At 42.2% G+C, this 144,179-nt stretch overlaps 1 protein-coding gene across 1 annotated transcript; it reads left to right on the top strand.

Annotated features, from left to right (window-relative positions):
• The first annotated feature begins 2,286 nt into the window (after positions 1–2,286).
• On the top strand, positions 2,287–82,365 carry LOC106560693 (forkhead box protein O1-A). The gene is made up of 4 exons (XM_014123816.3): positions 2,287–3,225; positions 71,827–72,018; positions 72,645–74,124; positions 74,286–82,365. Exons 1-3 carry the CDS (start codon positions 2,629–2,631, stop codon positions 74,085–74,087), a joined length of 2,232 nt encoding a protein of 743 aa, XP_013979291.1. The 5' UTR covers positions 2,287–2,628; the 3' UTR covers positions 74,088–74,124; positions 74,286–82,365.
• The last annotated feature ends 61,814 nt before the right edge of the window (positions 82,366–144,179 follow it).

Below are 144,179 nucleotides of genomic sequence, written 5' to 3' on the forward strand. Positions count from 1 at the left end.
ATATATTGAAGCAACATCTCAAGACATCAATCAGGAAGTTAAAGCTTGGTCGTAAATTAGTCTTCCAAATGGACAATGACCCCAAGCACACTTCCAAAGTTGTGGCAAAATGGTTCAAGGACAACAAAGTCAAGGTATTGGAGTGGCCATCACAAAGCCCTGACCTCAACCCTATAGAAAATGTATGGGCAGAACTGAAAATGCGTGTGCGACCAAGGAGGCCTACAAATCTGACTCAGTTACACCAGCTGGTGTTAGGAGGAATGGGCCAAAATCCCTCATGTTATTGTGGGAAGCTTGTGGAAGGCCACCCAAAACGTTTGAGCCAAATTTAACAATTTACTCAAATACTAATTGAGTGTATGCAAACTTCTGAACCACTGGGAATGTGATGAAAGAAACAAAAGCTGAAATAAATAATTCTCTCTAGTATTATTCTGACATTTCACATTCTTAAAATAAAGTGGTGATCCTAACTGACCTAAGACAGGTATTTTTACTAGGATTAAATGTCAAGAATTGTGAAAAACTGAGTTTAAATGTATTTGGCTAAGGTGTATGTAAAGTTTTGATTTCAACTGAATATACTGTATATAGGTTTTTTTATTTTTTATATTTCTCTTTTTGTCACGTCCTGACCAGTATAAGGGGTTATTTGTTATTGTAGTTTGGTCAGGACGTGGCAGGGGTTGTTTGTTTAGAGTGTTTCGGGGTTTGTTGGGCTATGTTCTTTGTTAGTCTATTTCTATGTTAGTTCTAGTATGTCTATATCGATGTGATGTTTATTGGGTGGACCTTCAATTGGAAGCAGCTGCTCCTCGTTGCTTCTAATTGAAGGTCCTATTTAAGAGGGGTGTTTTTCTATGGGATTTGTGGGTAGTTGTTCCTTGTTTGGTGTTTGTTGCACCTGACAGGACTGTTTCGTTTTGTTCTTTTTTGTATACGTATTTAGTTGTTTCTCCTTCTTCAAAATAAAAAGAAGATGAGTATAGATATTCCCGCTGTGTTTTGGTCCAATCCATACGACAACCTTGACACTTTTTTTATGAATATATCTAACAACAACAGATTAGACACATTTTGGCCAAGCTATCCGTGGAATAAGTTTAGAGGGTGTATTACATTGTATTATACATTGTATTATACATTGTATTATATTTTATATCTTCAGTTTATGTTCTTAACCCTGGGCATCATTAATGCACTGTAATGTAAAGCTAATATCCTGAGTTGCCTCATGAGCATAGTTCAACTGTTTTACCCCAACCCAAATTGTAAGCTTGTAAATGTAAACAAACACTGTATAGGCTCAAAACATTGTTAAAAATATAATTTTGATATCATGGGATGGTCAGTCCTTGCATCCGTAGTTCTGTCTATGAATTTGAGAGTGTTTATATTTCTCCAGGCCCATCCCTCAGCTTTTTACTAAAACAGAGGCTTGTAGAATTTCAGGAAATTAGCTTGAAAACGGCAACATTTTTTATCTTATGCCAAGAGGTGGGCATTTAAAATCTTCCTTCCCTGGTCTTGAGACCTGGTTCGTCCGGCCATGCACTGCCGAAGTCATAGTACAACTCCTTGTATGCTATTCCTATCTCACTCGAGTTAGGGGATCCCTGATGAATTTGCTATCACAAAAGGGGTCCCCGGCCCCAAAAACATTGAGAACCCCTGCCATAAGTCATAGCAAAATATGTAGAATTTCAGGAAATTAGCTTTAAAACGGCAAAAACATCTCTCCACCCCCATAGCAAAATGTGTAGAATTGCAGAATATGTGCTGTAAATTTGCCAATATTTCTCTCCACTCGAACCAAATCTCACTTAGGGCCCCCAAAAGGATAGAGCCAGCCATGCTATGTGTTATAACGGTTTATTACATATACCATTCTATAACATGTTTATTACATTTATAAGCTATATATAATAAAGAAAATATAACAGTTAATAGTATATAGACTTTATTAATACTTTTATAAATCCAAGGCTTGTCCAAAATTATATAAAGTATCTTAGGCATATACTTAATAACATTGACACGCCAGACAACTTTCCACTAAGAAGTAGGCAAAAAATGTTTTGACAGACATAACTCGAAAACACATTGTTCTAACCCGCTTGCACTTCCTTCAACATTTTCCATGTTTAAACGTTTTAACTCATTGCCCTGGCCCCCGTTTTCAGGGTGGGAAATATTGTTCACGTTAGAATAAGAACAGAAACATGTATTATGTTAAAACGAAGTCCTGTTTACCTTATGCACATACCATTGGTGGCCGCTGACTGTCACTCAAGGTCTTAGTGGGTGTTACCAGTTGACTTCGTAGGACTTACGAACGTAATAGATGTGTGATTGACAGTAGACAACGACAGTCAGGCGCGATAGACTCTACGAACAGAACACAGATACACTTTGCCTGTCAACGCGCAGTTTTAGATAAAGGACATCAGGAGTGAGTTGTATTTTTTATTCCATCATCGCAAACAACCGGTCAACTAGTGCCTTCAATCAGAGTTCATGAAGAAGTGACGACGCTTTTTACACTTTTACATTTGGTGCCTGGACGGGACGATTCATTGCGTGTCTTTATGTGACAGTTGAGCTATTTGTCCGTTTACTTTAGAGATGGCAGATTTACCGCTGCCGCAACAGTTGGTTGATATAGACCCGGATTTCGAGCCGCTCTCGAGGCCCCGGTCATGCACCTGGCCTCTGCCTCGACCAGAGTTCATCGAACCGGCCTGCTCAAACACATCTTCACCGGCGCCTTCAGTCAAGCAGGAGCCTGTCGAATACATCAGTAACCTCCGTTTTTTAGAAGAGTCAGAGGACTACCCGGAGGATCAGAAACCGCTCGTTTTGTGCAATGATTTTCAGTGCCAGGGGAACTGCATACACCCGCAGCAGGAGCAACAACATCCACAGCAGTTACAGCATCAGCAGCAGCACCCGTGTCCTCTGCTGCCGCACCAGCAACAGGTGCCCCCGGTCTCATCCCCTGTCGGGTCGATTTCGGTGACCGCCGCCGCAGCCGTGCAGAGGAAAAGCAGCTCGTCGCGTCGGAACGCCTGGGGCAATATGTCCTATGCGGACCTCATCACAAAGGCGATAGAGAGCTCACTGGAGAAGCGACTCACCTTGTCTCAGATCTATGACTGGATGGTGAAGAGTGTGCCATATTTTAAGGATAAAGGAGACAGTAATAGCTCAGCAGGTTGGAAGGTAAGCAATAATGATCAGTTCTTACGTGATATCTATATAACATTATGCAGGCCTATTTTATAGCCAACGCGTTTTGTAATTAAACCCTGTTTAATTTTTCAAGTCAATAAAATTACGAGGTTTAATGCCAAGAATGGCCCACTTCATTAATTCACTGTGTGCCACAATGTCCTGCAGTGCAGCATCATGGATAGATAGAGGTATTTGGGGATCACGGAGCAGCGATAAAAGACAAGAACCAAATTGTGTATAATTTTGAAGGACGGCTGATATTCCCCCACCTGTTGCTTGTACATGGTGCCGTGGTCTCACCCAGTGAGTACGGTGAGGTCGGTGGCTGGTTAGGTGTGTATAGTGTCTATTTTATCAATGCCAGATTTACTCACAAATAAATCTTGATGAAGCCCAAGTTCACCATACAACATATAACTCCAACAACCAGAGTGACATAGGCTATTCACCGACATTGACAAACAGTTTTCACCAAATGTAAATACCAAATGTAAATATCAAGCTATACAAGAAATAGCCTCTGATGGCGGCATATTTCATATCATCCAACAAAATGACACACTGCTCAACTCAGCTTAGCCATAGAATGATGTAGCCAATACAATGCATTTAGAAAATATTCAGACCTATTGACTTTTTCCACATTTTGTTATGTTACAGCCTTATTCTAAAATGGATGAAATAGTTTTTTTTCATCGGTCTACACACAATACCCCATAATGACAAAGCAAAAACAGGTCTTTAGAAATTTTTGCAAATGTATAAACCCCCTGAAATAACACATTTACATACAGTACCCATCAAAAGTTGGGACACACGTACTAATTTAAGGTTTTTTCTTAATTTTTACTATTTTCTACATTGTAGAATAATAGTGAAGACACCAAAACTATGAAATAACATATGGAATCATGTAGTAACCAAAAAAGTGTTAAACAAAACACAATATATTTTATATTTGACATTCTTCAAAGTAGCCACCCTTTGCCTTGATGACAGCTTTGCACACTCTTGGCATTCTCTCAACCAGCTTCACCTAGAATGCTTTTCCAACAGTATTGAAGGAGTTCCCACGTGTGCTGAGCACTTGTTGGCTGCTTTTCCTTCACTCTGCAGTCCAACTCATCCCAAACCATCTCAATTGGGTTGAGGTCGGGTGATAGTGGAGGCCAGGTCATCTGATGTAGCACTCCATCACACTCCTTCTTGGTGAAATAGCACTTACACAGCCTATGTGGTCATTGTCCTGTTGAAAAACAAATGATACTCCCACTAAGCGCAAACCAGATGGGATGGCGTATCACTGCTGAATGCTGTGGGAGCCATGCTGGTTAAGTGTGCCTTGAAATCTAAACAAATCACCTGTATTTTGGGAGTTTCTCACATTCTTCTCTGTAGATTCTCTCAAGCTCTGCCAGGTTGGATGGGGAGTGTTGCTGCACAGCTATTTTCTGGTCTCTCCAGAGATGTTCAATCAGTTTCAAGTCCGGGCTCTGGCTGGGCCACTCAAGGACATTTAGAGACTTGTCCCAAAGCCACTCCTGCGTTGTGTTGTCTGTGTGCTTAAGGTCATTGTCCTGTTGGAAGGTGAACTTTCACCCCAGTCTAAGGTTCTGAGCGCTCTTGTGCAGGTTCGCTATGTTCTTTGCTCCGTTCATCTTTCCCTCGATCTTGACTAGTCTCCCAGTCCCTGCCGCTGAAAAACATCCCCACAGCATGATGCTGCCACCACCATGCTTCATCGTAGGGATGGTGCTAGGTTTCCTCCAGACGTGACGCTTGGCATTCAGGCCAAGGTGTTCAATCTTGGTTTCATCAGACCAGATAATCTTGTTTCTCAAGGTCTGAGAGTGCTTTAGGTACCTTTTGGCAAACTCCAAGCAAGTTGTCATGTGCCTTTTACTGAGGAGTTGTTTTCGTCTGGCCACTCTACCATAAAGGCCTGATTGGTGGAGTGCTGCAGAGATGATTGTCCTTCTGGAAGGTTCTCCCATCTCCACAGAGGAACTCTGGAGCTCTATCAAAGTGACCATTGGGTTCTTGGTCACCTCCCTGACCAAGGCCCTTCTCCCCCGATTGCTCAGTTTGGCTGGGTGGCCAGCTCTAGGAAAAGTGTTGGTGGTTCCAAACTTCTTCCATTGAAGAATGATAGAGGCCACTGTGTTCTCGACGACCTTCAATGCTGCAGAAATGTTTTGGTACCCTTCCACAGATCTGTGCCTCGACACAATCCTGTCTCAGAGCTCTAGGGACAATTCCATCTACGGACAAGGATGATCAATGGAAACAGGATGCCCCTGAGCTCAATTCGAATCTCATAGCAAATGGTCTGAAGACTGAAATAAATAAGGTGTTTCTGTTTTTTATTTGTAATACATTTGCAAACATTCTAGAAACCTGTTTTCACTTTGTCATTATGGGGTATTGTGTGTAGATTGATGAGGGAAAATATGAATTTCATCAATTTTAAAATAAGGCTGTAATGTAACAAAATGTGGAGAAAGTCAGGTGTCTGAATAATTTCTGAACGCACTGAATATGGCACATTTCTTCCAACTAGTTTGCAATACAAACACCATAGACAGGTTGGTTGTTTAGCAACAAAACCAACGTGTGTGCAACTATGGTTCGGACAGGGTTGGCTTAAATTGTTGACAACCTGTAAACTATGTTTCATCGCCGATGTTTATTGAAAACATGAATGCATTTGCACAATTTGCACATGTTGTCTCTCAAATACATTGTAACTGTTAGCTATACGGCACATTTTAGCCGTATTAGCATTGGCATGAAATCAGTCAAAACACCTCAAAAGACATGGAATCAAGAACACGATGAAACTAGCTTAAACAGGTCACTTACAATTCCTCACATGACAGCTTGTCATTGTTGCTAACTATCTGGCCATCCAGAATCACAACAACACACTGACTTTAAAACATTTCAAATGTCAAAGTGTCATCAAAATTCTAGCTTGATAAATCAAATGCTTAAAAGCGATGTTGTCTATTCTCATGTTCATTCACAATTGAGAATAGCCTATTCTCAGACTTAGGTTATAGACCTTTTTTTTAACACCTTCTAAGGATAGAATATTTGGGAAATAAGCTACTGTAAATAACTTTAACTTTAATTTAAGATTTTATGATCTGCCTAGTAGGAGGATAGGTTATTGGCCATTTGGTTTTCAACCTTGCGTGGAGGGATTTTCCCGGCCCGTATGGGTCATTATTAAGCCTAAACTTGATTAAACTTGTCATTAAATGTTTCTATAGGCTATTGATATGGTTTGTTCTCTCTAGTTATTAGTCCCATTGCTACTGTACGTTTTTAGTCTATTAAAACAACTTTTTGAGATCGAACTCTGTTACATTCACAGTTTGATTGGGAGAAAGCCATGCATAAAACAATAAAAAACTAGCCTAACCCGCAACTAAAAATGCATTTGTAAGTCTTTCAGGTTGAACTTCTCTGTGATAAAGTGATAAAAATTATCAAACCTGGCTTTCATTTGAACACTGATATTGTAAGAAACGACATTCCTCTCATCTCTGACCGGCTGCCTGCTCCAGGTTGCTGTGTCTGTCAAGCCGAGTGTGGTGCCTGCGATCTGATGATATTCTGTCCATTCCTCTGATGAAGGTCAGGACGATACAGCAAATTTTTTAAACGTATCCTACTCCCCCAAATACACCCTCAGATAGTAGGGTCAAAATCAGGGACCAGCCATTATTGGCAGCAACCCTGGAGCAATTATGGTTAAGTGCCTTGCTCAAGGGCAGATCAAGAGACTTTTCATCTAGTCAGTTTAGGGATTCAAACTAGCAATCTTTCAGTTATGGGACCAACACTCTAACCGCTAGGATACCAGGGTACACCAGCATGGAGGCCTAAAGCAGCACCTAAACCTTTACCATGCCGTCACGTTAATCTGAGAGAAGTCATCTGACCTCCCTGTAACGCAAGTCCTGCTAACATGCCCAGTACACTCACACTAGGCTGTGAGGTCACAGTTTGTCTTGTGATTTAATGATCAGTTTCACATATTAAGTCTTGTGGGGCCTCAGTGTGTCTGGTGACTGTTACTAGGAATCAGAGATTCACACCAGCCTGACCAGGGATCAATAGCGTTCTTCCTGCTTTATGGCTCTCTGGTTTACCATGATGGCTAGCTAGATGTTCATCTTTAGCTCAGTTGGTAAAGCACGGCGCTTGCAACGCCAAGAGAGTGGGTTTGATTCCTAGACCACCCTTACGTAAAAATATGATGCATGCATGACTGTAAGTCACTTTGGATAAAAGCATCTGCTTAATGGCATATATGATAATTACCTGTATATTGTAATTATCAGGGTCTGAGTCAATTCTGAATTCAGTTGCAAATTGCGCTTTTTTTTTCAGTTCTTGAATTTGAATTGGCCACACCCCACAGGAAATGTAATTTCAATTTGAATTAAAACCTCTTAAATGTATCTAAATGTAATTGAAAATGTAATCTACGTAATCCCCAAAAGTAATTATTTATCATGTGAGGGCCATAAACAATAACTAGTAATGTTGTATACTCCAAGAAAGGTTCAAATCTCACCTTTCTGGTAAAAATTGTTATAAATTGCTGAGGTGTAGTCGCTTTTGAGGACAAAAGCTCAAGTACACAGTACAAATATGATACAAATATAATTTATTTCCTATTCAACAAAACTGTATGAATAAGGCTTGAAATGACTCATATCTTTTTAGTATATTCAATTTATAAAACAACTAACTATAAGATTTCACCTTCTTTATAACTGTAAAATACGTATTTGCATATTTAGCGTTAGAGAAGATGTGCATATTTTCTAAAGTTCTCTCTTGATCAAAACGTCGGCCCCCATTGCTGTCAACGTCTCACAGATATCTAGCTTGTCTTCCTGAAGTCATCTTTTTTTAAATATATATATTTCTTTTACCCCCTTTTCCTCCACAATTTCGATCTTGTCTCATCGCTGCAACTCCCCAACGGGCTCGGGTGGCGAAGGTCGAGTCATGTGTCCTCCGAAACATGACCCGCCAAACCGCACTTCTTAACACCTGCCCGCTTAACCCGGAAGCCAGCCGCACCAATGTGTCGGAGGAAACACCATTCAACTGACGACCGGGGTCAGCCTGCAGGCACCCAGCCCACCACAAGGAGTTGCTGGAGCACGATGAGCCAAGTAAAGCTCCCCCGGCCAAACCCTCCCCCGATGCTGGGCCAATTGTGCACTGCCCTATGTGACTCCCGATCACATCCGGTTGTGATACAGCCCTGGACCGAACCCTGGTCTTTAGTGACGCCTCTAGCACTGCGATGCAGTACCTTACACCGTTGCGCCACTCGGGAGGCCTGATCTCATCTTTCATTTCATATTAATCTCTTCCGTCTATGACAGACAGAAAGTGTTTTTTTGTTTAAAATCAATGAATTATTTCAGATTACTGACAAGAAATCGATCTCTGAATAAGCTACAGCGACGAAACAACACTAGCCTGCTGCGCTACGGTGTAAGGATTCCAGGCATATATGTTGTTAGTGGCTGTGACGTAGATTTCAGCCAGGAGTTGATGGGAGAGTCGGAAGAGCGAATGAAATGGTAGGAGGGACATCCCAGCTTCAAGTAGTGTCAGATTTCACATCCTGCTTCACATAGGCAGAAGAGACATACTCCTGTGTCTGTGAGAATCAGGGCTACCGCTCAATGCAATCAATTTTGAACTATGGTGTCCAAATATCAATTTTAAAGTGAAAATCTCTATCGGAACCGGTACCAGAACCCAAAACAGGGGACTTTACATATAAGAGAAGTGACATTTTTTATTAAATTCAATGAAATTCAAATGACTTATCGCCATAGTAATGTTTATTTTGACATGTAGCATAAGGTCATTTTTAAAAGTCATTCTCCTAAAACAATTTTAAATAATTAAAGTGGTCCGGCAACATTCTAAGATCATGTTGAGGGTTCAGGTGTCTATAATAGTTGATCATTCCTTTATTGTTTTGAAATATATACGTTACATATATATACGTTATTCTAACATGGATTAAATTAATGTTTTCCCTTATCAATCTTCACCCAATACCCGATTACGAGAAAGCGAAAAAATGTTTTTCGAAATGTTCGCAAATTTATTACAAATGAAAAACAGAAATACCTTATTTACATAAGTAAACAGACCTTTTGCGATGAGACTCGAAATTGAGCTCAGGTGCATCCTGTTTCCATTGATCATCCTTGAGCTGTTTCTACAACTTGATTGGAGTCCACCTGTCTACATAAGGTCCCACAGTTGACAGTGTATGTCAGCAAAAACCAAGCCATGAGGTCAAAGGAATTGTCCGTAGAGCTCTGAGACAGGATTGTGTTGAGGCACAGATCTGGAGAAGGGTACCAAAACATTTCTGCAGCGTTGAAGGTCCCCAAGAACACAGTGGCACCTAAAGGACTCTCGGACCATGAGAAACAAGATTCTCTGGTCTGATTAAACCATCAGACCATCTGGAGGAAACCTGGCCCCATCCCTATGGTGAAGCATGGTGGTGGCAGCATCATGCTGTGGGGATGTTTTTCAGCGGCAGGGACTGAGAGACTAGTCAGGATTGAGGGAAAGATGAACGGAGAAAAGAACAGAGAGATCCTAGATGAAACCTGCTCCAGAGTGCTCAGGACCTCAGACAGGGGCAAAGGTTCACCTTCCAACAGGACAACGCCCTATGCACACAGCCAAGACAATGCAGGAGTGGCTTTGGGACAAGTCTCTGAATGTCCTTGAGTGGCCCAGCCAGAGCCCGGACTTGAACCCGATCGAACATCTCTGGAGAGACCTGAAAATTGCTGTGCAGCGACGCCCTCCATCAAATCTGACAGAGCTTGAGAGGATCTACAGAGAAGAATGGGAGAAACTCCCCAAATCAAATACAGGTGTGCCAAGCTTTTAGCGTCATACCCAAGAAGACTCAACGCTGTAATCATGGTCAAAGGTGCTTCAACAAAGTACTGAGTAAAGGGTCTGAATACTTATGTAAATGTGATTTTTAAGTTTAGGATCTTTTATACATTTGCAAAAATTTCGCTTCATCGTTATGGGGTGTTGTGTGTAGATTGATGAGGTGAAAAAAACGATTTAATCAATTTTAGCATAAGGTTGTAACATACATAACAATGTGAAAAAAGTCAAGCGGTCTGAATACTTTGCGAATGCACTATCTTTAAAAATATCAGAATTCATTAGATCAAACACTGCTATATGGAAGGGAACAATCTAACATCTCATGACAAAGAAAAATACTGTTTGATATATTTGAGTTGTAAACAAACTAATATTTGAAATGGTATGTGTATTCTTTGCATTAATAAGTGGCATATATACTTTCGATAAAATATTTGCCAAATTAATGAGATTTTCACGTTTTATGTTGAATTGGTTTGAATTGCTTGGAATTCAATTCTACTTCCTTGAATTCAAATTCAATTCAAATTCTGCTCACTGTGGGGTGGGATCAATTAATTGTTTTAATTGAAATAAATGTAGAAATTCCGAATTGACCCCAACATTGATAATTATGTTACTAGAGATAATGGTAGTCTTCAGGGGAACCTCAACGTAAACAACAGCAGCAGCAGTACAACTTCAGAGAAGTTGACTCGTTTCTCAAAGCTGAAGTGTATTCTCAGGGATGTGAAGCACTCTGATCACAGCAGATAGAAATAGATTGAATAGAGCCAAGACAATTCCCTTTTATATTTAGTTGATTCTGTCTACACATTTCTCACAGCTGATCCTTTCCAGTGAAGAACATGTTTCTCCATTATAGGTGAACCAACTTGCTTATCATAAGTGCTTCATAGAGCATTCATTAACTATTCAAATGTACTACTTGGGTGCTTCACAAATCATAAAAAAAACGAATGGTAATAAAATGTACATTAACCTCTATGGGCTAGGTGGGACGCAGGCGTCCCACCCGTGGTGCACTCCATCAACAGCAGGTGCATTTCAAGAGCGGCAAATTTGAATCCAAATAAATGTCAAAATTCAAATTTTTCAAACATACAACTATTTTACACCCTTTGAAAGATAAACATCTCCTTAATCTAACCACGTTTTACGATTTCAAAAAGGTTTTACGGCGAAAGCATAAATTTAGAGTATGTTAGGACAGTACATTTACAAGAGTTGTGTGTAATGTTTTGTCAATTCAAAGACAGGGTCACCAAAACCATAAAACCAGCTAAAATGATGCACTAACCTTTTACAATCTCCATCAGATGACACTCCTAGGACATTATGTTAGACAATGCATGCATTTTTAGTTCTATCAAGTTCATATTTATATCCAAAAACAGCGTTTTACTATGGCATTGATGTTGAGGAAATCGTTTCCCTCCAATAACCGGCAGTCAAGTCAGCATCACAAATTAAATAATTAAAATTAGAAAACATTGGTAAAATATTATATTGTCATTTAAAGAATTATAGATTTACATCTCTTGAACGCAATCAACTTGCCAGATTTAAAAATAACCTTACTGGGAAATCACACTTTGCAATAATCTGAGCACTGCGCCCAGAAAAATACGCGTTGCGATACAGACTAGTCGTCATGTTGGGGAGATCTAAAATCGAAAATACTATGTAAATAATCCATTACCTTTGATTCTCTTCATCAGATGTCACTTCCAGGTATCACAGGTCCATAACGAATGTAGTTTTGTTCAAAAAAGCTCATCATTTATGTCCAAAAATCTCCATCTTGTTAGCACATGATCTAAGCCCGCCGGACTTCACTTCATGAACGAGGGGAAAAAATATATTTACGTTCGTTCAAACCTGTCAAACGTTGTATAGCATAAATCATTAGGGCCTTTTTTAACCAGAACATGAATAATATTCAAGGTGGACGAATGCATACTCTTTTATAACGTATTGGAACGAGGGTACCCAACATGAACTCGCGCGCCAGGTGTCTAATGGGCCATCATCGGTCCATGGCTCTTGTTCGGTCAGATCTCCCTCCAGAAGACTCAAAACACTTTGTAAAGGCTGGTGACATCTAGTGGAAGCAATAGGAAGTGCCAAAATATTCCTCAGCCCCTGTGTTTTTCAATGGCATAGGTTTAAAGGTAATACAACACATCAGGTATCCACTTCCTGTCAGAAAATGTCTCAGGGTTTTGCCTGCCAAATGAGTTCTGTTATACTCACAGACACCATTCAAACAGTTTTAGAAACTTTAGAGTGTTTTCTATCCATATATAATAAGTATATGCATATTCTAGTTACTGGGTAGGATTAGTAACCAGATTAAATCGGGTACATTTTTTTTATCCAGCCGTGCAAATACTGCCCCCTAGCCCTAACAGGATAAAGCCTTTATAAATGTTTGTTTGCTTAAAGCTGAATCTATGGACAGGAATGGGGGCCTGCTTAGAACTGACTCTCATTCACTCCACTACATAACTGAAGTTTTTGCTTATCAGTCTTGAGGCTGTTATGTTACTCTTATGGACATCAGGCACCCCTCCCTTCTTCAGGCTAAAAATAGCTGTGGAGGATTACCTGGAATTACCTGCGAGACAGATACTCCAGAGGTGTGTTTCAAGACGTAACAGTTATGGTCTGCCTACGTGTGCCGTGGAAAAACATTTGCCCTCGTTCTCCTTGTTAAAAGTCAGTGTCAACGTTCCATGTGGTCATGGGATGTTTCTTTGGATCCACTTTTAAGCTTTAGCTGTGGGTATGTGTGTCAGAGAGAGAGAGAAGAAATCGAGAGAGACAGAGAGAGTGAGAGGAACTAGAAAGAGAGACAGAGAGAATGAATAGACAGAGAGAGAGAAGAAAGAGAGAGTAGAATCATTTTTTATTCAGAAAAGCCAACCTGCTGCTTAACACTTCATGCTTTTCTGAAGTTGTACTACTGCTGTTGTGGTTCACTTTGAGGCAGAGGTTCTCAAAGTAGGGTCCGTGGATAGATCTCAAATAATTTATGAAAATAAAATAAAACGTTATATTTTTTTAAACATTTTTACGTTTCATTTTTTTTAATGAATATTACTAACCTACAACAGACAAAAACATTTTTGGCAAGGGATCTGTGGAATAAGTTAAGAGGGTATAATACAATAAAATGCAATGTAATATTATTAATCTACAATTTATGGTCTTAACCCTTGGCAACATGGGCCTAGGAGACTCACTGGATATTGGTATCCACAGTACTCCACCAATTATACATTTTTCAACTCAATACTTGTTGTATTCTCTTCTTGTTTTATACTTCTTTTTTATTATTACATAAATGCACTGTATTTTAAGCTTTAAAACTGCAAAGTCTTCTCTCTGTCTCATGGCAAAATGTGTAGAATTGAAGGATATTAGCTTCAATTCTGCAACAACAAAATATGTCTCTGCCCCATGACAAAATGTGTAGAATTGCATGAAATTAGCTTGAAAACTGTGAAAAAAAATCAGCCTTGCCCAGAAGCCGCTTTTAAAATGTTCCGTCCCAGGGCCTGAGACTTGGTGCGTCCGTCCATGCACTGCCGAACTTATAGTAAAACTATGAGTGGGTCCCTGATGAATTTGCTATCACAAAAGGGGTCCTCGGCTCTAAAAAGTTTGAGAATCCCTGCTCTGAGGTTCCTCTCTAGTATATAAAGGCTATTGTATTATGGTCTTCTTTTCAGTCCAGCATACAGTTATGATGGACTCAGCTCAGCCAAGACTGAAGAATAGTTTCTCTCCATCATAATCGACTTGCTAAAGAAATGTCCCAAAGTCATTTACACCACCTATACTGTATGCACATTTTATTTCAGAATATTGCATTTACTGTCCTTCTAAAGCAGAATAAATGCTATATTTTCTTACATAATCCTTTTTGACCCAATTTAACTATGCCTATAGACACAGTGTCGATTATGCTATGGTTTGTTTGTGTGTCAATCCTGAATGTTTGGTTCCTTTTAAACTCTAACACAAAAACACCTCTGTTTATATTAGTAATGTATTACTCTGTGTACTTGTCCATATTCCTCAACAGCACTGTTTATGTAGCAAAATACCCTGCTGCTGGTGGCTGTGCAAGTGTTCATCAGTCAGCATTGATGTGGCTGGTAGCTGGATGAACCTTGGTACCCCAGCAACTTTTGAATTCCAGAGGAGTGAGGGAAGAGAGTGGAGAGATTCCCCCCTGTCCAGTGATACAGCACGTGCTTTGGCCTCCCTCCTCTCTGTCACTCATTTTACTGACTTCTTTCAAAATAAACAAGTTCTAGAACCTCTGTTGGAAAACTAGAGCGAGAGCCCCGTAGCAGACTTATCTGAAAGTAAACAAAACAAAATACACTATCGGTCGATGCACATGATGATATTGTAGGACAAGAGAAGCACAAAAAATTGTGATTGAGTGTGTTCAGAGTTGGTCACGGAAAGATTTGGCATGCACTGCAGGTTATTGGCACCCAAACACACTGTATGACTCTCGTGGACACAATGACACGATTCCCTGTTGTTGTCAATTCTACAGCGCTCTGAGTTTATTGTGGTGTCTTACAGACATCCAGGCAATCAGAGAAAGCTTCACTCAGCTCTATTTCTCCACTTAGTGTTGGGTCACACATGAACAGCAGACAGTGACACTGCACTAGACTAGACAGTTGTAAACGTATTATAAGCCTCAGTGGAGCTGGTCTGGCACTAGGCCAGTTCAATAAGAGCTATCATAACGCTGGCAGAGGAAGTTGTCTCCTTTACTACAGCACTGTGAGCTGAGAGCAGGCTTGGGCTCAGACTAGAGGCCATATGTATCAAGCATTTCAGAGTAGGAGTGCTGATCTAGAATCAGGTCCCCCCTGTCCATATCATCTTATCCATTGTGATCTTAAAGGCAAAAATTACCCTAAATCAGCACTCTTACTCTGAGACGCTTGATAGGCTACATATAGCCCCTGGACTAGGGTGATTGACTGCTGTAAGTGTGTGGTTGGAAGAGTAGAGAGAGAGAGAGCAATGAGAGAGCCCAATGGATATTGCAGAATAACAAGAAGAGCATTGCTTTGGGGATTCGTCATAGAACAATTCTCCTCCTTGATGTTCGCCAAAGACATTCCTTAACGGCTTGTTTGTGCTTTTTAAGTAAAATGCCCCACCAAGGTTATTATAGTACACTAAAACTGCATCTAAAACTAAAACTAATCATGAATAAACTATTTAGTAAACTGAAATAAAATAATTAAGAAACCTGTTTGAAATACTTAAAGTATACTGAAACTATTATCTTTGAATCCAAAACGAACTAAAATTAAATAAAAATCATCATGAATTATATTCAGTTCTAGTTTTTTGGGGAACAAAAATCTAATGTGGGTTTCAAGCACATTGAGATTTACTTAATCATTTAAAGATAGACTCAGCGAGATTACGTTTCCACAAGCAGCACCTCAAGATATTGGGAGTGTGTTTGAGTGGTAAGGTTAAAGCAACCGATGGTACACGAAAGCCGAGGACTGAAGTCGGGGGAGGTGCATCTGCAACAGCTGAAAGTCAGATACTAATGTGGTTTTCTAACAGCATGCCTCAGATCAACATGGCAGTTTTGCAATTTTTTATAAAGAAAATCTATATTATAATGTCTAATTTAACGTGTATCTAAACCCCATATCACACATTACAAACTGAAATCATAATATAATATTATGTGTGTACACATTGTACCATCAGTTAGTGAGAGAGAGCTTCCAATATCAAATATTTTTGTATATATCCACTGTACACATAAATAATGGCAAATTGGTTCTTGTTTCAGTCATGTCTTTGCTCACATTTGTGTGGGTTAAACAAAAACATCAATGATTGGTTGACAATAGAGCCTTCCACAATGCAGGCGATGCTGCAGGAGGAAATTGGTGAAGAGCAACTGCAGAAACATGCAGTCGACTGCAGTCAAATCTTCATGACCTTTGATCCTAGGATTTTTGTAAAGTTCCTGCAGTTGACATGTAGACGCAAGTCTGACAATTTTATCCCCAGAATGCAACACACTTTGAAATGCTGACTTGACAAAAGTGATCTGCTCAAACGTGCCCATTGAGATTAGTAGACAGAGTATCTGCGCTACAAAGTGGTAGCCACAGGACCAAAATAGCAGAGAAGTTTAACCTCGCGCTTCAACACTCCTGGTTGTGGCGAAAATTTACCCACCACTACTGTTTACTTCATGCATCTATGTCATCTCGCTGAGTCTACTTTTAAACCTCACCTAACCTATGACCTGACCCATCACCTTATGCATTACTACCCCCCCCCCCCCCCCAAAAAAAAAAGCTACACAACACATAAATGGCTCCTAGCCTCCCACGTATAGGCTACTTTATGTCCCTAATACTAAAACTGAAATGAAATAATATAAAAACAAAATATGTTTTTATAAAAGTTAAACTAAGTAAAAACTAGTCAAGTAGATCTGAAAACTAACTGAAACTAAACTGAATTTCAAATAAAAATCGTAAAACTAATAGAAATAAAAACAAATATAAAAACATAAAACTCTAATAACCTTGGGCCCCACATACTATATTTTGGGACTCTAAACCAATTCCTCTGTGCGAAAGATATGTAAAAAAATATATATAATAATGCACAACAATATTCTTGTATGGATCGTAATTTTCTTTTTCAGTCAAAACACTTGGACTCTTACAAAATCTATTTCATGTTGTTTTTATTAGGCTATCTTGCCAGCGCTGACTGAGGCACAGCAGTGGGTAGGCTATGTGTTAATATGGATGTGTGAGTTCAGATAAGGTGACTTATTATAAGAGACGTTCTGCTACATAAATGTACTGGAATTGGAATGCCCTGGGCCAAAGTCTGCTGTTGCTGTCGTGGTAGTTAGTCAGCTCAGTGGTGATGACACGGGAGAGGCGAGCCGGGGAGAACCGACTCGGGAGGTGAGGAGGATCATGTGAGCTACACTACTAATTAGATCAGATACACAGACAGATGGACAGATGGAATAACAAATAGAAGAGGAGATGCAGACGCAGTTAGAAATACAGAATGACTGGTAGCTGTGGACTGACAAATAGTCCGGAAGACAGGCACAGATACGAACATGGACTCATAGAGATTAAGCCTAGCATTTTAACTCATCTCACACGTCTTTCTGTGCTTTACTTGTTTTCAATTTACTTTCTGCAGTAAATGCTTAATAGTTGAGTGTTAAGGAAGTTAATGTGCAGACAGACATACTTCTCAGCTGGCGCACCTCCTCTTTTGTGAGATGAAACACCAACCTTATGTCAGGAAATGCCTGCAGAGCTATGTGTGACTGACAGGCTGCTGGGGCTGAACAAAATCAGTTTCCCTTGTGTGAAAACTGTTAATGTACAAAACGGCTTGGTCACTGCATGAATTCTATAAAACAGCCCTTTTCCTCCTAAATATGTCTGAAATTCTTTGACATAGCCTGGGGGTGCATCGCAGCAAGGGTAGGGTAGGGACGCTAGGCGCTGCTAGTAGCCACAGACCTTATTTTTAGGCCTGAAAACCATAACTCAATTAAATGTTCATCTTACCTGCTAAAAAAAACAACAGTTTAGACCAGCATAAATTTTAAGCTGGTCGGATGCTTGTCAAGCTGTTGTGACCAGCTGGTGCTGCTGGTCGACCAGCCTTTGTTGTGTTTTTGCTGGTGATCAGTATTTTCAACACTGGTGACCAGCATTAGCTAAAACTAGCATCAAGTCACATTATACAGCCTTATGAAGTCATGATTCATTCCTGTTGAAATCCAACCAGAGTGGATTCCCACAAACTGCATTCAGAATGACTGCTAGTATTAGAGTAATACATGCGACTACCTAAACCATCTAAACTGGAACAACCATTTCAGTAACAGGTGAAATAAGTTAAACTAACACCTTAGATTTAGTTTAGAAAAATGTATGTTATTTATATTTGTCTAGTATAAGATACATGAATTGATTATTTAATCAATCAATGTACAGTACATGCAAAAACACAGATACTGGAACAAACAACTTAAAAAAATCTAACTGCAATAGAGCATGCTGGGAAATATGAAAATGACAGGTGTGGTTTTGCAGACCAGCAACATTCTGATTACTTGGGAGTCAGCCTCATTTGAGATTGGATCTCACAACTTCTCAGTTTCCTGCTTCGCCACTGGATCTGTGAGTATAATAAAGATTGTTAAAAGACTAGAACCAATAGACATTCTGTCATTTTTCCCTATGGGGGAACCCTTTTGGGTGCCACATAGAACCCTTAGATTTGTCCCTATAAGGGAACCCTTTTGAGCTCCATTCAGAACTCTCTCATGAAGAAGCCTCTGGTTCCAAGTAGAACCAATGACAAGTTCTACAGTTATACTTATAGGATACTTCAGCTATGCTTATGGCACACACTGTTAAAAATTACCTGTAATTTGATAGTAAGTTACCTGCTACTGAGTTGCCTACAGTTGAATGAAGGTGTGATTGTTGTAAAATGACTTGTTGTTTACCTTACTTTCACTGCTCTTACAAATGTAGGTGAAGGCACTGTGGTGGCTGGGTAATATTAGCATATTTGGGGGCATGGTCTAAAATATGTTATATTTGAGCCAACCGTTAGTGGAAGTGTTGTACCAGTTTAAATGGTTTTATCGTTATGTTGATGAAAGTCGAGCACCTTAGTTGACCATGCTCAGGTCTACAGTCTTGCTAAGAGCTTGTGATAATAAAGCATTATACTGTTAACCTTTCTGGCGCAGGCGTTCCGCTAGCGACCCACCTCGACAACATCCGGTGAAATTGCAGAGCGTGAAATTCAAATTATAGAAATATTTAACATTCATGAAAATACAAGTGTCATACATCAAAATAAAGCTTAACTTCTTGTTAATCCAGCCATTGTGTCAGATTTCAAAAAGGCTTTATGGCGAAAGCACACTATGCAATTATCTGAGGACAGCGCCCCGCATACAAAAGCATGAAAAACATTTTTCAAACAGGCAGGTGCACCACGAAAATCAGAAATAGCGATATAATAAAAGCCTTTACCTTTGAAGATCTTCTTCTGTTGGCACTCCAAAAGGTCCCACCTACATCACAAATGGTCCTTTTGTTCGATAAAGTCCTTCTTTATAACCCCAAAAACTAAGTTTAGCCAGCGTGCTTCATTCAATAATCCACCGGTTTCCCTCCTTCAAAATGCATACACAATGAATCCCAAACGTTACCAATAAACTTCTCCAAACAAGTCAAACAACGTTTATAATCAAACCTCAGCTACCCTAATACGTAAATAAATGATACAATTTAAGATGGAGAATCGTTATTGTCTTTACCGGAGATAAACAACAAAGAATGTGCTCTCATTCACGCGCATGAAAACACTACAGCCAAAATGGGAGCCACTTAGAAAAACTACAAATTCTAGCTAATTTTTCCAAAAACAAGCCTGAAACTCTTTCTAAAGACTGTTGACATCTAGTGGAAGCCCTAGGAACTGCAATCTGGGAGGATTTCGCTCATAAACATGACAGCCATTAAAAACAGTGGTAGGCAGATTCTTTTTTTAATGGTTTGTCCTCTGGGTTTCGCCTGCCATATCAGTTCTGTTATACTCACAGACATTATGTTAACAGTTTTAGAAACTTTAGAGTGTTTTCTATCCAAATCTACCAATTATGTGCATATCCTAGCTTCTGGGCCTGAGTAACAGGCAGTTTACTTTGGGAACGCTTTTTATCCGGACGTCAATATACATTTACATTTACGTCATTTAGCAGACGCTCTTATCCAGAACAACCACTTTACAATAGTACATCTATATCTTTTTTTTTGGGGGGGGGGGGGGGGGGGGGGGGGTTAGAAGGATTACTATATCCTATCCCAGGTATTCCTTAAAGAGGTGGGGTTTCAGGTGTCTACGGAAGGTGGTGATTGACTCCGCTGTCCTGGCGTCGTGGGGGAGCTTGTTCCACCATTGGGGTGCCAGAGCAGCGAACAGTTTTGACTGGGCTGAGAGGGAACTGTGCTTCCGCAGTATACTGCCCCCTAGCCCAAAGAGGTTTTAAGAGATAACTTTTCATTTTCCAGTGACTTGTAGAATTTTTTATTTAGATCTGAAGGATGTTCAGCTTATGTTTTGTTTCAGGGCTGGGTTTTATTTGAATGTTACCACCCACCAGCATAGTGCTGTTTATTAATCAGAAACAGCTGCAAAGTTATTCCTCTTTGTGACTGAGATGAGCCAAACAGCCTTGTGTCCACTTGGCCAAATTAAAATAGGGGGTGCAAACTTGTTTTTACACCTGCACTTTTTTTTACCTGAAAAATATCATAAGCCATTGGATAATTTGTCAATTTTCATTTTTTTTAGCTAGTCTGTATGTAAAAATGATGTATGACCATTTTATAAATTGTAGCCACTGGGATTTTTGCCCATTCTTCAAGGCAAAACTGATCCAGCTCCTTCAAGTTGGATGGGTTCCGCTGGTGTACAGCAGTCATACCACAGATTCTCAATTTTATTGAAGTCTGGGCTTTGTCTAGGCCATTCCAAGATATTTTAATGTTTCCCCTTAAACCACTCGAGTGTTGCTTTAGCAGTATGTTTAGGGTAATTTTCCTGCTGGAAGGTGAACCTCTGTCCCAGTCTCAAATCTCTGGAAGACTGAAACAGGTTTCCCTCAAGAATTTCCCTTTATTTAGCACCATCCATTATTCCTTCAATTCTCCAGTTTCCCAGGCCCTGCCAATGAAAAACATTCCCACAGCATGATGCTGCCACCACCATGCTTCACTGTGGGGATGGTGCACTCGGGGTTATGTGAGGTGTTGGGTTTGCGCCAGACATAGCGTTTTCCTTGATGGCCAAAAAGCTACATTTTTGTCTCATCTGACCAGAGTACCTTCTTCCATATGTTTGGGGAGTCTCCCACATGCCTTTTGGCGAACACCAAACATGTTTGCTTATTTTTTCTGATCTGTACTTCTCCATAACTTTGTCCCTGACCTGTTTGGAGAGCTCCTTGGTTTTCATAGTGACGCTTGCTTGGTGGTGCCCCTTGTTTAGTGGTGTTGCAGGCTCTGGGGTCTTTCAGAACAGGTGTATATATACTGAGATCATGTGACAGATTATGTGACACTTAGATTGCACACAGGTAGACTTTATTTAACTAATTATGTGACTTCTGAAGGTATTTATCATCTTCTTCTTTATTGAAGGAAAAACACTTAAACAAAACAAACGACGAAAACAGTCCCGTAAGGTGCACAGACTATACTATGAACAACCACCCACAAAACACAAGAGAAAATTAACCCAACTAAATATGACCTCCAATTAGAGGTAACGACAACCAGCTGCCTCTAATTGGAGGTCCTACCAAAACCCCAACATAGAAATAGAAAAACTAGATAAACACATAGAAAACACGAACCACACAAAAACCTGAACCACACAAAACAAACACCCCCTGCCACGCCCTGACCAAACTACATTAACAAATAACCCCTTTTACTGGTCAGGACGTGACAGTAATTGGTTGCACCAGATCTTATTTAGGGGCTTCATAGCAAAGGGGGGGAATACATATGCACGCACCACTTTTACGTTTTTTATTTGTAAGAATTTTTTGAAACAAGTTATTTATTTCATTTCACTTCACCAATTTGGACTATCTTGTGTATGTCCATTATATGAAATCTTGGACTATTTTGTGTATGTCCAATAAAGCTATGCTTCAAAATAAAGCCTTATGAGATATTTAATGTATTGTCATAAAGAGTTTAATTATAACTTTAACATTTGCCTAGGAACTCACTTGGTGAAGGCCACAGTACTGAAAATAAACAAATTCAACAACCATCTCTGTCACTAACAAGTACAGTCATGGGTGGTAACTCGACAATTCACTCAAAAGGGGAGGCATCAAACATCCTTGAATTCCAGAGTTGTGTGCTCATATCCCTGCCTTGTCCGTGTCCTCTAGAGTTTCCTGAGCGGATGCCACTGCTTGGCCTTTTAGGTCTGCATCTAGTGCACTGCTTTTGACCAGAGCCCAAAAGTAGTGCACAACATAGGGAATAAGGTGCTATTTGACCAGGAGACCAGGCCCAACCAGGCTCTCTCTCTCTCTCTCTGAGAAAGAAGGGCTTGTTGTTGTATCTTATCCTAGAACTTGCCTTTCCTCTCTGGTCTTACTGTATGAAGAGATGTCTGACTGTATATGTTTAAAGCAGTAAGAGTAGTGTGCAGTGGTTCTCTTTATTTTTATTATTTTCTACATTGTAGAATAATAGTGAAGACATCAAAACTATGAAATAACACATATGAAATCATGTAGTAACCAAAGTATATTTTATATTTGAGATTCTTCAAAGTAGCCACCCTTTGCCTTGATGACATCTTTGCACAAAGGGTGGCTACTTTGAATAATCTAGAATCTAAAATATATTTTGATTTGTTTAACACTTTTTTGGTTAGTACATGATTCCATATGTGTTATTTCATAGTTTTGATGTCTTCACTATTGTTCTGAAGAAAATAGTAAAAATAAAGAAAAACCCTTGAATGAGTAAGTGTCTCCATACTTTTGATTGGTACTGTATATCAGGTGATTATAACCTGTTAACAACATAACGACCACTAAAGAAAATGCTGTTTTGTTTGGTTGACCCAACTGCTGGGTGTTGGGTCACTTAGTTTGGTTGTTTTCTTTAAGGCCAGGTACCACAGGCTTTTTTGCAAATGTAAAAATTTGAATGAAACAAAGTTGATGAAAATGCATATTTCTTTTAGTTTATCATACTACAATAATTAAAATGTCATCAATTCTAACCACTTATAAATGGACATACAGTGCCTTCAGAAAGTTTTCACACCCCTTGACTTTTTCCACATTTTGTTGTGTTACAGCCTGAATTTAAAAGGGATTAAATTGAGATGTTTTCATCACTGGCCTACACACAATACCCCATAACGTCAAGTTGAATTATGTTTTTCGAAATTGTTACAAATTAATTAAAAATGAAAAGCTGAAATGTCTTGAGTCAATAAGTATTAAACCCCTTTGTTATGGCAAGCCTAAATAAGTTCAGGAGTAAAAATGTGCTTAACAAGTCACATAATAAGTTGCATGGACTCACTCTGTGTGCAATACTAGTGTTTAGCAGGATTTTTGATTGACTACCTCATTTCTGTATCCCACACATACAATTATCTGTAAGGTCCCTTAATCCAGCAGTGAATTTCAATCACAGATTCAACCAGAAAGACCAGGGAGGTTTTCCAAAGCCATGCAAAGAAGGGCATCTATTGGTAGATAGGTTAAACAAGACAAAGCAGACATTGAATATCTCTTTGAGCATGGTGAAGTTGTTAATTACACTTTGGATGGTGTATCAATACCAGTCAATATAAATATATTTGTTTGTGATATCCAATTGGTAGTTACAGTCTTGTCCTATCAATGCAACTACCGGTAGACTCGGGAGAGGCAAAGGTCAAGAGCCGTGCATCCTCAGAAACACGACCCTGCCAAGCCGCACTGCTTCTTGACACACTGCTCACTTTTCCCAGGAGCCAGCCGCACCAATGTGTCAGAGGAAACATTGTACAACTGGCGACCGTGTCAGGGTGCATGCACCCGGCCCGCTACAGGAGTCGTTAGAGTACGATGGAACAAGGACATCCAGGCCGGCCAAACCCTCCCCTAACCCGGGCGACACTGGGCCAATTGTGCACCGCCTCATGGGTCTCCCAGTTGTTTACGGCTGCAACACAGCCCAGGATCTAATCCTGATCTGTAGTGACACCTCAAGCACTGCAATTCAGTGCCTTAGACCGTTGCGCCACTTGGGAGGCCCGTTACTACAAAGATACAGGTGTCCTTTCAAACTCGTTTGCCGGAGAGGAAGCAAACCGCTCAGGGATTTCACCATGAGGCCAATGGTGACTTTAAAATAGTGACAGAGTTGTGATAGGAGAAAACTGAGGATGGATCAATAATATTGTAGTTACTCCCCAATACTAACATAATTGACAGAGTGAAAAGAAGGAATCCTGTACAGAATAAAAAATATTCAAAAACTTGCTTTTTATTTGAAACAAGGCACTAAAGTAATACTGCAAAACATGTGGCAAAGCAGTTCACTTTTTGTACTGAATACAAAGTGTTATGTTTGGGGCAAATCCAATACAACATATTACTGAGTACCACTCTCCACATTTTCAAGCATAGTGGTGGCTGCATCATGTTATGGGTATGCTTGTAATCGTTAAGGACTGGGGAGTTTTTCAGGATAAAAAAGAAACTGAGCTAAGCATAGGCAAAATCATAGAGGAAAACCTGGTTCAGTCTGCTTTCAACCAGATTAATTCACCTTTCAGCAGGACAATAACCTAAAACACAAGGCCAAATCTACACTGGAGTTGCTTACCAGGAAGACTTAAATCTGCTTTAAAAGACCTGAAATTGTTGTCTAGCAATGATCAACAACCAATTTGACAGAGCTTCAAGAATTCTGAAAATAATAATGGTCAAATGTTACGCATTCCAGGTGTGTAAAGCTCTTAGAGACTTACCCATCACAGCTGTAATCACTGCCAAAGGTGATTCTAACATGTTTTGGCTCAGGGGTTGAATACTTATCTAATCAAATGTTAGAATTTTTCTTCCACTTTGATTTTACAGAGTATTTTGTGTAGATCATTGACCAAAAAATGACAATTAAATACATTTTAGTTCCGCTTTGTAACACAGCAAAATGTGGAAAAAGTCAAGGAGTGTGAATACTTTTTAAAAGGCACTGTGCATACATAATTTCGAAACTCAATCACAGATAATTTAAAAGCTCATTTCATAGAGAATGTTACGAACTGGACTATATGTAATTTACTTTGAATAGATGGTGATTGGGTCTAAATAGATGTTTGTCGTTTGGTAGTCTGAATTAAATGTCCTTGTCTTTAACTGCCATTTCCCGAAAGTCAACACATTTTTCTCAGCCTCAGAAGCATTTGCATTCACCAGATTTTGTGTCGTTATCCTTAGACGTATTATCCAGAACTATACATCGGGAATTGTTGATATGTTTTATTTTTGTTAATTGTAGATACCATTTTCTTTGAAAAATGCAAAAAATATGGATTTTATGTATCTTTCTTTAGTATTTTACAGATAGAAAAATGTAATGTTTTTATCCACAATCGGCTATGTATAAGTCCAGTCCTGGAGTGTCTTAACCATATTAAACCAAAATATTTAGGCTGACTTCATCCAGTGTCCAGAAAAATTGATTTGCGTGATATGCATATATGTGCATATTTAATTAGATATCACATAATTAGCATATTTTTATACAATATTCAAGAAATTGTTCATACAAAAAGTACTATGTTTGTGTCTACACTCATTTTTTAGAGAGTGCAGTGACAAACTCTCCTGAAAGACAACCTCAAAGAGCATCCTCACTCGTTGTGTGCCGACCGTCATTTTCCTTTAATGTACAACTAAAAAACACATGAGGAGCTTTTCATGTCATGTAATGCCGGCCAGCCCCGGCCGCCAAGCCCCGCACCCAGCCCCGGCCCCCAGCCCGGCCCCAGCCCCCGGCCGCCAAGCCCCGGACGGTGGAACCTTTGGCGATTGGTTATTTTTACCCCTTCCTGTAAAAACAGCAGCAGCTCGGTTGGTGTGTTGGTTCGTCCCCCACAATGAACTATGATGCACATCCTGCTGACTGGCTGGAAAATAGCACCGGCCTGCTGTTCACATCTCCTCCCTTCACCCTGAAAAACATAAGGGCCAGGCAGGGAGAGAGGGGAGGGAAGGAGGGAGGGAGTGGTATGGTTCCTGGCTCAGGCTAATTGTGTGTATGTGGGTGCACGTGCATGTGTGTGTGTGTTTTCTCTAGCTGCTCTCCATTCTCCGCAACGGTCATTCCCTGTGCTCTCACTCTGTTGTCTATCACTGTATCAACAGTTTTGTCACTGCTCTAGTAGCGATCATATCTCTAAAAAGGTCATAGGTCAGATCTAATCTACAGTACTGTAGTATGTACAGTAATTACACTACCATAATTCTGAAACAATATAGGGTGTGGGAAATCATTCCCAAACACCACACCCAGTGATACTGACATAATGATGATAAGGGTGATAGTAGATAGTAGGGTTGGGTGGTATCCAGATGTTCATATCGTCATACCGTCCTTCTCTCATACCTGGATATACATTATTACCCGCTTAGTATGCATGCGCCATATATTTACGTGGATGCACCATATATTTATGAGGTGGACACTTGATACGGTCACATGATATTGTTGTGGTATGTCACAAAATCATGTTACGACCACACATATCCATATTCATTTTATATATCAATATTTTGCTAAGTCTTGCTAAGTGGATGGATCTCTACAGAAGGTGTAAACGGTACAGCCAAATGGTGACTTGCATAGTAGCAATATCAGAAATAGTGTCAAAATAAAATAATATCAGTAACGATATCAGTGGTAGAGGTAGTTATATGCATACAATCAGGGGTAAAGTGGCTGAGGAACAGGTCTTCTGAAGTGCTGCTTGATGAGGCCGAAGTACCAGTCGGGGGTGTAACAGTATAGCTTCCGTCCCTCTCCTCACCCCTACCTGGGCTCAAACCAGGGACCCTCTGAACACATCGACAATAGCCACCCCCCTCGAAACATCATTACCCATCGCTCCACAAATGCCGCGTCCCTTGCAGAGCAAGGGGAACAACTACTTCAAGGTCTCAGAGCGAGTGACGTCACCGATTGAAATGCTATTAGCGCGCACCACCGCTAACTAGCTAGCCATTTCACATCGGTTACACTCAGCCCCCTTTTGACCTCCTCCTTTTTCGCAGCAACCAGTGATCGGGGTCAACAGCATCAATGTAACAGTATTGCTTCCGTCCCTCTCCTCGTCCCTACCTGGGCTCGAACCAGGGACCCTCTGCACACATCAACGACAGCCACCCTCAAAGCATCGTTACCCATCGCTCCACAAAAGCCACGGTCTTTGCAGAGCAAGGGGAACAACTACTTCAAGGTCTCAGAGCGAGTGACGTCACCGATTGAAACGCTATTAGCGCACACCACCGCTAACTAGCTAGCCATTTCACATCGGTTACAGGGGCAAACTTGGTGTGGCCTGTGATCAGGAAGTGAAGGTCCAGACTGTGGTGGAGCTTATGCATGGATCACCAGGCACAATACCAGAGCACAAACTTGTTCTTGTTTTGGCCACTACAGTTATCACAATTCAGGTTCACATGTGTTTTCCCAACTCCATAGTTGGTGAAGAAATGGTGCATGTAGTTGATGACTGCACTGCTGGTATTTGCTTGCTTGGGCCAGCTCTTTTTTTGATGGGAGGCATTAGACCATTCTCCTTGTATGACTGGTGGAGGAGATTCAGGCATGTTCTACTGATGCTGAAAGACAGATACAAATATTTTAGCATTATTATACAATAGATGTGAAATAGCATCACTACACACACTCCATACACATAATATTAGCTAGCTAGCCAGCCATATAACGTCAGCTGGCTAGCTAACAGCAAGCTTTAACTAGCAATACAAACCGATTGTCATAGCTACCTAAAGTTAACCAAATAGGTTCAATGTTAGCTAGCTAACATTAGGCTATAACTAGCAATGCGAAATGGCAATTCTGAGAAAACATCACTAACGTTACACACAATTCATACACGTAAATTAATATTAGCTAGCAATCCAGCCATCTAACCTCAGCTAATGTTAGCTAGATAACAGCAAGCTTTAACTTGGGGTCTTTTGTTTAGACATGTCACGTTAACATTAGCTAGCTAAAAAATTACCTAGAATCCCAATCCATGGAGTAACATTACTAGCAATACAAACCGATTGTCATAGCTAAAGTTCACCAAATAAGTTAGGTTCAATGTTAACGTTAGCTAGCAAGCCAGCAATCTAACCTCAGCTTACGTTAGTTAGCTAACAGCAACCTTTAACTTGTGGTCTTTTGTTTAGACATGTCACGTTAATGTTAGCTAGCAAAAAAATTAACTATAATCCCAATCCATAGTGTAACATTATTAGCAATACAAACCGATTATCATAGCTAGAGTTAACCAAATAAGTTAGGCTCAATGTTAACTTAACTTGCAATGAAAACAACTTTCTGACAAAATTAGAAACGTATAATATCTGAAACTGTAGCTAGACTCTTACCTGTATACATGGATGAAAGCTTCATGGCAGACTGCAACCCCTTTCCTTGAATAAGACGTTCTGTGTCGTTTCCGTTTAGTTTGCAGTTTGTTTGGCCCGTTGTATTCCACCGATTTCAAAACTCGGTCAACTTTTTCCGTGACAACACCACTGTTAATCGCTGTTTCTTCCCCATCATCAGAAGACTTTACAATGTTTTCGTCAATGAAAATGTTTTTACCTAAATCAGGGATTTCCTTATCGTCTGATTCATTTTCAGAGTCAGAGAGTCAGCATGCCACGATTGTCCTACAGAAAGTAGTTCATCACAACTTTTTCCACTGACCTTGGTCGATAGCGCCTGATAAATTCAGAGCAGCGATGATTTTGAGAGCACTAGCAACATATTTGTAGTTCTCCATGGCTAACATTATATGTTTAGAAAAAACGGCATTAGAAAGGATTATCTACGCATAACGAGCAGCTCATTTTAGAGACACAAGATGCTACACCGCAGACCAATCTGAATCTCATCTCTCGGCATGTCCAGCCCACTCATTATCTCAGCCAATCATGGCTAATGGGAAGGTTCCTTCTGTTTTCTTTGGCTTAACCAACTAGGCTCTTAATTTAACAACTTCATTCGTATTTACAGATGGCATAAAAGTTTGTTAGTAAGGCAGCTGAAAGTTCACATATTCGAGAAGGCATTTCTGCCAAAAAAACACATTTTGATTAAAAGAAAATGTTTACGTTCAAACTGCTCTCCTGTGAAGTCGTGACTTGCGACATACGCCTAGTTTCCTGAATCGGGTCACATAAATTAAAACATTTAAAATAATAATAATACTGTCGCCGAAACAAAGACGATTCTGACGAGTTGTCCTGCAGAGTTATTTGAGGAAGGAAAGAGAAGAAGTCTCACATCACTCTCTCATTTTCAGATGATCTAATTACTGCTCTTTTTTGTAGCTTTGGCAAATATGTGTGTGTTTTCTATACCTATTTGCTTATCTCCCTGTAGGCTTTACAGATGCTCCCCACCCCTTGTCTGCAACCCTTCTAATTTAGTGTACCCTGCGTGCACAACCCATGTGGAATTCTGGGTCTCTGGGAGCGTTTTGAACTGCCGATCTGCGGTCAAGAACGGCGAGTTAATCTCAGCCTATGCTTCCCTTCAGTCACTTTACTTTTTGGCACTGACGTAGATCACTCCAGAGAACACGGCTCATCCAGCTGCTCTCATCATCTGACTATGTTTTCTCTCATAGACCGAGAGCTTCTGGTCATCGCAGGGGTGGCACAGGGCTACTCATTTCTCCTGAATTGAGATTTTCTCTTTTCTCCCTCTCCCACCTGTCCATCTCTTCATTTGAATTCCATGCTGTCACTGTCACTTGTCCACTCAAACTTGTTGTCATTTAGCTTATCAAAGTTTGACACTTTGATAAGCTATTTTCCTGACGATGGCCCACTGCTCTTCCTACTTGGCGACTTCAACCTCCTGACGTCGGCCTTCGATTCATTTCTTTCCAGCTCACACTTTCCTGTCCTTGCCTCTTTTGACCTCACCCTTTCCCAATCCCCTCCAATTCGCAAGGCAGGCAATATGCTTGACCACATCTTTACTAAAGGTTACACGCCTACTAATCTCACTGCAACCCTGATCACTACTTTGTTTCCTTTTCTGTCTCCCTTTCCTCCAACCCTAACCACTCAGCCCCAATCCAGATGGTCATGCGCCATCACAATCTTCTCTCTATCTCTCCCACTACTCTCTCTACTGCAACTCGCTGTTGGCTGGGCTCAATGCTTGTGCCATCATACCCCTGCAACTTATCCAGAACGCTGCAGCCCCCCTGGTTTTCAACCTTCCCAAGTTCTCTCATGTCACCCCGCGCCTCTGCACACTCCACTGGCTTCCAGTTGAAGCTCACATCCACTTCAAGACCATGGTGCTTATTTACGGAACAGCAAGAGGAACTGCCCCTCCCTACCTTCAGGCTATGGTCATTGGCCCTCCCACCCCTACAGGAGGGTAGCTCCCACTCAGCTCAGCCCAGTCCAAGCTCTTCTCTGTCCTGGAACCCTAATGGTGAAACCAGCTTCCCCCTGAAGCTAGGACAGCAGAGCCCATCTTCCAAAAACATCTGAAACCCTACCTTTTCAAACAGTATCTTAAATAATCCTCTTCCTCACCTCGACAAGAAAACCATCACTTACACTTGTCCTCCCGCCCCCTTCTAGCTCTGACTCTACTAATATTTCTGTGTTATGTGGTTGACCCACCTAGCTATCTAACTGTTGACCCACCTAGCTATCTAACTGTTGACCCACCTAGCTATCTAACTGTTGACCCACCTAGCTATCTAACTGTTGACCCACCTAGCTATCTAACTGTTGACCCACCTAGCTATCTAACTGTTGACCCACCTAGCTATCTAACTGTTGACCCACCTAGCTATCTAACTGTTGACCCACCTAGCTATCTAACTGTTGACCCACCTAGCTATCTAACTGTTAGTCGCTCTGGATAAGCGCGTCTGCTAAATGACTAAAATGTAAAATGAAAATTAAGCTATTTAATGCCGAATGTGTTGTATTTCTGTGAAGGAAAACTATAGTTGCACATCCCTGATCACTCTATTGAAGTAACAAATCAATACACAGCTTGACTAACCTGCTCCCGCTTCTCCTGTTGTGCTATTTACAAACAAACACATGACTGGCTTAACAGTTCTGGGGAACTACGGTAAGCTTCATAATGTCAAATAATGTGAAATGAAGAACTCGATCTGCTTAATCTCCTAATGTATTGCACAAGTTGACTTCAGGTATTGACTCAAAAAGTAGCTACAAATATTAAAATGTATTGCAAAACTTAAAAGAAATTGTTTCAATGGTATTGACGTATTGAAAAACCATCCCGTGGCTATTTCCAAATACCCCGGTATACGGTATATGGTTGATTTTGCAAATACGGCAACTTTTGGGTGTTAAATGTTTTGGAAAGGGAAACCTCTTGAAACCTCTTTTTATCTATCTGAATATTTTCTTCACTCTGTCTGGAAACAAGATCTAATAGTGGCTGAGACCATAATATTTAAGAATATATATTTTTTTATTGTTCTCCCCAAATACCCGAGGGGAAATGTCACTACCACCACGTCTCAAAAATTGCTATTTTAGTTGAAAAGGAAATTACAGAAATTGAATTGTAAGGCATTCTGCATTGGGGCAGGTGTCGTTCTCTTGGCATCCGCCAAACCCAGATTCGTCTGTCGGACTGCCAGATGGTGAAGTGTGATTCATCACTCAAGAGAACGCGTTTCCACTGCTCCAGAGTCCAATGGCGGCTAGCTTTACACCACTTTAGCTCGGCATTGTGTGGCCTACTACTTCCAGGAGATGGAGAGATAGAAGGAGGAAGGGATGGAGGTAGATGGGACGGAGAGAGGAGAGGAGAGAGGGAGAGATGATAGAAATAGAGAGGGAGAGAGAGGCTTGGTGAAGGGGAGAGAGGGAGTGGAGAGGGAACGAGAGAGATAGAGGGGCTTGTGGAAGGAGAGGGAGGGTTGGGAAATGGGCTTTCACAGGCAGAGAGAGACTTCGTAGGACGGGTGTCTGTCTGGAACTGTCAGCTGACTGCTTCGGCTGTGGTTTAGAGCTCAGGGGCTGAGGAGGGCTAAGGGTTTGAGGACAGTGCAGGGTCTGTGTGTGTGTGTGTGTGTGTGTGTGTGTGTGTGTGTGTGTGTGTGTGTGTGTGTGTGTGTGTGTGTGTGTGTGTGTGTGTGTGTGTGTGTGTGTGTGTGTGTGTGTGTGTGTGTGTGTGTGTGTGTGTGTGTCTGCCTGCATCTGTGTCTATGTCTATGTGTCTATGTATCTATGCGTGTGAGGTTGAGGCCTGAGAGGGGCTGTGCAGAAGCAGTACAGTGCAGAGTCTATGGTCCAAGAAGCAGACTGTGTGAGGCTGTGGAATGTGTGGCATGCTTGGCCGCTGCATTGTCCTCCAGTTCCATCCAGCCAGCGACAGGATAATCACCTCCCTTACACTACACCCCACCCCTCACTTCCCCCTCTATTCAGGGCACTGGGGGGCCTCTGGGCCACCACTAACAATACAAATCATATAACTGCAAGTATTTAAGAGGATTCATCGGGCTGGCTGGGGGCTGTTGTAGGGCAGACAGACTGGAAGATCATGGGGTGGTTTCTATAGTAGTAGGGAGGACGGATAAACTAGTTGGAAATTGTTTTTACTGTTGTTGTTTTTCTATATGTGTTGGTAGAAATATGTTGCAGTTAGACCTTGTTTTAGACAAGGTTAAAAACACAAGATATAAAGTCACATTGAACTCAGTCAGTGTGCCTGCCTGCCTGGGTGCATTTGAGGTGAAACAAAGCAAGTGGAAATAAAAATGCAGGCCAGTTCTCTGAGTTTTCCTGCTTCCAACCTCTTCCTACCAAACTCCTCAGCCATTCTCCAATGCTCTCAGTACAGATTTCCACAACTCTTCAAAGTTTAAGTGGGCATCAGCACATGTCATCCTAACCCATGTTAGATATTGGACGTCATATAGATATCTGCAGATGTTGTGATGACTAGTTGACCACGTCAAATCAAATCAAACGTTACTGGTCAATATTGGACCAATACAACAAGTCAAATCAAATCAAATCAAATGTATTTGTCACATACACATGGTTAGCAGGTGTTAATGCAAGTGTAGCGAAATGCTTGTGCTTCTAGTTCCGACCATGCAGTAATATCTAACAAGTAATCTAACAATTCCACAACAACTACCTTGTACACACAAGTGTAAAGGAATGAATACGAGTATGTACATAAAAATATATAAATGAGTGACGGCCGTACGGCATAGGCAAGATGTAATAGATGGTATGGAGTACAGTATATACATATGAGATGAGTATTGTAGGGTATGAAAACATATAAAGCAGCATTGTTTAAGGTGGCTAGTGATACATTACATCAGGATGGCAAGATGCAGTAGATGGTATAGAGTACAATATAAACATATGAGATGAGTAATGTAGGTTATGAAAACATTATATCAAGTGGCATTGTTTAAAGTGGCTAGTGATACATCTAATTACATCAAGATGGCAAGATGCAGTATATGGTATGGCGTACAGTATATACATATGAGATGAATAATGTAGGTTATGTAAACATTATCGAATATAAATAATATAAAGTGGCAAGTGATAAATTGATTACATCAATTTTCCCATTATTAAAGTGGCTTGAGTTGAGTCAGTATGTTGGCAGCAATGTTAGTGATGGCTGTTTAACAGTCTGATGGCCTTGAGATAGAAGCTGTTTTTCAGTCTCTCGGTTCCAGCTTTGATGCACCTGTACTGACCTCGCCTTCTGGATGTTAGCGGGGTGAACAGGCAGGGGCTCGGGTGGTTGCTGTCCTTGATGATCTTTTTGGCCTTCCTGTGACATCAGGTGGTGTAGGTGTCCTGGAGGGCAGGTAGTTTGCACCCGGTGATGCGTTGTGCAGACCTCACTACCCTCTGGAGAGTCTTCCGGTTATGGGCGGAGCAGCTGCCGTAGCAGGCGGTGATACAGCCCGACAGGATGCTCTCGATTGTGCATCGGTAAAAGTTTGTGAGTGTTTTTGGTGACAAGCCGAATTTCTTCAGCCTCCTGAGGTTGAAGAGGCACTGCTGTGCCTTCTTCACCACGCTGTCTGTGTGGGTGGACCATTTCAGTTTGTCCGTGATGTGTACTCCGAGGAACTTAAAACTCTCCACCCTCTCCACTACTGTCCCATCAATGTAGATAGGGGGCTGCTCCTTCTGCTGTTTCCTGAAGTCCATGATCATCTCTTTTGTTTTGTTGACATTGAGCGTGAGGTTATTTTCCTGACACCACACTCCGAGGGCCCTCACCTCCTCCCTGTAGGCCATCTCGTCGTTGTTGGTAATCAAACCTACCACTGTAGTGTCGTCTGCAAACTTGATGATTGAGTTGGATGCGTGCATGGCCACGCAGTCGTGGGTGAACAGGGAGTACAGGAGAGGGCTGAGAACGCACCCTTGTGGGGACCCAGTGTTGAGGATCAGCGGAGTGGAGATGTTGTTACCTACCCTCACCACCTGGGGGCGGCCCGTCAGGAAGCCCAGGACCAAGTTGCACGAGACCCAGCTCGAGGGTCTCGAGCTTAATGACGAGTTTGGAGGGTACTATGGTGTTAAATGCTGAGCTGTAATCGATGAACAGCATTCTTACATAGGTATTCCTCTTGTCCAGATGGGTTAGTGCAGTGTGCAGTGTGATGGCGATTGCGTCGTCTGTGGACCGATTGGGTCGGTAAGCAAATTGGAGTGGGTCTAGGGTGTCAGGTAGGGTGGAGGTGATATGGTCCTTGACTAGTCTCTCAAAGCACTTCATGATGACGGAAGTGAGTGCTACAGGGCGGTAGTCATTTAGCTCAGTTACCTTAGCTTTCTTGGGAACAGGAACAATGGTGGCCCTCTTGAAGCATGTGGGGAGAGCAGACTGGGATAAGGATTGATTGAATATGTCTGTAAACACACCAGCCAGCTGGTCTGCGCATGCTCTGAGGACGCGGCCGGGGATGCCGTCTGGGCCTGCAGCCTTGCGAGGGTTAACACGTTTAAATGTTTTACTCACGTTGGCTGCAGTGAAGGAGAGCCCGCAGGTTTTGGTAGCGGGCCGTGTTAGTGGCACTGTATTGTCCTCAATGCGAGCAAAAAAGTTGTTTAGTCTGTCTGGGAGCAAGGCATCGTGATCTGTGACGGTCTGGTTTTTCTTTTGTAGTCCGTGATTGGCTTTAGACCCTGCCACATACCTCTCGTGTCTGAGCCGTTGAATAGACCTTACTGTGAAATGCTTACTTACAAGTCCTTAACCAATAGTGCAGTTCAAGAAAGAGTTAAGAAAGTATTTACCAAATAAACTAAAGTAAAAAATAATGAGAAGTAACCAAATATAATAACAATAACGAGGGTATATACAGGGGGTACCGGTACTGAGTCAATGTGCAGGGGGTACAGGTTAGTTGAGGTAATTTGTACATGTAGGTAGCGGTGAAGTGACTATGCATAGATAATAAACAGCGAGTAGCAGCAGTGTACAAAACGAATGGGGGGTGGGTGGTCAATGTAAATAGTCCGGTGGCAATTTATATTAATTGTTCAGCAGTCTTATGGCTTGGGGGTAGAAGATGTTAAGGAGCATTTTGGTCCTAGATTTGGAGCTCACATTGACGGAGAGGTTGTTGTCCTGGCACCACACTGACCTCTTCCCTATAAGCTGTCTCATCGTTGTCGGTGATCAGGCCGACCACTTTTGTGTCGTCAGCAAACTTAATGATGGTGTTGGCCACGCAGGCGTGGGTGAACAGGGAGTACAGGAGGGGACTAAGTACATAACCCTGTGGGGCCCCAGTGTGGATCAGTGTGGCAGGTGTGTTGTTGCCTACCTTTACCACCTATGGGCGGCCCATCAGGAAGTCCAGGATCCAGTTGCAGAGAGAGGTGTTTAGTCCCAGGGTCCTTAGCTTAGTGATGAGCTTCGTGGGCACTATGGTGTGGAACACTGAGCTGTAGTCAATGAACAGCATTCTCACATAGGTGTTCCTTTTGTCCAGGTGGGAAAGGGCAGTGTGGAGTGCGATTGAGATTGCGTCATCTGTGGATCTGTTGGAGGGGTATGCGAATTGGAGTGTGTCTAAGATATCCGGGAGGATGCTGTTGATGTGAGTCATGACCAGCTTTTCAAAGAACTTCATGGCTACTGACGTGAGTGCTACGGGTGGTAATCATTTAGGCAGGTTACCTTCTCTTTCTTGGGAACAGGGACTATGGTGGTCTGCTTGAAACATGCATGTAGGTATTACAGACTCGGTCAGGGAGAGGTTGAAAATGTCAGTGAAGACACTCGTCAGTTGTTCTGTGCATGCTTTGAGTACACGTCCTGGTAATCCGTCTGGCCCTGCGGCTTTGTGAATGTTGACCTGTTTAAAGGTCTTGCGCACATCGGCTACCGAAAGCGTTATCACACAGTCGTCCAGAACAGCTGGTGCTCTCGTGCATGCTTCAGTGTTGCTTGCCTCGAAGCGAGCATAAAAGGCATTTAGCTCATCTGGTAGGCTCGCGTCACTGGGCAACTCGCGTCTGGGTTTCCCTTTGTAAGTTTTCAAGCCCTGCCACATCTGACGAGCGTCAGAGCCGGTGTAGTAGGATTCAATCTTAATCCTGTATAGATGCTTTGCTTGTTTGATGGTTCATCTGAGGGCGTTATAAGCGTCCGGATTAGTGTCCCGCTCCTTTAAATTGGCAGCTCTAGCCTTTAGCTCCATGCGAATGTTGCCTGTAATCCATGGCTTCTGGTTGGGATATGTACGTAGGGTCACTGTGGGGACGATGTCGTCAATGCATTTATTGATGAATCCGATGACTGAGGTGGTATACTCCTCAATGCCATTGAATGAATCCCGGAACATATTCTAGTCTGTGCTTGCAAAACAGTCCTGTCACGTAGCATCCGCGTCATCTGACCACTTTCGTAGAGCGAGTCACTGCTACTTCCTGCTTTAGTTTTTGCTTGTAAGTAGGAATGAGGAGGATATAATTGTGGTCAGATTTGCCAAATGGAGGGCGGGGAAGAGCTTTGTAAACATCTCTGTGTGTGGAGTAAAGGTGGTCTAGATCTTTTTTTCCTCTGGTTGCACATGTAACTTCCTGGTAGAAATTTGGTAAAACGGATTTAAGTTTTCCTGCATTTAAAGTCCCCGGCCACTAGGAGCACCGCTTCTGGATGAGCATTTTCTTGTTTGCTTATGGCGGAATAAAGCTCATTTTTTTTAATGGCCTTATAGAGTTGGTTGAGTGCGATCTTAGTGCCCGCATCGGTTTGTGATTGTAAATAGACAGCTACAAATAATACAGATGAGAACTCTCTTGGTAGATAGTGTGGTCTACAGCTTATCATAAGGTACTCTACCTCAGGCGAGTAATCCCTCGAGACTTCTTTAATATTTGACGTCGTGCACCAGCTGTTAATGGCAAATAGACACACACCCCCACCCCTCATCTTACCAGACGTAGCTTCTCTGTCCTGCCGGTGCATGGAAAATCCCTCTAGCTCTATATTATCGGTGTCGTCAGTGAAACATAAGATATTACAGTTTTTTATGTCCAGTTGGTGGGATAATCATGTTTTATTTTATTTTATTTTCCAATTAGCCAATAGAACGGATGGCAGAGAGAGTTTACTTGCTCGCCTACGAATTCTCAGAAGGCATTCCGACCTCCGCCCCAGTTTATCTCCTTTTTATCTTCATGCAAATTATGGGGATTTGGGCCTGTTCCTGAGAAAGCAGTATATCCTTTTCGTCGGACTTGTTAAAGGAAAAAGCTTCTTCCAGTTCGAGGTGAGTAATTGCTGTTCTGATTTCCAGAAGTTATTTTCGGTCATAAGAGACGGTAGCAGCAACATTATGTACAAAATAAGTAAAAAAACAAGTTACAAAAAACGCAAAGAAACTAACAAAATAGCACAGTTGGTTAAGAGCATGTAAAACATCAGCCATTCTCTCCGGCGCCAAACATGCATGTTTCTTCAGCTGATGTGGCCAAACTATTTCCCTCACTCACAAAATCTCTCTCCTGTGATTGGAGGTTTGGTTTTAAGAGGCTGTTTTGGAAGGATGTAGACCCAGGTATTCTCTAAGAACATGAAGTATGGCTGCCATCTTCAAAAGGCAGCAGAGGTCCCTTCTTCCTGACTCGTTAGACGTTTCCCTGTGACTTCACTGGGACGCACACACACTCACACATGCACAAACACACAAACACTTTAACACACACACCCACACACTTAGCCCCAGTGTGTTCATGGTGCCCTTTAGGGGGCCACTGTCTCCTGTGTTTGGCAGTCAGAAATGCCATATCAGCACCAGGCAGCACTTCCTGAGCGGATATGATGGAGAAGGGAGTGCGGTGCTCTGAATGAACAAGCCCAATGGGACACTGAGGTCTCTCTCTCTCTCTCTCTCTCTCTCTCTCTCTCTCTCTCTCTCTCTCTCTGGCATAACACTGCTCTGGCTTCGTACAGAATACTGCAGACTATCACAGCACACACACTCTTAGTCATGTACTTACGTCCAACACACACACCCACCCACCCACACCCACACCCACACCCACACCCACACCCACATACACACACAATCTGATCTTCTAAAATCCATTATATAAATCACAGAGAGAGAAAAAGAGAAAGAAATGGTGAGAAATAGAAAATGAGACAGAGAGAGGGAGGGAGAACGAGAGACAAAAAGAGCGAGAGAGGCAGGGAAGGGGGACAAAGAGTGTGACATGGTGTGAAGAAAAATAAAGAAATTAGAGTTCATTCCTGTTAAGACTATTTGGACTTTTTACCCTGTAAGTAGATGCAGAAATGTGAGTCATTAATTTTCAGATTAGACCCAGTCAGAGATTACAGTTCATAATATCTCTGTCTAGAATGTATGCCTAAATTTCATACTGTGGAACTATTACAAGTCTGAATATATCTGTCATAGCTTCAGCCTGTGGAACTAAGACTGAGTCCTTATTATCGTGCAAATAGACCTACACTGAGAATATAAAACATTAAGTACACCTGCTCTTTCCATGACATAGACTGACCAGGTGAATGCAAGTGAAATCTATGATCCCTTATTGATGTCACCTTTTAAATCCACTTCAATCAGTGTAGATGAAGGGGAGGAGACAGGTTAAAGAAGGATTTTTAAGCCTTGAGACAAATGAGACATGGATTGTGTATGTTTGCCATTCAGAGGGTAAATGGGCAAGACAACATATTTAAGTGCCTTTGAACAGGGTATGGTAGTAGGTGCCAGGCGCACCGGTTTGTGTCAAGAAATGCAACTCTGCTGGGTTTTTCACGCTCAACAGTTTCCTGTGTATCAAGAATGGTCCACCAACCAAAGGACATCCAGCCAACTTGACACAACTGTGGGAGGCATTGGAGTCAACATGGGCCAGCATCCCTGTGGAACGCTTTCGACATCTTTTAGAGTCCATGCCCCGACATATTGACCCTGTTCTCGCAAGACTGACCTGAAGATACCTCTGTATCACAGCGAAATCGGTGCCATGAAAGGTTGCCCAGTCTGCAGTTTTCTAGCCAAATTGGGCTACTTTAAAAACAATGTCGCAGGTGAAAATATTTTGGTCGAGAATTGCAGGTTTTGGGCTACTTCTACATTGCACCGCGGCCACCATGGCATTTCTCTCTATCTCAAAAAAAGATTTCACTGTGACCTGCTGCTGCTGACTATCAGGCAGTGAGCAGGCTGTTGCTGAGTGAGTGAGTGTTTGTGGGGAGGGCTGGAGGGGTGTGTGTGTGTGTGTCTTGAAAGCGCTGATTGAGAGTCACGTGACTAAGGAGACGCGCGCACTTCGTGCCAACTTTTTACCAGTTGTAGGTAGGCTATTCAAATCAAGTGAAATGTTATTTGTCACATGCGCCGAATACCACAGGTGTAGACCTTACAGTGAAATGCGTACTTACAAGCCCTTAACCAGCAATGCAGTTCAAGTAAGAGTTAAGAAAATATTTACTAAATCAACTAAAGTAAAAAATATTCAAAAGTCACACAATAAAATAACAATAACGAGGCGATATACAGGGGGTACCGGTACCGAGTCAATATGCGGGGATACAGGTTAGTTGAGGTAATTTGTACATGTAGGTATGGGTAAAGTGACTATGTATAGATAATAGACAGCGCGTAGCAGCAGTGAAAAAACAAATGGAGGTTGGGGTGTCAATGTAAATAGTCCAGGTGGCCATTTATATTAATTGTTCAGCAGTCTTATGGCTTGGGGGTAGAAGCTGTTAAGGAGCCTTTTGGTGACTTGGCGCTCCGGTACCGCTTTGCCGTGTGGTAGCAGAGAGAACAGTCTATGACTTGACAATTTTTGGGGCCTTCCTCTGACACCACCTGGTATAGAGCTTCTGGATGGCAGGAAACTTATCCTCAGTGATGTAATGGGCCGTACGCAATAAACCCTCTGTAGTGCATGGTCACAGCGCTATCGCAAATGTATCATTCTCCACGTTTAATGTCAGTTTCATTGTGTACTTTTCTCTGAAATGAGATGTAGGCCTATCAGGGGCCATAGGCTACCTGCATCTAGCTCAGCAAACCATGGCAAAATGTAATTACAATCATAAACCCAGATTTTAGTCAGTAGCCTATGCCTATTGAAATTACAAGTCAATCTCGCAAATAGTCAATTTATAACGGCTTATGGTCTTAACATCTGGCACAAAATAACAGCACAATTGCCAGAAAATAGCCTAACATTTGTTTTTTGAACTTTGTCCAATTTACACAGAGATTTTGAGATCCTCTCTCCAACTTTCATCACTCAAACTCGCCTGTCGGATTTTTCTATAGTTATGCACATGCGCAAACAGGATTTATTTACAATCATAGGAGTCAAACAAGTTCAGTCAACATCCACTGATGAAAAATGATCTGGCGAGTTTAATAAAGGAAAATTATATTTTCTCTTCAGACATATTCAAATTCCTTTAAAGTCACGTTAAGCTTTGATTGAAAACCAAATTTAGCTTCTGACGTTGTTACGAATTACATCGATATTCCTTCTTAATCCAATCGATAACATTTTGGAAAAAGGGTTTATTGGATAAATGTGGCAACTCCTCTCTTGCTGCACAAAAAAAAACATGTTAGGATAGTTTTCAGGCCTTGTGGGCGGGCTTTGAATTGTCATTGTTCTGGAAATGCTTTGTTAGACATGGCAACCCTGGTGCCATGAATAGGCTAGCATAGTCTACAGTGCATTCGGAAAGTATTCAGACCCCTTGACTTTTTCTACATTTTGTTACGTTACAGCCTTATTCTAAAATGGATTAAATATATTTTTTTCTCATCAATCTACACACAATACAACATAACGATGAAGCGAAAACAGGTTTTTAGAAGTTTTTGCAAATATATTAAAAATTAAAAACTGAAATACATTATTTACATAAGTATTACGGGCGGCAGGTAGCCTAGTGGTTAGAGAGGATAGAATCGCCGAGCTGACAAAGTAAAAATCTATCGTTCTCCCCCTGAGCAAGGCAGTTAACACAGTGTTCCCCGGCACCAAAGATATGGATGTCGATCAAGGCAGCCCCTCGCACCTCTCTAATTCAGAGGGGTTGGGTTAAATGCAGAAGACACATTTCAGTTGAATACATTCAGTTGGACAACTGACTAGGTATCCCCCTTTCCCTATTCAGACCCTTTGATATGAGACTGGAGTTGAGATTGGAGTCAACTTGTGGTAAATTCAATTTATTGGACATGATTTGGAAAGGCACACACCTGTCTATATAAGGTCCCACAGTTGACAGTGCATGTCAGAGCTTGGAGTTTGCCGAAAGGCACCTAAAGGACTCTCAGACCATGAGAAACAAGGTTCTCTGGTCTGATGAAACCAAGATTGAACTCTTTGGCACGAATGCCAAACGTCACGTCTGGAGGAAACTCCATATGGTGAAGCATGTTGGTGGCAGCATCGTGCTGTGGGGATGTTTTTCAGGGACTGGGGCTGTTAGAATAGTCACCATCGATGGAAAGATGAAAGGAGCAAAGTACAGCAAGATCCTTGATGAAAACAACACAGGAGTGGCTTCGGGACAAGTCTCTGAATGTCCTTGAGTGGCCCAGCCAGAGCCCGGACTTAAACCCGATCGAACATCTCTGGAGAGACCTGAAAATAGCTGTGCAGCGATGCTCCCCAGCCAATCTGACAGAGCTTGAGAGGATCTGCAGAGAAGAATGATAGAAACTCCCCAAATACAGGTGTGGCAAGCTTGTAGCGTCATACACAAGAATACTCGAGGCTGTAATCGCTGCCAAAGGTGCTTCAACAAAGTACTGAGTGAACGGTCTGAATACTTACGTAAATGTGATATTTCCGTTTTTTTTTTTTTTTATATACATTAGCAAAAAAGCTTTGTCATTATGGGGGTATTGTGTGTAGATTGATGAGGGGGAAAAAACGATTTAATACATTTTAGACTAATGCTGTAACGTAACAAAATGTGGAAAAAGTCATGGGGGCTGAATACTTTCCGAATGCAATGTACATGCAACAGACTGAAGACTGAACACACATACTCAGATCATTAGCGAAGAGAAAGAGCAGGCAGGCCAGCGCGAGGGAGATAGGATGGGGCAGGCAGAGCCGTGGCATATGTCTTGGAAATATGCATCTCGCCAGCTCTTGACTTGCATGCCTCACAAATTCCCAAAAGTAGCCTATAGTTCGCCTCTTCCTCTCTGGTTTCATTTCAATTACAGAACTTTGCCCAGTCCTTTATGGCCTATCATCTAGTTAAGCTATAAACACGGAAAATAATGAGTTTTGTTATAACTGCACTGTGAATTTTAATTATGTTAGGGTTTTCTCTTAGCGTTAAGGATCCCAACTTCGTTTAAACGTTTAAACCCCTATAGCTTTTATCGAAAGCAACTTACAGGCATGCGTGCACACAGTACATTTTACATACAGGTGGTCCCAGAAATCGAACCCACTATCCTGGCTTTGAAGTGCCATGCTCTACCAACTGAGCTATAGAGACCTGGAATCAGACATAATGAGTTGTTTTCTGAAGAACAGTTACCTCAGATATTGTTAATGCAGCATGTAGATATGAGCAGCAACATTAAGTGTTAGACTGTCTATGCTAGTAAAATGTGACTCTCTAGGTCCATTAAGCCTGATGAAGCTTTGTTGTTTTCAACCTGACTCAGTGCTCACTCACAAGCAAATTAACAGGCTTGGCATAAAAAGGTCACTCATCATGTTGCTTAGTGTTCACAGAGGAGAGGATGCAACCCAAATGGCACCATATTCCCTGTGTTGTTCACTAGTTTTTACCAAAGCCTTATGGGCCCTAGTCAAAGTAGTGCACTATATAGGGAAGAGGGTGTCATTTGGGACATAAATGTCATGTAGCTTAGTGTTCACAGAGGACAGGAGAAGGCTGCACTATACTATGACCATTAGAAGTCCTTCCCAAATGGCACCATATTCCCTGTGTTGTTCACTAGTTTTTACCAAAGCCTTATGGGCCCTGGTCAAAGTAGTGCACTATATAGGGAAGAGGGTGTCATTTGGGACATAAACGTCATGTAGCTTAGTGTTCCCAGAGGACAGGAGAAGGCTGCACTTTACTAGGACCATTAGAAGTCCTTCCCAAATGGCACCATATTACCTTTGTAGTGCACTACCTTTGACCAGAGCCCATAGGTGCCATTTAGGTCTCTCTTTCTCTCTCTCTCTCTCTCTCTCTCTCTCTCTCTCTCCAGATTGTGCAAGAAGAGTGATTTTCATCTGCACCCACTGTGCACATGCCTCACTACTGGCCTCTTTACAGGCCCGTAACACCAACCGAGACTGCTCTCTCTCTCTCTCTCTCTCTCTCTCTCTCTCTCTCTCTCTGTTTCTCTTTGACTCAGCTTTCTGCTCAACTCTCATTTTGTAATTTTCAGTTTGCTCCTGGGCTAGCTAATGTGTGGAGTGAGAGAAAAAAGAGGTCGGTGGTGGAGAGTGTCAAGGGGGAGAGAGACAGAGAAAGATAGAAAGCTTGAAAGGGAGAAAAGAGAAAAGAGAGATAGAGAGTTACGTACAGGAAGAGCACATAAGGATGTGGTTAGCCCATTCAGCCTGTCATTGTGAACTTCTCTGTAAGCTCTGAACATGTCCTCTTGCTCTCTCTTGTCTCTCTCTCTTGTCTCTCTCTCCATTTGTTATCTTATCTCCGTAAGACTCCAGTTGTCTTAAACCTTTTAAACAAATCTCAGCAATGTGAACCTGCTTGTTGCTCTAGCCATGACCATCTGACTCACTTGAAAACTGACACTGGCTACTGTATATCTTAAAAAGCAGGAATGTTCTTTGTGCTGTTTCGCTAACACTCTTATGGTTGTTGGACCAAGCTTATAGGCAATGTGACCTTACAATGTGGTGTTTGTTGATGTGGTGGTTCGTCTCCTTGAATGACAATCTCCTGGAGATACTTTTGGCAGTTACAATTATTGTTGTTGTGATGCATCTGTCAGTTAGTATTCTCTCTGTAGACAGATCAGTCAGTATACCCTCTATTAGCTGTCGAGGCTTTTCGGTCACCCAGGGTGCACCTGGCAGTATCTGGGTCTTGTTGTGACCTGTGACCGTTAATGTGATCCTCCTCACACCTCACTAGTCTCCCTGGGCCAGCCTCAATAGCTGGGACCATGAACTGGTTATTCATATTAGAAAGATGCTGATTATGTTGTTGTTGTTGTTGTTGGAAAACAGTTGAGTTCATCATTAAGACTTAAATATGTTGGAGCGCTTGAGAATCACCACCAAGACTGATGCCTGAAATCAAGACATCTATCTCCTGGATACATCATAGAGTATATATCATCTCTTTTGCGGTCACCGTTTGCTCATAGACTTATTTATAGACTCACAGAACAATGGGTAGAATAGGGAAGAGGAGAGTGTCCATTGGTCATATGGTGAGATGTAAAGATGCCTAGCACTGGTTAGCAGATGCTTAACTGTCTCAGATAAACAGATGGATGGATGGATGGTCGGGCAGACATGCAGACAGTCAGACAGACAGATGGACAGACAGACAGACAGAAGCAGATGGGACGAGGGCATCAAACCATCAGATGTGATGACAGTGAGAGGTGAGAGGGGGATGCCTTTAAATCCCATTGGCTGACTGCCCTCTGCTAACTTTAAACCCCACACCATGAACACACACACCACTGGCATCTCTGACTTATTGTGGGCAACACTGGAAATAGACCAGAGAGCAGCAAGGAGACGTTCTCCTACAGCACAGTATACTATGTGTCCTTTCTTGTACATTGACATTATGTAGCCTGTGAAAATAAACCTACAGTACAACAAGCTGTTTATTTGTTTAGTGCACCTTTGAATTGTAAATTGCACTAGATGTTTGTCATCAGTAGAACTGAAGGTGTCAGCAGCAGGCCTGCCACTTAAAGTGCCTGTAGATTCAGTAGATGGCTAGGTAATATATACATGCCATTTAGCAGACTTACAGTCACACATGCATACATTTTACGTATGAGTGTCCCCAGCAGGAACCTAACCCATAACCCTTCGCACTGCAAGCGCCGTGCTCTACCAACCGTGCTACACAGGACCAGAGACACAGATAAATAGAGCAGATTATATCCACTCATAGCCAGAGAAAACAGAGGGTTCTGTCTGTAGGGAAACACATATCTAAGGGATGGAGTTCACACAGCTATCATTTATCTGATCTCCCATACCTACCTCTCAGCCTGACACTGGCTCTACTTTGGTTTTGAAGACGGGGTGCTTCAAATGACTCACAGGGTATTTTTTGGGACAGGGTTGACATTTCAGGGTATTGTTTCTGAAGAGGAGTGGGAGGAGGGGACACCCCCAGCCCAGAGTCATTGAGGTTGTTGAGGTCTCTTCTGCTGTGTCCTGCAGAGTGAGACCTGTTTCAGTTTAGGGATTTAAAAAATGTGTATTTCACCTTTATTTATCCAGGTAAGGCAATTAAGAGCAAATTATTATTTACAATGTCGACCTGTCAGCGAGTGAGCGAGCGCACCACGTATAACACACAAGTAGGTGAAACAGTATAATACAAACAACAATACACATAATGAACAGTCAGCAATACATTTAGTAATAGGCGGGATTTAAAAGGCAGTGGGAAAACACATGCAGTTATCAGATTAGCCCCCCAGAGGAATGGCCATCTCTCCCTGGATCCCCCCATGGCTGCCACTGCATTCACCGTGGACCCTTTAATGCTACGGCATTCATACATAGTCATGCACATACGCACATACGCACACACGCACGCACACACACACACACACACACACACACACACACACACACACACACACCACACACACACACACACACACAGTCATGTTACTATCCTTGTGGGAATCAAAAATTATATTTTCCCTAACCCTAAAACAATTCTTATTGAATTTTAAAACATACAATCTACTTGCAGTGAAGACACTCAACATTTATATTACATTCCAGTCATCTAACAGACTCCTTTCCAGAGCGACCCACAGGAGCAACAAGGGTCAACATCCTGCTCAAGGGCACGTCTACAGATCTCCCACAAGGTAAAAAACGGGGACCCGAACCAGCAACCAGTCAGCCACCGGCCCAAGCTTCCAACCGCCAGGCCACCAGCTCTCCAAGATCCTCCCACAGTTTCCCGAGTGCTGCCCCTCAACCATCCGAGCCCCCCCCCCCCCCCTCCCTTAGAAAAAATAAAATTTAATAAAAAATAAAAATAAATAAAATGATTCCATTTCCCCTCCCCAAAGACCCCACCCCCACGCACCAACATCCAACAAAATGAACAAAAGAGAAAAAATGAAAACAGAAAACAACAATACAACAAAGAATCATAACAGCAAGACGAACTGAATATGTTTGAGTGCATGTATGGCACTATTTACATGTGTGTAGTGTGTGTGTGTGTGCACGTGTGTGCGTTTGAATAAGTGTGTGTATATGCATGTGTACACGCATACAAACACCTGTGTGGCATCAGCCTCAGGCAAACAGGCATTAGATGAAACAACTATGCCCCTCAGTGTAAAACAAACATACTTAACTTCCTATCCCCCGCCCAGCAACTCCTCTCCCACTTGTCTCCAATTCCACTTCCCAACCCTCAGCTTCCCTCAACCCATCCCACCTGTCTCTGCTGGCCACCCTCTTCTGAATTCTACGCACCATATATCTTTCAACTATGCTGTGATGTTTAACATCAAATTTTTATCTATCTAATCAAATAGAATCCACATATTGCGAGTTAAATGAATACTTTTAATAAAATCAAATCAAATGTTATTGGTCACATACACATAGTTAGCAGATGTTAATGCAAGTGTAGTGAAATGCTTGTGCTTCTAGTTCCGACTGTGCAGTAATATCTAACAAGTAATCTAACAATTTCACAACAACTACATTATACACACAAGTGTAAAGGAATGAATAAAAATATATACATATAAATATATGGATGAGCGATGGCCGTGCGTTATAGGCAAGATTCAGTAGATAGTATAGAGTACAGTATATACATATGAGATGAGTAGTGTAGGGTATGTAAACATTATATAAAGTGGCATTGTTTAAAGTGACTAGTGATACAATTATTTCATCCAATTTTTAATTATTAAAGTGGCTAGAGATTTGAGTCAGTATGTTGGCAGCAGCCACTCAATGTTAGTGATGGCTGTTTAACAGTCTAATGGTCTTGAGATAGAAGCTGTTTTTTCAGTCTCTCGGTCCCAGCTTTGATGCACCTGCACTGACCTCACCTTCTGGATGATAGCGGGCTGAACAGGCAGTGGCTCGGGTGGTTGTTGTCCTTGATGATCTTTTTGGCCATCCTGTGACATCGGGTGGTGTAGGTGTCCTGGAGGGCAGGTAGTTTGCCCCCGGTGATGCGTTGTGCAGACCTCACTACCCTCAGGAGAGCCTTACGGTCGTGGGCGGAGCAGTTGCTGTACCAGGTAGTGATACAGCCCGACAGGATGCTCTCGATTGTGCATCTGTAAAAGTGTGACAAGCCAAATTTCTTCCGCCTCCTGAGGTTGAAGAGGCACTGTTGCCCCTTCTTCACCATGCTGTCTGTGTGGGTGGACCATTTCAGTTTGCCCGTGATGTGTACGCCGAGGAACTTAAAACTTTCCACCGTCTCCACTACTGTCCCATCAATGTGGATAGGGGGGGTGCTCTCTCTGCTGTTTCCTGAAGTCCACGATCATCTCCTTTGTTTTGTTATGTTGACGTTGAGTGTGAGGTTATTTTCCTGACACCACACTCCGAGGGCCCTCACCTCCTCCCTGTAGGCCCTCGTCGTTGTTGGTAATCAAACCTACCACTGTAGTGTTGTCTGCAAACTTGATGATTGAGTTGGAGGCGTGCATGGCCACGCAGGGCTGAGAACGCACCCTTGTGAGGCCCCAGTGTTGAGGATCAGCGGGGTGGAGATGTTGTTTCCTACCTTCACCACCTGGGGGCGGCCCGTCAGAAAGTCCAGGACCCAGTTGCACAGGGCGGGGTCGAGACCCAGGGTCTCGAGCTTAATGACGAGTTTGGAGGCTACTATGGTATTAAATGCTGAGCTGTAATCGATGAACAGCAATCTTACATAGGTATTCCTCTTGTGCAGATGGGTTAGGGCAGTGTGCAGTGTGATTGTGATTGCGTCGTCTGTGGACCTATTGGGTCGGTAAGCAAATTGGAGTGGTCTAGGGTGTCAGGTAGGGTGGAGGTGATATGATCCTTGACTAGTCTCAAAGCACTTCATGATGACAGAAGTGAGTGCTACGGGGCGATAGTCATTTAGCTCAGTTAGCTTTCATTGGGAACAGGAACAATGGCGGTCCTCTTGAAGCATGTGGGAACAGCAGACTGGGATAGGGATTGATTGAATATGTCCGTAAACACACCAGCCAGCTGGTCTGCGCATGCTCTTAGGACGCGGCTAGGGATGCCGTTTGGGCCGGTCTGCCTTGCGAGGGTTAACACGTTTAAATGTTTTACTCACGTTGGCTGCGGTGAAGGAGAGCCTGCAGGTTTTTCTGAGCCGTTGAATTGTGACTACTTTGTCTCTATACTGACGCTTAGCTTGTTTGATTGCCTTGCGGAAGGAATAGCTACACTGTTTGTATTCGGTCATGTTTCCGGTCACCATGATTAAAGGCAGTGGTTCACGCTTTCAGTTTTACTTAAAGTATTAGTAATTGACTGACCAGGTGTCTCCAGATCTCCCAACAATGTTATTTTTAGGGTAAATTTTAGATTAATGTTATGCTTTTTCAGCCATTCCTGAACCTGAGACCATAAACATGCTACCTGAAAGCAATACCAAAACAAATGGTCTATTGATAATGTATCCTCACAACAAAATCTGCAGAGCTGCAATGATTGTATTCCCCAGATATTCAACATTTTGTTGGTGGCAAGAATACTGCAGAATAATTTTTGCTGAAAAGCACTTGAATTTTGCGTCATTTTATCTTTCAACTCATACACTCTGTACCACAGGTATTTTATCAAACAGCACATTTGAGTTCAACCGTAATATTTGTTCTCTTTTCAGGGGGATGAAATTCAAATTGTAACCAGCTCTGCAATGCTTGTTTGAAAAAGAGAGATACTTTGAAAAAGGTTTCATTTTCAATTAATCGAAAATGAGACATGGCAATCTTTAAACAATGGATGAGCTTTTCTTAGTAATCCACTTGAGAACCATTTAGGATTCAAGTAAAAACTTTTGTGTAAGTGAAGCTTTTAGAGAGGTTTATTGCTTTTATATTTAATAATCTCAACCCACCCAGTTCATATTTATTATATAGATAGGCACGCTTTATCTTGTCTGGTTTAGCATCCCAGATAAAGCAAAATATTTCTTGCTCATATCATTTGAAAAACCAATCATCAGGAGTAGCCAGTGCCATTAGTAAGTGAGTAAACTGAGATATTACTAAGGAGTTAATCCTTTTTTTTTTACTAGTTTTCTATTGAAATTCATTGTGGAGAGCTCATTTATATATTTTGTGATATGAATACCAAGTATGTCTACTTCACCATCAGCCCATTTTATAGGTAAACTGCAGGGTAATGTAGAAGTTGTATTTTTTTAAAGATCCAATATTGTACACATTATAATTAGGTTTTAGTCTAGAGAATCCAGAAAAGTTATTTAGATTTTCAATGAGAATCGGCTCTACCTTGCGGACTTAATATAAAACTTGAGACATCGGCATACATGGACACCTTTGTTTTTAAGCCTTGGATTTCTAATCCTATAATGTTGTTATATGCACTGCTTTTAATAGCTAGCATTTCGATGGCCATAACAAATAGATATGGTGACAGCGGAAACCCTTGTTTAACTCCTCTTGACAATTCAAAATTCTCTGAGAAGTAGCTGCTATATACTATTTACACCTGGGGTTGCTATGCATTACTTTAGGCCATTTTATAAGAGACTCATCGAAATTGAAAACATTTATGAATTAAATCCAATCTTACTTTATCTAAGGCCTTTTCAAAATCCGCTATAAATACCAGTGTAACGGCCGTCGTTAGAATTAGACCAAGGTGCAGCGGAGGATGTGTTCATCTTCAGGAATTTATTACAGAAAGAACACGTTAGACAAAAAACAAGAAACCGACAGCCAAAAAGTCCTGTCAGGTGCAAACACTAACAGAAACAATTACCCACAAAACCCAAAGGAAAAACATGCTCCTTATGTGTGACTCCCAATCAGCAACAACGAGCTTCAGCTGTGCCTGATTGGGAGCCACACACGGCCCAAAACAAAGAAATACAAAAACATAGAAAAAGGAACATAGAACGCCCACCCAATGTAACACCCTGGCCTAACCAAAATAAAGAACAAAAACCCCTCTATGGCCAGGGCGTTACAACCAGGCCTGGCTTCTTAGATGTTTCATGTTGTTCTATTATTTCTAGTAGTCGTCTTATATTATCTCCAATGTATCATCCATGTAAAAAACCTGTCTGATCAGGATGAACAATACCTGGTAAAACCTTTTTATTTCTGAGTGCTATGCATTTCGCAAATATTTTTGCATCACAACATTGAAGTGTAAGAAGCCTCCCATTTTTTAGATGGACTGGGTCTTTATATTTGCCATCAGGGTCTTGTTTTAATAATATAGAAATCAGACCTTCCTGCTGAGTACCTGATAGACTACCATTTCTATAGGAGTAGTTAAAACAAGCTAATAATGGAGCTTTGAGTATATCAAAAAAGTCTTTATATACCTGTACCAGAATGCCATCAAGCTTGGGTTTTATCCAGACTAAACGGATTTAATAGCCTCAAAAAGATATTCCTCTGTATCTTGGCCTTCGAACTGATCTTTTTGTACATTTGTACATTTTTTATAATCTTTTGGAAAGAATTCCTTACACTGATTGTCATTTAGAGGGTGAGGATGAGACTGAAAAGATAACATCTGCTTAAAATATTTAGCTTTCTCTTTTAAAATATAATTAGGAGAATCATAGATGACTCTGTCTTTAGTAAAGAGTTTCTGCAAATTATTTTTGGTTGCGTTCCTGTGTTGGAGATTCAGGAAGAATTTTGAGAATTTTTCTCGATATTCCATCTAGTTTCCTTTATTTTTGTAATAGATTACGTTAGATCGTTCTTGAATAAGTTCCCCCAGTTATTTTTGTTTTTCCTCTAACTTATTTTGTATCGCCATACTACAGTTTTCATTGCTATCTACCTGTACTATTAGTTCATGTATTTCCTTGTTAGTCTTGTCTCTTTAGACAGGAACTGCTTTTTTATTATTGATGTGTATGGAATTGAATGACCTCTGAAGGTACAGTACATTTAAAGGTATCCCAAACAATAAGGGGACTTTGATTACATTTCCAATATCCCCGTCCACGTGGAAATTCTGTAAGAGTTATGTGAATTAGGTGATGATCCGATCGCATTCTGTTTCCGATTAATACTTTTTTAACCTTTGATTCAAGAGCGAAAGAGACAAGAAAGTAGTCAAGAATACTAGCTTAATTATGTCTCCTCCATGTAAATCTCACAAGGTCAGGGTTTTTTAGTCTCCAAATATCCACGAATGTGTCCATAATATTTGTGATCTCCTTAAGGGCACGGTGATGATAGTTTGTAGAGTGATTTCCTTTACTGTCCATTGAGGTACTTAACATTGTTTTTGTCTCCCACAATAATGATTTGATCATTTGTTGCCTGTAAGTTCAATAAATTGGAATAAATATTGTCGAAGCATATGGATAATCCTGATTAGGACCATATAGATTAATTAGCCAAATCTGTTTTTCATCCACTTTCGTAATCAAAAGCATCACAACTTTTCAGTTCTTTTCCCAATGACAGAGTGTGTATGATGTCAGGATGAGTAAGACTATAATGTGTGTGTCTAAATAAATAATAACCCAGACATTTTGCGTTGTTGATTGTCTATGTGTGTAACATGAAGTGAGTTTAGCCTTAATATTCAGGATGATAATTGTAATCGTTATCATATCACCATCATAGTTGCATCATATTTACATTAAACATAACTCTCATAGAAAAAAACATCCCAGTATTTCCATAGTAATTGACGTTTCACATGATTATGAAAGAGACCTTGCATTACTATAGAGACGGCTTCACTACAGTACAAATGTATCCCATACAATATGTTATTATTTCCCAACATCCTTGTTCTGATATCTTCCCATTGCTTGTTGTAAACATAGATAAACATGTAGGCAAAGACATACAAAAAATAGGCAACCAAAAAATATATTAAATTATAGAAAAGTTCTCAACAATAGAGAGAGGAGAGAAGATAGAGTGAGATAAGAGTGAGAGATCAAGTGTGTGTGTGTGTGTGTCACAGTATCTAACGAAGGTGGCGCCCCTCCTCGGTCGGGCGGCGCTCGGCGGTCGTCGTCGCCGGCCTATTAGCTGCCACCGATCGTTGTTTCTGTGTCTTTTGGTTTTGTCTGTCTATCTCGCACCTGTTTTGTGTTTGTCATTAGTGGGGGGTTATTTAGTGTGTATTTTCAGTTGGGGTTCTCGTGCGGGATTGTTTATTGTCCACTCAGGACAGTTGTGATTGTAAACTGTTATTGTCTATTATATTGCCGGGCTGCGCCCCGTGCGCTTTTTTTTCCCAGTGCGCTTATTTTGGGAAGGTGTTTTCCCCTGGCAGACTTCGCCACGCGCCTGGTGCCCTACGGCTATTGCGTGTTACTATTATTATTAAAACACAGTTGCTCCGGCCCTCTGTCTCCTGCTCCTGATTCCACATCTCCACTGGTCCTAGACGGTCGTGACAGAGTGTATGCGACCGTAAGCGAGCGTGTAATTGAGTGTGTGTGCACGTATCAACTTCATAGTGTTCAGATATTTTTACAGTCCCCATAATTTTTTCTGGAGCCTGATGTCCCCGTAGAATTTAGTACAGCCATGGTGTTATGGAGCTGTCTCGGTAGAGCTGTCCATCTATAAAGAGTTTGTTCACAATGAGAAAGGCACGCTTGCCCTTCTCCCTCTGTTGCCTTTACGCCGTTCGTTTATCTCCCTTGGAAATTGGTAATTGAGACCAAATTTGGTCCCTTTAAGCTCCCTTCCGCTGCTTTTGATCAGCTCCTTTTGTTGGTAGTGTTCAAATTTGGTCTTGTCGCTCCGAGCTCCAAGTCTGTGCACTCGGTGGAAAGCCACCTTGTTTACAGTCTCTAGAGGAAGTTTCAAGGCGGATTTAGTGAACTCTCAACAGGTAGAGTGCTTTCTGCGTAGTCTGGTTCAAGTATAATGATCCCTGGACCTGGGAACCCAGGTCCCAAATGGCTGCCTGCTGCACCAAAGCCCAAGAGCTAGACTGTCCCTTTTTATAATTCATTCATTATAATATACATTCATACCATTCTCATTCTCCAAGTGGAAATGTTGTTTGGATAGCTCAGAAACTGCACAACACTTGTGATGAATAACTTTTGGCTTATTTAATTGCATTTACTAGTTTACTGTCAATTTCTTTGTTGTTTTTGTTTGGAGAGCATGTGTCCGGTTTGTCTGTCATGTTTAATGTTGTGTGAACGTGCACGCTTTAGCGTGCATAGATATACCTGGCCTGCGCGCCAAGAATAGGTGTGGCCAAATGTACACTACATGAGCAAAAGTATGTGGACACCTGCTCGTCGAACATCTCATTCCAAAATCATGGGCATTAATATGGAGTTGGTCCCCCTTTGCTGCTATAACAGCCTCCACTCTTCTGGGAAGGCTTTCCACTAGATGTTGGAACATTGCTGCGTGGGCTTGCTTCCATTAAGCCACAAGAGCATTAGGAGGTCATGCACTGATGTTGAGCAATCATGCCTGGCTCGCAGTCGGCGTTCCAATTCATCCCAAAGGTGTTTGATTGGGTTCAGGTCAGGGCTCTGTGCAGGCCAGTCAAGATCTTCCACACCGATCTTTACAAACCATTTCTGTATGGACCTCACTGTGTGCACGGGGGCATTGTCATGCTGAAACAGGAAAGGGCCTTCCCCAAACTGTTGCAACAAAGTTGGAAGCACAGAATCGTCTAGAATGTCATTGTATGCTGTAGCGTTAAGATTTCCCTTCAATAGAACTAAGGGTCCTAGCCCAAACCATGAAAAACAGCCCAAGACCATTATTCCTCCACCACCAAACTTTACAGTTGGAACTATGCATTGGGGCAGGTAGCTTTCTCCTGGCATCCGTCAAACACAGATTCGTCCATCGGACTGCCAGATGGCGAAGCGTGATTCATCACTCCACTCTCATCACTCATGAAGCTCCCGACGAACAGTTCTTTGCTGACGTTACTTCCAGAGGGAGTTTGGATCTCGGTAGTGAGTGTTACCACCGATTGATGATTTTTACACGCTACGCGCTTTAGCCCTCGGCGGTACGGTTCTGTGTGCTTGTGTGGCCTACCACTTTGCATCTGAGCCGTTGTTGCTCCTAGACATTTTCACTTCACAATAACAGCACTTACAGTTGACTGGGGCAGCTCTAGCAGGGCAGAAATTGGACAAACTGACTTGTTGGAAAGGTGGCATCCTATGACGGTGCCACGTTGAAAGTCACTGAGCTCTTCAGTAAGGCCATTCTACTGCCAATGTTTGTCTATGGAGATTGTATGACTGTGTGCTTGATTTTATACACCTGTCAGCAACGGATGTGGCTGAAATAGACAAATCCACTAATTTGAAGGGGTGTCCACATACTTTTGCATATAGAGTGTATTTAAGTGCCCATTTGAGGATGTTCCAGCTAGTTAGTAATGTTTTGGGTAAGGAGCGGCAGTATCTGAGCCTGGTAGACCCCACATGTGCTTTGTTGGTTAAGAGGCTTTTTCTTTTGAATGCTGACATTTTGATGTCAGAACTTTGTAAATATTACCGTCATCTTTGAAACACCAGCGCTGTGTAAATATATCCAACACTCATTTGCACCTCTACTGTACCTGCCTGTTCAGCCTCCTGCTGAATCTTGTACTTGAATGCCCTTATTTTACGCTGACACAGCGCGGCGGAGATGGGCTACAGATTACACACCAACCTGTCACTTCATAGGCACTCAGTGGTCTCGGAGTCTCTGCATTTCAACTTTATGTTTATTGTGGTATAGTGTGATATAAGCAGAATTCAATATAATTCCAATGCAAGAACCCCCCAAAATGTAGCCCTCTCGCTGATTTCATCTGCCCCCTGGCGCCGGGTCTGACCTGGTGACCGAACAGGCTACCATGTGCAGCTGGGGGGGATAGCTCCAGGGGCCCTTGGGGGTGGGCTGGGCATTCATGGCCGGTTTGGCGGAGACCCAGGGAGGGGGGGGCCCGGAGTACCTGACCACCACACAGGCCTGTCTGTCAACATAAGCCCCGCACACCACAGGGTCGTCGGCCTGCCAGGGGTGGTCAAATCTCCCATCCCCGAAGTTGAACTTTAACCATTAATAACTGGCACACAAGAGCATGTCTAGATGTGCATTTTCCCATAATCAAATCCATTTTGGGATAAAGTGTAATATAGGATAAGGCGAGGACAGCAGGGGTGGAGGAGGTGGGGGGAAGGCGTTCCGGGGGATGGATAGGTCTTGTTCGAAAGTTGGTAACTATAGGGTGAGACCCAGAGAGGGGCACTCCATCCAGCCAGCTTCCTGCCCTGATCCACGGAACTTACTCTGCCCCCCAGAAGGAAAGTGTCACTCCCCCAGTCACCTAGATCTAGGCCTCAGCCAGCCCTCCACTCACTAGAGGCCCAGTAAGCCAGAAAAAGGGGGGACAGAACAGCCAACCTCCACAGATGCTGCCTGCTCTTCTCTCCTGAAGGACAGTGTCACACACACCTATTTACATAGGCCTTCTCCCTGGGGTCTACCTGACCTCCAGGCAGGCTCCCACGGACCTGGTGACCTCTTCTACTGTCAAAGCACCGCTGTTGGTCCTGACTCCTACCTCACCCTCCTTGGATCTCTTTGGGCATCACCCATCACCGCGTCCCGGCCAGGGCTCAGCCACCTCCACAACCTCGCCCCAAGGCGAACCTGGGCCCCCACACTCAAGCAGCCCTCTCCCGGCCACAAATAACTCTATTGCCCCGCTGTCATGAACCACCAGCACCTGGTGACCCAAATGCGCACTGTGCACCTGGTAACCAATAACAGGCTCTGTGCACCTGGTAACATGCTCGCTTTTCTGTTCATAGAGTCCCAACTCTACGCTCAACAGCCTAAGTCCAACTATGCACTTTCCGTGCCAGAGAGGGGCCCTGCCCGAGTCCGGCCGCCCTTGCTCTGACTCTGAGTGCCCCATCTGGGGGCCCCTGCATGTGCCTTGTGACACTTCGACTTCCAGGAAGGCCACAGTGAGTCAGGCCTGACTCTGCCCCCAGGCCTGACTCACAGTCCAAGAGGACGGGCCCACTCTGTTTCTGGCCCCTGCTTCCCTGCCTTCCCTCTCCCTGGGCCTGAGAGTCCAGCTTACTCCCTGGAAGCCCAGACCTGCAGGCCTCCACACCTACTCTCCTGTCCCAGTCCAACACCCCTCTCTCTGGGCATCACCCATGACCAAATAACTGTATGTATTTAACTGTGGATGAAGGATGTATTGCTGCCTCGATCAGAGCTCTGGCCTGACTTAGCTTTTTATTTGCAACTCTGCCTAGAAGGCCAGCAACCCGGGGGTCGCCTCTTCACTGTTGACGTTGAGACTGGTGTTTTGCGGGTACTATTTAATGAAGCTGCCAGTTGAGGACTTGTGAGGCATCTGTTTCTCAAACTAGACATTCTAATGTACTTGTCCTCTTGCTCAGTTGTGCATCGGGGCCTCCCACTCCTCTTTCTATTCTGGTTAGAGACAGTTTGCGCTGTTCTGTGAAGGGAGTAGTACACAGCATTGTACGAGATCTTCAGTTTCTTGGCAATTTCTCACATGGAATAGCCTTCATTTCTCAGAGCAAGAATAGACTGATGAATTTCAGAAGAAAGTTCTTTGTTTCTGGCCATTTTGAGCCTGTAATCGAACCCACAAATTCTGATGCACCAGATACTCAACTAGTCTAAAGAAGGCCAGTTGTATTGCTTCTTTTATCAGCACAACAGTTTTCAGCTGTGCTAACATAATTGCAAAAGGCTTTTCTAATGATCAATTAGCCTTTTAAAATGATAAACTTGGATTAGCTAACACAACGTGCCATTCGAACACGAGAGTGATGGTTGCTGATAGTGGACCTCTGTACGCCTATGTGGATATTCCATAAAAGAATCTGCTGATTCCAGCTACAATAGTCATATACAACATTAACAATGTCTACACTGTGTTTCTGATCAATTTGATATTATTTTAATGGACAAAAAATGTGCTTTTCTTTAAAAAACAAGGACATTTCTAAGTGACCCCAAACTTTTGAACGGTAGTGTATATTGACTCTATGCACAATCACAGGACTCTACACACTCACTCACGCACACTCACACTGACACTCCAACACAAACACACACTTCATTTTCTCACACACATAAAACGCACAGACATTCATACTGACTCTACACACACCCACACACACACTCACATATAATCATCATATACGCTGCTGCTACTCTGTTTATCATATATCCCTTTTTACAGAAAGTGATGCGACAAACAAAAAACATTCAGTCAGCAGCAGTCCTGTGGGAGAAAACATGCCCAGTTCCTGTTGCGTCATGCTGATGACAGAGTCAGGATTTGACGTAAACAGCATGAGTCCATGGCCCCATCCTGCCTGGTGTCAACGGTACAGGCTGGTGGTGTAATGGTGTTGGGAATGCTTTCCTGGCACACATTAGGTTCCTTGATACCAATTGAGAAACGTTTGAATGCCAAACCTTGTAGAATACATGCCCCAGAGAATTCAGAATGTTCTGTAGGCAAAGGGGTGTCAAACCTGGTACTAGATGGGTGTACCTATAAAACTGGCCTCTGAGTGTATATTTGATCATTTTTATTTTATTTATGCACTTTGAGACTATTCTTGTAAAATGAAAAGCACATTTTACGAATGTAATAAATTATTATTATTATGTATCTCTACCCCTACCAGTCCAGTATCCCTGCATATTGTAAATATGGTATTGGCACTGACACTGTATATACACTATAAACTCAGCAAAAAAACAAACGTCCTCTCACTGTCAACTGCGTTTATTTTCAGCAAACTTGTGTAAATATTTGTATGAACATAACAAGATTCAACAACTGAGACATAAACTGAACAACTTCCACAGACACGTGACTAACAGATGTGTTCCTGAACAAAGGGGGGTCAAAATCAAAAGTCACAGTCAGTATCTGGTGTGGCCCCCAGCTGCATTAAGCACCGCATTGCATCTCCTCCTCATGGACTGCACCAGATTTACCAGTTCTTGCTGTGAGATGTTACCCCACTCTTCCACCAAGGCACCTGCAAGTTCCCGGAAATTCCTGGGGGGAATGGCCCTAGCCCTCACCCTCCGATCTAACAGGTTCCAGACGTGCTCAATGGGATTGAGATCCGGGTTCTTCGCTGGCCATGACAGAATACTGACATTCCTGTCTTGCAGGAAATCATGCACAGAACGAGCACTATGGCTGGTGGCATTGTCATGCTGGAGGGTCATGTCAGGATGAGCCTGCAGGAAGGGTACCATATGAGGGAGGAGGATGTCTTCCCTGTAACGCACAGCGTTGAGATTGCCTGCAATGACAACAAGCTCAGTCCGATGATGCTGTGACACACCGCCCCAGACCACGACGGATCCTCCACCTCCAAATCGTACAGGCCTCGGTGTAACACTCATTCCTTCGACGATAAACGCGAATCCAACAATCAGTGAAAAGCACTTTTTGCCAGTCCTGTTTGGTCCAGCGACGGTGGATTTGTGCCCATAGGCGACGTTGCTGGTGATGTCTGGTGAGGACCTGCCTTACAACAGGCCTACAAGCCTCTCTCAGCCTATTGAGGACAGTCTGAGCACTGATGGAGGGATTGTGCGTTCCTTGTGTAACTCGGGCAGTTGTTGTTGCCATCCTTTACCTGTCCCGCAGGTGTGATGTTCGGATGTACCGATCGTGTGCAGGTGTTGTTACACGTGGTCTGCCACTGCGAGGATGATCAGCTGTCCGTCCTGTCTCCCTGTAGCGCTGTCTTAGGCGAGTCACAGTACGAACATTGCAACTTATTGCCCTGGCCACATCTGCAGTCCTCGTGCCTCCTTGCAGCATGCCTAAGGCACGTTCACGCAGATGAGCAGGGACCCTGGGCATATTTCTTTTGGTGTTTTTCAGAGTCAGTAGAAAGGCCTCTTTTGTGTACTAAGTTTTCATAACTGTGACCTTAATTGCCTACCGTCTGTAAGCTGTTAGTTTCTTAACAACCGTTCCACAGGTGCATGTTCATTCATTGTTTATGGTTCATTGAACAAGCATGGGAAACAGTGTTTAAACCCTTTACAATGAAGATCTGTGAAGTTATTTGGATTTTTACGAATTATCTTTGAATGACAGGGTCCTGAAAAAGGGACGTTTATTTTTTTGCTGAGTTTATATACAAAAGTATCTGGACACCGCTTCAAATTAGTGGATTCAGCTATTTCATCCACACCCGTTGCTGATAGGTGTATAAAATCGAGCGCACGCCCATGCAATCTCCATAGACAAAGATTGGCAGTAGAATGGCTTTACTGAAGGGCTAAGTGACTTTCAACATGGCACCTTTCAAACAAGTCAGTGTGTTAAATCTCTGCCCTGCTAGAGCTGCCCCAGTCAACTGTAAATGGAAACATCTAGGAACAACAGCAGCTCAGCTGCGAAGTGGTAGGCCACACATGCTCAGAGAATGGGAGTGCCGAGGGCTGAAGCACGTAGCGTGCAATCGTCGTCTGTCATCAGTTGCAACACTGACTATGGAGTTCCAATCTGCCTCTGGAAGCAACGTCGGCACAAGAACTGTTCATCGGGAGCTTCATGAAATGGGTTTCCATGGCCGAGCAACCGCACACTAAGAGTGGTGTAAAGCTCGCCGCCATTGGACTGTGGAAACGCGTTCTCTGGAGTGATGAATCACGCTTCACCATCTGGTAGTCCAACGGACAAAGCTGGGTTTGGCAGATGCCAGGAGAACACTACCGTCCCCAATGCATAGTGCCAACTAGAGGTCGACCGATTAATCTGAATGGCCGATTAATTAGGGCCAATTTCAAGTTTTCATAACAATCAGTAATCGGTATTTTTGGCCACCGATTTGCCGATTGGAAAAAAAAATAAAAATAAAAAAGATATATATATATATATATATATATATATATATTTTTTTTTTATAAATATTTTTTAACTAGGCAAGTCAGTTAAGAACACATTCTTATTTTCAATGACGGCCTAGGAACGGTGGGTTAACTGCCTTGTTCAGGGGCAGAACGACAGATCTTTACCTTGTCAGCTTGTGGATTCAATCTTGCAACCTTACGGTTAACTAGTCCAACGCTCTAACCACCTGCTTTACATTGCACTCCACGAGGAGCCTGCCTGTTACGCGAATGTAGTAAGAAGCCAAGGTAAGTTGCTACCTAGCATTAAACTTATCTTATAAAAAACAATCAACCAATCAATCATAATCACTAGTTAACTACACATGGTTGATGATATTACTAGTTTATCTAGCCTGTCCTGCGTTGCATATAATCGATGCGGTGCGCATTCGCGAAAAAGGACTGCCGTTGCTCCAACTTGTACCTAACCATAAACATCAATGTCTTTCTTAAAATCAATGCACAAGTATATATTTTTAAACCTGCATATTTAGCTAATATTGCCTGCTAACATGAATTTCTTTTAACTAGGGAAAATGTGTCACCTCTGCAACAGAGTCAGGGTATATGCAGCAGTTTGGGCCGCCTGGCTCGTTGCGAACTGTGAATACTATTTCTTCCTAACAAAGGCAGCCGACTTCGCCAAACGGGGGATGATTTAACAAAAGCGCATTTGCGAATAAAGCACAATCGTTGCACGACTGTACCTAACCATAAACATCAATGTCTTTCTTAAAATCAATACACAGAAGTATATATTTTTAAACCTGCATATTTAGCTAAAAGAAATCCAGGTTAGCAGGCAATATTAACCAGGTGCAATTGTGACACTTCTCTTCCGTTCATTGCACGCAGAGTCAGGATATATGCAACAGTTTGGGCCTCCTGGCTCGACTTAGGGATGCCACCCGTTAGATAAAATACGGAACGGTTCCGTATTTCACTGAAAGAATAAACGTGATAGTTTCCGGATTCGACCATATTAATGACCTAAGGCTCGTGTTTCTGTGTGTTATTATGTTATAATTAAGTCTATGATTTGATAGAGCAGTCTGACTGAGCGATGGTAGGCACCAGCAGGCTTGTAAGCATTCATTCAAAACAGCACTTTCATGCGTTTTGCCAGCAGCTCTTCGCAATGCATTGCGCTGTTTATGACTTCAAGCCTATCAACTCCCAAGATTAGGCTGGTGTAACCGATATGAAATGGCTAGCTAGTTAGCGGGGTGCGCGCTAATAGCGTTTCAAACGTCACTCGCTCTGAGACTTGGAGTAGTTGTTCCCCTTGCTCTGCATGGCTAACGCTGCTTCGAGGGTGGCTGTTGTCGATGTGTTCCTCGTTTGAGCCCAGGTAGGAGCGAGGAGAGGGACAGAAGCTATACTGTTACACTGGCAATACTAAAGTGCCTATACGAACATCCAATAGTCAAAGGTATATGAAATACAAATCGTGTAGAGAGAAATAGTCCTATAATTCCTATAATAACTACAACCTAAAACTTCTTACCTGGGAATATTGAAGACTCATGTTAAAAGGAACCACCAGCTTCATATGTTCTCATGTTCTGAGCAAGGAACTTAAATGTTAGCTTTCTTACATGGCACATAATGCACTTTTACTTTCTTCTCCAACACTTTGTTTTTGCATTATTTAAACCAAATTGAACATGTTTCATTATTTATTTGAGGCTAAATAGATTTTATTGATGTATTATATTAAGTTAAAATAAGTGTTCATTCAGTATTGTTTTAATTGTCATTATTACAAATAAAGGTAAAAAAAAATTGGCCGATTAATCGGTATCGGCGTTTTTGGTGCTCCAATAACCGGTATCGGTATCGGCGGTGAAAAATCATAATCGGTCGACCTCTAGTGCCAACTGTAAAATTTGGTGGAGGAGGAATAATGGTCTGGGGCTGTTTGTCTTGGTTCAGGCTTGGCCCCTTAGTTCCAGTGAAGGGAAATCTTAACGCTACAGCATACAATGACATTCCAGACAATTCTGTGTTTCCAACTTTTGCGGAAGGCCCTTTCCTGCATGACAATTCCCCCGTGCACAGCCAGGCCTAATCGCCCAACATCAGTGCCCGACCTCACAATTGCTCTTGTGGCTTAATGGAATATTCTAACATGTAGTGGAAAGCCTTGCCAGAAGAGTGGCACACATTAATGCCCATGATTTTGGAATGAGATGTTTGATGAGCAGGTGTCCACATAATTTTTGGTCATGTAATGTAGCTTACTTCCTTTCTTGTGTTCTTCTTATTTCTATTTCTCGTCTGTTTTTGTTCTACTTTATTTTATAGTACTACTGTTATTGATTACGGCATTGTTGGGAAAGAGCATACAAGAAAGGCATTTCGCTGTGTTTGTGCACGTGACAATACAACTTTGGAACTTAAAACTTGAGTATGTGCTGTTGTTGCCCCTTACATCCTTCTGCTGACCTTACAGTTTGCTAGAACAAAAAAAGGGAACGGTGGTCATTGAGTGTGTGTGTGTGTGTGTGTGTGTGTGTGTGTGTGTGTGTTCGTTCTCTTTAAGCTCTTCCCAGCAAGCAGGGGATGTCCTGATGACATTTGGTGATGTTACCATTTGGTCCCTTAAGGGTTTCAACGTTTTGTTATCCCAATGACATTCTGAGATTTTATTTTATTTATTAGGATTGTTCTAAGAACATTATAAGAACATTGAGTGATAGTCCCAAGGGAATGTTCTCTGGGGGACCTTTGTGATCTTCCCTGTAAGTTCTCAGCGTGTCACTGAGGACCATGTCAGGACCTTTTTAGGACGTTCTCACAACTTTAATTTTACTAGTCCTTAGGATGGTTCGAAAGCAACATTCTCTGGGGGACCTTTATATAGTTCCCGGTTTGTCCCAGGGGAGTTTTTTTAGGATTTTCTTGGGACGTTGTGCTATGATCCCCTTAAGGTCACATTAACTTTCTTGGTAGGTTTTGTCTAGATCCCGGTTTGTCCCAGGGACGTCCCCGAGGACGTTTTTTGGACGTTCTGTCATTGTCCCCTGAAGGTTTTTGTCACGTGATGGTCCCAGGTCCCAGGTGTCCCAAACCACATTCATTACTTATAATACATCTCTGCACTTAGCAAAATAATGTCATCTGCACTGCTATTTTAGTTATCAGGTAATCTGACTATTCTGTCACTGATTTAATTTACTAATTTCAGCAATTTGAGTTTGAGGTTTCAGTAGAGTTGTTGGTGGAGCATATCATTCAGTTTTAATGTTACTCCTGAATCACTATGGTAAATGTAATAGTTTTTCTTCAGTGTATTTTTACCAGAGCTGAGATTTACTTACATGTGAAACGTGTAGGAAAAGGCCATCAGTCATTGATGTAGACATGGTGGTGTAGCAGGAGGTTTGGAATGCTGTGAATCAAGAGGTTGTGAGTTCAAATCCAAGGGGAGGACATGTTAAATAATAAGTACTGTATGAATAAACTTACATCATGTGTGTCAAATATGTAAGTTGAAAACATTGTATTGAATGCTGTGGGTGTGACTGGATCAGTTTGGTCAACCAATCAGGGTCTTGATGGGCTTGGCAAGAGTAACAAGGGGTGATGTAAAATGAAACTAGGGTGTGTGTGCCCTGGGTAAATAAATAACCATTTTTTGTGTGGGGAGGGGTTCTTTGTGACCATCAGGTGACAAAGAACAAAGACCTCCAGGGGACCATGACACAGTGTCTCAAAAATGTCCCCGGGACTAACTGGGAACTAGGCAAAACCTCCATGCAACCATGACAAAAAGTCCTGATGACTTTAGGTGGCCATTTTGTGACATCCCGGGGACGTCCTAATGCCTCATTATTGTTTGCAGGGTTACTCCAGTACTTACTGTCTTCAACTCAACTCAACCCACACACACACACACAGAAGGGAAGTGAGTCATGTGGAGACAGCGTTGCCAGGCTAATCAGATCTTACCTCACAAAACCCACTGGCCTAGCCAAGTCGGGCTGGAAGAGAGAAAAAAAAGTTTTATTGTCACATACTCCAGATGGGACTAACTATTCACCTGTCATTGTCACATCACCAAAAAACTATAACGTTGTTTTCATACAGTATATATTCTCTTGTGACTGAAAAACATTGCAGTTAATGTTGAGATGTGTTCTTTACTTGAACTCTGTGAAGCATTTATTTGGGCTACAATTTCTGAGGCTGGTAACTCTAATGAACTTATCTTCTGCAGCAGAGGTAACTTTGGGTCTTCCATTCCTGTGGCGGTCCTCATGAGAGCCAGTTTCATCATAACGCTTTATGGTTTTTGCGACTGCACTTGAAGAAACTTTAAAAGTTCTTGAAATTTTCCAGATTGACTGACCTTCATGTCTTAAAGTTATGATGGACTGTCGTTTCTCTTTGCTTACATGAGCTGTTCTTGCCATAATATGGACTTGGTCTTTTACCAAATAGGGCTATCTTCTGTGTACCCTAGTCACAACACAACTGATTGGCTCAAACGCATTAAGATGAAAATAAATTCCACAAATTAACTTTTAAGAAGGCACACCTGTTAATTGAAATGCATTCCAGGTGACTACCTCATGAAGCTGGTTGAGAGAATGCCAAGTGTGTGCAAAGCTATCATCAAGGCGAAGGGTGGCTATTTGAAGAATCTCAAATATAAAATATAGTTTGAGTTATTTAACACTTTCTTGGTTACTGCATGATTCCATATGTTATTTCATAGTTTTGATGTATTCACTATTATTCTACAATGTAGAAAATAGTACAAATAAAGAAAAACCCTTGAATGAGTAGGTGTTCTAAAACTTTTGACCGGTAGTGAAAATGTAACTCAACTTACTGTCATCTAGCTATATTGTTTGTCAGTTATGTTCTTCATTTTTGTGTTTTTGACGGAGAAAGGATTTGTGTGGGGAACTATTTCCATTGTCGTTTACTGAGCTCTTCAAACTGTTTCTCTGGGTGTCTTTTGTAATGCTGCCCGGCCCGCCTGTAAAAAGAAAACCTTTTTTTGATATTTTCCCCTCCCTTTGTTCTTTCTCTCTCTCTATTTTCTCTCTGTTTGATGGTGTAGGCAGTTAGGGTGTGTGTGTGTGTGCGCATGTGCATGCGTGTGTGTCTGAGGGGGAGTTGATAGATGAGTGGGAGAGGGTTGTACAGGTGAAACAGGGTGGAGCTCTACAGGAAACGTGTTACTCAGAGCTATTGTGAAAAGGATTACAACCACTGGTTGTGTGTGTATGCATATTCGTGTGTATGTGTGCTGTGACTGAAATGTTAAAACCCCACTATTTTGCTCTCAGTTTTGTTTCTTTTTAAATCACACCGCAAGGCTAGCACTAGCACCTCCCCTCCCTCTCTGGCTCAGAGAAAACACCTCAAAGATCTACACATATTTTTAGATTGTATACAAGGTTCTAGAACCTTTTCAACTGTCAAAACAATAACACGTTCTATATGCAAGCGCAACCAAGACGTTCCCCAGTAAACATCCAATCCTGCAGCTCACCATAATTGCTAACTACCTAGTTAGTTGGCTAGCTAGCACAAAATTATAAGTTAGTATTTATTGATCCAACCCAAAAATGTAACAAATTAATTATATACACACATTGACTTGTTGCTACCAGATCCACTAAACAAAATCATCAGAAAATGTTTATTTCCCATTTATTATCAGATTAATCTAATGGTGTTACATTTGGCTAGCACAGCAAATAACCAGAGCTAGCATTGTTAAGGTAGACAAAGATCAGCTTACTTTTTAAGCCAGCTAGGTAGATTAATTTATCTCACGACAGCCAACAATATAACTAAACTAAATGTAGCTAGCATACGAGTCCAATGTTTGACGGCGACATTGTTTAGCTACATCAAAGTTAGCTAGAAGCAGTAATTACCCCACTATCGACCTCTCTCTCCCCCTCACTAATCTCTCTCCTAGCTCTTTATCGGTTTCCTCCAAAACGCAACTATATTTTAACCAGTTGTACTGCCCACTTAGTTTCAATTAAGAAACATACTGTAGTTTTAATGAACCGCTAGCTTGTGCTAGGCACGTATTATAAACGTCACGTTACGAGACCAAGCTAGTTGTTTGTTTACATGTAGTATAGTTTATAATACCAATGCTAGCGCTGTCACCTTGTGGTAATGTTGAACTGCATATTAATTACACCAGGATGATGCATTACATGAAGCAAATAAATTGCAACTTTATTTCAACCATCATGTATTTTGAAATTAAATAAAATGAACCTTAAAATATTCCTTTATGCACACCCTCATGATAGTGACATTTGCTAATAATGTCTCTCTACTGAGAAAGCCATCCTTAAGACCGGGCTTGCACTAATCCATGTCATGATGGCATGTACAGTAGCTGTAGGAGTCAAGTCTGGTATCCTTCAACATGGTTAGCCTCATTAACTGTCTAATGAAAAAAAGCACTGATATTGCCATTATCAATCAGACTTTTCTTGTCTTTCAAGTTATTAGCAAATGATTAACATACACAGGTTATCTCAGATGTGTAAGTGAGTTTCCTATATCTAATAGTATAATTTCAAATGGAGAAAACATCTCAGCAAAATGTAAACAATGTGTGAGGATTTGCTGTTTCAAATGACAAGCCACATGTACAAGTGCCTACGAGGCCAATACTAATCCAATCATGTCTGCATTGGGCATGTACGCCATAAATAATCTCACATCCACTGTAACCAAAAGGGTAGAGCACGAATAGTGGAGGCAAGAGAAAAATCAAAGAAAAATCCCCTGGAGAATGACCACTGTGAAGGGTAACTTTTACATGGGCTGCAAAGCAGCTATGTAATGTGTGAGTTCGATCTTTGTATGGCTGACCTGACCAGGCCAGGACGCAAACCCTAATCAAATTATACTTGTAGCTAGCATGCTAACCACTGGAGAAGGAGGACAATGAGTGTAGCAGAATGAAGCAAATCGGTGCAAAGTTGCAGGAGGAGATCCTCCCGCAGCCGAGATGCTTACAGTATTAAAATATAGATACCGTCATGATAGACAGGAAGATACACTACTTCAAGTCCCAAGGGGGATGACATCACATCTCATTGGCTACTAGAACTCACATGCAGCTCACCTCCACTACAGTCACAACCCTTTCACCTCCTCCTATGCCAGCGACAGTATAAATCAGCCACCGACTGTTTGTTCAGAGTCAATGTAGCAGAATTAAATACCCACAAAATGTATTCTGTGGGTGCTAGATTGACTCAGTTCACACAGGCTGCTCTGCTGGCTGCTGAGGTTGATGCGGAGGAGGACGAGGTCAGTGACTGTAGAAGAGGGGTGAGCGTGTATCACATGTGAGCTAGTTGACAGGTGAGTGCTAGGCTCTTTCTCAATTCATCCTTACTCGATTGCTCTCCTAGTCTCTTTCTAAAAACCCATTGGAGAAGAAGGTCAGAGGGGAGGGACTTTGTACCTTCTCCTCTAATACAGTTGCAATACAATACAGTTGAGGAGATAGGATGCAAATAATCAAGGAAAGACAGTGAGAATGCCCTAGTAGCCATGGTGTGGTTATGTCACCCGCCCTGAGACCTAAGGTACTGTTATCCTAGCCCAACCAAGATTGTGGTTTTGGTATGGTAATAGACGCTGCTTTGTGGGTATGTAGTGTTGTTGTGGACCGGGGTTGCATCCTAGGTTAGCCATACAGGGATTGTTACAACCACAGCAATGATCAAGGACATCAGCTGCAGCTGCAAATCTGTGCAATATCATCAGACAAAATGAGAGTGAGTGACAACCAAATAAAACAGAAACAGTGAATGTTCAATGACCAAAAAAATCCACTATACTTAATTAAACACTCATACATACAAAGAACGTCTATGTAAATCGTTAGTGGGTTTAGACATTAATCTTACTCCAAAACAAGAGAATATTGAATAGTTCAAATAATAGTGTCTAATACAAATAATAAGCTGGATATCAGGGATGGTCTGGAACAGAAACCTGAACACCCGGTAGCTAGATCGCCATGCATGTTCTAGGTCTATGCATTGTTTCTTTTAAGAGTATTTTTGTATTCCTTACAACCAATTATAACATTAAACCAGTAGTATACAGTATACATCCCATTGGCGATATACCCTTCAGTCTCTCCAGGACTTGGGACTTTCATTGGGTCCTTTAGCCGCAGTCAGGGTTTACCATCTTTCACAGGTCTGTGTATCTGAGGTTAGGAATTATAGAAATTAGACCAGTCATCATAGAATCAGTTCATTAGCAAGTAAGCTTAGCTACCTGACATTACCTAGAATAGATGGTTAACTTGATAAACAACTTACCCGTGTGCTACACATCATCCTGGCGCCGCCACCTCCTGCTGCTGCTAACGTTACTATCCATGCACACCGTGATGCTTCTTTGGGAAATCTATCTATAAACTTTAATTTTCCGCAGACGTAAGTTGAGAAAAAAGAAGAAACCCGCACACTGCTCTTGATAGTATCACTGCTCTTTAATACGCTTTACATATCGGCCTCAACCTCTCTTTCGTATCGTCTGAGATCCCTAAAGATTGGAAAGCTGCCACGGTCATCCCCCTCTTCAAAGGGGGAGACACTAGACGGAAACTGTTACAGACCTATATCTATCCTACCCTGCCTTTCTAAAGTCTTTGAAAGCCAAGTTAACAAACATCACCGAACATTTCAAATCCCACTGTACCTTCTCCGCTATGCAATCTGGTTTGCGAGCTGGTCATGGGTGCACCTCAGCCAGGTTCACCAACTGCTTCTCAGATAGAGTTCAGTGTGTCAAATCGGAGAGCCTGTTGTCCGAACCTCTGGCAGTCTCTATGGGGGTGCCACAGGGTTAAATTCTCGGGACGACTCTTTTCTCTGTATACATCAATGATGTCGCTCTTGCCGCTGGTGATTCCCTGATCCACCTCTACGCAGACAACACCATTCTGTATACTTCTGGCCCTTCTTTGGACACTGCGTTAACAAACCTCCAGACAAGCTTCAATGCCATAAATCACTCCTTCCGTGGCCTCGAACTGCTCTTAAATGCTAGTAAAACTAAATGCATGCTCTTCAACCGATCGCTGCCCGCACCTGCCCGCCCGTCTAGCATCACTACTCTGGACGGTTCTGACTTAGAATATGTGGACAACTATAAATACCTAGGTGTCTGGTTAGACTGTAAACTCCCCTTCCAGACTCACATTAAACATCTCCAATCCAAAATTAAATCTAGAATAGGCTTCCAGTTTCGCAACAAAGCATCCTTCAATCATGCTGCCAAACATACCCTCGTAAAACGAACTATCCTAATGATCCTTGACTACGGCGATGTCATTTACAAAATATCCTCCAACACTCTATTCAGCAAATTGGATGTAGTCTATCACAGTGCTATCCATTTTGTCACCAAAGCCCCATATACTACCCACCACTGCGACCTGTATGCTCTCGTTGGCTGGCCCTCGCTTTATATTCGTCGCCAAGCCCACTGGCTCCAGGTCATCTATAAGTCTTTGCTAGGTAAAGCCCCGCCTTATCTCATCTCACTGGTCACCATAGCAGCACCCACCCATAGCACGTGCTCCAGCAGGTATATTTCACTGGTCATCCCCAAAGCCAACTCCTCCTTTGGATGCCTTTCCTTACAGTTCTCTGCTGCCAGTGACTGGAACAAACTACAAAAATAACTGAAGCTGGAGTCTTATATCTCTCTAACTAACTTTAAGCATCAGCTGTCAGAGCAACTTACTGATCACTCTACCTGTATACAGCCAATCTGTAAATAGCACACCCAACTATCTCATCCCCATATTGTTATTTTCTTTTCTCCTTTGCACCCCAGTATCTCTACTTGCACATTCATCTTCTGCACATCTGTCACTCCAGTGTTTAATTGCTAAATTGTAATTATTTCGCCACTATGGCCTATTTATTGCCTTACCTCCCTAATCTTACTACATTTGTTCACACTGTATATATATTTTTCTATTGTGTTATGTGTAACTCTGTGTTGTTTGTGTCGCACTGCTTTGCTTCATCTTGGCGAGGTCGCAGTTGTAAATGAGAACTTGTTCTCAACTGGTCTACCTGGTTAAATAAAGGTGAAATCTTTTTTTATTTTTTTAAACTCCCTCCCTCCCCTCACCACAGAGGCCCAGTGGGGGTTCTGCCAACAGGTCTCGTCAGGGTGGAAAAATCTGGCTAGACAAAACATCATTAGGAAGGGTGTGTGTATATTCATGCAGCGTAGAGCAGGGCACTGTCTGTCTGTCTGTCTGGCTTGTTTATTTTGATTTCACTCCCACCTCCTTCTCATATGAAAAAATGGCAAATTAGTTTTCCTTTTCAAGCCCAATAGGCCATGCCTTACCTATGTAGCTCATATTGAGTGGCTAGGATTGTGGCAGCCCTTGTGTGGTCTCTGGATGTGTGTGTGTGTGTACGTTTGTGTGCACATGCATGCGTGTGTACGTGTGTGTGTGTGATGTGGTGTTTGTGTGTGGTGTAACGAGGCAACAATTGATCTACAAGTAGTTGGAATTGTCTCCTCAAACACACACTGACATGTCACACCATTAAGTGTTTCGTAGGGACATTAGGTCAGGTTAGATATGGATTATTTAATGGACGAATACTGGGGAGGAAGACAAAGTTACACCATTTTCGAAAATCAGAGGACAGACTTTATTTGAGTATAGAGTATATCCTGAAATGTTGAAGACAAGTAAAGCCTGAATGGTGTTATTACCAATGTCTATTTTGATGTTAAATCAAAACTCTCCCTCCCTCTCTCATCCAGAACTCCATCCGCCACAACCTGTCCCTCCACAGTCGTTTTGTTCGTGTGCAGAACGAGGGGACAGGGAAGAGCTCGTGGTGGATGCTGAACCCAGAGGGAGGGAAGAGCGGGAAGTCCCCCCGACGTAGAGCTGCCTCCATGGACAACAACAGCAAGTTTACCAAGAGCAGAGGGCGGGCTGCCAAGAAGAAGGTAGGAAGGAATAGAACAGTACATACACTGTCTATCATTAGCTGTATTTCAGCATCTCTACAGTGTTTGTTTGTTAATATGGAAAAGTGAATAGGCTCATCTGTCACAGGCGTCAAAATGAGTAGACCAAGGTGCAGTATGGAATATGTTCATCTTGTGGTTTAATGAAAGAATGAACACTTTACAAATTAAACAAAAATGACAGCAGACAGTTCCGTCAGGTACTTACAACTAAACGGAAAACAACTACCCACAAAACCCAAAGGAAAAACAGGCTGCCTAAGTATGGTTCCTAATCAGAGACAACTGCCTCTGGACAGCTGCCTCTGGTTAGGAACCATACTCGGCCCAACACAAAGAAATACAACACATAGAATGCCCACCCCACAACCTGACCTAACCACATAGAGAAACAAACCCTCTCTCTCAGGTCAGGGCGTGACATCATCACTCAGACCATTATAGGTTAATATGAGGTGCCACAAATTGCTGAAACTAAAACAATCTCTACTTTTAGCTACTGTGCAGAGTTGTTCTGCACATCCGTCAGCCTTGTGTCAGTGGCCTGTCCACCTGTGTACCTTTGTCTACCTGACCTCACCTCTGTCCCTCTCCCGTCTCCCCAGGTGGCTCTCCAGGACGGGGTAGTTGGGGGTGCAGACAGCCCGGGAGGCTCCCAGTACTCCAAGTGGCTCGGCAGCCCCAACTCCCACAGCCACAGCAATGATGACTTCGAGGCCTGGACTACCTTCCGGACGCGTGCCTCCTCCGACGCCTCCACCCTCTCTGGCCGTCGCTCTCCCTTCCTGGAACAGGACATCGACCTATCAGAGGCCGACGTCCATATGGGCTACCCTGGAGGGGTGGGGCCTAAGATTACCTCCATGGCCACCCTGCCCAGCCTATCAGAAGTGGGCCTGGCCGGCTCCATGGGGGGTCATCATCATGGTCACCACGGAACAGAGAATGTCATGGAGAATCTCCTTGACAACCTCAACCTGTTGTCCCCCAAGAATCAAGGCCAGCTGGTGGTATGTGGCGGGCCTGGGTCTGGGCCCGACTCCTCCCGGTCCTCCCCCTCCTCCATGCTTCAGAACAGCCCCTATAGCTCCCCCTCCATGAACCCCCAACCCCAACAGCAGGACTACAGGAAGTGCCTCTATGGCCAGGCTGGGCCAGGCATGAACAGCCCGCATCTCTCCCCCATCCCCATGCAGACGCTGCCAGAGAGCAAGCCTCCAGGGTCCTTTGCACCCTTCCGGAGCCATTACAACTGCCCCGCTGGGCTCCTTAAGGAGCTGCTGACCTCTGACGTAGCTGACCCCCATGGCAGGGGTGGGGGTGAGGCCATGCCCACCATGGAGACAGTAGTGTCCCAGTCAGGGAGAGGGCGAGGAGGAGGAGGGCGGATGCTGCCCAACTACAGCAGCCAGGGGCAGGTGGGACAGGTGGGGGGGCACGGAGGGGTGAAAATGATGAGTCCACCTCCTCAGCAACACCCACAACACCCTCAGTCCCACCCTCAAAATCCACACCCTCACCCTCACCTGCAGCCTTTCCACAGCCAGGGCCAGTGCCCTCACCCATCTGTGTCCTCCATGAACGGCTGTGGCCTGATTCCCCTGACCAGCCTCAACCACGCTGGGGGCCCAGCCCGTCTAGCCAGCCTCAGGACACACATCCACCAGCTACAGCAGCGGCCCCACAGTGGTGGTGGTCACCCAGTTTCAGGCCATCACAACCACAGTCCCAACCACAGCGGAGCTCCTCCACCCAACTACGGCAGCAGTGCTAATTGTTATGGGAGACCAGGTCCAGGTCACAGCTCTGCTCATCCCCAGTCCCACCATCGCCATCACCACCATCATCATCATCATCAGGAGAGGCTGCCTAGTGATCTAGATGACATGTCCATCGAAAGGTTTGAGTGTGACATGGAGTCTGTTCTTCATGATACGCTGATGGATGGAGACTCGTTGGACTTCAACTTTGACCCCATGGTGACCACCCAGGGGTTTAGTCAGGGGGTTGGGGTGAAGACCACCACACACAGCTGGGTGTCTGGCTAAGACACACACACACACCTCTCCGACTCAGAGCAGACAGGTTAGTGTATAGAGATACAATATAATAAATACAACAGTGTAAATATAATATAATATATTTACTATTAAATTGTGTCTCAAACCATGTATGGTAAATGTTTTGAAATCCTTTAATACATTAATTATGCAGTTATTGATGGTTTTACATTTTTGATTTTTCAGGTTTTTCACCATTCTCCACTGGCCTCTAAAGAAACCATTGCCCCTCTCCAGAGGACTATCATCAGCCCGTCCCAATTCTGTCACTATCCATTGCAGATATGTAAGGTGGAAGAAATAAGGTGGAAACTCCATCACTAAACTGTGTTTACATATCTAGACCCTGTAGATTTGCGAAGATCAATGGCTACGGAGGTACTGCGCTGGCTGAGACTGTGAGGGAAAGGCTGGTCTAAAGTTGGCCTTGTAAATATAGCAGCACTTGACTCAGCACAATATCATTCACTTCAACAGTACTTGGAAGAAGCTGGAGACTCTTAAAGCAATGTTTTATTGTGAAAAATGTTTTGTGTTTATTATGTTATTTTAGTTTTTGGGATCTCACATTATGTTTTTGCAAGTGTGTATTTATTTTTTTATGTTCAAAATCAGGGCTGGTTTTAGCGCTTCAAAAACAACTGGAACGGAGTCGGTTCTATTTCACATTCAAGTGGGGTCTGTACCACCCTTCAAGGTGCTTTTCAATAAGGTTGTCAAAAAAAGTTTGACATATTATGTCTGAATAAGATATTATCGATGTAAATATGCTACTATACTTCAAACATATAGTGCATTCGGAAAGTATTCAGACCGCTCAACTTTTTCCACATTTTGTTACGTTACATCCTTATTCTAAAATTGATTAAATTGTTTTTCCCCCTCATCAATCTACACACAACACCCCATAATTACTAAGCAAAAACATTTTTTGTAATTGTATAAAATAAAAAACCTGAATGTGACATTTTCATAAGTATTCAGACCCTTTAGTCATTACTTTGTTGAAGCATCATTAGCAGTGATTACAACCTGGAGTCTTGTTGTGCTCCCTCTCCGGCCTCTAGGTCACCAGGCTGCTCATTATGGCGCACACCTGGCACCATCGTTACGCGCACCTGCGCATCATCAGACTCACCTGGACTCCATCACCTCCCTAATTACCTTCCCTATATATGTCACTCCCTTTGCTTCCTTCCCCAGGTGTTATTGTTTCTGTTTCATGTCTGTGCATTGTTCGTGTTTCTTGTTTTGTATTATGTTTTCATTTATTAATTAAATGATTCACTCCCTGAACTTGCTTCCCGACTCCCAGCGCACACATTACAACTACAAGCTTAGCACACCTGCATTTGAGGAGTTTCTCCCATTCTTCTCTGCAGATCTTCTCAAGCTGTGTCAGGTTGGATGGGGAGCATCGCTGCACAGCTATTTTCAGGTCTCTCCAGAGATGTTCGATCACATTTAAGTCTGGGTTCTGGCTGAGCCATTCAAGGACATTTGTCCTGAAGCCACTCCTGCATTGTCTTGGCTGTGTGCTTTGGGTCGTTGTCCTGTTGGAAGGTCAACCTTTGCCCCAGTGTGAGGTCCTGAGCGTTCTGGAGAAGGTTTTCATCAAGGATCTCTCTGTACTTTGCTCAGTTCATCTTTGCCTCGATCCTGACTAGTCTCCCAGTCCCTGCCACTGAAAAACATCCCCACAGCATTATGCTGCCACCACCATGCTTCACCGTAAGGATGTTCCCAGGTTCCTCCAGACGTGACTCTTGGCATTCAGGCCAAAGAGTTCAATCTTGGTTTCATCTGACCAGAAGATCTTGTTTCTTATGGTCTGAGAGTCCTTTACGTGCCTCTTGGCAAACTCCAAGCAGGCTGTCATGTGTCTTTTACTGAGGAGTGGCTTCCGTCTGGCTACTGTACCATAAAGGCCTGATCGGTGGAGTGCTGTAGAGATGGTTGACCTTCTGGAAGGTTATCCCATCTCCACAGAGGAACTCTCCAGCTCTGTCAGAGTGACCATCGGGTTCTTGGTCACCTCCCTGACCAAGACCCTTCTCCCCCGATTGCTCTGTTTGACCGGGCGGCCAGCTCTAGTAAGAGTGTTGGTGGTTCCAAACTTCTTCCGAGTATTGAGTCTCATAGCAAAGGGTCTGAATACTAATGTAAATAAGGTATTTATGTTGTTTATTTTTAATACATTTGCTAAAATTAAAATAAAAACTGTTTTCACTTTGTCATTATGGGGTATTGTGTGTAGATTGATGAGAAAAGAAATGTATTTAATCCATTTTAGAATAAGGCTGTAACGTAACAACATTTGGAAAAAGTCAAGGGTTCTGAATACTTTCCAAATGCACAGTATATGCTATATGCTGTGTGTATATTTGTGATACAGAATATTCTTAAATTTTTTCCTATTTCCCTAAAACCAGAAATGTCTTAGTTTCTCTCGGTCTATGCATTAAAAAGCCTTTCAAACTGCCGATATTCTATGTTGAACCATGTACCCAGGAACCAGTCCAGCATAGGAATAGCCATAATCACAGTGATTATATATCAGTGATAGTACATATCAGACTAGTTCAGTGATAGTAGATTCAGTGTATTTCAGTGACAGGACAAATCAGAGAGGTGTAGCAAGGGGTTACTTATCCAACATCTTAGGCTATTCTCACCTCAGCCTTTCATCGGTCTTCCATTCTCTCCCTCTTCAAGTCACTCCTGAGTTACGATTCATCATTCCATCTACTTTTCTCTCATCTAATGAATTTGACAATCAAACTCTCCCTTCCTGGCCTTTCTCCAATCAGCTCACTTCCCAATATACTACTTGTTCTTTCTCCCACTTCCAAAATATCTCCCTCCCACTCTCCTGAATTTTATTTTACTCACCTCTCCTTATGCCTTAATATTCTCTCTCACTTTATCTCTACTCCTTCCTTCTCTCTCTCGCTCTCTCACCCTCTCTCTGTCTGTCTCTCCCTCCCTGTCTGTGGGTGTGAGGGCGCTGTTTGCTTTAAGAGGGCAGTGGTAATTTGAAAGGCTGATAATGGAACCTAGTTTAACTCACAGAACACAGGATTTGAGCTATTTTCTTCCATATGAGCCCTGCATCTTTGCTTCCCTGTTTATCACGAACCACAACGTGTTACCCAACTAACCTGATGTTTTGGAGTCAGTGTACTTATTCTACAGGTAACTGCCAAAATAATAAAACACAATTAAATGGGGGATACAAAGTAAATTGAAAGCAGGTGCTTCCATACAGTTGTGTTTCCTCAGTTAGTTAAGCAATTAACATCCTATCATGATGAGGACCATTATTTTGGCTACCATGGCTATGCCACCATAGGATGACAATGCCCCCATCCACAGGGCACAATTGGTCACTGAATGGTTTGATGAGCATGAAAACAATGTAAACCATATACCATGGCCGTCTCAGTCACCAGATCTCAACTGAATTGAACACTTATGGGAAATTCTGGAGCGGCACCAGAGACAGCGTTTTCCAGCACCATCAACAAAACATCAAATTATGGAATTTATTATGGAATAATGGTGTCGGATCCCTCCAATAGAGTTCCAGACACTTGTAGAATCTATGCCAAGGTTCATTGAAGGTGTTCTGGCTTGCCCAACAACCTATTGAGAAACTTTATGTTGGTGATTCCTTTATTCAAGTTTTATTAGTCGCATGTTCCTTCTCGACAATGCAACAACAATAAAAAATTATAATATGTACATAAAGTAAATTGCTCATTAGAATAAATATTTTTTTTAGCATAAGTATAATACAGGAAGGCACAATTTATAGTCCAATATTTACACGTTTTGGAGAAGGGTTGATTGGGGGGCAAGTGTTTAAACTGTGCAGTATTTATCAATAATAATTAGAAGCTGTTGTGTTATGTGTAGCATGAATGTGTGTGTGAGTGTGTGTGTGTGTGTGTGTGTGTGTTTGTTTGTTGGTGTGTGTGCGAGTGTGCGTGCCCATGTCTGTGTGGGTGAGTGAGTGCATGTGTGCTGAGGTGCGGAGAGTCATTGCAGGTTGTCAGTCCAGTTCAAGTGTTCAGCTGTCTGATGGCTTGTAGATAGAAACTGTCTCTGAGCCTGTTGGAATCAGACCTCATGCTGCAATACTGTCTGCCCAATGGTAAGGAAGTGAACAGCTCGTGGCTGGGGTGTGTGGGGTCCTTGACGATGCTGCAGGCCTTCCTCAGGCACCGTTTCAAGTAGATGTCCTGGATGGGTGGGAGCACGGTCCAGGTGATTTATTTAGGCAGTTACCTGTATATAGTCTCACATTTTGCTTAAAATAGTTGTTACTATTCTGTTCCTATTAATTTAGAACATTATTTTCCCGAGATGTTGTGCGGTCCTCCCATTACGACCAGTCGGGAAAGCATGACGTTTATTAGGCTACATATGAAATAAGTTATAATGAACTTCACAGGGTGGTGAAAGTGCAAGGTGATGAGCTTGATGTTATTTTCCAATAAATATTGGGGGTCTTATTCTGGAGACATGATCAATGATGCTTGGCTGCCGTTTGGTAATCTCTTCCTTTTGTCCATAATAATCTCATCATGTAGGCTATACCCGCACTGTATCTGCAAGCTGTTGGCTAGAGTGCAAGTGCCAATATCAGAGTGGGCACGTTTGGCTATATAGCACAATTTGTTTTGTGAGAACACCATCAGTAGATTTAAAATTGAGATGGAAATGAATTGAACTTGTATTTTTTATTCTGTACAAAGTCCTCATGCACAGCCTTTTATCCACAATAAGTAAATGATGGAAACGTCTCTGTTAATGCACATATAGTTTGTTATGCAGATTTTAGAATATTTGCATGAAAATCAGTCGCCAATTGGATGGAAACCTAGTTAGTGACAGTCACCCAATTAGCATTTTTTTAAAAAGTTAGTCTAGTCTCCAGCTATCTAAACTTGTAGTAATCATGGTTGAATTCCCGACCGGGGAGCTCCCATTGATTTTGTTAGTCACTCTCCCTCAGAGATCATATTAAAAACTACAAACATTTCTCTCCGCCCCATGGCAAAATGTGTAGAATTTCAGCAAAATGTAACTTAGGGCCCCCAAAAGGCAAGGGCCAGCTCTGACTGTATGTGTGGGAATGGATGTGGGTACGCAGACCCGCGAGCCTCTGCAGCCTCTCATTATAAGTTTTTCTTGACCCCACCCCCATCAAAATTGCCCATCCCTGATTTAGAATCTAAGTTTGGGAAAGTGAAGGCTTAGATGTTATTTGTTAGTGGACATAGCATTGTAATGTATAGTAATTCCCAGAGTAACCTGTTATGATTCTACGTCTGCATTCCAAATGGTACCCTATAGGTGCCTTTTGGGACATAACCTTAATCAGCAGTCTCAAATTCCAGGCCCGGGAGCGATATCAGGCCTGCAAGATGAGTTATTGCACACTCACACCTCGAACTTTTTACCTCTCAACATCTTGAAGGGATATATATATATTTTTTTTGCATTTCCTTTTTCTGTCACAGTGCGTAGGGATTGTGTATGGAAAATATGATACATAACTTTTTTTCTTAATTCACAGTATGGATAAGTTGTTGATGCTAGAATAGACTGTTCACAAACCTTACCAGCCATGTGTGTACTGAGTTATATATTTATTCTTTCAATTTCTGTTGTTTCCATTTATTTTTTGCTCATTTCAAAATAATACCCATTACTAACTTTCAGCATACATATGTGACCTCACTGTAAATAATAATACATTAATATGTTGATTGTTTAAAATGAATGAAACGTTTAAGATAGGGTATGCAGTATCTACAGAGATCTTATCATGAGTGACTCCGTCCCAAACAGTACCCTAGTTCCTATATACAGTGCATTTGGAAAGTATTCAGATCCTTTCCCTTTTTCCACATTTTGTTACGTTACAGCCTTATTCTAAAATGTATAAAATATGTTTTCTACTCATCAATCTACACACAATACCCTATAATGACAAAGTGAAAACAGGTTTATAGAAAATGTTGCACATTTATTAAAAATAAAACAGGAATACCTTATTTACATACGTATTCAGACCCTTTGCTATGAGACTCATAGACTCATAGCAAATTGAGCTTAGGCGCATCCTGTTTCAATTGATCATCCTTGAGATGTTTCTACAACTTGATTGGAGTCCACCTGGGGTAAATTAAATTGATTGGACATGATTTGGAAAGGCACACACCTGTCTATATAAGGTCCCACAGTTGGCAGGGCATGTCAGAGCAAAAACCAAGCCATGAGGTGAAAGGAATTGTTCGTAGAACTCCGAGACAGGATTGTGTTGAGGCACAGATCTGGGGAAGGGTACCAAAAAATGGCTGCAGCATTGAAGGTCGCCAAGAACACATTGTCCTCCATCATTCTTAAATGGAAGAAGTTTTGAACCACCAAGACTCTTCCTAGAGCTGGCCCTCCAGCCAAACTGAGCAATCAGGGGAGAAGGGCCTTGGTTAGGGAGGTGACCAAGACCCAATTGTCACTCTGACAGATCTCCAGAGTTCCTCTGTGGAGATGGGAGAACCTTCCAGAAGGACAACCATCTCTGCAGCATTCCACCAATCAGGCCTTTATGGTAGTGGCCAGACGGAAGCCGCTCCTCAGTAAAAGGTACATGACAGCTCGCTTGGAGTTTGCCAAAAGGCACTTGAAGGACTCTGACCATGAGAAACAAGATCTGATGAAACCAAGATTGAACTCTTTGGCCTGAATCCCAAGCGTCATGTCTGGAGGAAACCTGGCACAATCCCTATGGTGAAGCATGGTTATGGCAGCATCATGCTGTGGGGATGTTTTTCAGTGGCAGGGACTGGGAGACTAGTCAGGATCGAGGGAAAGATGAACGGAGCAAAGTACAGAGAAATCTTGATGAAAACCTGTTCCAGAGTACTCAGGACCTCAGACTGGAATGAAGGTTCACCTTCCAACAGGACAACGACCCTAAACACTCAACCAAAACAATGCAGGAGTGGCTTCGGGACAAGTCTCTGAATGTCCTTGAGTGGCCCATGATAGAAACTCCCCAAAAACAGGTGTGCCAAGCTTGTAGCGTCATACCCAAGAAGACTCGAGGCTGTAATCGCTGCCAAAGGTGCTTCAACAAAGTACTGAGTAAAGGGTCTGAACACTTATGTAAATGTAATATTTCATGTTCTGTTTTTTGTTTACATTTAAATTTATTTTTTTCCCCTGTTTTTGCTTTTTCATTTTTGGGTATTGTGTGTAGATTGATGAGGGGGGGAAAACGATTTAATCAATTTTAAAATAAGGTTGTAACATAACAAAATGTTGGAAAAGTCAAAGGGTCTGAGTACTTTCCGAATGCACTGTAGTGCACTTTTTTGGGCTAAATTCCATAGGGATTAGGGTGCAATTTGGGATGCAAACACTTTAGTAAATGCCAGCTTTAAGATCATCATCCCTGAGACAATTATATTGTATAAAATATAAACTTTGTTACTATTTTGATTTAAGTGCTGTTTTTTGATTTTGTAACAGACATTGTTACGTAGCTGCTGTTTGTATATATAAAAAACAATAACTAAAAGTAGAAATGTTAAAAGGTAGCCTACTGGTTAGAGCGTTGGGCTAGTAACCGAAATGTTGCCAGATCGAATCCCCGAGCTGACAAGGTAAAGATCTGTTGTTCTGCCCCTGAGCAAGGAAGTTAACCCACTGTTCCTAGGCTGTCATTGTAAAAAGAATTTGTTCCTAACTGACTTGCCTAGTTAAATAAAAAAAATACACAAAAGTTGAATGAATACAAGTAGGACCAACTTTCATTTAAGATGTTGCACTACTAAAGTTTTGTAGTTGCTCAAGTGTTTCATATAATTTGTTTTGATTAAAAAGATTTTACAGAAAAATGCTTATCCTCAAACATAAAAAAGTGTTTGGGCCGGTTACATTTCTTAACTTATGTACAGAAAGCAAAATGTATTTTGATATACAGTATGTGTGAAATGCCATGAAAGTATAATATAATTATTCAATGCGATTTGTTTATGCATTACAGATGATCTATATTCAGAATATATATTGTAAGGTAGCTGTTGCTGTTTGTTATATAGAGAATTTACTGTTTTGTTAGTTATGATTTGGAGCGAGGTAGAATTGTTAACAGTTGATATGATTTGTATCATATTTTGACAATGGAAAATATTTTAAGTCAATGGTTATTGTTCAATGTTAATTCTGACCTTAAAATCACTGTTGATGAGTTGGTGTTGACTCTGACTTGAAGTTGTTTCTGGTAAGTGTTCATTACATGTTAATGTTATTGGTAAATGTTTATTCTGCCATGTAAATGTTGTCTGGAATTATTTAGCCTTAGTGTTAAAAAAAATACATCCAACCACCCCCCTAGAGTCGATGTCCGAGCCCCCACAGAAATCTAATTAGCATAAAACAAAATCCCCATCAAAATCTGTCTGTCTAAGATGAGATGTGTTTTTTTGCATAGGCTGCATATCAATCCACTGTATCCCTCTATGTCGGCCTTCCACCACAGATGCGGAGCTACAGCGGTGTTTGTCAGACCAGGAGACATCTAGAAAATCGTTATTCTCACAAAAATGTCTAGCATCCGAATGCTTTGGCCTCACAAGACTCGCCCGGTACAAACAATGTCTGTGAGTATATACAGTGCATTCGGAAAGTATTCAGACCCCTTGACTTTTGCCACATTTTGTTACGTTACAGCCTTTTTCAAAAATGTATTAAATTGTTTTTTTCCTCATCAATCTACACACAATACCCTACAATGATGAAGCAAAAACGAGTTTTTAGAAATTTTTGCTAATTTATTGTAAAGAAAAACCTGAAATATTTTCAGGTCTCTCCAGAAAAGTTTGATCGGATTCACGGTACCCTTCCCCAGATCTGTGCCTCGACACAATCCTGCTGTATCAGAGCTCTACAGACAATTCCTTCAATGTCATGGCTTGGTTTTGCTCTGACATACACTGTCAACTGTGGGACCTTGTATAGACAGGTGTGTGCCTTTCCAAATCATGGCCAGTCAATTTAATTTACCCCAGGTGGACTCCAATCAAGTTGTAGAAACATCTTAAGGATGATCAATTGAAACAGGATGCGCCTAAGCATGTGTCTATGAGTCTCATAGCAAATGGTCTGAATACTTATATAAATAAGGTATTAATGTTTTTTATGCTTTAAACATTTGCAAAATTTTCTAAAAAGCTGTTTTCGCTTTGTCATTATTGGGTATTGTGTGTACATTAATGAGGAAAAAATGTAGTTTAATCAATTTTAGAATAAGTCTTTAACATAACAAAATGTAGAAAAAGGAAAGGGGTCTGAATACTTTCCGAATGCACTGTATGAAAGTACTTTAGTGCCAAAAAAGGGGTTAAATATGGGCATTCAAAAAAGTTGTATTTGCTGATCTTTCTTTTAGCTATCAGATATAGGACAGACACTTCAAAATATGCTTCCTTCTGATTTATTTTGGAATAATCTGTTTTGCCATGCATGAATATGTTATTCAATGCATTTATATGGGCTAATAGCAGGAAGGCCAAATTCAATGTTTAATCAAATATTAAAACATTTAAAAAATAATTATTCTTGCAGGGGTCCTACATTTCCAAATCAAATAGCTAAATTATTGTTGGTATGACCATCTTAAAATAATTCCATGTGTTAGCTTAGTAGAAATCCAGCCCCAGGTCTTTAGACATTAGTAGTCATATCTTTAAATGACAACCCAGACCAGCTAGCTAGACCACAGTGCTTTCTTGGAACCTCTCCTTGAGGGGCAAGTGCCTGACACTATTCTATTTGTGCCATATTTACAACAAAAAAATGCAACAAGTTCAATTTTTGCAAATGTTGGTTGAAGCCATATGTGTATATAAATGATCTTACTGAAAATATTTGTGGCTGTCTCTTCATTGTATAGTTGGTGACCGTCTCTCTTTGTAACCCCTATATCAAAGGTCTGATATTAAAAGGCTGTTTTTAACTACTTACTGTACTTTCCACCTTTCTACACCCAACCCCTTAGCCTCTAATCTACAGTACACTACATTTTTACTGTTATCTTTTCCAGTTATTTGCACAATGTTTATAAACACATACTGTAGCGATAACGGTGCTAGATTAATTTAGATTGTACAGGCTCTTGTGATTTGTTGTAAATCCATGCTGAATGCGTTTTCAGAACTACACCCCCTTGCCAAAAAAACAGGCTTCTGGACAACAGTTGTGGCAAAACTTTGGCCAATTTCCTGCAAGCTCATATTTTCACATGCAAATTAGTTTTGTGACATACTGATGCGGTAAATTTGCAGCAACTTGTAAACTTCTGGGAAACTTGTGGAAAACATTATGTTTGCTGCAAACTCAGTATGAACATGCAAATTCTATCAGGTTTTTGGTTACTGTGTGTTAAAAAAACATTGAAATGTGTCCACATAAACCAAATCACATAACTTTAAGTGGACGTACTTCAGAGTAAAAAACATACTAAATGTAGTAAATATACTAAACAACACATCTTCAATGTGCAGCATGGTAATGAAGATAATAGCAAAGACTATATTTCCCAATTTAATTGTTTAATAAAAACAACATTTACACTATAGGGATGATGACATTAGGATGTTTAAAACCTCTTTGGGATAGGGGGTGGTATTTTCATGTCTGGATGAAAAGCGTGGCCAAAGTAAACTGCCTGCTACTCAGGCCCAGAAGCTAGGGTATGCATATAATTGGTAGATTTTGATAGAAAACACTCTAACGTTTCTAAAACTGTTAAAATATTGTCTGTGAGTATAACAGAACTTATTTGGCAGGCGAAATCCTGAGGACAAACCATCCAGGATAGTTTTTTTTTTTTAGTTGACTGAGTTTTCTATGGGGAACTAGATTTAAGAGGCACTTGGTTGTAGTTCCTATGGCTTCCACTAGATAGATGTCAACAGTCTTTAGAAATTGGTTGATGTTTTTCCTTTGAGAAATTAAGAAGTACAGCTATTCAGAATGAGAGTCAAGCCAAGTGTACTTTTTTGTTTGGTGCGTGCGACCTGGACCTCGCTCCACTTTCATTTTATCCGCTATTGAACACAGTATATTCCGTCTTAAATTATATTGATTATTTACGTTGTAGGATACCTAAGGATTGATTAGGAAAGTTGTTTGAAATGTTTGGACAAGTTTACAGGTAACTTATTATATAATTTGTCGTCATAATGGGCGAGTTGGAACCGGTGTTTTTCTGAATCAAACGCGCCAAATAAATGGACATTTTGGGGATATAAAAAAGGGGTTTATCGAACAAAAGGACCATATGTGATGTTTCTGGGACATATTGGAGTGCCAACAGAAGAAGATCTTCAAAGGTAAGGCATGAATTATATAGTTATTTCTGACTTTCGTGTCGCACCTGCTTGGTTGAAATATGATTTTCATGTGTTTGTATGGTGGGGTGCTGTCCTCAGATAATCGCATGGTTTGCTTTCGCTGTAAAGCCTTTTTGAAATCGGACACGGTGGCTGGATTAACAAGAAGTTAAGCTTTGTTTTGACATATTGCATGTGTATTTTCAAGAATGTTAAATATTTCAAATTATTTAATTTGAATTTCGCGCTCCGCTAGCGGAACATCTAGCCGTAACAGGTTTTAAAGGGCAACTACATAATTATTTACATGAGCCAAGTGATAACTGAACAATAGATTAACCAATGGAAGTTTAAAAGATAATTAAAAAAATGCAATAAATGTAATAAAAACAGAAACTTTTGAGTGAACTTTGGAGATTGCGGCCCTGTGGAAGTCCTTCGTTCAAAGCTTATTGAATGCAGACACTGAAACAATCAGAAAACTAAATAAAATTAGGATACAGAAAACTATTTATATTTTGGCATCTTGAAAGATACAAATTGAGCTATGTCTAATATGGCAATTCATATAATTTTTCAAAAATGAATTATTGTTACTCTAAAAAAATGCTGGGTTAAAAATAACCAATTTGGGTAATTTTGACAACCCAGCGCTGGGTCAATATTGGTCAAAAAATATTGACGGCCGACACGTCCCTAGTGTCCTATGTGTCAAAGAAAGGCAAAAATGTGATACTCATGAGTATGCTGCATAGGGATGGGAGAATCTGTGGCCAGGAACATCAAAAACCAGAAATCATAATGGATTACAATGCCACAAATGGAGGGGTGGACAATTTAGAGACTGCGGAGGATTCAGGAGGAGGATGCTGGTGTGTAGGCCGGCCTTCATTTATTTTCAATGGGGTTCATTTATCATTTCCATAAAATACTGTGTAAAATTTGTCCTTCCAATTTGTTTAGTTCAAAGCAATAAACATGAATAGTGATGAAAACCTTTTTTCATTTATATTTGTTCAAGAAAAACATATTCCACCCATATCTTGATTTTAATATATATATTTTTTACAAAAATCACATTTTATTAAAAAAAAACTAATCGCGCTTATATTGATCAATGTGATCTAGCAGAGGTAAATGACAAATATGAACCATGTATGCTGTCTATATTGCTTGTAAATGATAAGTCAACATCAAAAATCTGTTTATTTGTCACATGTGCCGAGTACAACAGATAGGCCTGATCACCGACAACGATGAGACGGCCTATAGGGTGGAGGTCAGAGTCCTGGCAGTGTGGTGCCAGGAAAACAACCTCTCCCTCAATATGAGCAAGACTAAGGAGCTGGTCATTGACTACAGCAAAAGGCGGGCCGAACAGGCCCCCATGAACATCGACGGGGCTGTAGTGGAGCGGGTCGAGAGTTTCAAGTTCCTTGGTGTCCATCACCAACAAATTATCATGGACCAAACATACCAAGACAGTCGTGAAGAGGGCACGAGAAAACCTTTTCCCCCTCAGGAGACTGAAAAGATTTGGCATGTGTCCCCAGATCCTCAAAAGGTTCTACAACTGCACCATCAAGAGCATTCTGATCGGTCGCATCACCGCCTGGTATGGCTACTGCTCGGCATCTGACCGTATTTTTTACATTTTTTTAGACAAACAAAAACATGCATTGACAAAAACATTAGACAACCTAACATATCTACAAACATTAATGACATCACACTTGATCAGATCCACATGTTCCCACCATATCCACACCCAATGCTGTTTCTAATGCTTGTGAGACTCTGCCCCATATGACTCAAATGTGTCATGTTTAAGTCAGACAAACAATTACTTTTGCATTGCAGTTAATCACTAGCCTGGCTAACACCTAACTCTTGAAATCGTCCTGACTTCAGCATCTGGAATGGCTCTTTGATGTTGTCGGCACAATGCGTTGATAATGAAGGGGGCTGTGCTTTTACTGGTTGGCTTTCCTGTCTTTCTCACTCAAACACCCAGAGCCACACACAGCCCCCGAGTGACGCCCAATTCAATTACAATGGTTGGATTTTCAAATTCAAACAATGGAGGTCTCAACCCAGAAGAAATAAAAAAAAACATTTGAGAGAACCAATCAAACCCCGTAGCACAATTTATTCACGAATATTACATTAACAAACATCCTCTTTTCCAGACCAGTGTGGTCACAGCTCTCCCTGCGCTGTGAGTCACGTCAGCCAGGCTAGTTAATCACAGCAAACAGAATCAAATTCAGTCTCATTTTTTTTGCCTGGAGTATACAGCAGATGCGCACTGTCTGGTCCACGGAGCCCTCTGGATCGCAGCCAGATGTTGTTCAGCCACTTGATCATCTGGGCTGCTCTCTCACATTTCACTCTGTTGGGAGCACAAAGTACTCAATGAATTATAAATCCCTTTTAACAACCAATTTTCTAAATACAAAACAAATCTTTCAACATGTACCTGGCAAGACCCGGCTACTGATCAAGCTTGGTGTGTCCACAGTCCTATGTTTTCACGTGTGTGTCCCAAGAACCTCCCCTCGTGTATAAAAAAGGTGGTATTTACAGAATATGCACTGCGTGTAAGGCTGTGTTCTTCTTTAATTTCAGGCTACAGTTGTGCAAAAGAAAGTGTGTTTTTGCACCTTGCTGGCTCTGGGATTCGAACCAGTGACATATTAGTTACCGGCCCAATGCTCTTAACCGCCTGGCTTAACCAGTAGTGGGGAGTTAAGGGATAGTTTCACCCACATTTCTAAATTAAATACTTTGAGGGAAGGGTTGATAAGCCAGGTCAAATGGTTGAACAAAGGCAAGGGAGTGAGGAAAGAGCTACATTTATAGGTGTGGCAGTAGCGTCGAGGTTAGAAAGGAAGGCCGATTTTAGAACGCCCGAGCTGCTTGCGGGGAAATCTGCAGGGAGTGATCTGTCAGCCAGGGGGTTACCATCTACAATATCTCTATACTACCTACTGATGTTGAGGAAGTGCCCATGAGCTACTCCAAGCCTGTAATGTGTGTAGTGTGTCAGGTTGGAATCAAAGAGGCAAGGTTCCACTCATTCAGTATATGTTTACAAAGCTGTCCATTCATTGGTCTTGACCTCTGCATTTGTTACAGAAATGAAGAAATGTTAGAAACATAGCTATCTAAACTAACTTGACTACATCCAATTTGAGATAAACTAACATTAGCTAGCTAACAGAATTTGCATCCATCCTCCTCAACTTCACAAGTCCGACTAAAGCTGCCACTGTCAGCATCCATTGACAACCAGTACAGTAACGCTAACTAACTCAATCAATCACCATGCAAGCATGAGATAAGCCTGCTAAATAGCTTTGTTAAATTAAACCGGATGGAGAATAAGTAAAATCTAGCTATGGTAACTTAGCTAGTTAGCCAGCTAACTTAACTAGCTAATGTAACTAATGAGTGAAACAGTGTCCGAGACAGTCCAGAAGTGTCAGACTAAGCTAGCTAAAGTCGCTAGCCAGCTAAATTTATCTAGCTACTCTTACAGACATTGACATAGGTAGCTAGCTAGCCAAACGCTGACAAAAAAAACTAGATTTAGTTACAACACTTCAGTAAACTTGCGTTGAGAGCATGGTCGCGAGGCTAACGTTACCACAGCCAGAGTTATTAGAACAGAAAATGGCTCGCTAGCTAACGTTCATTCGCTAACTATCTAATGCTCAAGCTAACGTTAGTTACCTACCTAATTATGATAGGACAACACATTTAACCTGAATGACCATCAAATGTATAATTCGTTACTTTTGTTACTTAGCGTTTTCAGTCAGCCAAAATACCCGTAGTCTGTCGAAACAGTCAGTCACACTAACTATAACTAGAATACGTGCGAGTATTCTGGTGGACTTCACGTGCTGGTGGTGGGAGAATTATCCCACTGGCTGGGTCAAATATCCATAACCCAAACTTAATAACCCAGCACCAACAACCCAACCTTGCTATACAGTATTTACAGTAAACAACCAAACTACTGACCCAATGCCTGCAACCCAGAAATTGGGTCATACACAAAAAAAAATGTGGGTTGTTTGTAACTTACATTTCAAAGCCATGCATCCAAGAAGCCTTGACCTGTCTGGTGCACACATTTCTCTGTCCTCAGTTTGATTGAAACCTCAATCTGTATTTTTGCCTAACTGATTGCTTCTAGAAAGAGAGAAGGAACAACATGATCAAGATGAACTACCTACTAATTTAAAGCAATGAAAGCTCGAATTGTTACAAAGCATGAATGTATGGGCTACATGTATGAGAATAATACCTGCATTTACTTACCCTATCAATCTTGAAGACGATACACTAATTTATCACTCAAAAAAAGTGTTATGAGTTCACCACAAACATATTTCCTGGGTTTTGATGCATCCTCCTCCAACACCATGGGTAGGGGAAGGGTAGTTTTGCGTTGACGTCAAATCAACTCATAGTTTTGCTAGCTAGCTAGCTACCTACTTTAGCTGTTGTGCTAGCTAATATGATACAGAACCTTGACACTAGCATATTGACATGCATATTGGTTTTAAAAGACAGCAACGTATTCACCTAAAAATAGGCAGATCATTAATTAGCTAGCTACCTATCACATGAATTGTGGAAAAATATAATATCTAATGTTAGCTAGCTATGCTCTAGCCAGTCAGTCAGTAGCACTGATAGATTGAAACTGGTATCAACAAAATATGTTTCACTCTATCCCCAAAACATGACATTGCTAACTAGTCATCATTTAGTTAATACAATGTTAAAGTTTATTAGGAAGTTTAATTAACAAGTTAGACACTCACAGGACAACATTGGTAGGTAGCTAGCTAAATAGCTTAGTTTCCATTTAACCAACAGATATTTCAAATCCCCTTGATTGGTCATCAACTGTTACTGGTCTTGGAAATTGTTGCCATAGTTTTGCCACAGATTCAAATTAAATCCTGAGTGAATTGTCCTCCAGAAACAAATTGCGCTATTGGCAATAAATATTGGGTGTGTTCGTAAATTCAATCTGGAGTGCACTCTTGGCATTTGTAAATTCAGAGCGTTGTCAGATTATCCATTCAACAATTCAGACCGTTTCGCTCTAGGAGCGTTCAGATTGCATACTCAACAACCTGGCTGAGGAAGGAGTAGGGTTGATCGGAGCGATCTGACCTCACACGACATCAAGCACCCAAACCAACTGGCCAACTTTGGCTAGCTTGCTAGCTACTTCCAGACACATAATTAGAGAACACCTCACTCTGACCATTTTACTCGCCCTAGCAGAGCTGGTTAGGCTGTTTTCATGTTATCCAAAGCATTGGTGACTGTAACTGTGCTTCTGAAAACAATTTAATTACGTTTTTTTTGCCAAAGTTTATTGACACTGGCATATTTATTGGGTGTTGAGCGTTTGTAAATTCATCAGTTATTCTGTTTCTGGCACACTCAGACAAGTGTGCTCTCAGACAAGTGTGCTCTGAAAGCGGAATAGACAGCCAGAGTGAATTTACGGACACACACATTATTGTTGCCTAAGGCTTGCAGAAGATTTACCACTAGTGGCAAACATTTGTAAACTTTTGGCAACATTTTGTGCTACACTATTTAGTTTGCAGAAAATTTGGCACAAACTTACGGAAAGTTTGCAGCAATAAATGTATTTTTGTAAGGAACCGCAGCAGACCAGGGTTCAAATACTATTTTAAATCTTTCAAATACTTTGAGCGTTTGCTTTAGACGGCCTGGAATGCAGACTGCAAACTCTATTGGTTCCATTTTGCCTGGCAAGCTCAATCAAACACAGCTAAAGGATTTTACATTATTACACAAAGTATTTTTCAACAAGGTCTGCGCTGCAGTGACCTTCTCATGACTCTCTTCAATTTAGCAAAATAAACCACTAAATACATTTTAAAATACAGAAATACATTTGCAATTACACGGCCCAAAAACCAACAATATTCTCATTAACTGTTACAGCTGAACGACAACGTGAACGACATACAGCTGGCGTGTTATACATTGAATCGGCAGGATAGAACAGTAGCCTCCGGTAAGACAAGGAGTGACGGTCTATGCACAGGGGCGAAAATCTGATATCAACTTTGGAGGGGACAATTACATGAAATTTTCTTAAGAGCAATTCCTGAGGGGGACACGAAAAGTAGTGCTGTAACACATAGCCTACATTGTAATATGGTAAATGTATATTGAGGAACCAAAGAAATAAGGTGTTTCCCGTACTCCTAACTACCGGTACCCAAAACTACACAACTAATCACAACAGCAATACCATTGCCTTTAACAAATCTTAGTTCAGTCACCAGTTTAAGTTGAGAGTGGGGGTATCCATGGCATTTTCCAATTATGTTCCTATTTTACAAGTAAAAAAATTGAGAACCTTTCATAATGTTGCCAAACAAAGACTCAACAAACTTACCTGAGACTCCCTGTCTCTGCCAGTCTGTCCCTGCATATCTGTCCCCAACTCTGCTGTCTGTGTGCCATCTGTTGCCTGCTCTGCCTAATGACATCATTGTGAAACATTTCCATTAGAATTTAATTTCTTTCTTATGAACATTTTATCAACTAGTCTTTGAGATATTAGGCTACTAGGGTTCTTACTTTGCATTTTGGTGTATTGAAAAATACTCTGATGTCCGTCTTTTATTTTTCTGCCATTTTTCTACCTGGCTGGCTGGCTGGCTACACACACAGTGTGTAGGTTATTTACAGTAGGAGATGGGCTTCTATCTTCAATCATTCTATTTGGGCTTCGATCTAAAAGGTAGCTAGCAAATGTGAAACGGATTAAAATGACAAGAGTTGACAGCTGTATGAGTTCACCATTTACACAACATATGCTGCAACCTTTTGAAATTTTAATAGTTTGTTTCATATTGGCTGGCTTCCAACAATAGCTGAATTTACAAAGCTAGTGAGCACCAATTCAGTTTCAGTGATGTTTGCTATAATCTTTGCTACACGGGTTAAATAAAGGTTAAATAAAATAAATAAATAAAAGTTCACTTGCGACAATTTAGCTTTTGCAACGAGACCATTAAATATATTTAAGACAATGGTAGAAGAGAGTGTAGTTCTGTTCAGTTTGGATTTCAGTTTATCGCTAACCTTATCACAGGGACTTTGAAGCACTAACTTACATCATCTGCATGCTGATTCCATCTTTGACGACGCCACATAAATGGAATAGGTACTAGCTAGCTTAATAGTTAATATTTGTGCGCTAGCTCTGCATATTCAGCTAGTGTGTGTGCGCGATTGACTGGATTAACCTCACGTCAGTGACGTGCATTGAGTGCCTTTCCGACAGTAGATACGACCTCTCTGTTACCTAGCAAGCTAAGGAACTGGCAGTGGATCAAACCGTTGTGAGGCAAAGGGTGGGGGGGTTGCAATCTTTTGAAACTTAAAAACGCGCTATTAAGTGTCTATAATCAGCACAATTGCTTTCATTGCGTATTATTAATATTATTTAAATTACATAGTTATGTTTCAGTGATATATTGGGGGGGACAAATCATATTTTTCCCAGGATGGGGGGGTTGTGTCCCCCCCGTCCCCCCCGGGATTTCCGCCCCTGTCTATGCATATTTGTAAACAACAGCTGGTGCACTTTGCTCGCCTGAGGTAGAGTATCTCATGACAAGCTATAGACCACAGTATTTACCAAGAGAGTTTCATCTATATCCTTCGTAGCTGTCTATTTACCACCACAAACCGATGCTGGCACTAAGACTGCACTCAATGAGCTGTATACGGCCACAAGTAAACAGGAAAACACTCATCCATTTGGCCAATCAGAGTTCCTCTGTCCAGTGGCTGTGAAATTTTGCCCATCTTAATCTCTTATTTTTTTTGGCAAGTCTGAGATATGGCTTTTTCTTTGAAACTCTGCCTAGAATGCCAGGATCCTGGAGTCACCTCTTCACTGTTGATGTTGAGACTGGTGTTTTGAGGGTACTATTTAATGAAGCTGCCAGTTGAGGACTTGTGAGGCATCTGTTTCTCAAACTAGACACTCTAATGTACTTGTCTTCTTGCTCAGTTGTGCACAGGAGCCTCCCACTCCTCTTTCTATTCTGGTTAGAGCCAGTTTGTGCTGCTCTGTGAAGGGAGTAGTACACAGCATTGTACGAGATCTTCAGTTTCTTGGCAATTTCTCGCATGGAATAGCCTTCATTTCTCAGAAAACAAACAGACTGATGAGTTACAGAAGAAAGATCTTTGTTTCTGGCTATTTTGAGCCTGTAATCGAAGGTCAGTTTTATTGCTTCTTTAATTAGGACAACAGTTTTCAGCTGTGCTAACATAATTGCAAAAGGGTTTTCTAATGATCAATTAGCCTTTTAAAATGATAAACTTGGATTAGCTAACACAACGTGCCATTCGAACACGAGAGTGATGGTTGCTGATAGTGGACCTCTGTACGCCTATGTGGATATTCCATAAAAGAATCTGCTGATTCCAGCTACAATAGTCATATACAACATTAACAATGTCTACACTGTATTTCTGATCAATTTGTTATTTTAATGGACAAAAAAATGTATTTTCTTTCAAAAACAAGGACATTTCTAAGTGACCCCAAACTTTTGAACGGTAGTGTACATATTACCCCTATTATCTTGACTAACCGTTGCCCCCGCACATTGACTCTGTACCGGTACCCCCTGTATATAGCCTCGCTATTGTTATTGTACTGGTGTTCTTTAATTATTTGTTGCTTTTATTTGTTGCTTTTTACTTATCTTAAAACTGCATTGTTGGTTAAGGGCTCGTAAGTAAGCATTTCACTGTAAGGTCTACTACACCTGTTGTATTCGGCGCATGTGACAGATAACATTTGATTTGATTTGATAACCTGTTATAATATGGTCATAACACTTTCATGACTCATATATTTAGACCTGTTGTGACATATATTCCATTATGTTATGGCTGGTAATGACACCTACATAAAAGTGTCAAAACCCACATTTATATATATTTAAAACAATTCTGACAAGAACTTTCCTTTCGTTTCAAAGTTTATCTCTTAATTCCTTTGTTTTTGTTGTAATTAATTCGTCATATATTTTTTTTTCATCATATTTTAAATAACTGGTAGAAAATACACTTTGACACTGTCAAGAAGCATTATGACCATCCTGTGTCACTTTACTTGGACTAAGAAAATACACTTTATGACACTGTCAAGAAGCATTATGACTATCCTGTGTCACTTTACTTGGACTATGAAAATACACTTTATGACACTGTCAAGAAGCATTATGACCATCCTGTGTCACTTTATTTGGACTAAGAAAATACACTTTATGACACTGTCAAGAAGCATTATGACCATCCTGTGTCACTTTACTTGGACTATGAAAATACACTTAATGACACTGTCAAGAAGCATTATGACCATCCTGTGTCCCTTTATTTGGACTAAGAAAATACACTTTATGATACTGTCAAGAAGCATTATGACCATCCTGTGTCCCTTTATCTGGACTGAGAAAATACACTTTATGACACTGTGACACTGTATATATAACATACTGTTTTTGTGGGTTTTGACACTCTTATGTAGGTGTCATTACCAGCCATAATATAACATAATACATATCACAACAGGTCGAAATATATGTGTCATGACAGAGTTATGACCATATTATAACAGGTTATGTATGAAAAGTTATCTCAGCTGTTTTGACATATTATGACATGGTTAAGACCATGTCATAACGTGTTATGAATCTGGGTGTCAAGTAAAGTGGTACCCAATTTTGTTTTGCTCATTTCAGTTATATTGTTTGTCCCTCCTCTCTTATTAAGAGATGGAGTCCATAACAGACTACTTTAGGAAACTTTCTGAATGGACATAGAGAGAATTAGCTAACTTCGACACACACAACCACCCTAAAAGGACCCATCAATCAAAGCCACCAGCACATCTCAGACACACACAAATCACTTTTCCTAAAAATGTGTTCAAAACCTAGGGCTCATCTTCAAATCTGTAGTCCATCAGAAAGTAGGCCTTGGCTACATTACGCATAATGCAGCCAGGGTGATATTAGAGAACTATACTTTTTTTATTGCACATTTAATTAAACTTCTGCATTTAGCGATATTCATCTTCAATTAATTGGCTCATATGTTTTTGTCCCTGGCTTGCATAGCACAAGTGATGGTCACCTAAATTCACTATAGTAGGCTAGCATACAAATGGTGGATGAATAGTCCAGCCTATGAATCAATTCCTAATTTACACGTGTCTTCACTGTTCCCTGCTTGCGTAATTCATGCATCTCCACTGGCATCTCTATCTTCCATCCTCTCTCTATTCCGTTTATAGCTCTTTAACCAACCTAGCTGAATTTCATTTAACCAGGCAAGTCTGTTAAGAACAAATTCTTATTTACAATGATGGCCTACACCGGCCAAACCTGGACGACGCTGGGCCAATTGTGCACCGCTCTATGGGACTCCCAATCATGGCAGGTTGTGATACAGCCTGGATTCGAGCACTGAGATGCAATGCCTTGGACCGCTGCGCCACTCGGGAGCACCTACAGTCTGTGTGTGTCCCAGAAGTAGCAATATGGTCAATAACTTTGAGCAATTAAAAAAAATATATATTCCAGGAAAGAAGAACCTTGCTCTTGCTTGCTGGATATAAAATAGGCCACAGCCTTCACAGTGAACTGTCAGGGAAGTTTGAATGGCGAGAGCTTCTCTGGCTTGATGTGATCACATTGACTGGTGGTAAAAATGCAATAAATGGGAATCCTCTTTCCCCGTGCCCAATACATACAATTTAATGTATTACGTCAGAATGCCCAATTTTAGAATGTTTCCAATCAAATGTATGAATTAATCAGTCTAATTTGCATAAACATGGTGATTGAATGATAGCTGTGAGGGTTCTCAAATTAGGATCAAGTCCTTAGATGTTCATATTAGAAGACTGACAAAAGGCCAGGCTCTTTGGCAAATGACAGGAGTTGCAAGGAGTGGAATGTAATAGCAGAGACGGCAACCAGGCTATTCCAGACCTGCATTGTTTGTTGAATTGACAGAATTATCACAATAGGGAACCAACAGTAATGCTCTAAAAGAATGCTGTATTTGAGTTCATCAGTAACTGCACTTAGTTGCTTTACAGTGTTAATTCAACACTTTCCTTGGAGTTCCAGTATGACCTCAGCGAAGCCTTTGAAATTTTGCCCGTGCGGTGTGGTCACATTTTATGGAAATTCCTCTCAAGTTTGGAAATTCAATATGGAGCCTTTCATGTTTCACAGTGTGAGCCACTCCAGAATTCCATCATGGTATGCAGCAAGCTGGGAATAGTCTCTGATACAGAGGGGTTGGGTTAAATGCAAAAGACACATTTAGGTTGAATGCATTAGGTTGCGCAACTGACTAGGTATCCCTATTCCCTTTCCCTTTCAAAGCTTGTCTGCTAAATGACGTAAATGTAAATGTAAAATTGTGTGTTTGTTAGAGAATTACGGACTAGGTCAGGTGAGTTCAACTAACCATGCTCATCGTGTCTCGTGTCCTGGCTGTTTCCCCCTTTAGTCACAAGCTCTCTGTATCCACCAGCAGCCATCCCCATATGACTCTGCCCTCCCTTCAGCCTACTGATGCCCAACATCAGTATCAATGGGTAGTTTAGTTTTCTAAAAGAGCGTGGTCACTGTGTTTACATCATATGAGGAAGAGCGAGAGGTATCTTTAGAATTTTCTCGTGGCACGAATGGTTGTTTTGTTTTTCTGTATCTGACATAATGCCAGAGAGGTTTCATAATCTGTGCCACCCATCAATGACTGGGCACAATTGGAAATGCCCAGAGTAAGTTTTAAGCACATGGCCTGTTTTTGATGAGGAAGTGAGAGTGTGTGTCCCTCGCTTGCCAATGCCACCAACTTGCCCAATACACTTGTTAGCTGTTTGGGCAGAAAGAATGTCCATTGTGGTGAATGCATGAGATGCCACCATTGTTACCAGTGCCACACAAATGTTACCTGCGTCGCACAAATGTTATCTGTGCCACACAAATGCAGACATGAAGTATTTTGATTAATTTCCTCTATTCCATGGATAATTTGGTTTTGTTGTAGTTCATGAATTACAAGCTGTTGTGTTATGAATTGGCCAAGGAACCTCTGCCTACCTGTCTGTCTGTCTGTCTGTCTGTCTGTCTGTCTGTCTGTCTGTCTGTCTGTCTGTCTGTCTGTCTGTCTGTCTGTCTGTCTGTCTGTCTGTCTGTCTGTCTGTCTGTCTGTCTGTCTGTCTGTCTGTCTGTCTGTCTGTCTGTGTCTTTGTGTGCAGCTGTACTCTGCTTGTAATGTGTCAGACCATATTGAGACAATTAACATTATTCTATTGTCTTTATAGGTTTCTTATGTTTTATATAACAGCTATTCTGAGCTTTCATTCCGTATTTAGTGTTTTGTGCAGTTCAGCATACGTACAACGCTACATGGCTTCTATTGGAAGACCAGTAGTGGCCTTGTGAATTTGAAAAGAGTTTAAATACTTATACATTGTAAAACTTTGTCTCTCTCTCTCTCTCTCTCTCTCTCTGGACTTTGATATTTACTTCTGTTTGACTGAGATTCCAGTTTTTTTTTAGTATCATAAAAAGGCTGAACAAGACAGACAGTGTAAAGCAGGAACAGTTGGTTTAGCTGCATGTTGGTTCGTTCCACCCGGTGTTGCTTTTTTCTATTGTCTTATTATATGTTGACTGGGATGAAGAATGAAATGATAAAACTGCATCAATTCAAATGACTGGGGAAGTTAGACAGAGGCCATAAGATGATCATCTCATCTACATTACAGAACGCGTTGGAAAACCCTGGTCCAGAGCCAAATCATTTCTAAGCCTATATCAAAGATTGCAGAATGAAACTGATATTCCACCATTGTCTAACAACCTTTTTGTTTAGATGTGCCTGAGAGTAAGTCAACCTTACAGATAGATGGCTGGTTATTACCGACCTATGATGTCATGGAAAGATGTGCCGCTCGCCTATGGTGGAAAATAGTGCCAAAGTCTGTCATTTAATGAGGATTTAGAGTGTGGGGTATCCCTGGTGATACAGGAGGACAGCAACATGCATGGTGTTGGTGGTGCAGGTGGTGTGGGTTAATGGCAGCAAGGTGATGGATGCAAACACATACGTTTACTCTTTTCTCTTCTCCTCTCCTCTCTGCTTCTCTCCCCTTTCACTGTTAATGGAAAGCTTAAGGTCTCTATTAAGATACTGTATGTAAGTGTCACGCCCTGACCATAGAGAGCCCTCGGTTCTCTATGGTGTTTAGGTCAGAGCGTGACTAGGGGGGTGTTCTAGTCATTCATTTTCTATATTGCTGGTTTGTATGGTTCCCAATTAGAGGCAGCTGGTAATCTTTGCCTCTAATTGGGGATCATATTTAGGAAGCCCTTTCTCCCACCTGCTTTGTGGGATATTGTTTTGGTTAGTGCTTTGTGTGTGCCGTGACTGCACGTTTGTTATATTCTTTGTTGTAAGTGTCACTATTTAATATAATGTGGAACTCTACGCATGCTGCGCCTTCGTCCACTCATTTCAACAATCGTGACAGTAAGTTGTAAAAATTGACAGTGTTCTCCCCGTTTTTCCTAATGCATGCAAAATTTCATAGACAAAAATATTGCACTTTGCCTATATATCATGAAAATGTAGCTTTGTCATTGTTTTAATTACTTATTTGAAGGGAAGCAGTGAAAGGACAGCATAAAATGTGCTTTTATTTCCTTACAATCTGTGCCATGTATAGAGACACGCTGTATCAGACTAGTCATGTGAATAAATATAACATAAGACTTCTATAAGACAACAGGGAAACCATTCCTTCTAAAGTTTGGAAAAAAAAGCTTCAAGGTGTAATGCCTTAGAATTACATATAGAAATTAATAGGATCTCTGTTCCATTTACATAAAAAAAATACTAATGGACTCGAGGTGGGCAAATAACAAGCAACATTGATCTATCATCCATCTCCAACAATTAAAGAAAAAGAGGGTCAAAGGACAGAATTTCAGTGTGCTCTTTAAAGGGGGAGTAAAAATGGGAACCTTGGTATTAAAGCTACACTACTCACCCTCACTTACCACTCTCACCCCCCCTTTTTCCTGCTACTCTCTTTCTCTCCATGAACTTTCTCGCTCACTCTTTCTTTACCTCCCTTGATCCCTCTCTCACTTCCCCACTCTCTCTGCCCCCTTCCTTTCTTTCTCTAATCGTCAGATTACCAGATGCTGCCAGTTTCACACTCAATTAATCCCGGTAAGATTGGTCAATCAAGTGGACTGAGAGCCATTTAGCAGTGGGGGGCGGATGACAATAAAATCCCTTAATTGGTTGCTGTTCCCAGAGACGGGGGTGCCCCCGGGTGGATCCAGACCTCTGATTGGTCCATGAACAAGTGAGTGATTTGGGGGGGGGAGGGGGGGGGGGGGGAGAGGTTGGGTGGGGGTGAGTCATACACTCTTAGAAAAAAAAGGGGCCAAGTAGAACCACATAGAGTTCTTTGGTTTATCCCCATAGGGGAACCCTTTTTAGTTACAGTAAACTTTGCAGGGTTAAATCAAAACTTAGAGTTAGTATTAAAATTATCTGAGTACATATGGTCCTACTCTACAGAGTGTAAAAAGTACTCTGATTATAGTGTTACATTTTGAGTGTTAATGTAACACGCCATAGTTTAAAAAATTACCACTGCATTACACTTGCCAGTGTTACTCAAATGCATGATGTAATTAACACTTATTTGTATTCAACACTAGTGTTGATCTAGAGTTAACTCCTATTAGCGTTAAACAAAAACTGTTACAGTAAGTAATTTGGGTGTTTTAACACTATGTTGTAAAGCCTAATTTGTATATTTCCAATGGTTCCTTTTATCGAGTGAATTGTAGAGTTACCACCCATGTATTTGTTAGTGACAGAGACATGGTGTGATGTCCCTCCCACTCAGTCTGCTGGGTTCTCCTGTTTGGTAGTCTGCTTGTTGCAGGAGGCCAGTAAGCAGACTGTTTTCACCATACAACACCCTCTCCATACACTACTGATCCTATGGATGTCCACAACTCATGTTACATTTTTGTATTTATTATTTGTTTAATAAATGTACAGTTGAACTTGGAAGTTTACATACACCTTAGCTAAATACATTTAAACTCAGTTATTCACAATTCCTGACATTTAATCCTAGTAAAGATTCCCTGTCTTAGGTCAGTTAGGATCACCACTTTATTTTAAGAATGTGAAATGTCAGAATAATAGTAGAGAGAATGATTTATTTCAGCTTTTATTTCTTTCATCACATTCCCAGTGGGTCAGAAGTGTCACAACTTCCTCCTGTAACGGTTGTCGTCGGGAATGGAGGACCAAAACGCAGCAGGAATGTGGATGCTCATCTTGTATTTTATTTTAAACCAAGAAAACACCAAAATAACAAAATGAAGAACGATGTCACGATTCCCACCGACGGTGGCGCCCCCTCGTGCTCGGGTGGTGCTCGGCGGTCGTCGTCACCGGCCTATTAGCTACTACCGATCCCATTTTTGGTTTTCCCTTTTTTTGGTTTTGGGCACCTGTGGCCAATTAGCTATTAGAGGGGGTATTTAGTTTAGCTGGCCCGTCCGTTGTTTGTGTGGGATTAATTTTGTTCATTGACGACGTGTTGTTCGTCGGCTTTACCTTGTCGCCTATTTGTATTTATTCCCTATGTTTGGGAACTTTTGTTTATTCTCCAGTGTTATTAACCTGTTATGGCTAGGGGGCAGTATTTTCACGGACGGATAAAAAACGTACCCGATTTAATCTGATTAGTACTCCTGCCCAGAAACTAGAATATGCATATAATTATTAGCTTTGGATAGAAAACACTCCAAAGTTTCTAAAACTGTTTGAATGGTGTCTGTGAGTATAACAGAATTCATTTGGCAGGCCAAAACCTGAGAAGATTCTGTACAGGAAGTACCCTGTCTGACCATTTCTTGGCCTTGTTGATTATCTCTATCTATTACAGGGGATCTCTGCTCTTACGTGACACTTTCTACGGCTCACATGGACTCTCAGAAGGCGGAAAAATGCTGAATCGTGGCTTTGCAGGCTCTGGCTGAAACAAAGTAGCGCGTTTGGATAGTGGCTGGTTACAGTACTGTGAGACTCAGGCTCGTGCCCGCGTCGACCGAAAGCTTTGTTTTCTTTCCTCTGTTTAGATAAACGGAGATTCCCGGTCGGAATATTATCGCTATTTTACGAGAAAAATGGCATAAAAATGGATTTTAAACAGCGGTTGACATGCTTCGAAGTACGGTAATGGAATATTTAGAAATCTTTTGTCACGAATTGCGCCATGCTCGCGACCCTGATTTACCATTTCGGATAGTGTCTTGGAACGCACGAACAAAACGCCGCAATTTGGATATAACGATGGATTATTTTGGACCAAACCAACATTTGTTATTGAAGTAGCAGTCCTGGGAGTGCATTCTGACGAAGACAACAAAGGTAATGAAACTTTTGTAATAGTAAATCGGAGTTTGATCAGGGCTAAACTTGGTCGGTGTCTAAATGGCTAGCCGTGATGGCTGGGCTATCTACTGAGAATATTGCAAAATGTGCTTTCACCGAAAAGCTATTTTAAAATCGGACATATCGAGTGCATAGAGGAGTTCTGTATCTATAATTCTTAAAATAATTGTTATGTTTTTTGTGAACGTTTATCGTGAGTAATTTAGTAAATTCACCGGATGTTTGCGGGGGGTATGCTAGTTCTGAACGTCACATGCTAATGTGAAAAAGCTGGTTTTTGATATAAATATGAACTTGATTGAACAAAACATGCATGCATTGTATAACATAATGTCCTAGGGTTGTCATCTAATGAAGATCATCAAAGGTTAGTGCTGCATTTAGCTGTGGTTTTGTTTTTTGTGACATTATATGCTAGCTTGAAAAATGGGTGTCTGATTATTTCTGGCTGGGTACTCTGCTGACATAATCTAATGTTTTGCTTTCGTTGTAAAGCCTTCTTGAAATCGGACAGTGTGGTTAGATTAACGAGAGTCTTGTCTTTAAAATGCTGTAAAATAGTCATATGTTTGAAAAATGGAGAGCCGTCCAGGTCTCACTAAAGGAGGCCAGTGCGCGGCAGAAGAGGAGTGCTGACCGCCACCGCAGTGAGGCGCCCGTGTTCGCACCGGGAGACAGGGTCTGGCTCTCGACCCGGAACCTGCCCCTCCGCGTGCCTTGCCGGAAGCTGGGGCCGCAGTGTGTGGGGCCCTTCAAAGTCCTGAGGAGGATAAACGAGGTGTGTTATCGGTTGCAACTCCCTTCCTATTACCGTATTAACCCCTCGTTTCATGTGTCTCTCCTCAGGCCGGTGGTAGCTGGTCCCCTTCAAGAAGATGAGGTGCCGGAGGTCCCTCCGCCCCCTCTGGACATCGGGGGGTCCCCGGCGTACAGCATACGGGCCATTCTGGACTCGAGACGCCGGGCGAAGGGCATGCAGTACCTCGTGGACTGGGAGGGGTACGGCCCGGAGGAGAGGTGCTGGGTGCCGGCGGAGGACGTCCTGGACCCATCTATGTTGAGGGATTTCCACCACCTCCGTCCGGATCGCCCTGCGCCTCGCCCTCCGGGTCCACCTCGAGGCCGGTGTCGGCGTGCTGCGGGAGCCGCGCGTCAGGAGGGGGGTACTGTCACCATTCCCACTGACGGTGGCACCCCCTCCTGCTCGGGTGGCGCTCGGCGGTCGTCGTCACCGGCCTATTAGCTACTACCGATCCCCTTTTTGGTTTTCCCTTTTTTTGATTTTGGGCACCTGTGTCCAATTAGCTATTAGAGGGGGTATTTAGTTTAGCTGGCCCGTCCGTTGTTTGTGCGGGATTAATTTTGTTCATTGACGACGTGTTGTTCGTCGGCTTTACCTTGTCGCCTATTTGTATTTATTCCCTATGTTTGGGAACTTTTGTTTATTCTCCAGTGTTATTAAAAAACACCACTCCCTGTGTTCGCTGCTTCCTGCGCCTCATTCCTCCTACACGACTACCGAAGCCATTACAAACGAACAATCAACAAAACAGTCTTGTCAGGCTCACACACGCAAAACAAGAAACACCAAATAACAAAATGAAGAACGAACGATCAACAAAACAGTCTTGTCAGGCTCACACACGCAAAACAAGAAACAACCTCCCACAAATCACAAACACACCCTAATATATAGGACTCTCAATCAAAGGCAACTAAACAACCCCTGCCTCCAATTGAGAGTCCACACCCCAATTAACTAAACATAGAAACAGACTAACTAGAAAGAACACAGAAATAGACTAACATAGAACAGTGACCAAAAATCCCGGAAATAATAAATCAAACACCCTAATACATAAACCATCACCCCGAAACACATAAACAAAATACCCTCTGCCACGTCCTGACCAAACTACAATAGCAAATAATCTTTATACTGGTCAGGACGTGACACCTCCGAAGTCGGTCCCTCCTTGTTCGGGCGACGTTCAGCGGTCGACGTCACCGGTCTTCTAGCCATTGCCGATCCACCTTTCATTTTCCATTTGTCTTGTCTTCCCACACACATGGTTTCAATTACATGTGTATTTAACCCTCTGTTCCCCCCATGTCCTTGTCCGTTATTGTTTATTGTAGTGATTGTGCACGTTATGCTGGTGTGTGACGGGTTTGACCCATTGCTTTATTGTACTGTTTACAGTGGTTTTATTTAGTAAACTGCAAGGGGTTCCTCTTGCAGCTGGACTTAAACCTGGCAACCGTCCACCCGGCTCCTTTGGGCCGTGAGAGGGTGTCCGCCCTCGTCTCGTGCCTCACCGGGAAAGCCCTGGAGTGGGCCAATGCCGTGTGGAGAGGGAGATGCGGCGTTGGACCAGTTTGAGGTGTTCACCTGCTGCTTCCGGGCAGTCTTCGACCACCAGCCCGAGGGTAGAGCGGCGGGTGAATGCCTCTTCCATCTGAGGCAGGGGACGAGGAGCGCCCTGGAGTTTCGGACCCTGGCTGCTGGCATGGGATGGAACGACAGGGCCCTGATCGACCATTATCACTGCAGTCTGCGCGAGGAGGTCCGTCGGGAGTTGGCCTGCAGACACACCACCCTCACGTTCAACCAGCTGGTGGACCTGTCCATCCGGCTGGATAACCTGCTGGCTGCCCGCGGACGTTCAGAACGTCCGGCTGGGAATGCAGATAGATCGTTCACCCATAGTTTAGGGATCCCCATTGTTCCAGTGGCTGTGCCTTTCCCCGTTCACGCCTTAGATAGTCGACCATTAGGGTCAGGGTTGATCAGGGAGGCCACCGCTCCTCTGGGCATGGTGACGCAGGGGGGTCACAAGGAGAGAATTAGTCTGTTCCTTATTGACTCTCCTGCGTTTCCTGTGGTGCTAGGCCTACCCTGGTTAGTTTGTCATGACCCCACTGCTTCTTGGCCACAGAGGGCTCTCACAGGGCGGTCGCGAGTGCTCGGGGAGGTGTTTAGTGGTTTCCGTAGGTGCTACTACGGTGGAAAGTCCAGAACCGGTCTACACCGTGCGCATTCCCCCTGACTATGCCGATTTGGCTCTCGCCTTCTCCAAAAAGAAGGTGACTCCTTTACCACCCCATTGATGGGGCGATTGCGCAATAAATCTCCTGGTAGATGCTTTACTTCCCAGGAGTCACATCTATCCCCTCTCACAGGTGGAGACGGAGGCTATGGAAACATATGTCTCCGAATCCCTGCGTCAGGGGCACATTCGGTCATCCACTTCACACGCCTCCTCGAGTTTCTTTTTTGTGAAGGAGGGAGGTCTGTGGCCGTGTATTGACTATCGGGGTCTGAACCAGATTATTGAGGTATAGTTACCCGCTACCGTTCATAGCCAAAGCGATTGAGTCAATGCACGGGGCACGCTTCTTCACCAAACTAGATCTCAGGAGCGCTTACAACCTGGTGCGTATCCGTGAGGGAGTCGAGTGGAAGACGGCTTTCAGTACCACCTCATGGCACTATGAGTACATCGCCATGCCGAACGGGTTGATGAATGCGCCATCAGTCTTCCAGGCCTTTGTAGATGAGATTTTCAGGGACCTGCAGGGTGTAGTGGTGTATATGGATGACATTCTGATATACTCCGCTGCACGCGCCGAGCATGTGTCCCTGGTGCGCAGGGTGCTTGGTCGCCTGTTGGAGCATAACCTGTACATCAAGGCTGAGAAGTGCCTGTTCTTCCAGCAGTCTGTCTCCTTCCTAAGGTAACGCATTTCCACCTCAGGGGTGGAGATGGAGAGTGACCACAATTTAAGCCGTGCGTAATTGGCCGACTCCCACCACGGTAAAGGAGGTGCAGTGGTTCTTAGGGTTTGCCAGAAACTACCTGAGGTTAGCGGCTCCCATTACCTCACTGCTGAAGGGGGGCCCAGTGCATTTGCAGTGGTCGGCTGAGGCGGACAGGGTTTTTGGTAATCTGAGGGCTGTTTACCTCAGCTCCCGTGCTGGCCCATCCAGATCCCTCTTTGGCGTTCATGGTGGAGGTAGACGCGTCCGAGGCTGTGATGGGACCTGTTGGCTGTCGTCAAGGCTTTGAAGGCGTGGAGACATTAGCCCCCTCAAGCCAAACACCCTTTTCTCATCTGGACTGACCACCGCAATCTGGAGTACATCCGGGCAGCGAGGAGATTGAACCCTCGCCAGGCAAGGTGGGCTATGTTTTTCACCCGTTTTGTGTTTACCCTTTCCTACAGACCAGGCTCCCAGAACGTGAAGGTGAACACATTGTCCCGGCTGTATGACACAGAGGAGCGGCCCATGGATCCCACTCCCATACTCCCTGCCTCGTGGCGCCGGTAGTGTGGGAGCTGGACGCGGACATCGAGCGGGCATTACGTGCAGAGCCCACTCCCATCCAGTGTCCCGCTAGGAGTTTGAACATCCCGTCTGCTGTTCGTGACCGGTTGATCTATTGGACCCACATGTCATCTTGGGATTGGTCGGACAGTGCGCTGTTTGAGCGCGAGGTACTGGTGGCCTACCTTGGCTAAGGATGTGAGGGTTTATGTTTCCTCCTGCTCGGTGTGCGCCCAGTGTTAGGCACCTGCCGAGAGGGAAGCTACACACCTTACCTGTTCCACAACGGCCGTGGTCGCACCTGTCGGTGGACTTTCTAACCAGTCTCCCCCCCCTCACAGGGTAACACCGCGATCCTGGTTGTTGTGGATCGGTTCTCGAAGTCCTGTCGTCTCTGCCCGGTCTCCCTATGGCCCTACAGGCTGCGGAGGCCTTGTTTACGTACATCTTCCGGCACTACGGGGTGCCTGAGGATATAGTGTCTGATCGAGGTCCCCAATTCATGTCTAGGGTCTGGAAGGCCTTCATGGAATGTCTGGGGGTCTCGATCAGCCTTACTTCAGGGTTTCACCCCAGAACTCGCTTCGCCACTCTTCCACTAACCTCTCTCCCTTCCAGTGCGTACTGGGCTACCAGCCGGTTCTGGCACCTTGGCATCAGTCAGACCGAGGCTCCTGCGATGGACGACTGGTTCAGGCGCGCAGAGGAGACATGGGAAGCTATCCGTGTTCACCTTCAGTGGGCCGTGCTGCGCCAGAAAGAGAATGCAGACCGCCACCGCAGTGAGGCCCCTGTGTTGGCACCGCGGGACCGGGTCTGGCTCTCGACCCAACGCCTGCCCTGCTGGAAGCTGGGTCTGCGGTTTGTGGGGCCGAGAGTGAACGAAGTTTGTTATAGGTTACAGCTTCCCCCCTATTACCGTATTAACCCCTCGTTCCATGTCTCTCCTCAGGCCGGTGGTGGCTGGCCCGCTCCAGGAGTCTGAGGTGCGGGAGGTTCCTCCGCCCCCTCTGGACATCGAGGGGGCCCCGGCGTACTCCATATTGGATTCGTGGTGTTGGGCGAGGGGCCTTCAGTATGTCGTGGGAGGGGTACGGTCAGGAGGCAAGGTGCTGGGTTCCGGTCGAGGATGTGTTGGAACCTTTAATGCTGCAGGAGTTTCACCGTCTTCGTCCGGATCGCCCTGCACCTCGCCCTCCGGGTCGTCCCCAAGGCCGGTGGGGGGGGGGTACTGTGACGACTTCCTCCGAAGTCGGTCCCTCTCCTTGTTCGGTCGACGTCACCGGTTTTCTAGCCATCGCCGATCCACCTTTCATTTTCCATTTGTCTGGTTTCAATTCCATCAATTCCATGTGTATTTAACCTGTTATGACTAGGGGGCAGTATTTTCACGGCCGGATAAAAAACGTACCCGATTTAATCTGATTATTACTCCTGCCCAGAAACTAGAATATGCATATAATTATTAGCTTTGGATAGAAAACACTCCAAAGTTTTTAAAACTGTTTGAATGGTGTCTGTGAGTATAACAGAACTCATTTGGCAGGCCAAAACCTGAGAAGATTCTGTACAGGAAGTACCCTGTCTGACCATTTCTTGGCCTTCTTGATTATCTCTATCCAATACAGGGGATCTCTGCTGTTACGTGACACTTCCTACGGCTCCCATGGGCTCTCAGAAGGCGGCAAAAAGCTGAATCGTGGCTTTGCAGGCCCTGGCTGAAAAACATTAGCGCGTTTGGATAGTGGCCGGTCAGAGTACTATGAGACTCAGGGTCGTGCACGAGGGGATCCCATGCTTTTATTTTCTCTCTCTTTGTACGTAAACACGCTTTCCCGGTCGGAATATTATCGCTTTTTTACGAGAAAAATTGCATAAAAATTTATTTTAAACAGCGGTTGACATGCTTCGAAGTACGGTAATGGAATATTTAGAAATGTTTTGTCACAAAATGCGTCGGGCGCGTAACCCTTCGTCACCCTTGGATAGTGTCTTGAACGCACGAACAAAACGCCGCTATTTGGATATAACTATGGATTATTTTGAACCAAACCAACATTTGTTATTGAAGTAGCAGTCCTGGGAGTGCATTCTGACGAAGAACAGCAAAGGTAATCAAACTTTTCTAATAGTAAATCGGAGTTTGGTCAGGGCTAAACTTGGTGGGTGTCAAAATAGCTAGCCGTGATGGCTGGGCTATCTACTCAGAATATTGCAAAATGTGCTTTCACCGAAAAGCTATTTTAAAATCAGACACCTCGATTGCACAAAGGAGTTCTGTATCTATAATTCTTAAAATAATTGTTATGTATTTTGTCAACGTTTATCATGAGTAATTTAGTAAATTCACCCGAAGTTTGCTAGTTCTGAACGTCACATGCTAATGTAAAAAGCTGGTTTTTGGATATAAATATGAACTTGATTGAACAAAACATGCATGTATTGTATAACATAATGCCCTAGGGTTGTCATCTGATGAAGGTCATCAAAGGTTAGTGCTGCATTTAGCTGTGGTTTTGGTTCATGTGACATTTTATGCTAGAATGAAAAATGGGTGTCTGATTATTTCTGGCTGGGTACTCTGCTGACATAATCTAATGTTTTGCTTTCGCTGTAAAGCCTTTTTGAAATCGGACAGTGTGGTTAGATAAAGGAGAGTCTTGTCTTTAAAATGGTGTAAAATAGTCATATGTTTGAAAAATGGAAGTTTTATTTTTTTGGAGGAATTTGTAATTGGCGCCACGCCTATCATTGGATATTGGAGCAGGTGTTCCGCTAGCGGAACGTCTAGATGTAAGAGGTTAACCTGTTGGGGATAGGGGGCAGTATTTGCACGGCTGGATAAAAAACGTACCCGATTTAATCTGGTTACTACTCCTGCCCAGTAACTAGAATATGCATATAATTATTGGCTTTGGATAGAAAACACCCTAAAGTTTCTAAAACTGTTTGAATGGTGTCTGTGAGTATAACAGAACTCCTATGGCAGGCCAAAACCTGAGAAGATTTCAAGCAGGAAGTGGCCTGTCTGAGAAGTAGTGTTTCATCTTGGCTCTTTTTATTGAAGACTCAGGATCTGTGCAATAACGTGAAACTTCCTACGTCTTCCATAGGGTCTCAGAGCCCGGGAAAACGTTGAACGATATCGAGGCAGGCTCTGGCTGAAACACTTTATCGCTTTTGGCAAGTGGCCACTCAGAGTACTATGGGCTTAGGCGCGTGCCCGCTTCGACCGAATGGTTTCTTTTCCTTTGTCTGTTTATCTAAACGCAGTTTCCCCGGTCGGAATATTATCGCTTTTTTATGAGAAAAATGACATAAAAATTGATTTTAAACAGCGGTTGACATGCTTCGAAGTACGGTAATGGAATATTTAGAATTCTTTTGTCACGAATTGCGCCATGCTCGTCACCCTTATTTAGCCTTTAGGATAGTGTCTAGAACGCACGAATAAAACGCCACTGTTTGGATATAACGATGGATTATTTTGGACCAAATCAACATTTGTTATTGAAGTAGAAGTCCTGGGAGTGCATTCTGACGAAGAGAACAAAGGTAAGAACATTTTTCTTATAGTAAATCTGACTTTGATGAGTGCTAAACCTGCTGGGTGTCTAAATAGCTAGCCCTGTGATGCCGGGCTATCTACTCAGAATATTGCAAAATGTGCTTTCACCGAAAAGCTATTTTAAAATCGGACATATCGAGTGCATAGAGGAGTTCTGTATCTATAATTCTTAAAATAATTGTTATGCTTTTTGTGAACGTTTATCGTGAGTAATTTAGTAAATTCACCGGCAGTGTTCGGTGGGAATGCAATTCACATGCTAGTCACATGCTAATGTAAAAAGCTGTTTTTTGATATAAATATGAACTTGATTGAACAAAACATGCATGTATTGTATAACATAATGTCCTAGGGTTGTCATCTGATGAAGATCATCAAAGGTTAGTGCTACGTTTAGCTGTGGTTTGGGTTTTTGTGACATTATATACTAGCTTGAAAAATGGGTGTCTGATTATTTCTGGCTCGGTACTCTGCTGACATAATCTAATGTTTTGCTTTCGTTGTAAAGCCTTTTTGAAATCGGACAGTGTATTTAGATTAACGAGAGTCTTATCTTTAAAATGGTGTAAAATAGTCATATTTTTGAAAAATTGAAGTAAGAGCATATCTAAGGATTTGAATAACGCGCCACAGGATTCAACTGGCTGTTGAGTAGCTTGCGTCCCACCTAGCCCATAGAGGTTAAGCCATACATTGTATCTTTTAGTTAGAATTCTCCTGACAGACTCAATAGAATATATAGGAGAGAACGGGTTCACAATATTAGAGACTAATTTATTTACCTTTATTTAACTAGGCAAGTCAACTAAGAACAAATCCTTATTTTCAATGACAGCCTAGGAACAGTGGGTTAACTGCCTTGTTCAGGGGCAGAACGACAGAGTTTTACCTTGTCAGCTCAGGGATTCGATCTTGCAACCTTTCAGTTACTAGTCCAACGCTCAAACCACTAGGCTACCTGCCACCCCATCAATGAAAGAAAGACATCTAAATATATGCATATTCATCTCCGTTTCAGCACCAATTGGTAGATTTAAAATACTCTGATCTTGTAGATTATTTAAGGTTAGAAAAGTATTTACAGTATGAAAAAGTATTTATAGCCTCCTTAATACTAATTGAGTGTATGCAAACTTTTTGTAAGGGGTGTGTACTGCCGGCAGAGAAGTCAAGCGCAGGAGAGCAAAACTGATTTACAACGGAGCAGTTTAATAAATAAAAACACTGTAAACAGTACAATAAATCACTGGGTAAAACCTGTCACACACCAGCATAACGTGCACAATCACTACAATAAACAATACCGGATAAGGACATGGGGGGGAACAGAGGGTTAAGATAAATGTGCTGAAAACCCTATTGAATGAACTCCATTAGAAAATCTGTTGGCCAGCAAGTGGGAGGGTTTTGGGCAGTTAAATTACGACTGCAAAGCCTGTTAGAAGACTGAATAAGTTAAGTCTGAATACCAACTACTGAGAAGTTATAGGAAAGGCTTGTGTAAGAAAGGTGTAATTGCCTAAGTCGGAATCAGGCCCTTTATGAACAAGTAACTATGGGTGACAGGTCACATCTTGGCCCACTCTATATTTTAGATCCGGATTTCCCAAACTCGGTCCTGCCACCAAACATTTCTGTAAAAAACCCAATGATTTATCTGCGTTCTGATTTTTTTTCTTTTCGTTTCGCACTGTTGGGGGTAGGTGCACATGATTCAGCAGCCCTAGCGCTGGAAAGGCAAAATGTTCCCATTTTGAACTATTTCATATGTCTGAAGGTAGAACTTCGCCTACTCGGCAGGCCCAGAGAGCAAATCAATTGCACCTATAGGTCTACCGCTGGCCAATCATATAGCTCTGATCACAGTGGCTGACCAGTTTCCTCAAGCCATAGACTGTAAAAAGAAGCCTCATACTCACAGATAAATTGATACTGAGATTTAAAAACTTTTAAAACCATGACTAGAGAGAGACTCAACGAACACAGCTGCTGTTTTATGTTGTTATTCAGCAGCCTTTATAAGCCATAAAATGTGCATTCTCCCTACTTCCACATGCTACAACCAGCTCTGCAGCTGCAATTAAGGAGTATAGTAACATTTTTGAAAAGCTTGTGTTATTAGTGGCTTGTGGCTTTTTTAATATCGCAGAATATTTAACTGTATCTGGTCATTGGAGTAACAACATGAATTGGTGCATGAGACAGAAATACAATAATGCAGTGCGACTTGAGTTTCACCATCAGCTGGAAGACTGTGTCCCCTTGTCTCAGCAGAGGGCAGAGGAACAGTGAGCCTTACCGCTGTTCCCTCCCTCCTCAGACTGACCATCAGATGCAGGCCATCGATCCAGTAAAAACGAAAATCAGCTAATTATTATGCTCACGTAGCTGTGACTCACAAGTAATACAACAAATGATATATTACCAGTGTGATTATATACTTACATTTAAAAAGAAATATAGCCCAATTTCAAAATGGTCTGAGAAGAACAACATTGGTAGGTCAATTAAACCATAGCCAATATGCAGTGATAATGTAAGTGGAAATCTGAGTCCAAATTTGAGACTTCTGGTCCCAACCGCTGTGTATTTTTGAGACGCAGAGTAGGTGAACAGATTATCTCCATGTGTGGTTCCCACCGTGAAGAATGGAAGAGGATGTGTGGGGGTGCTTTGCTGGTGACAATGTCTGTGATTTATTTAGAATTCAAGGCACACTTAACCAGCATGGTCTGAGAGTCCAGGATTATGAGGAAAAACATTAAGATGTGCAATATTTATTCCACGGGACAAAACTAGGTCCAGATTATGACTGTGGCAGTGAGTAGGTCCGGAGACATGTTGGACAAAACCCACTGAGTCGCCGATGGCTCCGAAAGCTTTTTGGCGTGAGTCTGTGGACTTTTCCATGTGAATATTAAAGTTACCAAAAATGTGAATATTATCTGCCATGACTACAAGGTCCGATAGGAACTCAAGGAACTCAGTTACATGAAGTTGATGCTAAGAGTCAATATTTGCTAAGAGTCAATATTTTCAGTGTTGACCCTTTTTCAAGACCTCTGCAATCCGCACTGGCATGCTGTCAATTAACTTCTGGGCCACATCCTGACTGATGGCAGCCCATTCTTGCATAATCAATGCTTGGAGTTTGTCAGAATTTGTGGGTTTTGTTTGTCCACCCGCCTGAGGATTGACCACAAGTTCTCAATGGGATTAAGGTCTGGGGAGTTTCCTGGCCATGGACACAAAATATCAATGTTTTGTTTCACGAGCCTTTTAGTTATCACTTTTGCCTTATGGCAAGGTGCTCCATCATGCTGGAAAAGGCATTGTTCGTCACCAAAATGTTCCTGGATGGTTGGGAGAAGATGCTCTTGGAGGATGTGTTGGTACCATTCCTTATTCATGGCTGTATTCTTAGGCAAAATTGTGAGTGAGCTCACTCCCTTGGCTGAGAAGCAACCCCACACGTGAATGCTCTCAGGATGCTTTACTGTTGACATGACACAGGACCAATGGTAGAGCTCACCTTGCCTTCTCCGGACAAGCCTTTTTCCAGATGCCCCAAACATTCGGAAAGGGGATTCATCAGAGAAAATGACTTTACCCCAGTCCTCAGCAGTCCAATCCCTGTACCTTTTGCAGAATATCAGTCTGTCCCTGATGTTTTTCCTGGAGAGAAGTGGCTTCTTTGCTGCCCTTCTTGACACCAGGCCATCCTCCAAAAGTCTTCGCCTCACTGTGCATGCAGATGCACTCACACCTGCCTGCTGCCATTCCTGAGCAAGCTTTGTACTGGTGGTGCCCCGATCCCGCAGCTGAGTCAACTTTAGGAGACGGTCCTGGCGCTTGCTGGACTTTCTTGGGCGCCCTGAAGCCTTCTTCACAACAATTGAACCGCTCTCCTTGAAGTTCTTGATGATCCGATAAATGGTTGATTTAGGTGCAATCTTACTGGCAGCAATATCCTTGCCTGTGAAGCCCTTTTTGGGCAAAGTAATGATGACGGCACATGTTTCCTTGCAGGTAACCATGGTTGACAGAGGAAGCCATGAGAGCTCCCTCACGACGCCAGGACAGCGGAGTCAATCACCACCTTCCGGAGACACCTGAAACCCCACCTCTTTAAGGAATACCTAGGATAGGATAAAGTAATCCTTCTAATCCCCCCCCCCCCCTAAAAGATTTAGATGCACTATTGTAAAGTGGTTGTTCCACTGGATATCATAAGGTGAATGCACCAATTTGTAAGTCGCTCTGGATAAGAGCGTCTGCTAAATGACTTAACCTCTCTGGGCTAGGTGGGGTGAATTCGTCCCACCTACGCAACAGCCAGTGTAATCCAGTGGCGCGTTAATCTAACAACACTGTCCGATTTCAAAAAGGCTTTACAACGAAAGCAAAACATTAGATTATGTCAGCAGACTACCCAGCCAGAAATAATCAGACACCCATTTTTCAAGCTAGCATATAATGTCACAAAAACCCAGAAGACAGCTAAATGCAGCACTAACCTTTGATGATCTTCATCAGATGACACACCTAGGACATTATGTTATACAATACATGCATGTTTTGTTCAATCAAGTTCATATTTATATCAAAAACCAGCTTTTTACATTAGCATGTGACTAGCATGTGACTAGCATTCCCACCGAACACTGCCGGTGAATTACTAAATTACTCACGATAAACGTTCACAAAAAACATAACAATTATTTTAAGAATTATAGATACAGAACTCCTCTAAGCACTCGCTATGTCCGATTTTAAAATAGCTTTTCGGTGAAAGCACATTTTGCAATATTCTCAGTAGATAGCCCGGCATCACAGGGCTAGCTATTTAGACACCCAGCAAGTTTAGCACTCACCAAAGTCAGATTTACTACAGGAAAAATGTTATTACCTTTGCTGTTCTTCATCAGAATGCACTCCCAGGACTTCTACTTCAATAACAAATGTTGGTTTGGTCCCAAATAATCCATTGTTATATCCAAATAGCGGCGTTTTGTTCGTGCGTTCAAGACACTATGCGAAAGGGTAAATAAGGGTGACGAGCACGGCGCATTTCGTGACAAAAGATTTCTAAATATTCCATTACCGTACTTCGAAGCATGTCAACCGCTGTTTAAAATAAATTTTTATGCAATTTTTCTCGTAAAAAAGCGATAATATTCCGACCGGGAAATCGTCTTTTATTACAAAGAGAGTGAAAGTAAAAGTATGCTATCCCCTCATGCACGAGCCTCAGTCTAATGGCCCTCTGCGAGCCTCAGTCTAATGGCCCTCTGATAGAGCACTTGCCAAACGCGCTAATGTGTTTCAGCCTGGGGACGGAATTACATCGTTCAGCTTTTTCCCGCCTTCTGAAAGCCCATGGGAGCCGTAGGAAGTGTCACGTCATGCCAGAGATCCCCTGTATTTGTTAGAGATGATCAAGGAGGGCAATAAATGGTCAGACAGGCAACTTCCTGTAAGGAATCTTCTCAGGTTTTGGCCTGCCAAATGAGTTCTGTTATACTCAGAGACACCATTCAAACAGTTTTAGAAACTTTAGGGTGTTTTCTATCCAAAGCCAATAATTATATGCATATTCTAGTTACTGGGCAGGAGTAGTAACCAGATTAAATCGGGTACGTTTTTTATCCGGCTGTGCAAATACTGCCCCCTAGCCCCAACAGGTTAAATGTAAATGAAATGTAAATGAAGAACAATGATTCCAACCAACCACCCTTTTGAAGCTTCCAGTCTGTTATTCGAACTCAATCAGCATGACAGAGTGATCTCCAGCCTTGTCCTCGTCAACACTCACACCTGTGTTAACGAGAGAATCACTGACATGATGTCAGCTGGTCCTTTTGTGGCAGGGTTGAAATGCAGTGGAATTTTTGGGGGGGGATTCAGTTCATTTGCATGGCAAAGAGGGACTTTGCAATGTTTTGCAATTCATCTGATCACTCTTCTTAACATTCTGGAGTATATGCAAATTGCCATCATACAAACTGAGGCAGCAGACTTTGAATGAATATTTGTCATTCTCAACTTTTGGCCACGACTGTAGAGTGTATCTTATCATGTGTCTTCACAGTCCCTGCTGTTCTGTAAGGTGTATTTCTATCAGTTTAAAAAAAATCTGATTCTATTTGCATCAGTTACCTGATGTGGAATAGAGTTTCATGTAGTCATGGCTCTATGTAGTACTGTGCGCGTCCCATACTCTGTTCTTGACTTGGCGATTGTGAAGAGATCTTTGGGGGGTATGATTGGGTGTCCGAACTGTGCTAGTAGTTAAAACAGACACCTCGATGCATTCAGCATGTCAACACTTCTTACAAAAACAAGTAGTGATGAAGTCAATCTCTCCTCCACTTTGAGCCATGAGAGATTTACATGCATATTATTAAATGTACACGGAGAGCTAACATTAAGGGCCAGACGTGCTGCCCTGTTCTAAGCCAATTGTAATTGTCCAAGGTCCCTATTTGTGGCAGCTGACCACACGACTGAACAGTAGACCTGCCTTTTTAAAAAGGCAGAGCTGGGCTTTATTATTGACAGACTTCTCCCCATCTTAGTTACTGTTGTATCAACATGTTTTGACCAGGACAGTTTACAATCCAGGGTTACTCCAAGCAGTTTAATCACCTCAACTTGCTCAAATTCCAATTATTTATTACAAGATTTAGTTGAGGTTTAGGGTTTAGTGAATGATTGGTCCCAAATTATTATAGTTTTAAATATTTAGGACTAACTTATTCCTTGCCACCCATTCTGAAACTAACTGCAGCTCTTTGTTAAGTGTTGCAGTGATTTCACTCACTGTAGTAGCTGACGTGTACAGTGAGTCACCTGCTTACATAGACACACTGTCTTTACTCAAGGCCAGTGGCATTCCTGGGGAATTCCTGACTTTACCTGGATCATGTTTGAGAGGCTTCAATTAACGAACACCCTCTGTTCTGTTAGACAGGTAACTCTTTAGCAACAATATAGCAGGGGGTGTAAAGCCATAACACATACATTTTTCCATTAGCAGACTATGATCAATAATGTCAAAAGCCACACTGAAGTCTAACAAAACAGTTCCCACAATCTTTTTATCATCAATTTCTCTCAGGCAATTATCAGTAATTTGTGCAAGTGCCATGCGTGTTGAATGTCCTTCCCCATAAGCATGCTGAAAGTCTTGTCAATTTGTTTACAGTAAAATAGCATTGTATCTGGTCAAACACAATTTTTTTCAAAAAGTTTACTAACAGTTTACTAACAGATTGGTTGGCTATTTGAGACAGACAGCTTTACTTTTCTTGGGTAGCGGAATTTATTTTGCTTCCCTTCAGGTCTGAGGGCACACACTTTCTAGTGTCTGCCTTAGATTGAAGATGCGGCAATATCATCCACTATTATCCTCAGTAGTTTTCCATCCAAGTTGTCAGTTGTCAGTGGCTTGTCATTGTTAATAGACAACAATAATTTTTTCACAACTTCCACAATCTACGCAATTCAAAATTACAATGGTTGTCTTTCATAGTTTGATCACTTAAGGTTGGATGTGTAGTGTCAGCATTTGTTGCTAGCATGTCATGCCTAATTTTGCTAATCTTACCAAAGAGAAAATCATTAAAGGTTGAGACTGAGTCTGCGTCTCTCACATTGGTAGGCAGACCATTCCATAAAAATGTAGCTCTATAGGAGAAAGCCTTACCTCCAGCCGTTTGCTTAGAAATTCTAGGGACAATTAGGAGGCCTGCGTCTTGTGACCGTAGCGTACGTGTAGGTACGTACGGCAGGACCAAATCGGAAAGATAGGTAGGAGCAAGCCCATGTAATGCTTTGTAGGTTAGCAGTAAAACCTTGAAATCAGCCCTTGCCTTAACAGGAAGCCAGTGTAGGGAGGCTAGCACTGGAGTAATATGATCAAATGTTTTGGTTCTAGTCAGGATTCTAGCAGCCGTATTTAGCACTAACTGAAGTTTATTTAGTGCTTTATCCGGGTAGCCGGAAAGTAGAGCATTGCAGTAGTCCAGCCTAGAAGTAACAAAAGCATGGATTAATTTTTCTGCGTCATTTTTGGACAGAAAGTTTCTGATTTTTGCAATGTTACGTAGATGGAAAAAAGCTGTCCTTGAAACAGTCTTGATATGTTCTTCAAAAGAGAGATCAGGGTCCAGAGGAACGCCGAGGTCCTTCACAGTTTTATTTGAGACGACTGTACAACCATCCAGATTAATTGTCAGATTCAACAGAAGATCTCTTTGTTTCTTGGGACCTAGAACAAGCATCTCTGTTTTGTCCGAGTTTAAAAGTAGAAAGTTTGCAGCCATCCACTTCTTTATGTCTGAAACACAGGCTTCTAGCGAGGGCAATTTTGGGGCTTCACCATGTTTCATTGAAATGTACAGCTGTGTGTCGTCCGCATAGCAGTGAAATTTAACATTATGTTTTCGAATGACATCCCCAAGAGGTAAAATATATAGTGAAAACAATCAAGGTCCTAAAACGGAACCTTGAGGAACACTGAAATTTACAATTGATTTGTCAGAGGACAAACCATTCACAGAGACACACTGATATCTTTCCGACAGATAAGATCTAAACCAGGCCAGAACTTGTCCATGTAGACCAATTTGGGTTTCCAATCTCTCCAAAAGAATGTGGTGATCGATGGTATCAAAAGCGGCACTAAGATCTAGGAGCACGAGGACAGATGCAGAGCCTCGGTCTGACGTCATTAAAAGGTAATTTACCACCTTCACAAGTGCAGTCTCAGTGCTATGATGGGGTCTAAAACCAGACTGAAGCGTTTCGTATACATTGTTTGTCTTCAGGAAGGCAGTGAGTTGCTGTGCAACAGCTTTTCTAACATTTTTGAGAGGAATGGAAGATTCGATATAGGCCGATAGTTTTTTATAATTTCTGGATCAAGATTCGGCTTTTTCAAGAGAGGCTTTATTACTGCCACTTTTAGTGAGCTTGGTACACATCCGGTGGATAGAGAGCCGTGTATTATGTTCAACATAGGAGGGCCAAGCACAGGAAGCAGCTCTTTCAGTAGTTTAGTTGGAATAGGGTCCAGTATGCAGCTTGAGGGTTTGGAGGCCTAACACAGTAAATTCATCAGGCTTAAGCCATGTTTCAGTCAGGCCAATCACATCAAGATTATTATCAGTGATTAGTTCATTGACTATAACTGCCTTGGAAGTGAGGGATCTAACATTAAGTAACCCAATTTTGAGATATGAGGTATCACAATCTCTTTCAATAATGGCAGGAATGGAGGAGGTCTTTATACTAGTGAGATTGCTAAAGCGAACACCGCCATTTTTCATTTTGCCCAACCTAGATTGAGGCACAGACACGGTCTCAATGGGGAAAGCTGAGCTGACTACGCTGACTGTGCTAGTGGCAGACTCCACTAAGCTGGCAGGCTGGCTAACAGCCTGCTGCCTGGCCTGCACCCTATTTCATTGTGGAGCTAGAGGAGTTAGAGCCCTGTCTATGTTCGTAGATAAGATGAGAGCACCCCTCCAGCTAGGATGGAGTCCGTCACTCCTCAACAGGCCAGGCTTGGTCCTGTTTGTGGGTGAGTCCCAGAAAGAGGGCCAATTATCTACAAATTCTATCTTTTGGGAGGGGCAGAAAACAGTTTTCAACCAGCGATTGAGTTGTGAGACTCTGCTGTAGAGCTCATCACTCCCCCTAACTGGGAGGGGGCCAGAGACAATTAATCGATGCCGACACATCTTTCTAGCTGATTTACACGCTGAAGCTATGTTGCGCTTGGTGACCTCTGACTGTTTCATCCTAACATCGTTGGTGCCGACGTGGATAACAATATCTCTATACTCTCTACACTCGCCAGTTTTAGCTTTAGCCAGCACCGTCTTTAGATTAGCCTAAACATCGGTAGCCCTGCCCCCTGGTAAACAGTGTATGATCGCTGGATGATTAGTTTTAAGTCTAATACTGCGGGTAATGGAGTCGCCAATGACTAGGGTTTTCAATTTGTCAGAGCTAATGGTGGGAGCCGTCGGCGTCTCAGACCCCACAACGGGAGGAGTAGAGACCAGAGAAGTCTCGGCCTCCGACTCCGACTCGCTTAATGGGGAGAACCGGTTGAAAGTTTCTGTCGGCTGAATAAGCGACACCGGTTGAGCATTCCTACAGCGTTTCCCTCCAGAAGCCATGAGAAAGTTGTCCGGCTGCGGGGACCGTGCGAGGGGGTTTATACTAACGTTACTATCTGTACTTACTGGTGGCACAGACGCTGTTTCATCCTTTCCTACACTGAAATTACCCTTGCCTAACGATTGCGTCTGAAGCTGGGCTTGCAGCACAGCTATCCTTGCCGTAAGGCGATCGTTCTCCTGTATATTATAAGTACAACGACTGCAATTAGAAGGCATCATGTTAATGTTACTTAGCTTCGGTTGTTTGAAGTCCTGACGAACCATGTCCAGATAAAACCTCCGGGGTGAAAAAGTTGAATGAAAAAAGTTGAATGAGGGAAAAAGTAAAAATATACGGTAATGAAAAAGTAAAAAAAACGTCAGGTAGCAAAGTAAGATCGGCAACAAAACGCACAGCAGCGTAAACAAGTCTGCAAGTTGTGACCGGAAACAGGAAACCGGAAACAACCATGTGTATGCAAGTCTCAAGGCTGAGGCTATTATATAAACCGTTTTATGGTAATATGGCTATATTGTCTCTTCTGAGTATCACAAAATTGTACCAAGCGGACCAGTTCGTAGCTGGATTCTTCACTAATCTTCCATACCTTCTCCAGAACACAAATGTCGCTTGGCTCCCCAATTCTGTGAGTTGGAAGAATTTCCTGTGTCTCTCTATGGGCCATGTGGCAAGAGATTCTCCTCTTAGAGTTTTTACAACCCTTTCACACAGGGCCTGGGTGGGGGAAAGTAGGTTGGGGGATGGTGCAAGGGGGGAGGGGGTCAACTGTCCTCCCTGTACTCAAAGAGGCCAACGTCATGACACATCTGACTCAATGAATGACAGAGCTTTGTTTGCCCTTTTGCCCAAAATTTAATGTAAGGTGCTCCAAAGCTTTTTACTGCCATTCTTTGTCATTTATCTTTGCTTCATAGTATAGTTTCTTCTACTTTTAATTCAGTTTAGTCATGTTTTCTCAATTTGCAGTTTGCCAATTGGTTGTGCAGCCAGACTTATTTGCCATTCCTTTTTCCTCATCCCTCTCAACCAAATTTTTCAATTCCTCATCAATCCATGGGTATTTAATAGTTTTTACAGTGGGTGCATGCTTATTTTCTTAACCTCTATGGGCTAGGTGGGACGCTAGCGTGCCACCCGTGGTGCACTCCATCAACAGCAGGTGCATTTCAAGAGCGGCAAATTTGAATCCAAATAAATGTCAAAATTCAAATTTTTCAAACATACAACTATTTTACACCATTTGAAAGATAAACATCTCCTTAATCTAACCACGTTTTACGATTTCAAAAAGGTTTTACGGCGAAAGCATAAATTTAGAGTATGTTAGGACAGTACATTTACAAGAGTTGTGTGTAATGTTTTGTCAAGTCAAAGACAGGGTCACCAAAACCATAAAACCAGCTAAAATGATGCACTAACCTTTTACAATCTCCATAAGATGACACTCGTAGGACATTATGTTAGACAATGCATGCATTTTTAGTTCTATCAAGTTCATATTTATATCCAAAAACAGCGTTTTACTATGGCATTGATGTTGAGGAAATCGTTTCCCTCCAATAACCGGCAGTCAAGTCAGCGTCACAAATTAAATAATTAAAATTAGAAAACATTGGTAAAATATTATATTGTCATTTAAAGAATTATAGATTTACATCTCTTGAACGCAATCAACTTGCCAGATTTAAAAATAACCTTACTGGGAAATCACACTTTGCAATAATCTGAGCACTGCGCCCAGAAAAATACGCGTTGCGATACAGACTAGACGTCATGTTGGGGAGATCTAAAATCGAAAATACTATGTAAATAATCCATTACCTTTGATTCTCTTCATCAGATGTCACTTCCAGGTATCACAGGTCCATAACGAATGTAGTTTTGTTCAAAAAAGCTCATCATTTATGTCCAAAAATCTCCGTCTTGTTAGCACATGATCTAAGCCAGCCGGACTTCTCGTCATGAACGAGGGGAAAAAATATATTTACGTTCGTTCAAACATGTCAAACGTTGTATAGCATAAATCATTAGGGCCTTTTTTAACCAGAACATGAATAATATTCAAGGTGGACGAATGCATACTCTTTTATAACGTATTGGAACGAGGGTACCCAACATGAACTCGCGCGCCAGGTGTCTAATGGGACATCATCGTTCCATGGCTCTTGTTCGGTCAGATCTCCCTCCAGAAGACTCAAAACACTTTGTAAAGGCTGGTGACATCTAGTGGAAGCAATAGGAAGTGCCAAAATATTCCTCAGCCCCTGTGTTTTTCAATGGGATAGGTTTAAAGTCAATACAACACATCAGGTATCCACTTCCTGTCAGAAAATGTCTCAGGGTTTTGCCTGCCAAATGAGTTCTGTTATACTCACAGACACCATTCAAACAGTTTTAGAAACTTTAGAGTGTTTCTATCCATATATAATAAGTATATGCATATTCTAGTTACTGGGTAGGATTAGTAACCAGATTAAATCGGGTACATTTTTTTTATCCAGACGTGCAAATGCTGCCCCCTAGCCCTAACAGGTTAATGGGTGCATGCTTATTAGTTATTGGAATAAGCAATTTCATAAATGTGTCAAGTGTAGCATCTGGTTGCTCCTCTTTACAAACCACAGACCAACAAATATTATTTACATCAACAACATAGGAATCCCTACAAAACTTCTTGAATGACCTCTTATACATTATATTAGGCCCAGCCTTTGGAACTTTCGTTTTTCCTAGATATGGCTACTATATTGTGATCACTACATCCAATGGATTTGGATACTGCTTTAAAGTAAATGTGCCCCGTCAGATCCAGAGATGTGAGCTTGTGCCGTCCCTCCCGCGCTTCCATATGCATGTCGGACTCAAGGTTTTGAGGTGGTCAATAGTTGACTACATGATGGACACACTTAGTCTTCCCCCATTACCAGTGCTGAAGTAGCCTGAAACTCTAACATTAGATAACTAATCTTTCAAGGATGCGATGATGTGCAGTTTTATATGCTCAGGTGTGTCTGGGTGGTACATGTTTAAAACCCTGTTTTTCAGTGTGTCCTTTCAATCTTTAAAGAGTTCTTACTAGAACTCTCTATGAACACCAACCTCATCAAATCAAATAACATTTTATTGGTCACATACACATGGTTAGTAGATAGTAGTTATTGCGAGTGTAGCAAAATGCTTGTGCTTCTAGTTCTGACAGTGCAGCAATATCTAACAAGTAATCTAACCATTCCACAACTACCTAATACACACAAATCTAAGTAAAGGTATGTAATAAGAACATGTACATATAAATATATGGATGGGCCATGACCGACCGGTATAGACGAGATGCAATAGATGGTATAAAATACATTATACACTGTACATCTGGGATGAGTAGTGCAAGATATGTAAACATCATTATTAAAGTGGCATTAATAAAGTGACTAGTGATCCATTTGTTAGAGTGGCCAATGATTTCAAGTCTGTATGTAGGCAGCAGCCTCTCTGTGTTGGTGATTGCTTTTTAACAGTCTGATGGCCTTGAGATAGAAGCTGTTTTTCAGTCTCTCGGTCCCAGCTTTGATCCACCTGTACTTACCTTGCCTTCTGGATGATAGCGGGGTGAACAGGCAGGGACTCGGGTGGTTGATGTCATTGATGATCTTTCTGGCCTTCCTGTGACATCGGGTGGTGTAGGTGTCCAAAAAGGGCAGGTAATTTGCCCCCGGCGATGCGTTGTGCAGACCACACCACCCTCTGGAGAGCCCTGCGGTTGTATCACCGTACCAGGCGGTGATACAGCCCGACAGGATTCTGTCAATTGTGCATCTGTAGAGGTTTTTGGGGTTTAGGTGACAAGCCAAATTTCTTCAGCCTCCTGAGATTGAAGAGGCACTCGTGCGCCTTATTCACCACACCGTCTGTATAGGTGGACCATTTCAGTTTGTCCGTGATATGTACGCTGAGGAACTTTCCACCTTCTCCACTGCTGTCATGTCGATGTGGATAGGGGGGTGCTCCCTCTGCTGTTTCCTGAAGTCCAGGATCATCTCCTTTGTTTTGTTGACATTGAGTGAGAGGTGGTTTTCCTGACACCACACTCCAAGTGCCCTCACCTCCTCCCTGTAGGCTGTCTCGTCATTGTTGGTAATCAAGCCTACTACTGTTGTCGTCTGCAAACTTGATGATTGAGTTGGTGGGCATGGCCACGCAGTCATGGGTGAACAGGGAGTACAGGAGGGGGCTGAGCACGCACCCTTGTGGGGCCCCAGTGTTGAGGATCAGCGAAGTGGAGATGCTGTTTCCTACATTCACAACCTGGGGACAGCCTGTCAGGAATTCCGGGACCCAATCGCACAGGGCGGGGTTGAGACCCAGGGCCTCAAGCTTAATGATGAGCTTGGAGGGTACTATGGTGTTGAATGCTGAGCTGTAGTCAATGAACAGGATTCTTACATAGGTACACCTCTTGTCCAGATGGGATATGGCAGTGTGCAGTGTGATGGCGATTGCATTGTCTGTGGACCTATTGGGGTGGAATGCAAAATGCAGTGGGTCTAGGGTGACAGGTAAGGTGGAGGTGATATGATCCTTGACTAGTCTCTCAAAGCACTTCATGATAACAGAAGTGAATGCTATGGGGCAATAGTCATTCAGTTCAGTTACCTTCGCCTTCCTGGGTACAGGAACAATGGTGGCCATCTTGAAGCATGTGGAGACAGCAGACTGGGATAGGGAGAGATTGAATATGTCCGTAAACACACCAACCAGCTGGTCTGCGCATGCTCTGAGGACGCAGCTAGGGATGCCGTCTGGGCCGGCAGCCTTGCGAGGGTTAACACGTTTAACTTCTATGGGCTACGTGGGACGCTAGCCCACCTGCAGGGCACAGCCAGTGAAATATCAGGGCGGCAAATTCAAAAACAACACAATGTCATAATTCAACTTTCTCAAACATACAACTATTTTAAAGATACACGTCTCCTTGATGTAACCACATTGTCCGATTTCAAAAAGGCTTTATAGCGAAAGCAAAACATTAGATTGTTAGGAGAGTACATAGACAAAAATAATCATACAGCCATTTTCCAAGCAAGGACATGTGTCAATAAAACCCAAAACAGAGCTAAATGAAGCACTAACCTTTGACGATCTTCATCAGATGACACTCCTAGGACATCATGTTACACAATACATGTATGTTTTGTTCGATCAAGTTCATATTTATATCCAAAAACAACATTTTACATTGGCGCGTGATGTTCAGAAAATGTATTCCCACCAAAACGTCCGGTGAATGTGCACATCAATTTACAAAAATACTCATCATAAACGTTGACAAAATATATAACAATTATTTAAAGAATTATAGATAGACTACCCCTGGATGTAACCGCTGTGTCAAATTTTAAAATAGCTTTAGGGAGAAAGCACATTTTTCAATATTCTGAGTACATAACTCAGCCATCACGGCGAGCTATTCAGACACCCGCCAAGTTCGAGGCAACCTAAACTCAGAATTAGTATTAAAAATATTCTCTTACCTTTGCTGATCTTCATCAGAATGCACTCCCAGGACTGCTACTTCCACAAGAAATGTTGTTTTTGTTACAAATAATCCATATTTATGTCCAAATCTCTCCGTTTTGTTCGTGCGTACAGATCACTTATCCAAAGGCATAACGCACAAGCGCGGAACGAGAGAGGAAAAGTCAAAATGTTACATTAGCGTACTTAGAAGCATGTCAAACGCTGTTTAGAATCAATCTTTATGGTATTTTTAACATAAAGTTGTGATAATATTCCAACCGGACAAGAGCGTATTCATTCAAGAAGAAAAAGCAGGAACAGCGTGCTCGCGTGACTGCGCATATCCAATCCCTTTGTTGCCAGGCAGACCACTCAGTAACTGAGCTCCTATTAGCTGCCCAGTGACAGGAGAAGGCACAAACCACTTTCTGAAGGCTTTAGACAGCCAATGGAAGCCTTAGGAAGTGCAACGTAACCCCACGGATACTGTAGTTTTGAAAGGGACTAGAAAGAAGAACTACAATTCTCAGATCCTCCACTTCCTTGTTGACTTTTTCTCAGGTTTTTGCCTGCCATATGAGTTCTGTTATACTCACAGACACCATTCAAACAGTTTTAGAAACGTCAGAGTGTTTTCTATCCAATTCTACTAATAATATGCATATTCTAGTTTCTGGGCCAGAGTAGTAACCTGTTTAAATTGGGTACGTTTTTCATCCGGCTGTGAAAATACTGCCCCCTAGCCCAGACAGGTTAAATGTCTTACTCACGTCGGCCACGGAGAAGGAGAGGGGGGGCGGAGTCCTTGGTGGCAGGCCACGTCCGTGGCATTGTATTCTCCTCAAAGCGGGCAAAGAAGGTGTTTAGTTTGTCTGGAAGCAAGACGTCGGTGTCCGTGATGTGGTTGGTTTTCTTTTTGTACTACATGATTGGCTGTAGACCCTGCCACATACGTCTCGTTTCTGAGCCGTTGAATTGCGACTCCACTTTGTCCCTATACTGACGCTTTGCTTGTTTGATTGCCTTGCAGAGGAAATAACTACATTGTTTGTATTCGGCCATATTCCCAGTCATCTTTTCTTGGTTAAATGCGGTGGTTCATGCTTTCAGTTTTGCACGAATGCTGCCATCTATCGACGGTTTCTGGTTAGGGTAGGTTTTAATAGTCAGTGGGAACATCTCCTCTGCACTTCCTTATAAACTCACTGACTGAATCAGCGTATAAATCTATATTTTTCTCTGAGGCTACCAGGAACATGTCCCAGTCCGCGTGATCAAAACAATCTTGAAGCGTGGATTCCGATTGGTCAGACCAGCGTTGAATGGTCTTAGTCACGGGTACATCCTGTTTGAGTTTCTGCCTATAGGAGGTGAGAAGCAAAATGGAGTCGTGGTCGGATTTGTCTAACGGAGGGCGGGGGAGGGCCTTGTATTCATCGCGGTAGTTAGAGTAGCGGTGATCCAGTGTTTTGCCAGCACGGGTACTACAATTGATATGCTGATAGAATTTAGGTTGCCTTGTTCTCAAATTTGCTTTATTAAAACCACCAGCTACAATGAATGCAGCCTCCGGATATATGGTTTCCAGGAGAGTTCCTTGAGGGCTTTCGTTGTGTCGGCTGGGGGGGATATACACCGAAATGACAATAACCAACGAGAATTTTCTTGGGAGATAATACAGATGGCATTTGATTGTGAGGAATTCTAGGTCTGGTGAACAGAAAGACTTGAGTTCCTGTATGTCGTTACAATTACACCATGAGTTGTTAATCATGAAACATACATCCCCTTCCTTCTTCTTCCCTCAGAGATGTTTATTCCTATTGGTGCGACGCACAAAGAATCCCGGTGGCTGTACTGACTCTGACAGCATGTCCCCAGATACTCTGTTTCACGGAATCATGGCTATGTTACAATCCCGGAAGTCTCTCTGGAAAGCAACCCTTGCCCTAATTTCATCTACCTTGTTATCTAGAGACTTGACATTAGCGAGTAAAACACTCTATTAAACATGTGTAATTACTCATGATTTATGTATATGTAATTACAAGATGTCTTGTTCCAAATGTAACTAACATGTACTGTAATTACACTTTTGCAGTCTCCTGTGTCGCAACATGCTAACAGCGCATCCTATTAGGTAACCTTGTTACATGTAACTACCTCACGTAACTAAGTCACTACCGACAAAATAAGCTAGGCTAGGACTCCGTCAGCTATTGGAACAATGCACAACCTATCATTAATTACAGCTTTATATATTTTATTTCCATATTATTTGGCTTAAATGATGTACTGAATTAAATGTAAAAGCAGTGTATTTACAATGGATATGCATACTGTAATGTACCTACCCAGGAGCAAGCAACATAATCGTATAACCTTTGTAAATACTATGTACCCTGCCTTTGAAAATGAATTCAAGGGTTTATTTCTCTGGCTTCAAAGGTGTAATGTAAGTGAAATGTTGTACAATATAATGTATAATGTTAATAAACGTACTCATTAGCAAGCAGCTTCAAGTAAAGTAAAAAACATTAGGGTAAACCTTTTTAGTACAATCATTGGGAAAATACACTTCAATGTTGAATAACTGTTACAGCACCTATAAGTCTAATTACAATGTACTTTCATTGCAATTACATATCTCACAGAATATATCAAAATGTCAGTTATTACAATGTTTTTGTAAAGAAAAGCATCGTAACTACAGTACAATGTTTCTACACAGGAAGCAACTTAATGTAAATTGAAACGCATCATGAATTACACATGTCATTTCTATGTAGTTACTATGTGACAATTTAGGCAGACACCCAATATAGCACTTGTAGTTGTGATCAATGGGAATCCATATCAAACTAGGAAAAATGAAAGTCCTGGAAGGCAGGAAGCTTGGCCCCAGTGATGTACTGGGCCATTCGCACTACCCTCTGTAGCGCCTTACGGTCAGATGCCGAGCAGTTGCCATACCAGGCGGTGATGCAACCAGTCAGGATGCTCTTGATGGTGCAGCTGTAGAACCTTTTGAGGATCTCAGGACCCATGCCAAATCTTTTCAGTCTCCTGAGGGGGAAAAGGTTTTCTCGTGCCATCTTCACGACTGTCTTGGTATGTTTGGTCCATTATAGTTCGTTGGTCATGTGGACACCAAGGAACTTAACTCTCGACCCGCTCCACTACAGCCCCGTCGATGTTAATGGGGGCTTATTCGGACCGCCTTTTCCTGTAGTCCACGATCAGCTCCTTTGTCTTGCTCACATTGAGGGATAGGTTGTTGTCCTGGCACCACACTGCTTTGATTGATTGATTATGCAACCTTGTTTGTATTTTTTGTTTTGGTATTTGTTTTGATCATAATAATAATGTAAGAAAATTGCTGTCAAGCACCCAAGCTAACTTCCTAGCTACTTCCAGACAAAAATGAAGGAACAACTCACTGAACATTACTTGCCCTAGCAGAGCTGGTTAGGCTGTTATGTTATCCAGAGCGTTGATGACTGCAACTGTGCCATCAGATTGTCTCTCGGAGCGTTCAGAGAGCACACTGGATACTCTGGCCGATGAGTAGGGTTGATCCGAATGTTCTGACCTCACAACCGTAGTCAAGCACCCAAGCTAACTGGCTAATATTGGCTACGTTGCTAGCTACTTTCAGACACATAATGAGAGAACACCCCACTCTGACCATTTTACTCACCCTAGCAGAGCTGGTTAGGCTGTTTTCATGTTATTCAGAGCGTTGGTGACTAACTGTGCTGCTGGCAACAATTTAATTCTACTTTTTTGTCGACGTTTACTGACACTAGGCATATTCAACTGGTGTTGCGCGTTCGTAAATTCATCAGTTATATCAGTTATTATTAAGGCCAGACTGAATTTACGAATGCACCCGAAATGGTTACTTGCATAGTGGAGTCTTTTGTTAAAACATGTAGCTAGCTAGCTAAACAATGAACCATGATCACAACTCATGACATTATTACCCTGCATGAATCTGCAGGTAGCTAACCAACGTCTATCAACGGTTGTCGCAATGACATTCTATTGAAATGGATACTTGCATAGTGGAGTCTTTTGTTCAGACATGTAGCTAGCTAGCTAGCTAAACATTGAACCATAATCACAACTCATGACGTTAATACCCTGCATGAATCTGCAAGGAAGCTAACCAACCAGGTTCAATGTTAGCTAGCCAAGCAAATGGCTCTGAGATACGAATAATAAGATTATATATGTAACGTTAGCTAGTGAGCCACCCAGCTAACATTAGCTAGCTAATAGTACACTTTAACTTGAAATGAAACCACTTTCTTACCCTAATACATCATAGTTGGCCGCGTCTCCTGTCACAGATGCCATGGTTGCCCTTAGTTTGAAGATGTAATCCAGAGACAGGTGTTTTCTCCATCTCCTTAGCTATCATACTCGAATTCCACTGAATTCGGTCCTCCAGAAAGTGGAGAGCAACACTTATGCAGTTTTACTATGCGATACATAAAAAAATCTGCGTTAGGCAGGATTACCAACAGATACTGACCAGCTCAAATAGACAGAAGCGTGCTATATGGCAGACCAATCCAATCTCATCTCTTGGTATGTCCAGCCCACTCATTATCTCAGCCAATCATGGCTAGCGGGAAGGTTGCCTCCTTTTTCTGTGGCTAAACCAAGTAGACTCGTAATTTAACAATTTTATTTGTATTTACAGATGGCATGCAAGTTTTATTAAGGCATATGAAAGTTCACGTGTTCTAAAAGGCATTTCTGCCCAAAAACTTTTGAAAAAAAAAAAGTTTGTTCAAACGGCTCTCATGTGAAGTAGTGAACCGCGACATACGCCTCGTTTCCTGAAACGGGTCATAAATATAATTTTCAAGCTATTTGAAGCTGGTGTACAAAACCAAAAGTAAAAGACTGCAAAAACTTAAGAACAGGAAGCATAAAAATAGTACACAAAGAACAGATCTACTGATTTTTAGACTTGCTTTCAATGACAGATCTATAACACACATTTCTATGTGTATTTGGTCAGCTAAGCCAAAAAGTTACATATTGCAACTTTCATGTTTTATGTGCATCCAGTCAGTCACTCTGGTTAAAGATCTTTGCCCCCCACAAAGCAGAGGGAGGGAGTCCTGACTATGTTTTAGCTCAACTCCTCTATTTGTCTGTACATTTCCAGCAAAAAATCTAGTTAGCTACTGTAATTAAAAATTAAAATACAGTACTGTAAAGAGCAATGCATTATGGGGGGATAAATGGCATTCTGCTATAAATGTACAGAGATTACTGTAATTTTACAACACAATTGTACAGTAAAGTACTGTATTACCTGTTTTTCTGTATATTTACAGCAGCATACTGTGAATTATGGTGCATCGTGGGAAAATGTTGTGTGCAGGGAAAGAAACTCTGGCTCATAACATATTTTGAGGTGTGCCTTTTAAGAGGCTATATTTGTTTCACCTGTTAGTAATAATTCTGTACCCCACAGAATACAGTACCATACTGTATTTTTTTAATCTAAAAACCTTGTTCTGTAAATGTACAGTAACTTACTGGCTACTATGTTGACGTTATTTTTGGAATCTTAAAGCCTTTCTCTGTAAATCTACAGTAATTTACTTGCTACTGTTCTGCCAGCAATTTACTGTAATTCAGCACCACCCCACAGAATACAGTACCATACTGTGTTTTAGTAGTACCAAAAATCTTTTGAACACTAGCGGGTGCGTGGTATTTTTGTTTCTGGCTCATTGACATGTTTTGTGGCGTGCCTTGTATGCGGCTATATTTGTTACGCACATTAGTGAGAGTGCTGTAGCAATTTAACTGAAACATGGTAGTAGTTCCCTAACAATGTATGAGTAGCAGTAAGTCACAACGCTTTAATGATTGTGTGTTCAGCCATGTTCTTTTGATCTATTTTACCCTGTCACCACTGCCAGTTTAGAAGCTTTTGTTAAGGCCTCTATTAGTGCAAGTGATATAACACACCAAATATTAATTGGTATGCTGTAATATATAATTACATATTGACTGTTAGCAATTGCTGTAATTTTATTACAATACAATTTAACAATAAAGATCTGTATTGCTGTTTTGCAGTATTTTTACTGCAGCATTCTGTAAATTATGGTGCATTGTAGGAAAATGTTATTGAAGGGGAAAGAATCGCTGGCTCATTAACATATTTTGAGGCCTGCCTTGTAAGTGGCTATATTTGTTGCTCCTGTTAGCAAGAATGCTGTACCAATTGAACTGATATGTTGTATTAGTGCCCTAAAATGTTATGTGTATAGACTCAGAGTGGTGGCAAGTCTTAACCCTTTACTTGTTGAGTTGGGGCCAGGTTGGAAATTGTGCTGGTACCAGGGCTCGAAAACCAGGGGTGGTGCTGGGACTGTGGGCCTGGTAGAAAATGGGAAATAGGGGCTGGTGCTGGGTCGGGATCTGTAGAGGGGAAAGACAAACCTGAGGAGCAAGCAGACACACAAAGGAGCCCTAGAGCCAGAGGTCAATGGTGATACTTCCCTGTGGCCTGCTCACTTTGTGTGAAGGTCTGATGTTTGGTCCCCCCTCCACACTCTTGTAGTGGTGGATGGTTCCTCGTTCAAAGCTGCTGAAGAAGAAGGCGTGGGGGTGGAGTATGTGTTCATCGGCCTTAGCTGGTGCTAAAGGCGTGGTCGGTGACTTGGAAGAGGAGCAATGTGGCGGCGAGGCTGGATGCTGAAAACTGGACAGGTCTGGGGTTTGTCTTGGTCTGGGCGGCTCGGGAGTGGATTAAATGTTTGTCCTTCCGTCGTGCCACCCCCCTGGTCTGGGTCTTTATGGAAATCTTTGATAGCGTGATCCCTGAGAAGGATAGTGATCCTCCTCCTCAGGGTCGTTTGTTCAACGGTAGACCTTGATTTTCCTTCGCTCCCACAGGACCTGCTTGACTATGCCGATGATCCTCCACGGCTGGAGGAGCTGGGTGGTGTTCCAGCCACTGGGAGGACCATTCAGGATGTACTCCGCTGCCAAGCGAGGTAGGGTCAGTTACCTGTTGGGGAAGACAGAGGGAACAAATTGGGACCAGACCCCCCCTAGCCACGGTGCACTCAACAAACAGGTGATAGATGTTTTCAGTGTCAGTGAATCCGTGGGGCAGCTCTCTGTATGTGCTATGTGCCGTCTATACATGAATTCCATAGTGGAGAGGCAACCGTGAACAGCCATCCATGAGATGTATTTTTGTTTGTTTGTGATGCTGTGGTCATTGACGTTTAACCATACCTGTTGTGGGTCTATCTATGGCTGAGCTGGCTCTCAGGTGGGCGATGGTGTCCTTGGAGTGGATCTGGGCAATGATGTCCTTATATTTCCAGGATGCCAGCCCAATCATGGGCAGACCTGACCTGAAGGCAAAATCTCTCCATGTCTTGTTCACTGGCGGGGTCCCAGCAATAGGGAACAATGTGGTCAATGGTTCTGAGTCTGAGGGTTCTGTGGAGGGATGTGGCAAAGTAGCTGGCTTTCCTGTCTGTCTTGTGGATGTTGTTGACCAAGTTGGATGGCTCCTGTGCCCTAATGATGCTAGGGATGTCTGGGATCCCCTTCCCCCCATTCTCAACTGCTTTGTGCAGGGTGCTGTGCTTGAGTTGCTCCATCTGGCTCCCCCAGACAAAGGTGAACATCATGCGTTCGATTTTCCTGCTAGTCACTCTGATGCGGGAAGCACCTTGCCTAAATACAGGAGAGTGGGGAGCGATTGCTGTCAGGACCAGCATCTTACCCATCATTGTGGGAGACCGTGCACTCCATTCATCTTTTGTTGGTCGTGGAGAATGGTCTCCTTCCATCTGACGGAGCCGTCTCCATCCCTCTGGAAGGTTACCCCAAGCAGCTTGATGGTCTCTGTTTTGACAGAGAAAGAGGTGAGGAGAGTCTCATGCCAGTCCTTTGACAGATACAGTTCACTCTTACCACTGTTGACGAGGCCACCAGTGGCTGCACAGTAGTCCCCCACCACTTTTGTTGCTGTGGCGATGAACTGACTATCTGTGCTGACGATGGCGATGTTGTCCATGTACACCGCAACTTTAAGCCTCTCCCCCTGGGCCCCTGGCATCTGGTAGCCAGGGATTCCTGATGTAGACCTGACCTGCTCTATGTAGATGACGTACTGCAGAGGGGCTAATGTGCAGCCTAACCCTGGCAAAAGCTTTCTCCTGGTGTAGGCTGAGAAGGCCCAAAGGGGACCCCACTTCTGGGAGTGCAGGATGAGATCTCTCACCAGGAGCAGGTTGTCATTGATGGACCTACCAGGGATGCTGCAAGTCTGGTCTGGGGCATTTACTGAGGGGAGGTGGGTCTCGAACTGTTTGAGGGCATTGGTCATGATTTTGTATTCGACAGAGAGGAGCTTAATGGGGCGCAAGTTCTGGAGATCCACGAGGTCCCCTTTCTTGGGGATAAGAGAGACCGTACTCTGTCTCTTTTCCTTGTATACTGCGCTGAAGACCTCCGTCACATCGTCATTGAGGCGGTCCCAGAAAGTCTGATAGAACTCTCCTGGGATCCCGTCCGGTACTGGTGCTTTGTTTGTTCAGGGAGTGCACGGTTCGGTTGAGCTCCTTTGCACTTAGGTTGGGGTTTTCGCTTTCGCCACCCTCAGTGACTCTGTCTAGCCCATATAGGGAGTTGGCCATGAGAGCTTGATGTCATGTAGCCTACAGTAGAACTCATGGGCCACCCCTAGGATGTCCTCATTGTTGCACACAGAGTCCCCTTTGTTGTTGTATAGGGACAGAATGTTTTTTTCTTTGACTGCAACCTGCGAAGCAGGTGCTCTTCCTCCTCCTCCAGACCCAGAAGATTTGACTTGTGTTGGATCTTCTTCTGTTCTTCCAAATAGAGGGTGGAAAGGTGTTCTTTGGTTTTGGCCTGCTCTCTGGCCATCTCCCACCCCTTCAGCTGGAGGATGCTAAGACGTTGTAGGGCCGTGTGTGGTGTTGTAGGGCCGTGTGCCCTCTTTCCCCTAACTTTCCTCTGTCCTATTCCCCCTGTGGTCTGAGAAGTGCACCACCTGGCTTGTCAGGGAGCACATTTTCAGACCTGGCATGAGCAAGAACATGTCAATCTTGGAGTAGGAAGCACCGGAAGAACTCACCCACATTTGTCAGTGAGGGAGGTGCCACCAGCATCTGTTAGTGTCACGACTTCCGCCGAATTCGGCTCCTCTCCTTGTTCTGGCGGCGTTCGGCGATCAACGTCACCGGCTTTCTAGCCATCGCCACTCTCTTTTTCATTGTTCCATTTGTTTTGTCTTGTTCCCTGCACACGTGGTTTACATTCCCAATCACACCGCATGTATTTATTCCTCTGTTCCCCCCCGTGTCTTTGTGTGAAATTGTTTCGTGTTACGTGTTTGAGGTTACGCGCCAGGCTGGTGTTCATGATCCGTGTTATTGCACGTAGTATGTTTATTTTGATATCATTAGCTTTTGAGACTGTGTTTTGAGCTCTGCACTTTTGCTATTGTGGCTGGAGGTTTTGACGCAGTTGCGTCCGTCTGCTGTTTTCTCCTGCCTCAATAAAGTGTGCGCCTGTTCACAACTCTCTGCTCTCCTGCACCTGACTTCGCTACCAGTATGCACCCAACACCCTGACAGTTAGGGAGAAGTTGTCAATGATTGATTGTAGTTCCAGTGTGCTATCGTCTCATTAAGCGATTGTTTTGTCTACTTTTCAGCCTGTTGTTTTTGTCCACTTTTAGGGCTACTATAACTTTTACAACCTCACTCACGCCCTTCTCCCAAACCATCATCTCGTACTGTAAACCATGACTGCATACGCCCCCTTCAGCCTACCACTATCCATAAACCCACCTCTCAGTCTCACAATACTAACTTTGCTCTCCTCAACACTCGATCGTTGAACAACAAAGCCCCTTTGCTCCATGAACCTATATCTGACAACAAGCTAAACGTCCTCCTCCTAACTGAAACTTGGCAACAACCTGCGGCCTCGCTGTACTGTACAACTCTAAAATAAAAATAAATCCATCCTCGGCAGCCTCCGATTAGCAGCAGCCTCACCACGTTGTAGCGGCTCATCACTTGTGGGTTCATCCCGGTCATCTCGTTCAGGTGGGTTGTGGTGTTTTTTGGGGGTCTGCTCCGGTCCTATAGGGGGAGGATTGACAAACCTCAGAGCAGGCTGACACACCTGGAAGCCCGTGACCCCGTAGGTCAATAGGGACACTCCGCTGTGGTCTGCTCGCTCCAGGCTTATGTTGGTGTCTTTGATCCTTCCTCCACTCCTCTGGTTCTGGTGGCAATGCTCATTCATCACAAAGCCCACTGATATTGCAAACTACTTTAATATCTTTTTGCAAACTTAGGGATGACATGCCAGCAACAAATGCTGACACTACCCATTTCTTAACTCTTACATCTAGACGTTCCGCTAGCGGAACACCGCTCCAATATCCAATGATAGGGCGTGGCGCGAAATACAAACTCCTCGAAAATCCGAAAAATTCCATTTTTCAAACATATGACTATTTTACACCATTTTAAAGACAAGACTCTCCTTTATCTAACCACACTGTCCGTTTTCAAAAAGGCTTTACAACGAAAGCAAAACATTAGATTATGTCAGGAGAGTACCCAGACAGAAATAATCAGACACCCATTTTTCAAGCTAGCATATAATGTCACAAAAACCAAAACCACAGCTAAATGCAGCACTAAGCTTTGATGATCTTCATCAGATGACACTCCTAGGACATTATGTTATACAATACATGCATGTTTTGTTCAATCAAGTTTATATTTATATCAAAAACCAGCTTTTTACATTAGCATGTGACGTTCAGAACTAGCATTCCCACCGAACACTTCCGGTGAATTTACTAAATTACTCACGATAAACGTTTACAAAAAACATAACAATTATTTGAAGAATTATAGATACAGAACTCCTTTATGCAATCGCGGTGTCCGATTTTAAAATAGCTTTTTGGTGAAAGCACATTTTGCAATATTCTGAGTAGATAGCCCGGCCATCACAGGCTAGCTATTTTGACACCCACCAAGTTTAGTACTCACCAAACTCAGATTTACTATAAGAAAAATTTGATTACCTTTGCTGTTCTTCGTCAGAATGCACTCCCAGGACTTCTACTTCAACAACAAATGTTGGTTTGGTTCCAAATAATCCATAGTTATATCCAAATAGCGGCGTTTTGTTCGTGCGTTCAAGACACTATCCGAAGGGTAACGAAGGGTGATACGCCGGCGCGTTTCGTGACAAAATAATTCAAAATATTCCATTACCGTACTTCGAAGCATGTCAAACGCTGTTTAAAATCAATTTTTATGCGTTTTTTTCTAGGAAATAGCGATAATATTCCGACCGGGAGTCGTTGTTTTCGTTCAAAGACTGAAAATGCAAAATGGACTCTTCATGTGCATGCGCGCACCCGTCTCATTGTTCTCAGATTGACCACTATCCAAATGCGCTACTGTTTTTTAGCCATGGACTGCAAAGTCATCATTCAACGTTCTGGCGCCTTCTGAGAGCCTATGGGAGCCTTAGAAAGTGTCACGTTACAGCAGAGATCCTCTGTTTTGGATAGAGATGACAAAGAAGGCCAAGAAATGGTCAGACAGGGTACTTCCTGTACAGAATCTTCTCAGGTTTTGGCCTGCCATTTGAGTTCTGTTATACTCACAGACACCATTCAAACAGTTTTAGAAACTTTGGAGTGTTTTCTATCCATAGCTACTAATTATATGCATACTCTAGTTTCTGGGCAGGAGTAATAACCAGATTAAATCGGGTACGTTTTTTATCCGGCCGTGAAAATACTGCCCCCTATCCATAACAAGTTAAAGGAACTGTCAGAGGAAAATGTGACTGACCACTTTGATTTGGTCTTATGTAGCAACATTTGAAATTGTGTTTTTTACATTGAAAAAAAGTAGAGATTCAGAGGTACAACATAGTATATCATAAACTGCAGTTGAGGAACAATGGAAAAGTAATTCTACTTTGAAAGTTGATAAACTTGTCACCCCACTTTTGAGAGAGTTTTTGGTACACTTACCGGAGACCTCTTCTTTGTCAGCATGGTTCAGCATGGTTCACACCCTCATAAGCCTTAGCCACACCTGGAGCTGTTGCGGTGACCATATTACTGCCACACTGCCGGTCACGAGTCATGAAGGCAGTCAAATTCCAAGTGACCGTTTAGTCACAGTAATTAGGCTTCTCCAAGCTCTGATGCTGCTGATGGTCATTAGTAGCCTACCAAACGTGCTAACTGTCTGGTACTCAGCAATCTATTGAGCATTGAATCACTCTGACATCAATGCAAATGTAGTCGAAAATCTAATCAAACACTTCATGAGAGCCCATGAGCTTATGTTGCACAACATTTCTAATGCCAGAGAAAACAGATTGATGGCAAATATTCAAAAGAGAAAGATCCCATCTACTTTCTATAGGCTAGGCCTACTATATTTATTCCTCAACGTTCCTAATATTAAGTAAATTGCTTATCTTTCAAACAGGAGTATATCCTACCTGGCTGGCATGAAAATGAACCACGTGAAAAGCATCCTCCATTCGCTATTTAAGTGCGTAGATGACATTTATTATTTTTTCCCCTGCCCCTGTATTGAGAGAAAGGTCCATGATAATGGTCCATTCTAAATCAAAACACATTTCACAAATATATTATTTTGTATATGTAAAGACAAAATTAAATAAAGAATAGTCCGATGGGTGACAATGTCACTTGTGAATGATGCTCAACATAAGGCAAGAAAACTTTTTCGAATCATAGTCGCACACCTCATGTAGCCTAGCCCATTGGCCTATATGTTCTGATAAGGGTTGTATCACAACTAAAGTTGCAAAATAACTTACTAAAATTAAGCACATTAATCCGTTTTACAAGGGATGTATCGCCTAACTGGCATATATAAGTAGTGTGTGTGTTTCAAGTTTGGGGAAGAACATTTTCACCATAAAAATGCACCTTTATAATAAAAGCATTACATGCGTAATCACATTTGCATTCGCTTTTGATAATGGTGTTTTCCCGCTAATGGAACATTGTGCTTATAATGTGAAGAATTAGCCTAATAGTTTATCACATTTTAAGCTAAACGTTTTGATCTCATTGTGTAAAAAAGTTTTTTTTTATTCTAACGGTTGTATTCATTTGGGATTTATTGCATCCCACAACTGTCCCAGACTAGGTTTGGAATATTTATTTCTCACCAGAACAAAATAGGTCAACCTTTGAACTAGGTGGGATAGTAGATTGACATAGGCTAGTGTTTTTGCTGTTCGTTAGGCCTACTCATCTTGTTGGCTGACAAAAAGTAAATGTGGAAAGTTCTTCCAACATCTTCAATACGCACCTCGGAATTGGATAAGGACATGCGCAGTTGCGTCCCCGAAGTGTCTGTCTTCACCTGTAGCCTGTGAGAAATGGAGAGCCAGGTGAGTGAGAGATGCTTCAGAGCAGGCAGCACTCAGGGAGAAGGGAACAACTGCTGCTGGCCGCAAAAGGCATTGATTGTTTTAGGGTGCATTACGGCCACACAAAGGGGATGCCGCCAGGAAATTAGAGGCAATATCAGGTGCTTGTCAAATTGTGAATGAGAGACTGATGAAGTGTGTACAGCCTGCGCAAAAAACAAAGCAGAGCTTATGCCTTTCAAGTGACTTTTTCAAAATTTTCTTTTATTGACTTTATGTGTAACTCTGTTGTTTTTGTCGCACTGCCTTGCTTTATCTTGACCAGGTCGCAGTTGTAAATGAGAACTTGTTCTCAACTGGCCTACCGGGTTAAATAAAGGTGAAATAAAATAAATAAAACACTTTTTTTCAAATCATCTGTCACGGTCGTCGTAGTGAATGGACCAAGGCGCAGCGGGTCGAGTGCTCATCTTAACTTTATTTGTGAACACTTAATAAACAAAACAAGAAACGAACTAACAGTCTTGCAGGCTAAATACAGCAGTGCATAGAACAACCTCCCACAATTCCCAAAACAAACATACTCCTAATTATAGGACCTTCAATCAGAGGCAACGATAAACAGCTGCCTCCAATTGAAGGCCCCAATCCCAATTACCTAAACAAAGATCTAAACACCCTAAAATAGACATAGCACTATACAACATAGAACTAAACCAAAAACCCCAGAATACATAAATCAAACGCCCCTCTACATAAACACACACTCAAAACCATATAAAACAAATACCCCCTGCCACGTCCTGACCAAACTATAATAACAAATAACCCCTTTACTGGTCAGGACGTGAAATCATCATTAGTCGCATCATGCAGTCTTACAATGTATTAGTAATCTAAACATATAGCCCAACATTTTAGAACAACTAAAGTTACAATAACTATTTGTTAACCTCTCTAGGGTATGTGGGACGAAATCGTCCCACCTACTCAACAGCCAGTGGAATCCCGTGGCGCGATATTGAAATACCTTAGAAATGCATTTACTTCAATTTCTCAAACATATGACTATTTTACACCATTTTAAAGACAAGACTCTCGTTAATCTAACCACACTGTACGATTTCAAAAAGGCTTTACAACGAAAGCAAAACATTAGATTATGTCAGCAGAGTACCAAGCCAGAAATAATCAGACACCCATTTTTCAAGCTAGCATATAATGTCACATAAACCCAAACCACAGCTAAATGCAGCACTAACCTTTGATGATCTTCATCAGATGACACTCCTAGGACATTATGTTATTCAATACATGCATGTTTTGTTCAATCAAGTTCAAATTTATATCAAAAAACAGCTTTTTACATTAGCATGTGACGTTCAGAACTAGCATACCCACCGCAAACTTCCGGTGAATTTACTAAATTACTCACGATAAACGTTCACAAAAAATATAACAATTATTTTAAGAATTATAGATACAGAACTCCTTTATGCAATCGCTATGTCCGATTTTAAAATAGCTTTTCGGCAAAAGCACATTTTGCAATATTCTGAGTAGATAGCTCGCCATCACGGGCTAGCTATTTTGACACCCACCAAGTTTGGCACTCACCAAACTCAGATTTTCTATAAGAAAAATTGGATTACCTTTGCTGTTCTTCGTCAGAATGCACTCCCAGGACTTCTACTTCAATAACAAATGTTGGTTTGGTTCAAAATAATCCATAGTTATGTTCAAATATCCTCTGTTTTGTTCGTGCGTTCAAGACACTATCCGTAGGGTAACGAATGGTGATGCGCCGGGCGCGTATCGAGGCAAAACATTTCTAAATATTCCATTACCGTACTTCGAAGCATGTCAACCGCTGTTTAAAATAAATTTTTATGCGATTTTTCTCATAAAAAAGCGATAATATTCTGACCGGGAAACCCTGTTTTCGTTCAAAGACTAAAAATCTAAAATGGACTCTTCACATGCACGCGCGCCCCCGTCTCATTGTTCTCTGATCGACCACTTACCAAATGCGCTACTGTTTTTCAGCCATGGCCTGCAAAGTCATCATTCAACGTTCTGGCACCCTCTGAGAGCCTATGGGAGCCGTAGGAAGTGTTATGTTACAGCAGAGATCCTCAGTTTTCAATAAAGAGAGTGTAGAAGGCCAAGATATGGTCAGAGAGGGCACTTCCTGTTTGGAATCTTCTCAGGTTTTTGCCTGCCATATGAGTTCTGTTATACTCACAGACACCATTCAAACAGTTTTAGAAACTTTAGGGTGTTTTCTATCCAAATCAAACAATTATATGCATATTCTAGTTTCTGGGCAGTAGTAATAACCAGATTAAATTGGGTACGTTTTTTATCCGGCATTGCAAATACTGCCCCCTACCCTAGAGAGGTTGACCACTCAACAAAGAATAGCCGCATGTGCGCACTCCCTCAAAGCGTTTAGAGAAAATATCCTTTATATTTTATTCAGTTTTGTTCAGCTTTGTTCGAGTGTAGCCCACAGCCATATAGCATAGCCAGATCAGGACCTAACATAAGGACAACTCAGAGTATGCTATTCTGTTCTTTTAAAATAGACTACATTTTCTTCATATCATGTTTCTTTAGACCTGTCAAAAATAAATTGATTTATTGTGAAGGTGTAGGCTATATTACATGGATTTGTTAGATTTTTTAATTTGATTAGATTTTTTATTTAACCTTTATTTAACTAGGCAAGTCAGATGCAATGCCTTAACCGCTGCACCACTTGGGAGCCCGGAGTAGCTGTTCCAAAGGTCTGCATCAGTGGCTTGTAGGAGTGGAAGCCAGGAGATGCAAAATGTGTTCATGTTAATGAACTGTCAGTTACCATTAGACCGACAGTTAATTGCTTGACAATCACTGACTGACGAAATATCGTGAAGGCCACAGCCCTAGCCCCACCGATCTCTTTATGGATTCACATGTGAGGCCATATACTACACAGAGTGAGAAGTGTAGTAAACAACCAAAGATTAAGACTAAAAGTGGTTAAAGTAGTAGCCTACATTAAAGAAAAACTCCAGGTAAAACTACATTTTATCTCGTCCTTGGCCTATATCCTAATCTGACTTTGTTGTAGGTCACATTGTTCTTCACATTACCGTCTTTGGTAAACACACACTATATCAAATAAAATCGAAGTTTATTTGTCACATGCACAGGATACAGAATAGAGGTCGACCGATTAATTGGGGCTAATTTCAAGTTTTCATAACAATCGGAAATCAGTATTTTTGGACGCTGATTTGGCTGATTTTTTTCTTCTTTTTTAAATCTTTTTTTTAAGACTTTTATTTAACTAGGGAAGTCAGTGAAGAACACATTCTTATTTTCAATGACGGCCTAGGAACGGTGGGTTAACTGCCTTGTTCGGGGGCAGAACGACAGATTTTTACCTTGTCAGCTCGGGGATTCAATCTTGCAACCTTACGGTTAACTAGTCCAACGCTCTAACCACCTGCTTTACATTGCACTCCACGAGGAGCCTGCCTGTTACGTGAATGCAGTAAGAAGCCAAGATAAGTTGCTAGCTAGCATTAAACTTATCTTATAAAAAACAATCAATCAATCATAATCACTAGTTAACTACACATGGTTGATGATATTACTAGTTTATCTAGCCTGTCCTGTGTTGCATATAATCGCTTAGGTACACGTTGCTCCAACCATAAACATCAATGTCTTTCTTAAAATCAATACACAACTATATATTTTTAAACCTGCATATTAACCTCTATGTGCTAGGCGGGACGAATTCGTCCAACCTACGTAACAGCCACTTGCAGCCTGTGGCGCGATTTTCAAAACCTTAAAAATCCTATTACTTCAATTTCTCAAACATAGGACTATTTTACAGCTATTTAAAGACAAGACTCTCGTTAATCTAACCACACTGTCCAATTTCAAAAAGGCTTTACAACGAAAGCAAAACATTAGATTATGTCAGCAGAGTACCAAGCCAGAAATAATCAGACACCCATTTTTCAAGCTAGCATATAATGTCACAAAAACCCAGAAGACAGCTAAATGCAGCACTCACCTTTGATGATCTTCATCAGATGACAACCCTAGGACATTATGTTATACAATACATGCATGTTTTGTTCAATCAAGTTCATATTTATATCAAAAACCAGCTTTTTACATTAGCATGTGACGTTCAGAACTAGCATACCCCCCGCAAACTTCCGGGGAATTCGCTAACATTTTACTAAATTACTCACGATAAACGTTCACAAAAAGCATAACAATTATTTTAAGAATTATAGATACAGAACTCCTCTATGCACTCGATATGTCCGATTTTAAAATAGCTTTTTGGTGAAAGCACATTTTGCAATATTCTAAGTACATAGCCCAGGCATCACGGGCTAGCTATTTAGACACCCGGCAAGTTTAGCACTCACCAATATCAGCTTTACTATTATAAAAGTTTGATTACCTATTGTTGTCTTCGTCAGAATGCACTCCCAGGACTGCTACTTCAATAACAAATGTTGGTTTGGTCCAAAATAATCCATCGTTATATCCGAATAGCGGCGTTTTGTTCGTGCGTCCCAGACACTATCTGAAATGGTAAATCAGGGTCGTGCGCATGGCGCAATTCGTGACAAAAAACATCTAAATATTCCATTACCGTACTTCGAAGCATGTCAACCGCTGTTTAAAATCCATTTTTATGCCATTTTTCTCGTAGAAAAGCGATAATATTCCGACCGGGAATGTCCATTTAGCTAAACTGAGGAAACTAAACAAAGCTTTCGGTCGACGCGGGCACGCGCCTGAGTCTCACAGTACTGTAACCAGCCACTACCCAAACGCGCTACTTTGTTTCAGCCAGAGCCTGCAAAGCCACGATTCAGCTTTTTGCCGCCTTCTGAGACCCTATGGCAGCCGTAGGAAATGTCACGGGACAGCTAAGATCCTCA

The sequence above is a fragment of the Salmo salar genome, chromosome 10, assembly GCF_965601325.2.
Source record: "Salmo salar chromosome 10, fSalSal1, whole genome shotgun sequence".
Taxonomy (NCBI): domain Eukaryota; kingdom Metazoa; phylum Chordata; class Actinopteri; order Salmoniformes; family Salmonidae; genus Salmo; species Salmo salar.

Coding starts and splice junctions, on each gene's coding strand:
- LOC106560693 (XM_014123816.3), top strand. CDS start 2,629: ATGGCAGATTTACCGCTGCCGCAACAGTTGGTTGATATAGACCCGGAT. Junction 3,226..71,826: donor ATAGCTCAGCAGGTTGGAAG/GTAAGCAATAAT, acceptor TCTCTCATCCAG/AACTCCATCCGCCACAACCT. Junction 72,019..72,644: donor GGCGGGCTGCCAAGAAGAAG/GTAGGAAGGAAT, acceptor CCGTCTCCCCAG/GTGGCTCTCCAGGACGGGGT.